This window comes from Meriones unguiculatus, chromosome 1, assembly GCF_030254825.1.
Source record: "Meriones unguiculatus strain TT.TT164.6M chromosome 1, Bangor_MerUng_6.1, whole genome shotgun sequence".
In the NCBI taxonomy this organism is placed as follows: Eukaryota; Metazoa; Chordata; class Mammalia; order Rodentia; family Muridae; genus Meriones; species Meriones unguiculatus.
In genome coordinates, this window is record NC_083349.1 from 94,477,047 (window position 1) to 94,598,942 (window position 121,896).

General features: G+C 41.5%; 1 protein-coding gene and 1 long non-coding RNA gene across 2 annotated transcripts; both read left to right on the plus strand.

Annotated features, from left to right (window-relative positions):
- The first annotated feature begins 15,340 nt into the window (after window positions 1–15,340).
- LOC132648757 (uncharacterized) lies at window positions 15,341–30,129 on the plus strand. The gene is made up of 4 exons (XR_009587159.1): window positions 15,341–15,576; window positions 23,525–23,633; window positions 29,738–29,897; window positions 30,003–30,129. It is a non-coding gene; the product is annotated as an uncharacterized LOC132648757 (long non-coding RNA).
- A 10,879-nt stretch (window positions 30,130–41,008) lies between these two features.
- Lrpprc (leucine rich pentatricopeptide repeat containing) lies at window positions 41,009–121,280 on the plus strand. Its single transcript, XM_021652781.2, has 38 exons — window positions 41,009–41,206; window positions 50,700–50,890; window positions 51,885–52,007; window positions 55,924–56,045; window positions 56,150–56,208; window positions 57,164–57,250; window positions 57,823–57,949; window positions 58,216–58,360; window positions 58,723–58,868; window positions 59,108–59,213; window positions 59,300–59,407; window positions 61,912–62,030; window positions 66,262–66,355; window positions 69,095–69,161; window positions 72,196–72,223; window positions 73,985–74,042; window positions 75,063–75,169; window positions 75,384–75,461; window positions 75,832–75,876; window positions 76,177–76,290; window positions 77,195–77,325; window positions 77,942–78,027; window positions 79,357–79,564; window positions 87,514–87,638; window positions 88,086–88,192; window positions 97,319–97,387; window positions 98,078–98,168; window positions 101,532–101,674; window positions 101,798–101,903; window positions 104,645–104,771; window positions 110,228–110,316; window positions 113,675–113,876; window positions 115,975–116,114; window positions 116,238–116,353; window positions 118,500–118,574; window positions 119,419–119,503; window positions 120,573–120,715; window positions 121,134–121,280. Exons 1-38 carry the CDS (start codon window positions 41,058–41,060, stop codon window positions 121,188–121,190), a joined length of 4,173 nt encoding a protein of 1,390 aa, XP_021508456.1. The 5' UTR covers window positions 41,009–41,057; the 3' UTR covers window positions 121,191–121,280.
- Window positions 121,281–121,896: the final 616 nt, after the last annotated feature.

Sequence of the window (121,896 nt, forward strand, 5' to 3'; positions counted from 1 at the left end):
GAAAGCAGAAATCCCACAAAATACAAGCCCTAACTTTCCAGAATTAGAACACTAAAACAAGTAGCTTTGCAGTCTCCGCATTGATGCGCTCAGTCACTCCTTCATTTAGCAAACATAGACGGAACCCTCACCCGGCACCAGCACTAGAATGCAGAAGAAGCTAACTAATGAAGGGCCTTGAATATCTGCCTCTGAGACTCTGGTAGGCATTAAAGCAGCAGGTAAGAGCGCAACCAAGAAGGCTTGACTATTCACAGAATTTCACACCTCTGTTGCAGGCCAGAACTAGCTTGCTTAGCTCCTTCCTGACACCCACTCATCCCAACCCCTGGGACAGGACCCTCCATCAGTTTGCTAGAAGGCTGTATGAAGTGTAAACTCCCTAGGCTGAGAGGGGTCTTTAAAACTTGAGCCAATCCCTGGGAAGCTGCAGGTGTTTCAAGGACCCGAACCTGGCACAGGCAGGTGGGAGAGGGTGTGCCCGGCGGTCCAATGGTGCTGGTGATGCTGTGTGTGGAGGGAGGAGGGGGTCAGCTGCTTCTTTGGGACTTGAGGGATACGCGGAGGCAGGGAGCCCGACCGCCTTGGGCTCCAAGCTAGGAAGTGGAACGCTCTCATCTAGAAGGCAAGGCTGCCATCTAGTGTCCAAGTCTGGCCCACACAGGCACCAGCGAGCTGTCGGGATGCTAGGCCCTTCTCCGACTTCAGGATCGGCTTGCTTTTAAGAAATGGCTAGAAGTCATTCTAGACTGAACGGCTACTGGCAGAAATACAAATACAAATACAAATACAAATACAAATACAAATACAAATACAAATACAAATACAAATACAAATACAAATACAAATACAAATACAAATACAAATACAAATACAAATACAAATACAAATACAAATACAAATAAATAAAATCAAGAAATAGCCACAGATTTCCCCCAGAGGCAGAAGAATACTTTAAGGGCAGAGGAATACTTTAAGAGAAATAAATAAATAAACACATTGTAACAACACACACATTTGTGTGTACACTTGTGTGCATCTAATTTTTTGTGTGTGTGTCTAAATTCTTGTTATTTATTTTTAATAAGGGATTCTATGGAACCTGACTGAACTGCACAGACTTTAAAACCGTCTTCCCCTTGGCAATAAGCATTTCTGATACCGTCCCTGCGCGTGCCTGTCTTTTATGAAAAAGAATGGTTTGTTCGATTAGCCAGCCAATTCATGGACATTTTTCCACACAGCGCAGTACCCTCCCAACCTTTGGCCTTCAGACCCAAGTAGTAAACCCAGGAAGTGGGTGCTGGCTACTGGGTCTCTTATGAAGCTTTTCAACCAGCTCCAGATCTGGGAAGGGGCTCATAGCAAGACAGACCCTGAGCATCTGTCCCTGGTGGGCTACAAAGAACACCTGCAAGAGGGAAGCAGGCCGATGCTTGTCCCAGGGCAACACGGGTGTGTAGCTAGCATGAGGACACACAGGACAGGACAAAACAAAGGAGGTGGAGATGCAGAAATCTGGTCCTTAGAACCAGCCTATAAATGGCCTCTGCATCTACAGAGGCCTGAGAGACAGAACCCCAGGCCAAGGCTGCCTTGCAGGGGGTGGAGTGAGAACAGAGAGAGGGCCACCCCAAAGCGGAGGTCAGACCTCACTTCCTGAGTGTAAGGCCTCCCCTGGGACTCCTGTTTTCTTGAGCCAGAGCAGGGGTTTTTCTAGCATACCCCTGCCCTCATCTTTATCTGAGTTCTCAACTGTCAAGGAGATCAAATGCCTTCTCCTGGCTTCCTTGAACACAAGCACATACATTCACATAAACACACACATGTGCACACACGCACTTTAATATGTCTTTTCAAATACTCTGCAGTTTCCAGAATGAACACAGAGGTGTCAACGTGAGAGACACTGCAGAGTCTGCTTCTCGGCAGCTCTAGGGATTGCACGTTGACTAAGCAGAAGGATTAGCATTGCCCGCAACATCCATGCAAAGACAGGCATATTACATGTACAATACAGACAACAGAACTCTGAGGAACAGATACACCCACACCTATGTGCTCGTAGACCTGTGGAGGCACGTAGAAAATCACACCCGTGGGGGCTGGGGAGGCATGCATGAAGGCCTGGGTTCAGTCTGCAGTGCTGCCTAAACCAGGCAGAGTGGTGGGGGAGCAGGGTGAAAAGCTCAAGGTCAGCCTGGCTACATGAGACCATATATATATATACACACATGTGTGTGTATTTTATATGTACATATGTATATATGTAGCCTGGCTACATGAGACCATATGTGCGTGTGTGTGTGTGTGTGTGTGTGTCTGTGTGTGTTTATTTTATATGTATATGCATACATGTATTCATATGTGTATAAAGTAGGCTTTGCACAAACTCTAGAACAGCCACTAGAAAATATACAAATGTCCAGATAGTCACAGGACATATTCACCTCCCAGCTAGTAATGAAATATACATCTAAATAAAGATATATAGTTCAGGGACAAGGGTGTGGCTCAGTGGTGGAGGGCTTGCTTAGCTTGTTTAAGGCTTTGCATTCCATCCCAAGCACGACAAAATCCAGCCGGAAATGCATTGGTAGCACTGAACACCAGTAAAGGTGGTGGCGGTAAAGGTAGAAACGCTCTGGGAAGAAAGCAAAACTTTTAAACATCATTCTAGTACTTCAGGATCGTTTCTGTGAAGTTGTGGGTGAATGTTAAGGTTGAGTCAGAAAAGAAAGTGTCGAAGCCAACACTTGGGAGGCAGAGGCAGGCAGATCTCTGTGGGTCTGAGACCAACTTGGTCTACAAAGGAAGTTGTAGGTTCCAAGACAGCCAAGGCTACACACAGAGAAACCCTGTTTTGAAAACAAACAAAACAACCCCCCCAAAAAAAAACAGAAAACAAACAAACAAACAAAAAGAAGGCATCGAAAGGAAAAAGATAGTATTTGACTTTTCTGACTTTTGGTTTATAATTCTCAGTCCCCTCACACTACTCCATGGGTCTAGGAGGTGGAACTCAAGTGCTCAGTCTGAGCCATCTTGCATCCCTCTAGGAAATCTCATCTTCACCAAGGCCAGTTCTTCCCACCAGGTTCCCGGTCTCTCCTGAGCTTTGGGCTGTCTGTCCCGCTGTGCACTGGGGATCCTTGAGTTTGTTTTATGGAGCTTTGAGTGAGTAGATACCCTTGTGCTTTGCTTAGCTCTGAGCCCTGGGTTTCTGTTCTGGCTCGTCTTCCAGCTGGTGGACAGAAGGAAATTGTCAAGGAAACTTGTGCAGTTAGGGTTTTGTCAACTTGACACAGACCTACACAGCCTGACCAACAAGCCACCAAGTATGGATGCTAGGTTAGATATGGGGTCCATGTTAAACTTGTGTTTCAAACGGATCATTGTGAGCATGTCCCAAATGTCATATGAATCTTTATTTGCATGCATGCCTGTGTGTTCAGGTCGGAGGCCAACATGCAGGGGTCAGTTCTCTCCCAGCACAGTACATGGGTCTCAGGTATGGAACTCAAGTGGTCAGGCTTGGGAATAGGCAGGCACCCTTACCCTCAGAGCCACCTTGCTGACTCTATTTATTTATTTTAGACAGGGTCTAAGGTAGACTAGGTTGGCCTTGGATTCTCCATGTAGCAGGGGATGGCCTTGAATTTCTGATCCTCTTTCTTCCCATGTTGGAATTAGAAGCATTCGCCACCATACACAATTTATGGGGAGCTTGGAATCAAACTCAGGGCTTCTTTCATGCTAGGCAATCACTCGGCCAACTGAGTCATACCCCAAACCCCACAGAAGTCTTTCTGAAGGGCAAATCAGACCACATTCTGCCCCTGCTCAAAATTCTCTCATTGTTCCCCACAGCTTTCCAAATAAACATCAGACACTTTAGTGACTAAAGTCTTTTATCATTTAACACTACCCCTTTCTCCTCCCCCACCCCGGCCCCACCCCAGGCTCTAAGGCCTATTCATCACTTAGTCCAGCCTTTAGCTAGTATGTCTCCTCCACAGAGCGTGTCTCCTCGCTCCCACCATCTCCATGCCTACCTCCCTTGCTCCTTTGTCTGGCAAATCCCACTCATTCTGAAAATTCCTGCTTACCCTGGTTTCCTTCAGTCTTTCTAACTTATTTTAAGGCAGCCCTTGACAAGGTATCGTCGAGAGGAGTGTTTCCCCAGTTGCATTCCAAGTTGCTTTGGGCAAGGACTATATCTTACCTTAATATATTCAACAACGGATACAAGGGTGGGTGCCAGGAAGCAGTGCTATGGGACAAAGGGTGGTTTTGTTCCTGATTAAGGCATACAGAGCGAGCTATCTACCGGAGATCTGTTTCTTAGTCAGAAACTTGTCCCCATTTGGGGATGTAGATCTTTCTTACTGCATCACAGTCCTTGATGAAATTCGGCCCTTGATTTCCATGTTTTTGGCCTGATGGAGAGCTGCCTGCCCTGATGTTTACAGATGCTGAAATGAAGAAATGACGCCTTACTGATGAAGGCCCAGGCAGCTTTCCTCCCAGGCTGAGCTTCAGACCCTGATTCCAACCGACACCGGGCAGCTGTCAGAAGATCGCCCACCCCCGTGATTTGCCCTGAGCCTGTCTTGGTCCCTGGGGAATAATCTCTCTCTCTCTCTCCCTCTCTCTGTCTGTCTGTCTCTGTTTCTCTGACTCTCTCTTTATTTTTTTTCTTTCTCTTTTTCTTCTTTCTTTATTCTTCTTTTTTTTTTTTTTTTTCCTGGTCACAGCAGTATTTAAGCAGGAGCAGCCAGCCATGCCTTGCTTGAGCTGTGATCTAACGCCAACTGACAGGTGGGTTTCGGGGGTGTCTCTGGGGCCGTGGCCTGTTTAGTACACTTCCCACTCTAAACTCAATTACAGGGGCCTTTCACGCTCCAGAAGCAACTCCAGGCCCCAGCTGATAAAAACTCTTGTGAGTAAATAAGTCATAACGGTGATAGGGGCCTGCCATTTAATATTCATTGAAGTACACATGTTCAGAAATTGGAAGCACAGTTTAATCCATTTTCATATTTATATCAACATGCAGCTTTTAAAAGAACCTCTTCTTTTCTCCAGTAATCTTGCCAGTTTCTTGTTTGCAAAGATAAAGGTATAAGGAGACACATTTTACTTTTAAACGTTAGAAAGTTCTGGAGTTCTGCTGCTATACTTATTAACCCTTGAGTTCCAGGCCTGTTCATTTATGGAAGAATTAATTCTACCATACACACACACAGACACACAGACACACACACACACACACACACACACACACACATAGACAGAGGCAATCAAAGCCATTGTTATTTTTTCACTTTAACACCCAGAATTAACTGTGTGATGGCAACTTATAAAGAAGAGGCATAGAGACCTCAGGCCCTAGCCTTGTAAGGGGATGTCGCACAGGCAGACATATCCTTGCAGAAACATCCCTTGTGAATAAGGATCATTTAAAACTGAGCAAGGGCTTGTGCTTCCCGAAGAAAGTTCCAGCACTCTTCAGTAGGGAGAAGAGCAAGAAGCCTGGGAAGAAGGGGTTAACAGAGTGACAGTTGGGCCTAGTTCTGATGTCTCTCTCCAGACTGTCCATCTTTCTTTTTTCCCCCCTCTCTCTCTTAAATGTAGATGAATGTTTAAGTATGGCGCTGTGGTTGAAGGCTTCTCTTTTAATAATGCAACGCAGGGCTTCCTGAGGGGACAGCAGTTGATTTGGAAACCGAATATGGTGCACTCTAAATTCTGGTCCCCGAGGAAGGCTGACTAACGGATGAGTGCCATGAGCTAGCATGGGGACTCATTCTGTCAAATCAACTTGCTGGAAAGGCCCCGTGCGGAACCTTCTCCAGTCTCTGGGAGCTAATTCGAGCAGACATTTGTGACATTAGACAGAACAGCAGGCCTGGCATGAAGGAAAAGTTCGCCATCCGCCAACAAGGTAGTCTTTAGATGACAAGGATCAAGAAACCAGTGCAAATTTGTTAATGTAACAACTTGGAAAAGTATGCTTTAGAAAAAAAAAAGTGCCACTCTGTAGGGAGAGAGGATCAAAGAAAAGCAGTCGCCAGCGGTCCCTGAAAGCTTTTGTGGGGCTCTCCACAGCTTTCAGGCTGTTGCTTTTCTCTTCCAGTCCCTTTTCTAGGCTGCAGCATCTTTAGTTAAATGAATGAGGTCCAAACTTTGTCACCCCACCAACTGCTTCCCTAACTAAAAATGCAGAAAGTAGGGAAAGGAACAATTAAGAGAAGAAAAATGTCTGCCCTTTGGCCTTGCTGGAGAAAATAACCTCTTACCCATTTGTTCTTTCTTTCTTTCTTTCTTTCTTTCTTTCTTTCTTTCTTTCTTTCTTTCTTCCTTCCTTCCTTCCTTCCTTCCTTCCTTCCTAACTTCCTTCCTTCCTTCCTTCCTTCCTTCCTTCCTTCCTTCTTTCCCTCTCGTGTACTAGCCACCTATGTGGGTGACTGCAGGAACCAGGGGAAGGTGTCGGACCCATCAGAGCTACAGTTGTAGGTGGGTGTGAGCCTCCTGATGTGGATGCTGCAACTGAACTCAGGTCCTCTGGAAGGGCACTTTTAGGCTCTGAGCCATCTCTCCTGGATTCTTTTTAAGTGAAAATGCTTATGTGTCTGATTCTGGTCCATATGGCTTAGAGGGGAAAAAAAAAAAAAAAAAACCTAAAGTGATTATTCCCTGAGGAAAGAGATGACCAGAGAATGTAACTTTATGTCTGTTTTCTATTGCTGTAACAGCATATCTGAGACTGGGTAGCATTGACAGTAAAGGTATATTTGAGCCCAATCATCTTAGAGGCTGGAAAGTCAAAGAGAACAGCACCAGAATCGCCTCAGCTTTTGGTGAGGGCCTCAAGCCACTTCAACTTGTGGTGAAAAGCTGAAGGGCAATCGGGGTCATTCCAAAGAGAGAAGCAGGGTGAGGAGCTGGGGGGTGGGGCCAGGGGGGCTGAATTGCCCCAATAGATAACCTACCCCCATAAAAAGCATCAATTAATAAATGATAATTATAATAAAAGAACAAAAAAAAAAAGAAAGAAAAGCATCATGTGTCTGTGAAGAAGCCACTTTCAAGCTAAAACCCCCTTTGTCCGAAGTTGTCCCCCTGAAGAATTAAGGTTCCCACACAGGAACTAGGGAAGGGGCACACACTGACACCACAGATTCTGTGATACAGAATATAAGTAGATGTCTAGAACCAGAAAAATGAAAGTGTGCAAGGATTAAACTGCCCTTTTTCGAGATCAGATAAGTCTGATTATTTTGGACATGTCTGGTTATTTCTGCTTAGTTGGGGCAATGTAACCAAATGGCAATTTGAGGTGGCGCATTTGCTCCAGGTTTAAATTAGGGGAAAAAAGTCTGGCATATCATTGAGCGTGACATTGAGCATGACATGTTGAACCAGATCTTCCGTGGAAGATGAGCGAATCCAGGCTCTGGGGAGGCAACCTCCATTCAGGTCCTAGCTACACTTAGAACAGTAGCTTATGATCTGTGAAAGCATCTACCCCCAGAGACTGTCTTAAAACACCTGCCTCCTAAGGTTGTTGGAACTGGAGTTAATCCGCATGAAGTTCTAAAAGTAGTCCCTGGGATGGCCTAAGCATTTCTTTGGATGGCCAAAATAATTTGGGTTTGGTAGGTATTTAATGAGGCTAAATGGCTTCTTAATAATCGTCATTATAAAGAAGTTTCTGTGGCCAGAGATAAGTTGAGTAATCGGGCTTTATAACTGCAATTTGCTGGCACAGTGAGATTTTTCTCTCTATGCAAATGTGTGCCGGGAACACCCAGCGGAAAGTTTATTAAGATTTGACCATTGAAAACTATCTTCCCACTGTTAGTGATTATTCCGTGATTCCATGTGCCGTGACCCCAGTGTGCGCAGCCTCTAGCTCTGAAGGCAAAGGAACTTTGAACTGTGTACCTGAACCATGGCAGTAATTCCAAGCATGGCTGTTATAATTGCAAATGGTTAACATATAGAACTCACGGCTCTCACTAAAAGCTCCAGTTTTCTTTCATTGTATTATTACTATTGTGTTCTGCTGTATAACTCTGGAGCCTAGAACTCTTTACCTAGACCAGGTTGACCTCAAACTTGTAGCAATCCTCCTGCCTTTGTCTTCCAGGTCCTGGAATTACAGGACTGATCTACCGTCTCTGCATCGGTCCTTTTTCTAAAACATCTTTTTGTCTGAATATCATGTGGTTAAAACACAGATCCTGGAGTCAGACACACCAGGTTTTCTGTTAAAACAAATCATTTAGTATCTGTGGGCTTCTGTGTCTTCAGCTGTAAACAGGGTTGATGGATGAGGTTACTAACCTCTTAGGTTTGCCCTGCAAATTAGGAATGCTTAGCTTACAGTTGATACCACTGGGTTTTATTGATGCCTGTGTTGCAACATAGAAGCCATGTTTGTCAACAAATAATGAAGCTGCTACTATGTTTCCAACTTTCCACATCTCTAGGTTTTGGTGTTTGAAAACAACACACACAGCACAGCTTTCCTGTTAGTCTTAGAGTTGTGAAGACCATTCCAGTGCTGAGGTGCATATGGTTTTCTGGTTTGCTTGTTTGTTTGTTTGTTTGTTTGTTTGTTCAACAAGGCTTGCTATGTTGCCCAGGTTAACCTCCTGACTCGCTCCCCAAGTTCTGGGATTGCAGCTGAGAGCTGCCAGTCCTAGCTCCATATGAGTTCTTCAGGTGTGCATGTGTGCACAGGCCCCTCTAGGCGTGGGTGCAAGGTTTGTGTGTGGAGGTCAGCAGATAATCTCATTTGCTCCTTAGGCACCTTCCCCCTTTTGTTTGAGACATGGCTTCTCACTGGCCTGGAACTTCACGGTGTGAGGAAGGCTGGCTCTGCCTCCAGCTCCCAGGCATCTGTCTGTTTCCACCTCGCATCTCACCTTTGCTGGAATTACCTGCGCACTTTCCCATGCGCAGCCTTTCTTGTGGGTTCTGTGGCCAAACGCAAGGCCCCACACAAGTACCTTACTGAGCCACCTCCCAGCCCTGCCTTTTTTTTTTCTACAAGTATGTAAGTATATGATGTGGATGCATGTGTGTAAGCACAGCAACATGGGTGCATGTATGTGTGTGTGTGTGTGTGTGTGTGTGTGTGTGTGTGTGTAGGCCACAGGTTGACACTGGCTGTCTTCCTTGTTAGCTCACCACTTTCCCGAGTCAGCGTCTCTTCCTGAACCTGGAACTCATCCATTAGGTAAGTGTGGTGGTTATTATTGGTTATCAACTTGACTTCGTTTAGAATTAACCAAAAAGCGATCGGCTGGCTACACCTGTGAAGGTTTTCTTTTAATTAAATTATTTTACAACAGGCACTTTGAGGCATACGCCTTTAATCCCAGCACCCAGGAGGCAGCAGAGGCAGGTGGCAGGTGTATTTCAATGAGTGAGTTCGAGGCCAGCCTGGTCTAAAGAGCTAGTTTCAGGACAGCCAGGACACACAGAGAAATTTTGTCTTGAAAAACCAGAGGCGGGGAACATTATTTCAAGCGGAAGATCCACCTTTAATCTGGGCCACACCTTCTGCTGGCAATCTATACAAAGGACAGAAGGAAGCTTGCTCTGTGCTTGCTTTCCACGGCAAAGCCGTTCTTCACTGGCATTAGAGCCCTCTTCTTGGGGATTCTGGTGTGTACGGAAGACAGCTGAGACATTCGACCTCATGGACTGAACAGCTACTGAGTTCTTGGACCTTCCATTGGCAGGTAGCCATTGCTGGACTAGGGGGACCTCAGCCTCCATCCTTTAAGACTCTGAACCCAGCTCCTTGCACTGAAGATGAGCAGCTCTCCAGGAATCCTCCACACCTTCAGCAGGACTGCTGAGGCATTGAGCTCTGTGGACTGGGCAGCTCTTGACATCTCCAGTGTTGGTGTGACCACTGCCTGACTCCCCAGATCCTGTCATGGAGTAACCACTCCATTCCTGCATGTGACAGTTAGCTAGACAGTTTGCTTGCCTTGGGGATACCCTGTCTCTATTGCTTGAGGGCTGACGTTCGGATGACCATTGGTCCTGTTTTGATGTGGGTGCTGGAGATCTGAACTGTGGTTCTCACACTTCTGTGTTAAGTTCTTTATCCACTGATCCATCCCTCCAGTCCATGGTGCCCTTAAACATGAAGGCCTATGCTTTCCTCTAAAGCGAATCAATCCTTACTGTAGACCATACTGTCTTACAATCAATGGCTTATTTAAATTCTGACTCTGAGTTGGGTCTTTTTATACCTGTTTCCCAAGTTGGGAAATAAGGCTCACAGAGGGGACATGCTACTAATTCACTCCACTGTCTGTCAACTAATTAATAATAAAGCCAAGAGTCAACTCCACATATGTCTGACTCCAAAATGTTCAGAACATCTGTAACTTAAAAATAATATCAAACCACAGTTTAAATGGAAATGAGTAGTAGTCCATATAACTTGTCTCTGGTCCAGTGTCTACAAACTCCTTTTAGCATAAAAATCCTTAGCTCACATAGCTAGCAATTAATTAATTAATAACGATATGGTATGTATGGAAAATTGAATAGACAGGGCAGGACCCTGTCTCTTAATTGAATGATTGTTTACTGGTCTTGGCTAATAGATCAACTTTCTGTGCAGTCTCTGTGTATTTGCTGTGGTTATTACTGGTGCCATCAGATATGTGAGGACAGTGATGGGAGGAAGCCCAGGAACCTGTGTTACTTGATGCTTCTGGATGGGAAATTGACTGCACAGCAAGCAGCATCATGGACTGAAGCAGAGCAAGTTCTGTCAGAGAGAGAAAAATCCATACTAATGATATGCTATAAAACACTTTTGTTAGGTACATATATTCCTTTACTTAGGTTTCCCAAGAATAGCTCAGCTGTCAAAGCATTTCCAAGATTTCCATGGATTCGGCAAATACTGTGAGATCGAATTATTGCCCTGAGAGAAGCTACAATTAAAACACATTAATCACTGTAACAAAAGATCCTTATTGAGGCTGACAAAGATGGTGAAATCCGATGAATAATTAGTCTGGTTAATCTTTTTAAAGTGAATTAAACTGCTAACAAGTTAAATCACTGTGATTTTTCAAAATAAGCCTCTAGGGTGAGCAGAGACTGGGGATATTATCCTCATTTTTACGACGATGTTTTCTCTCTTTTTCATCTCTGGTGCACTGGAGGGCCTGTGATTACAACAGTGGGACTCTTGGAGCCAGCTGGGAGAAGATGGACGGCCAAGGGGTGAGGGCAAGTTCTATCCTTTTCCCACAATAATTTCCCAACATGTCTAAGAGACTCATACAGTGTCTGGAAGAGAATTAGGAATGACCTTTCCTTCTGTCCCAGAACTGTGGTACCCTCTTACCAGCCATTATAAATGATGGATCCATCATGGGATTCTGATGCCTTTCCCAATCAGCTACAACGCTGAGTCAATCGTGAATTCATTTCCTCTCGTTTCTATCCTTCTCTCCAGTTAGGTGGTTTGCTTTTCCAGACCATACCTCCTCCTTTTTCATGACAGCTGCTAAAAAGATTTTTTTCCCTCATGTTTTCAATAAAACAAGAGGCATAAACTAGTTGACCACAGAAGTGGGTACAAAGGGATTGCAGTCACTTGGCTGTGGGTCATCTGTGTCTCTCTCCTTTTTAAGATGTATTTTCTTTTTACTCGTGCACATACGGGTTTGGGTGTGTGCACAAGAGTACAGATGCCAGTGGAGGCCAAAAGAGGAAGCTGGATGCCCTGAGGCTGTGTGGAAGGCTACTGTGGGTGGCATGATGCGGGTGCGGGAGCTGACCTAAATCCTGGTTCTCTGCCACAACAGTGGGTGCTCTTAACCACTGAGCTACCCCGCCAGCCCTGCTTCATCTGGACCTCTACAACTTTTGAGAGCCACGATGAATACTGTGATGGACTGTCTAGGTCCTCTGTCAGTAAGGAACAATGTATTCCCCAGCTGCTGGCGAGGGATGGCTGTTAGTCACTAGTCCTCTGGGAGCAGAGCAATGTGGACGCATTAAGACTGGCCCAGTTTGGAGCTACTTTGCTGGGATGATTCTGCCAGTCACTCTGGTGTCAGAGTCCTCTTTGGTGTCAGAGAGGCCTTATTGGGAGGACCTTCCTTCTTCCTCTACACAACCTGAATTTCTTCTTCTCCCTTCCGTGGGGAGTGATCATGAGTGCCATGCCCAGGAGCTGTACTGGCTGCTGGTACTTAAGCTTAGAACCTACTTGTGGTGACCCAAACCTGTGACAAGAGAGGTGTTACCTGAGTGCTGGGATCAAAGGTGTGTACTGCCACACCCAGCACCTAAAAGAGGGGAAGAATTTGCCAGGAAGTGGTGTATCTGTTTGCAGTGACAATGAATCCTGGGTAACAGAAATTAATTAATAGTGCCCCAGTTCCCACATTCATTTCATGACTTTTTTTTTTATTTTAATTTTTTTTTTTTTTTTTTTACAATTTAGTCATTATATATCTCGATAGAAGCCTCCTCCTTCAACTCCTCCCAGTCCCACTCTCCTGCCCTCTTCCCCCCATCCCCTTCCCTAGTCCACTGAAAGGGGGAGTTCTCCTCCCCTGCCATCTGACCCTAGCTTACCAATTATCATCAGGACTGCCTAGATCCTCTTCCTCTGTGGCCTGGTAAGGCCGCATCGCCAGGGGCAGGTGATCAAAGAGCTGGCAGTCGAGTTCATGACAGAGGCAGCTCTGCTCTCCTTACTCGGGAACCCACGTGGAGACTGAGCTGCCCATCTGAGCTACATCTGAGCAGAGGGCTAGGTCCTCTCCGTGCATGGTCCTTGGTTGGTGCATCAGTCTCTGCAGGACTCCCTGGGCTCAGAGATTTCAGCTTTGTTGGTCTCCTGGCCCCTCCATGTTCTTCTATCCCTCCTTCTTCTTCCATAAGACTCCCAAGCTCTGTCCAAAGTTTGGCTGTGAGTCTCAGCATCTGCTTCGATCCCCTGTTGTGTTGGCCCTTTCAGAGAACCCTCTATAGTAGGCTCCCATCCTGTTTCCTCTCTTCCACCACTTTTGGTGTCTATCTTATTTGCCATTCTGAATGAGATTCAAGCATCCTCCCGAGGGTCCTCGTCATTTAGCTTCTTTAGGTCTGTAGCTTTTAATATGGCTATCCTATATTATAGGGCTAATCCAGCCTTACAGAAGACACCGGAAGGGAAAACACAACCCAAGAAGACCATCTTTTATAACTGACAGTTTAATAATCACTAAATGTTTTTTACCAAAAGTCTTATGTTGAGCTGGGCATGGTGGCACATGCCTGTCATCCCAGCACTTGGGGACACAAGGGAAGGTGGATCTCTGTGAGTTCGAGGCCAACCTGGTCTACAAAGAGAGTCCAAGACAGCCAAAGTTACACAGAGAAACCCTGTCTCAAAAAAAAAAAAGTTCTATGCTGAAATCCTAGTATCTTTATGATGAAATTAGGCGGTAGAGCTGAGAGAAATAATGAGTTTGGAGGAAAGCCATAGGAAGAGGACTAGTACCTTTATGGAAAAATTTGAAGTATTGGAAGGAGATAGGGTTTGGGCTGAGGTGGAAAAAAAGGATAAGCTAAATCTTGGCTATGCCATTAGTCATTCAAGCAGAAATGTCTATCAGGCCAGCCCAGATGTTAGAGCCAATGTTTCAATCAGAGAGACATTAATTGATTCAACGGCAATTGTTTTTGCACTCACTGTATGTAAATCACCCACTATCCTGGTGGTGATACAGCAGAGCATAAAAATGAAATTCCTAACGCCACTGACAGACAAGTAAACGTTACATGAGACAGAAAAGTCGTACAGAGAGGACAGAGTTAGGGAGAGACAGAGACAGTACCTAAAGTTAGGTTGAGTTCCACGGTGTGGGAATTCTGGACAAACTCAGGTTCACAGGCCCCTTGAACAACATAGGGTCTAGCCTCTGGCAGCATGATTCTGCCTACCTACATTCATCGGTCTATTCCGGTGAGTGCCCCTCTGCCAGACCACGAGAGCTGCCTGGTGCTTCCCAGCTCCTCTCTCTGCTCACCCAGGTGGTGTCTGGGGAGGATCTTAGGCAGCATACTGCAGGGTGTGCCTTATGGGGATCTTGTCGATAGGAAGGTGCAGGAAACGCTGGTCTTTGCCTTTGCCTTAAAAGGGCGCCTCTACAGTAGATGGATTATGTATTTATGTATGCATTTATTTATTTTCCAGTCAGTGTCTCACATACTTCAGGCTGGTTTCTAACTCACCATGTAGTCGAGGATAGCCTTGAGCTTCCGATCTACCTGGCCACTCCCAAGGGCTGGGATTCCAACCTCATTCCACCACGCTGCATTTTAAGACTGACAATTTACTCATTGGCTTAAGAACTCGTGGCTTGTAGCAAGGGGACAGACCAATGCTGTACATCACCCCACGTGTCAGCATTAACTTTGGATCAGCCAAAAACTTAAACATGAAGCAAATTCGTAAAAGGCTGTAGAGGAAAGTGAAGCAGAATTTTTAAATGACAGTCTTCGACTAGGAAAGTGCTTTCTAAGATGTAAACCATAAAAACAAGATACTGAGAAGTGTGATATGTAGGTGACTGTAATAAATTTCACATCAGCTCAATTTTTATCATTAATCTCTTAATAAATAGATGCTTTGTAAAGAGTAGTATAAGATGTTCGATTACATAGCATGTTTATAGATTCATTTATATAGCATGTATGTGGATCCAATGATATAGTATGTATGAGGACTCGGTTATATATTCAGGATTATATTATATATTATATAAATATATTATATATTATAATATATTATATATTCAGGTTATATATATTGAGGATTCGGTACATATATTCAGTTACATAGTGTATATATGGATTCAATTATATAGTATGCATGTATATTTGATAATAGAGCGTGCATGTGAGTTCAACTGTATGCATTTAGCTCAAGAGGCAGGAAGCTTGAGACAGCTTGCAAGTCTTCTCCGTGGTCTCTGGCTCCTTCCATATGACACCTTAGTGGCTTAGCGTGTTTTCTCCTGCATATTCTAATGGAAGGAGTTATCATCCTACATACAAAGTACCTACCTCATTTGCTAGTGGACTTAAAGCAGTAACAGCGCATGACTGTAAAGTCTAGGGGATAGAATTCTATCATCACACTTATTTATTTGTGTGTGTGTGTGTGTTGGGGGGGCAGGGGAGCGCATTGGCCACGTGTGTGCAATGCCCACGGAGGCCAGAAGGGGCCGTTGGCTCTCGAGCTGGAGTTAAGGGCTGGGAGAGCTGCCTCACACAGTGGCGTGACGGGAACTCCAGTCCTCCGGAAGAGCAGGACGTGCCCTTAGCTGCTGAACCACCTCTCCAGCGCTTTATTCTTGATTTAAAGACTTTTATCTTTATTTTTGCAGATTCATTGCTCCTTAAGGAAAAAGACTTTCACAACTGAAATGAATAAAAATCCACTTTTATGAGCTCTAAGTGAAGGTGGATCTGGAAACCGGGCTAGACTGTTGTTGTGTGGAAGTTTGCAGAGGCAACTGGTGACAGGTATGTAGGAATGACATCTCAAAAGGGCTGTGATGTCGCCGCACATCCAGATCAAAAAGGAGATGCCATTCCATCCTTTTAAAAATACATGTATCGTGGCTGGTGAGATGGCTCCTGGGGAAAGACCCTTGCTGCAAGCTTCACTCCTTGAGTGTGACTGCGTGGTTGACCTCCGACCTCTGCGCGTGCACCAGGGGATGTGTGCACCCTCCCTACACACACAAGTAAATAAATAACAAATAAATGTAAACTTTAAAACACATTTATTTTAAGATGGTTTGTAAGGCCATCTTACTGCTTTTTCGTCATGTTGTAATACGTATTCTTATTTATGCCTCTTTGGGGTGACAGGCATTGGACCCAGAACCTTACACATGATAAGCATACGCTCCAAACCCTTGTTTATTTTCTTTTTTATGGAGATTATTATATGTGGTGCTAAATATGATATAATTCACTCTGAGTTTTTCTGGGCTCTACCTTTTATTTCATCTTGTGATTGTGTCTTAATGATTTTGCTAAAGAAAGAAGGAATGTTTTAAAAGTGTCAGTTCTGGGCTATGCGCCATTTTTGGTACACCACCTCCATATTCTCAGCTCCGAGGACTCTCTCTGCAGTGTTCTTTCCCATTTGCTTGCCAAGTCACTCCTACTCATCCTCAGGTCTTAGTGCAAATCAAATTTCCTCTGGGAAATCACTTCTAACTCTTTTTGGCCTTATCTCTTCTCTCTCTCTCTCTCTCTCTATCTATCTATCTATCTATCTATCTATCTATCTATCTTTTGAAGCATGGTTTCTCTGTGTAGCCTTGGCTGTCCTGGAACTCATTTTGCAGACCAGGCTGCCCTCAGACTCACAAAGATCCTTCTGCATCTGCCTCCCGGAGTGCTGGGATTACAGGTGTATGTCAATGAGGTTGGCCTTATATTTCTTTTTGAATAGCACTTATTTTTTCTACTATCAGTAATTAATTATCTCTCACTTTAAGGAGAGGAGTGGTGTCTAGCTTGCTTGTTCAATATTTGCTGAGCCCATGAAATATTAAGCTGTTTTCCTCGACACCTGAAGAAGTAAGTAATTGATCCAAGCTACACTAACAGTCTTTTGGTAGAATTCCCAAAGCAGAAAATTTCTAAAGAGAAAGTTTTCCATGAGGAATTTCTGCAAGACACTTGTGAGAACCGAAAATCAGCTTTTATTTTCCATTCTCTTTATTCTTTCAGTCTTTACTTATATCTATTCTGTGATATTTGAGAGGTCCCAAAGAAAGTTGGTGTAAAGTTGAAGTGGGGAAAGCCCACTGGAGATGCCTAAAACAAATCGAGTGTCAGATGAGAAGAGAGTCTGGAGCAAAAGAGAACAGATCTGGGAAATGCCCTCAATCCTGAAAACCATCTGTACGGGGGGAGCAGTTCCCGCTCCACACACAGCTCTGCCAGGTGGGAGGTTCTTGGAATAGGAGGAGCGAAGGGTCAACGCACTGGAGACTCCAAAGCTTGAGGAAAACCCAGAGAAAAGAAAGACAAAATGCTCCTTAGCAAGGAAAATGGCCTTCAGTTGTGAGGGCTCGCGGCTCGCCAAGGTTAGCAGGTAACAAAATAGCCTAGTCTAGGCATCCCACCGGAGAGATTTTCATGGATTTTTTTTTTCCTTAACATTTTCCCAAAAAGATTCAGACATAGTCACAGTGCTCATGTTCCTGAAAGCCCTCGAGCCATTTGTGTTCTTGGATGATGCCCAGTACATAGGACAGATCACAGGGCTCCTGAATAATAGTACCACAGCCTAGACTGTCAGAATCCCTCCTGGGATGGAATAGAGCGTGATGCAAGTGTCAAGAGTCCAGCATGGGCTGGTTGACTCCCCAGCAGAGTAACACAGCCTTTTTCACAGAATCACTGTACTGATTAAAATGTATGTCCCACGGCAGACAAAGATCCCCTACATTATAGTAGGACTGAGAACCTGTATGTCAGGCTGAAGCCTGATACAGATTAAACAAATGAGAAACAAATTCTTCTGGAGGGAGCGTATAATGGAAACACTGATGGGATATAATTAGGATCCAGAGTTGATCACTGCCTTCCATTGAAGACACCTCCGGTCTATAGTGGTTATGTAAAATGCCTGCACACTGTTGTCAAGTGGCACTGTAGAGAGGCATCAGGGTAAAGTTAGTATTTAAGAGCCTCAAAACCCGTAGTGATGATTAAATGAGGGAGTCTGCACACTGCACAGCCTTCTCTTTGCTACAAAGGAATCCACAAATGGAGGGGGAAAGAGGGTTACAGTGGCCACATACACCAGCCCTATCTATTTCTCCTCCTTCACCGTCTGTGCGGGAAGGTCTCGATGAGGAACTGGAGCGAAGGTGGAGATGGATACCTGAAAGTTTTTCTTTACAAACAACGTAAGTGACAGCACTTCTCTGAAGGGGGAGGGGTTGCAGTACAGCGCAAACAGATAATGCAAATTCGAAGCGAGGCTGTGCCTGCGCGTGGGAAGTGCCGCAAAGTCTCTTCTCCCATTGGAGAGTTAGGAAAAACCAGTGAAAACAAAGGCCTTAAAAGATAAGCAAAATCTTCAGGAAGCAAATATGTGTTGTGTTTAAGGCTTGCCAAGCAGAGAGGCATGGAAAGCACGGCCTGAAAGCTCCCGATACCCGACTGGGACAAACCACTATAGAAACAAAACAAAACAAAACAAAACAACGAGCAACAGGTCAGCCTAAGAGGATGACTAGGGAAGTTTCTAAAGAATGCCTCATTAGAGACACGGATAAAAACAAAGCCTACTGATGATGCTCCCATAACACAGCACCAGCACTTTAAGGCAATGTGCTACGAATTTAAATCCATTTACAGGCTTCATTCTATTCTTTCCTGGGACCTCCTTCTGAAAAATACTCTACCCTGGCTCTAGCCCTGAAATATTACTTAGGCTGAAATTTAAGCTAAGACTTTTGTTATATCTTGTTTGAACACGTTGAAACAGGGGCTGGAGAGCTATCTTAGTGGTTAGGAGCGCTGGCTGCTCTGGCAGAGGACGGATTCCTGGCGCCCACACAGATGCTCACACTCATCTGTAACTTCAGTTCTAGGGTATCTGACACCATCTTCTGGTCTCCTCCAGGAGCCAAGCATGCAAGTGGTACACAGACATACATGCAGGCAAGACACACATACATATAAAATATAATAAATCATTTTAAAGTTATAATATTTATTTGCATGTGTGTGTGTGCATGTGCACAAGTGCATGGGAGTGTGTGTGTGTGTGTGTGAGAGAGAGAGAGAGAGAGAGAGAGAGCATGCGCGTGGAAGTCAGAGGACAACTTAGTGGGAGTTGTCTCTCCTTCCACCATGTGGGTCCAGGGATTGAACTCAGGTTGTCAGGCTTGGCAGCAAGCACCTTTACCTGCTGAGCCTTCTCACCAGCCCTAAACTTAAGCCTTTTAAAGACATTTACAGATGAGAAATAACAAGTAAGCAATCACACAAATGCAAGATCAACCAAACTTTAAAAATAGGATTAGGCAACCAAACCTCTGCAGGTTTTTTGGTCGTTTAATATCTTTGGCCTCAGCGAGAAGCAAGGTTTCAAATCAGTGAGAACTAGCTGGTCTTAAGATGTCAAACATCACCAAAAACTTGGCTCCATGTCTTGGTAACTTCTCAGGGAAGGCTGAATTCAGAAGGGCGAAAGTGCACTTTAAAATCATCACATCTTCTTGAGTGTGGTGGTGCACGCCTGTAGTCCCAGCACTCGGGGAGGCAGAGACAGGAGGATCGCTGTGAGTTTGAGGCCAGCCTGATCTACAAAGTGAATCCAGGACAGCCAATGTGCTATATAGAGAAACCCTGTCTGGAAAAAACCAAAATCAAATCAAATCAAATCATCACATCTTCATCTCCATCATCTTCAATTTCTGTAAGCAGAATTAGTGTGAAATTTCATAAAGTTTAAGTTGTGTGTGTGCATTCATAGAGCAAGTCTCCAGAGAGAACAAAGGCAGGAGTTCCTTCCCAGCGGGAATCTAACCCGAGAAGAGTCTACATTTCTCTGAAACCTTCTGTTGAGCTGGTCTGGTGAGACTGGCTGACCAGCAGGCGGGCTGGCGCTGTCTCTGGTACTGACCCAACACTGCTTGGCAGATTTAGTTGTTTCGGTAGGACCACATGAGGTCAAACCAAAGGTCCAGCCCAGTGCTTAGTTAAAATAGTCAAAGTTGTGAGTATTTCATTTTGTTTTTTAAGATTAATGCATTTCTTTGATCTCAGAGCAGGACAAATTGTGATTTGTGTATTCCTATAGAGAGAGAACTTATAAAAACTAAAAGTTCTCAGTTAAGAACAGAATTCTCCCTTGGAAAGACACTGTCTAATCAACCTTGGTCAGTTCGGGATGCTCTAACAAAATGCCAGAGACAAGGCACCTTAAAAACAACATAATTTAGTTTTTCCTTTCTTTCCTTTTCCTTTCTCTTTCTCATCTTTTCCTTTCCTTTCCTTTTCTTTTGGCATATGGCAAAGAGTTACCTTAGGATGGCCTCAATTTCAAAACCCTCCACTTTCATTCTCCTGAGTGTCAGGATTTTAAAAAAGTGCCATTGCTGGGTGGTGTTGGTGCATGCCCTTAATCTCAACCCTCAAGAAGCAGAGGCAGGTAGATCCCTGTGAATTTGAGACCAGCCTGGTTTACAGTGTACGTTCCAAGATAGCCAAAGCTACACAGAGAAACACTATCTCAAAACAAACAAACAAACAAACAAAATATGCCATTACACCTTGTGAAAAAAGTTTCTCTTACAGATCTGGAGGGCTAGAAGCCTGAGATTGGGGTGCTAGCTCAGCATGGGTCTGGTAGAATCCATCGTGTGGGTTGCAGACCACTGTTTCCTTATAGTGTTCTCATATGGCAGAGGAGAGGGCAAGCTGCTCTGTGGCCTCTTTTCAGGACCCCATCTCATTTGCTTGGCCTCCACCTCCAGGAAGAGTCATCTACCTCAGATCCTATCACCATAAGAATAGATTTTAGTATGTCTCCCAGCTGAAGTCTGACTACTGACTAGTGGTGCCAAGTGCCACAGCCCTGGGCACTAGCAAATGACACATAGATGTGGGAACGTGGTTGCTGCACAGTCTGTGCCCCAAACCCTTTAAAATTCAAAGTGCAGTGCGAGGAAATTTCCAATCTTCACAGCATGCTGAACGCTGACACATTTTCCCGACATTCTTTAGTTCCTATTATCAGAAAGGGCAGGATTTCTTCTGAAAAAGAAGAAAAAGAAGATACACAGAATATCGGTTTTAAGTGTTATTTTTGTTCTTGAAAGGGCTTCTCATAGTCTTTCAAAGAGAGCTTTTTTCCTCCAGAGATTTATTTTGATAGAATTAGCTAAGCCTTGTCAGGGAGAACAAAATTTTTGTGAGCGTACCATACCAGTAAAATGCCAAATTATATGCTGTAAGTTTCTTGTTTTATTATATCTGCGTCCAGTCAAAGAGAGAAAAGATTTTTGAATCCAGAACTATTAGCATTTGGAGACAAAAGAGAGACTTCACCACAGCAGTTTGCCAGGGGCTGGTTTTCCCAGAGCCACAGGCCCTGTCACTCAGGTAATGCAATACTGGGTACCCTCCTCTGTGCTCTCTGGAGCAGGAAGCTCCACAGAGGCTAAAGTTCCTCTACATCAGACACTGGCCCAGTACTCCCCAACACTCTAAAAGGATAAAACCTCACAGAAACCATTACATTTAAAAGAGGTAGTAGGGTCTAACCATTCCTGGTGGCACAGGCCTTTAAACTCAGGGCTTGGGAGGCAGCGGCAGATGGATCACTATGAGTTTTAGGCCAGTTTTTCTGCGTAGTGACTTCTGGGCAACCAAGGGCCACATGATAAGACTTTGTTTCAAAAGAATGAAAAAGTAAAATAATAAGAATAAATAAAAGAGGCAACATGGTGTAAAGACACAAATTTAGATTTAAAACTATAAACACCTGGATATGGATCCTGGCCGTACCACTGCCTAGCTCGGCTACTTTGAACAAAATACTTAAACCTCCTTGGGCCTCAGTTTCCTTATTTATAAAGAGAAGGCAGGCATCTGCGTGGGGGCTGTGACTGTTTAGATTAAAAATTATCTATGTTGGTGCTGGGGAGATGCCTTAGTTGGTAAAACGCCCTTCGCACAAGCATGTGGAGCTGAATTCTGACTCCCAGCGCTCAGGTAAAAAGCCAGGGAGACATGATAGATTTGTAATCAGAGCTGAGGATTCCTGGGGCTTGCTGGCCAGCCAGTCCAGTCAATCAGGACAACTTTAGGTTCAGGGAGAGACCCTGAAAAGAAGGTAGAGAAGAATTGAGGAAAACATAGGACACTAACCTCTGGATATGTATGTAGGAACACACACAAATTATCTCTGTTAGAAACCTAACGTACTGGCTCACACGAGCAAGCTTAATAAATGGTATGAAGTTATAATGAATGACAAATAGGATCATGCCATTTGAAAGACCAACTTGAGGTACCAAGGGAAGGCTTATACCCCACCCAGCCATGCTGTGGTGGTTTAAATAAGACTGTTCTCCGTAGGATCAGAGATTCAATTTGAATGCTTGGTCAACAGGGAGTGGCACTATTTGAAAGGACTGAAGGTGTGGCCTTGTTGGGAAAAGCATGACCTTGTTGGAGGAAGTGTGTCACTGAGAGGTGGGCTTTGAGGTTTCAGAAACCCAAGCCAGGCCTAGTGTCTCACTGTCTGCCTGTGGATCCAAATGTAGACCTCTCAGCTCTTTCTCCAGCACCATGTCTGCCTGAATGTCGCCATGCTTCCTCCCACGATGATAATGGATTAAGCCTCTAAAATTTTAAGCCAACCCCAATTAAATGTTTTCCTTTGTAAGAGCTGACATGGTTATGGAGTCTCTTCACAGCAATAGAACATTGACCAAGACATGTCGTAACCAAGAATTTTTCTTTTAAGTGTGCTGGCAAAGCCATAACACACATAGACCAGGAGAATACATTAATTGGGTTTATATTTTTAAAATATTAATTAGAGACTAGACATGGTGGTATATACCTGTAATCTTAACAGGTATATAATCTTAACAGGAAGGGGGAGGCAGGAGAATCAAGAGTTCAAGATCATCAAATCATCTTCAGCTCCGATGCAAGTTCAAAATCAGCTTGGCTACACGACAACTTGTCTCAATGTCACCCCACCCCTGCCTACCCATCCCCCCAAAAAAGGAAAGAAAATAGGACTTTGGCAGCTGCGTGTGTGTCAAGCAAACTACAGGTGAACATTAGGCTTTCCGCTTGTCCAGGCGAGAGCTGACAGGGGTGGGAAGGTGATGGTATGGCGGGAAGAAGTGGTTTTGCTGTGCAACATCTTAATGTGAAGTTGGCAGAGTGCCGTGTTGGGGAAAGGAGGAGGGTAGGTAATATTAGGCTTTGTCTTGGAGAAACTGGGAGAGTGAAAGCGCCAGGAAAGAGACCATCCAGGCAGGATTGGACCTCAGGAGATAGGACCTCAGGGGAGAAGGGATGTAGCATCTTCATTGTCACCCTCATAAAAGTCCCAGGAGTACAGGCGATGAGCAGGGAGGACTGTGGGGAGAAAAGAAACCCAGTATTCAGAGGTTGCAAAAAACAGGAAACCCAATAAAATAAACTCAGAAAGGGTACTCCTGGGTTTGGCTATATGTGGTCTAGTGGTAAGCAGAATGACGGGAACCAGTGCCTCATTATAATAAGTTCAAGAGTGAATGGCAACTTAAAAAAATTGCACTTCATTGCAAAGCTAGTTGGGAGTTTGCTGGAAAGAGAAGTAGAATCTGAGAACCTTTCCTGATTCCATTCCATTTCTCAGATAGAAAGTATATAACAATGCATGCTGGGTTTTGTTTGTTTGTTTTCATTTTGTTTTGTTTTGCTGCAGGGGCAACTTAATATGCAGGAGAAGAAGAGAGAGTTTCAGTCACAGAGGAGGCAAGAAGATGAGGTGGGATCTGAATATAAATGCAAGGGAAAGCCAGACACAACAGCTGGTAAGAGTGTAGATTTGGTGCGTGTGCGTGTGTGTGCGTGCATGTGTGCCTGTGTGCCTGTGTGCCTGTGTGTGTATGTGTGTGTGTGTGTGTGTGTGTGTGTGTGCATTGTCAGCTTGCGTATCTCCAGTACATTGCAGAGTGCCCTGTACCTGGGAGAAGGATCTACTGACTGTAAGATTTCACAGCACAGTGTAGGGAAAGTTGGGTTGTTTTCCTCCTGGTTCCTTCCCCACTGACGGTTCTGTAGTCCCTGAGGTTTCTCTCACCAGAATCCAGCATGACTTGGCATGCTAATGAGACAATACTTTGGTCCAGTCTCAGGCACTTGTTTCTGAATAATCAATCTGGCACGTGACCAGCACCCATGAGCTTTGGATTTTCTGACAATTAAATAAAAGGCCCAGGCTTTTAACAATCACCCACCAGCTCTACTGCTCAGTTTGTCTTCGAGTCATGTTAACAAATGGGAAGGATAGGGAAAGAACCGATGAAAAGATATACTTCCTCCTTTCACGACTACCAAATTGTAGCCAGACAGCAAGACTCCTGAGGCTCAGCTTCAAGAATGGGCAAGGGTACGAGGTCAAGATGAGTCTCACATTGAATTCACTGTGTGTGTGTGTGTGTGTGTGTGTGTGTGTGTGTGTGTGTGTGTTACAGTGCATATGCCTTGGCACAGATCAGATCTCTCACTGGCCTAGAACTTGCAAACCAGCTTGAGAGGCTGGCCAGCAAACTCAGGGCTCTACTTGTCTTTACCTCCCCAATGCCCACTACCACACCTGACCCAGTGCACATCGCTTTTTGAATGCAGGGTCCGGGGATCAAAAGTAGGTCCTCAGGCCTGTGTAGCAAGCACTTCACTGACGAGAGCATCTCTGCCGCCCTTTATCACCCACCTCTTTTTTATTTTTAATTTTTGCAAAGTTTAGGGATAGAACCCAGAGCTTTGTGGCATCCAGCAGCCTCCCATGGGTCACAAATCTTCTTACAGTCATTCCAAGTGTTACTAGGACCATCCTAGACCCCTTGCAACCATCCGTTGGTTTTGTTTGCTTTCTATCAGCCTCATACCTATTTGTTCCAGTATTTATTTCCCTTTAATAGGATCACTGTCAGTTTAAGTCCCTCAGACTCTATTATGAAAGCCCCACATTCAGAAGGAGTCTCTTTTCTAGTGATTTTTTTTTTAAAACAATATCAGTTTGTCTTAGCTAAGATGTGAACATGCCAAACAAAAGTCCCACTTTGAATAAAGCTTCGGGGCCTTGGCCGACATCGAAGGATGAAAGAGGGAGAAGACAGGTCAGTCATCAGTTTTTGTGACATCCTGCCGGCACTGCGGAGCATCACCGATTCACAGGGGACATCAGAAGCACTGAGATGGCACAGATTGTTATGGCAGAAGCAACTGGAAAATGTCCTGAGCCCGAAACACAGACAGATTAACATCACTGGGGCAGACACTAATGACTAGTACTTGGAAATGCCAGAGGCTCGTTCTGCCAGTTAAGACAAGGGGGGAAAAACATATTTTCAGTCTCCTAAGACCTTAGATGTTTCCAGACTCTGAGGGCAGGAGCATCCTGCTGCTGTGGATTTTGCAGCAAGGTTGGGCAGTCCTCTTGTGCCAAGAGGGGAATCATTGCCAGATCTGCTACCGGCAGCACAGACAGGAAGGCTGAGGACAACAATCGTGAGACACTTCCCGGAGGTTAAGTTAGTAATGACTGACAGATAAGTCAGTGCAATCAAGCCTTCAGCGTCTCCAAGCGCCTGGCTTATTTTAGTGGGTACCAGGTAAATGACTCTTTTTCTCTGAATGCTCAGAAGCTCAACAAATGGGTTTTGAAACACATTTTATGATTTCCCTCTGAAAGATAATTAGAATGTGATTTCAATCACTGGCATCTGGATAAAGTAATTTTGTCCCAGCAGGCTTATTTCTAGGAAACAAACAAAAGCTTTGGCAAAAAAGTCTCTCAAGGACTGTTCTCTTCCTCAGGAAGGACCTGCACCTTCCCCACACCAACCTGAGGAGCAAAAATAACAGTGGACTTTCAAGTCGTGAGATCAACAAAAAATATCTGGCTGGACTGAAGGAAGGACAAGAAACTGCAAAAGATACAAACTGACCAAATGTTCTAGAAGCTGCAGGACTGCAGGACTAAATCTAAAACCCAGAAGGGGTCTAGGGTTTTGTTAGCCCATCCAAATCTGATCAGCAACGAATGTGGCAGTGTTCCATGTCTCAGAACCAAGGCGAGATGTAAAACTGGATCTCTGTTCTCTGTAAGCCCTGACTCACACAGCTGAGAAGGTGTGAAGAGCAGAATGAAAGACCGTGATGAGATGTTTAAGTGTATGATACCGGCTACCGGTACACTGAGCTTCAGGAGTTTGGAGATGAGAGAAACCACGGTTGGTTGGAAGAATTCCTGGGAAGAAGTGTAACAACAGGTCAAATGAACTCAAGCTTGTGTTCTGCTGAGCTGTGTGCAACTGTCACCATTCTTGCTGTCTTTGTATGAAGGCCGTTCTTTAAAACAATGTCAGAAGCAGTGAAATGCATTGGCCTGGAGCCAGCCTACCTGGGTTCCAGACCTGGCTTGACCATTTACCAGACGGTCTTTAGTGACTCGTCCTTTCTGTGTTTCCATTTCTTATAAAACAGGGTTAATATCAGAATCTACTTTATAACATTCTTTTTTTTTCCTTTGTAAAACTGATGAAAAAAACAAAACAAAAACTGATGACATCTTTATTTTATATGCAGTACAATTTAGAACACGAAGACATATACTATATCACAGTCATGATCAGTGCCCTCATTTCCATTTTATGTGTCATTGGAAACCTGACAAATCCCTTAGCTACTCAAACACACATGCACACACATACATACAAGCAGGAATCCAACATTTAAAGCTAACAGTTTTTTTCCTCTTCAGCAGTCAAGTCAGCCTATGCTGGTGAGAAGTAAAGTAAAAAGCAAACCCCACAATGAGATTCATTTACAAGGGAGACTAATTTGTTTTCCCCGAGCATCAAGATTAGCCTTGGTACAGAACCTGTCCTGCCTATCAGCCATCACGCTCTCAAGTGGAAGAAAGCAAGAATATTATGGAAATGACACTTTTTTCCTCTGGAATCTAGCTCATAATTCAAATGAGAAAGGTCCAAGATGTCGATTGCCTTTGCCTCCCGAGTACTGGGATTAAAGGTGTGCTCCACCACTGCCTGGCTCACCATTTTCAGCATGTATTTTTATTTGTTAATTAATTATTATTATTACTACTATTATCATTATTTGTGTGTGTGTACATGTGATGTGTGTGTGTGTGTGTGTGTGTGTGTATGCCACAATGCACAAGTGGAGGTCGGCGGACAACCTAGTGGAGTTGGTTTTCTCTTTCCACCTTTATGTGGTGTGTGGGTTTTGGGGATGGAACTCACATCATTCGGTTTCATAGTTACAAGTTTTGCCAGCTGAGCCATCACACCAGCCCTCCCTCGGTACATCATTTCAAGAACATGGATGAAGTTCAAACCAGCAAAATAACTTTAAAATAACATATGAGAATAACAATGTGGAATGAACACTCACATTCATGCTTAGAAGCATGATGTTAAAGAAATAACTCTAAAGGGGAGAATGACAGTTCTGGCCTCAACTCAACATATATAAAGTCAGGCCTTTTACTACTACATACTGCAAAATAACCTCTCTCTCTCTCTCTCTCTCTCTCTCTCTCTCTCTCTCTCTCTTCTTTCTCTCTCTCTCTCTCTCTATTTTTTGAGACAGGGTTTTTCTGTGTAGCCTTGGCTGTCCTAGAACTCACTCTGTAGACCAGGTTGGGCTCAACTCACAGAGATCTGCTTGCCTCTGCCTCCTGAAATTACAGGCATGTGCCACTGTGCCCAGGGGCAAAACAATCTCTTAAACTAATTTATGAGGGTCTGTACTGGGGATGGTATCACTAGCCCCTTCTCTTTCCTTGGCTCTGATTTAGGTGGTGCCCTCATTCTCTTGGTACAGCAAGTTTTGAGGGGAGTGAAGTAGGAGCCGGGAGAGTCATCACCAGCAATTGCTGTTTGCATTTTCCTGCCTCGGGGCTTGAAGATTAGACAGCCTTCCTTCCCGCTAGGTGCAGGTAGAAATGGCTGGTGGATTACTCTAATTGGCTTGGTTTGGGTTCCTGAAACAATGCCTCTAGCCAAAAGGAAAAGATTCTCATAGGCTATGTTACAGGCTGACCTCTGGGACACTGGAAATCAGAAGTATGCCTAAATCCAGCACAGAGCACACCTTTAATCCCAGCACCTGGAGATAGAGATAGGCAGATCTCTGATAGGCAGATAGTCTGGTCTACAAAGCAAGCTCCAGGACAGCCAAGGCTATACTGAGAAACCCTGTCTCAAGAACAAACAAACGGATGGCCTTACTAGGCCACAGAGAAAGAGGATCCAGACACTTCTGGTGAGACCCGATAGGCTAGGGTCAGACAGTAGGGGAGGCAGACCTCCCTTATCAGTAGATTATGGGAGGGGCTACAGAGGGAGGAGGGAGGGTGGGACCCGGAGTAGATGAGGGAGAGGCCTACAGCCCAGATACAAAGCGAATAAATTGTATTTAATAATAGTAATAATAATGATATAACTTTAAAAAGAAGAAACAAATAAATAACAACAAAACCAAAGAAGTGTATCTACAAGGTAAGGAGAGGGCTCACTCAGTAAAATGCTTGTTTTGAAAGTGTAAGGCCTAACACCACATAAGAAGCTATCAGGTGAGCACATGTCTGTGATCCCAGTGTTGGAGAGGCAGAGACTGGCAGATCTGTGGGCCCAGTTGCCAGTCAGTCCAGCAGAACCAGTGAGCTTTCGCTTCAGTGAGAGACCCTGTCTCAAAAAAAAATAGTGACCGAGGAAGACGCTCACTGACATCCTCTAGCACAAATCATACACCAGGTGGACACGTACAAACACACACACACACCACACACAGTATGTCTACAGGAAAGTCATTGCACAACATCAATTACAAAAGACTAACAAAAATCCCTTGACTTCCAATATGCAGCAATAACTGCATATCTTTCTTCCATAATTAATTCTAAAAGTGTTTTTTTTTAACAGAATTCAACTGAATCACGTTCAATTAGAAAACTACCACTTACCCTCCAGTGAGTGGGAGACAACCTAAAGATAGAAACATCACTTTTCCATCCTACTGTGTTCTGTAATTACAGCTGGTTTGCATTCTTTGCATTCAAGACTGGAGGCAGCTCATCAGGACCTAATAGCCTATGTCTAAATTATAGATTGTTCCCACCAAACATCGTTAAGGCACAGAAGTGGAAGGAAAATCAGATAATCCTAATTTAAACCACACCAGTCGTGCTCTGTGACTGCCCAGTGTTCTTAGCACACACTCTCACAGAACTTTGGTCCTTCAAGCTTACAGTCAGCATTTTTCTGGGAAGGCAACCTATAAGTTAGTGAAAGATGGAGGCAGTATGGACCTGCCTCAAGATTCCAGGTTGTGTCCTAGAGCACAGTGCTTGACAGAGGGGGATTCATTACTATTATCAGAGAAGAAGTATGAAAAAAGGAAGACCTGGGAGAAAAGACTCTAAGACATGTCTCTATCCTTGCTCTCTTAGATTCCAACTATAAATCTTGTGAGTTCTACTTCTTGAAAATTTAGAGTTAGGGCTGAGGATTCATCTGGGACACCTCTCTGTGGTCTGTAATATCCAACCATCAGCGATCTTAGGTAGACAGGGGCCAACTGGAGAGAGACCGCTGCTTGACAAAGGTGTGTTGTATGAACTTTTCCTGGGGAGACAAAAAGCACCTATTCATCCTGGAAACGTCACCAACAACAGACCAACTGTGAGTCCACCAAAGTGGGCTTGGAAGGCCAATGAGTTTGTTAGGCTGAGCACTAAAGTGTCGGTGAGGAGTTCATTACTATCGGGAGTATAGGTGACAGTTGTATCACAGAAAAGTCCAGCCCTACACGAATGACAACTTCCCCATAATTGCACAGGTGAGGTCCCCACCTTCAGCTACCTTCCTGCTTATCTCTCCTCCAGCACTTCCTGAGACCCCAGGGCCACATGCAATCAGGGCGTCATTACATATTGCTGGACGGGGGTACTTAAGAGAGTGGCCAAGATCTCAAGAGAGCGTCTCATCGCCCCTGCTACACTTTCTGTGAAGGGATGATCACAGGCTCCAGCTCAGGGGTCTCTGGTGAGTGATCGCAGCTGTCTCTGATGCAGATGGCAGTGGTAATGGAGGACAGTGTTCACATGGTGTGAAATATGTCCCACGGTGACATTCTCCTTCTGCTTTCAGATGTAACACGGAAAGCAGCTTAGCCCTTTTTGTCAGAATGCTGCTGGAAACCAAAAATAAAGAAGCAAACAAGTAGGGCTGAGATGTAGCTCAGTGGTGGGGTGTGTCCTTGGCATGTATGAAGCAGTGTGTTATAAGCAAATAATAAAATAAATAAGTAAAATTTAGATGTGTAAACATTTTTTATATGCTGGCTTTTTTTTCTCCTAAGAAATGCTCTAAGACTCTTGACTTAGTAATCACATTATAGAAGTCTATTCCTCCACATCTAGTCCACATTAGTCAGGACCCTTTCAGATGAAAATAACAAGGCCTCATTCAAGCTGAGTGGTGGAACACGCAGGACAGACTGCCTCATTTACTGGAGATTCCACGTACAGAACCCAGATACTGCAAGATCTCTATGCAGACAATCAAAGTAGGTCATTTAGAATCTCCATCTCTCTTTGCCCGCTGTTTGTGGGTCAGGATATAAAGAAAGCTCTCAGCTTCTGCTCCAATGCCATGCCTGTCTGCTTCCCACCATGATGATCAGGGACTAGCTCTCTAAAACTGATAAGCAAGTCCCCAATTAAACGCTTTCTTTTATAGGAGTTGCCTTGGTTGTGGTGTCTCTTCACAGCGACACAACAGTGACTAGAACACTTTCCTTAATAGCTCCTATAGAACTTTGATTACACCAATTTTTTTTATAGGATATTACTTTAATCAAGGTGATATATTAGTTAGGCCTAGATAAGTTTATGCATCAGGGTTTTGAAACTTACTGCAATGAAAAATGATTTCCTTTCTAGTAGTGAGGATTGAACCCAGGGCCTCACACATGTTGGGTGAGTCCTCCACCACTGAGCTACAGCCCCTGCCTTTCATGTATTCTTTTCTAAGACCAAACAAAATCTTTTGTTCTTTTTTTCCCCCTTATCTTTGCTAAAATTATCAGAAGGAAATCTGCATAAAAGTGTTCAGGGGAAATTATTTTCATCATCTTCATTATTATTATTAGGGTTTTTTTTTTTTGGACTGGGTTTTTCTGTGTATCCCTGGATGTCCTGGAACTCACTCGTAGATCAGGGTGGCCTTGAACTCATAGAGATCTGCCTGCCTTTGCCTCCTGAGTGCTGGGATTAAAGGTGTGTGTCACCACTGCCTAGCAGAAAAAAAAATTTAACCCACAGAGAGAATAACATGTGTAAAGTCCATATTATGTATGTTCAGAAAAAAATTAAATATATTTTCTAGCTCTTTAGAAGCAAAATGAAACAGAACACCAATCAACCGGGAGATTAAGAAACACATCACATTTTAGTCATTAACAATTTTGCTCAGTAAAGTTTTGCTCCCTCAAGTTTGTCTCCAGTGTTGTACCAGCAGCTCCTGTCTGGAGGGGGGTCAGCTGTGTGGCACAATGATATGCCCGTTCTGTTCGAGCAGCATTCTATATTGATTCACCCAGACACTCTCTGCCCTATGGGAAACACATGGACTTGCCAGCCTTCACACTTGGGGACACTGGGAAAATATCAGCAACAACTCCTTGTTGCCAGCACGGGTTATTTTCTTAGAGTAAATGACCCTGCGTCTGTCTTCCTGCTTTGTGCACCGATGAAGGAATCTGTTTGACAGAAGGGTGGCTGAAGGCTGCAACTATGATGGCATGGCCCTGTGCTCTTGAAAATCCTGGGGCTGTATGCAAACAAGGGGCTGAGCAGAATATTTTTTGAATAATTGAGAATTACATACATGAATAAACTTGGATATGAAAAATGTTGTCACAGATGGGAGAAGCCCTTGACTCATCAGCTAAGTGGCCTGAAGAGAAAACCCAGCCCCGGCTAAACAGGAGCTCTGCCGTTTAAAATATGCGAAGGCTTTCCAAGCGAAATGGGCATTCAAACCCCAGGCAAGCATTTGCTTCTGTGCTCACACTATTTTGAACCTGTTTGTGTGAAGATTGAAGGAGACTCCAAAAAGGTCATCGTGAAATAAATTATGAATGATCAACACTGTTTTTTTATTCTTCGGGAGTCTCACAATCTACTATCAAGCAAGAAACAAGTTTATCAATCAAAGCTAAACAAGATTAATATCTTCTGTTCTGCAAATTTCCCATTTAGGGTGTAAAGCACCCTCCTCTCAATCTTCTTCTTCTCCTTCTCCTCCTCCTCCTTCCCCTGCCTTTTTCCCACTCCCTCTGGTTTTTCAAGACAGGGTTTCTCTGTGTAGCCTTGGTTGTCCTGGGACTCACTCTGTAGACCAGGCTGGCCTTGAACTCAAGAGATTCACCTGCCTCTGCCTCCGGAGTGCTAAGATTAAAGGTGTGTGCCACCACCAGGCTCAGATCAGAATTTTTTTAAAGATTTTACTTATTTATGTACACGAGTGCTCTGTTTTCAGGCACACCAGAAGAGGGAATCAGATTTCATTACAGATTTATGAGTCACCATGTGGTTGCTGGGAGTTGAACTCAGGATCTCTGGAAGAGCAGCCAGTGCTCTTAATGGATGAGCCACCTCGCCAGGCCCTCAGATCAGAATCTTGAAAGTGTTCCTGCCCCTTGAAACTTTAGTCTTCAAGATGAAGGTTAAGATCTTAGTTCTTGAATATTTTGCATAAAATGATTTAACAGCAAGTTTTTATGTTTGGGAAAGCCTTGTTGGAAAAGCCATCTCATCATATGGTTCCTGTAGATAGACAGGCACATTTGCCTGGTGCCTCTGTCCGCTAGCATTTACACTGACTTGCTTGAGTATAGTGTTTCTAAACCTCATGCTATCTAACCTTGAGTAAAGAAGTAAAAGCATCATCAGTGTTTAAGTTCTCTATGAACCGTCTTTCTCTCAGTACCAGTAACTGAACCTTTGTGTAGGCAAGTGCTGTACCTCTGAGCGACAGCCCAGGCCCTCTGACCATTTTTCAACACATTAAGTTATAAAGAGGAAAACAACCTTTTGTTGTTGTTCTTGTTTTATATTTTTATATTTTTTCTTCTTGTTTTATACATTTTTTTTTAGACTGGGTCTCATGTAGCCTAGGCAACCTCAGACTCAATATATAGCCAAGGATGGCTTTAAACTTTGGATCCTCCTGCCTCAGCTTTTCCGAGTGCTGGGGTTACAGGCATGTGTCTCCATCCTGGTTTGTGTGGTGCTGGGGACTGAAGCCAGACTTTTGTGTATCCTAGGCAACCACTCTACCAATTAAGCCATATCCCCAACCCATTTTGGGATTATTCTTTGGGGAAGTATCTTAAAGACAACTCCAGATGTCATGTTATTTTAATTCACAGATAAGCCAGTGACAATAGGTTCCCCCCCAAAAAAAAAAGGTGTTTTTTTTTTTTTTTTTTCTGTAATCACAAAGCCATTATCATACCTGTAAAATTTACCAGTAACTCTTGGTATCACACAGTATAAACCCCAAAGTCAATGTCTTAGTGTTTCTATTGCTGTGATGAAAGCAATTTGGGGAAGAAAGGGTTTATTTGGCTTACACTTCCACATTACGGTGGATCATTGAAGGAAGTCATGATCTTAACAGGATCTTAAACGGCAGAAATCTGGAGGCAGGAGCTGATACAGAGGCCATGGAGGAGTGCTGCCTTCTAGCTTGCTCCTTATGCTTAGAACCCAGGACCACCAGCCCAGGGAAAGCACCACCCACATGGGCTATGCTTTCTAACACCAATCACTAATTACAAAAATGCCCTAAGCTGGATCTTGTGGGGGCATTTTCGCAATTGAGGTCCCCTTTCCGATGACTCTAGCTTGTGTCAAGCTGACATAAAACTAGCCAGCACAGTCAAACTGCCTTGAATGTATCAATAATATCTTCTAGCTAGGCTTAGTGGCATATGCCTTTAATCCCAGCAGTCAGGAACCAGTCAGATCTGTGTGAGTTAGAGTAGCCAACCTTGTTTACACAAGGAGTTTTGGGCCAAATAGTGAGACTAAATAGCGGCTAAATAGTAAGACTCTGTCTCAAAGAAAATGTCTTATTACAATTAGTTTGTTTATACTAACATCAGTCAGTGTTAAAAAAAAAAATGAGTCAAACTAGGTGAGTCTATATCCAAGAAAACATATTTCCAAGAAAACTATTCTTCTGTGCTGGTTTTTGAGACAGCACAGACAGGGTCTCGCGTAGTACGGGCTAGCCTTAAACTTGCTATATAGATGAAGATGACCTTGAACTTCTTATCCTTTTGTCTTCTATTTCAAATGCTGGGACTGGGGCTGAAAAGATGGCTCAGCAGTTAAGAGCACTAACTGCTCTTCCGGAGGACTGGGGTTTAATTCCCAGCATCCACATGGCAGCTCACACCTGCTTGTAACTCCAGTTCCACGGCTTCTGACATTCTCACACAGATACACATGCAGACAAGACACCAATGAACATAAAATAAAAACAAATCATCTATTTATTGGTGGTGGCGGCACACGCCTCAAATGCTGTGATTATAAATTTGCATGACTACACTCATTTTGGGTGGTGCTAGAGATCCAACCCCAGGGCTTTGCACACAAGCCGGAAACTTCCTGTTTGTGTGTATTTGTATCCTCTATGAAACATTGTTTCTGTTACTGGACACAGTCACAGTATTTTAGAAACTACTGGGTTAAAGATTCCCTCCTTGCTTTGAGAAGCTCTGGGTGAACACCTGTGGAAGTTAGGACCCATTTTCCCTTCCCACGCACTGGGCAGGCAGGAGAGGTGCTGTTCCCTCTGCCTGGTTCTTCCCTTACCACCATGCCTGCTGTTTCACATTTTTTTCTGGCCTCCAAAGGCTTGTTGGGTCTGAGGGCCGTGTATATAATCAGGAAAAACCCCAGCAAAGTCTAAATAAACCAGAAAGCAACTTTTACTCACTGAAGGGAGCTTTACTGGCTAGGGTCGCAGCTCTGGCTTGAGAGCGGGAAAACTGCGCCAGAGACAATGGAATAGGTTCCTTTTAACGAAACAACAACAAATATGAACAGATTTTAGGATACAATTAGAAAGCCAGGCATGGTGGCTCATGCCTTTAATCCGAGCACTTGGGAGGCAGTGGCAGTCCGATCTTTGTGAATTCAAGGCGAGCCTGGTCTACAGAGTGAGTCCATGACAGCCAGGGCTACAAAGAAAAAAAAAATAGAAAATAAGTTAGTTATTCGCCAAATTGATGGTTTTGTCCTTGAGCACTGGCCCCCTCAGGATGTGATAACAGGGGAAAAACATGCATCAGAAAAGATATGTATCTGTGTTTTTGGTAGCAGGGCGGGAAGTTCAGGAATGCCTCGAGAAGGGATTCAAGGCTATATATATATATATTTTTTTATCTTAACTGCATGGGTCTGCGCAGGGGTTTCCTGTAACTGGGAAGAATCTAGGTTAGATTCTATTTTGATTCCAGCAAAATAAAAGCAGCAAGGAGATGCTCTGAGTCCTCTTAGGTGGACGTCCTTCCCATCATGAGACTGTTATGGGGTCCACTTAGATCCAACATAACTCAAGTATCTGGTCAATGAAGATGACAAAAATTTACTGATTAATCAGGGCCGCAGAACAGACTCCGGATCTGAACTGTAACCCCAACCTCAACTGGAGGATCACAGAATATTTAAGTCTGAAAACCATAAACATCTGTGCCAAGTCATTGTTACACCTTTTCACCAATCAGGACAGGAGTTGATTCCTGAACCTGGGAACATGAACTTAGTTTGACCCTGCCAGCAAGATGAAGTTGTCCCTGAGATGACTGGATTCAGGCAACTGTCTCCTCACAACAGAAGCTGTTCAGCTACTGGGAAGTCCCAAGTTGCCCTAGGGCCCCGGACTTTGAACTTAGTTTCTCCCTCTGATTAAATGGAGTCTGAAAACAAATTGGCAGTACTTAGAAGAAATTTCTTGTTCCCTGGGAAACCTTTCATTGTCCCAGCCAGCTGTCACTTGCCTAGCTTCTTTTTTGTTACTCATTATATTGCCTTATATAACGTGATCTGTGTACAGTGTTTTATCTTTCTCCATAAACAACGTCAAGTCATCAGAACTAAGAGGAATACACTTAAGATTTCATCTGGTATGTAATTTAGCATTTCCTCTGCATAAACTAGCTATTTAACTGAATGCATGAGCCATAAGACATTGCCAAGAGGTCATTCGGCAACAAAGACAACGGTGTCAAAACTCAGATTCACAAGGGGAGACTGGCAAAGAACTAAATTGCTGAGGTTTATGCTTGACCATGAGAAGCAGCAGCAACAGTAACACAGGTTGGAAAATGTTCATTCACTCTGCTTGGGACCAGAAGAAATAGCTCAGATATTGGCATCCTGGGGAGCTTGGAATGTCTGGCTGCATCTTCCCAGTTTCGCATCTTTAACCCTCAAATTTGAGCTGTTCCCAAATCTAAAGTTTTGGAGCATTGTGTCACTGCTCAATAGGTTCTGGGCTTTAGGATATTTCACGCATCTAATGTGGGGGTTAGGGACTGGACTTTAGGATATTTCACGCATCAAATGTGGGGGTTAGGGTTAGGGACGCTTGATCCCCAGCAGCTCCGATGTTTTTCAGAAGCCCCTATCTGCCTGGTGCTTGGAAGCACTTCCCTTATTCATCTGGTGTTTCTCCAGAGCCTGGGAGGAAGGTGTAAGGTCCACCAATGCTCTAGTGTGCTGTCGCTGGGATAGACACCATGACCAAACGCACACCTGGGGAGGAAGTGGTTTATTTAGTTTCTTTCAGGTCGCAGTCCATCACTGATGGGAAATTAGGGCAGGAACTGAAGTACAAAGAACAGAGGATGTTGCATGCTGGCATACTTATTCTTGAGGTTGCTCAGCTAGCTTCCTTATACAACCCAGGACCACTTGCCCAGGGCTGGCACCACTACGATGGCCTAGGCCCTTCCACATTAATCACCAATCAATACAATTCTCAACAGACATTGCCATAAACCTGTCTGATCATGGCAATCCTTCAGTTGAGACTCCCTCTTCCCAGAAGACTCTTGGTTGTGTTAGGCTGATGATCCAAACTAACCAGGATGATGAGTTTTACACAACAGAAAACCGGAGAGTTCAGACTTTTACAAAGTTTGGCTTCTAAGCTGTTTTTCTCAGTAAGAGTCTACTAGGACTGTTCCATTCACTGGAAATAGGGACTCTAGTTAGCCCGCACCTGAGGCTTTTCCATCGCTCAGAATAAGCCAAGGGTCTCAAGACTGCACACAGTCCCTCTGGACTTCTCTTCAGCTGCACCCAGTTTCTAGTGTATGTCTGAGGTCTTCTTTGAAGACACTGGCAAAGTCTGAACTGAAAACAGGCAAAGAGTGTTCTATCATGCTCCTTCTATCTCTCTCCCCTCCCTCTTTCTTTCTTTCCTTCTTTCCCTTCTACCCTCATTTTTAACTGAACTTGTAAATGGCAAGGCCAAGTGCTGGGCTGCCCAAGACTGTTGGATCTTTCATTGTACTGTCAGATGCCTTGACGCTGGACAGGAATTATAGCATTTCATGTTTACCCTGTTAGGTTTTGATTTCTCTTTGGTTCTATTCCTCCCCCCCCCTTTTTTTTTGGTGCCCCATTGTTTTATTTGGGAATGGAGATCTTTACTCTGTGTCACGGTATGTTTGAAGTATGTAATTTATTTTTATCTTAACTTTTTAAAAGGGGCTCACAGCTAAGAGTTTACACTGAGAATCTGCAGTAACTTGGAATTTGGACTTCTGACAGTATTTTAACTGTTATGACTTTGAGAACTCTTGAGTTGGTTATAGGCATCTTGCATTATGGCCATGACCCTTCAGGTCCAAGGATGAAATGCTCTGGTTTACATATGGCATGTTCCCCACAAGCTCATGTGTTGAAACCTTTGTCCCCAGCTGGCGCTGCTATTTTAGGAGATAGTAAAAACTGTAAAAGACAGGGCTTAGAGAGGAGGTTCTCAACCTGTGGGTCACGACTCCTCTGGGTCATATAATATATTCTGCATATCAGATTTTTACATTACTGTTCATAACAGTAGAAAAATTACAGTAATGAAGTAGCAACAAAATAATGGTTGGGGTCACCACACCATGAGGACTCAGACAACTGTCTCCTTACAACAGAAGCTGTTCAGCTATTGGGACGTCCCAAGCTTCCCTAGGGCCTGGGCCCTTGAACTTAGTTTCTTCCTATGATTAAATGGACTCTGAAAACAAAATGGTAGTACTTAGAGCAAATGTATAGCAGCAATAGGATGGTTGAAGGCCTCTGGTTTAGAGGGAGGAAGTAGGCCACTAAATCATTGCCTTTGAAAGTTATACCTGGTCCCCAATCCCTTCCTCTTTTCTCTACTTCCTGTCCAAAGTAAAGTAAGAACCTCCTCTTTTCCACATTCCTGTCACAATGATGTTCTGCTCAAGTGAGGCAAGGAAAACATCAACTGAGACCTTTGGAACTGTGAACCAAAATAGACTCACATGGTGGTGGAAGCTGTTCAAGTACGATACTGTGTCACAGTCAAAAGCAGCTGACACAGCCTGGTGCAGTGACGGGGCGCTGGCTGCCATGCCACTCTGCTGCTTGCTGTGGCCTACCTGACCAAAGCAATGGCAGGAAGGACAGATTTACTCTGGCTCATGTTTTAGGAAGGCATGTGGAAGTGGAGGGGACAGCATGGCTGTGTGAGCATGCTGGTCACATTGCATCTGTACTCAGAAGAGAGATGAAATACTGCTGCTTTACTTAGTCTTTTTCATCTGCTCTGGGATCCCAGCCAATGGAATGCACACACACACACACACACACACACACACTCAGGGTGGGTTTTTTTCACCTAAAACCCTAACACCATGGAGGCTTCTGAAAATGTTTGCCTCTGAATTGATTGATTCTAAGCTCCATCAAGTTGACAATTAGGACCAACCATTAAACCAAGGAGTATAGTTCTCAGGAGTAAATACTTAGAATATCCATTATTATAATTACTTCTACCAGTCTTGTTCCACATTTGTGTCCAAACTCCTGGTCTTTCTTGGGTGTGACAAATGCTTGGACTGTCTGCATTCTTTTTAAAAGCTATATGTACTGGTTGGTTCAATTCCTAGCACCCACCTGGACACAACAACTGCCTGTAACTCCAGTCCCAGGAGATCCAAACCCCTCTTCTGACTTTCCAGGGCACTGGGAACACTTGCGGTCACACGAATACATACAGGCAAACCACTCATGCACATAAATAAATCTCTAAGAGAAATGCACTTTGGATTTGTATCACAGCAACACATCAAAATTTCCAAAGGCTTTCCATCTCATCTACACAAAAGTCTAAGTCCTGACAGTCAGCCTCTATGACCTCCCTGTCCAAACCAACTCCCTGCTCAGTCTTGTCAGTAGTCCTTTTCAGTTTTCTTGGTTTTAGGGTTTTGAACTTGACGTTGTCGGAAACTGAAGCAAGAGCTGGCTTTTTCCTCCAGACACCCTTCACTCCCCCCATTTGGTTTTTGTTCAATGATTTTCCCTTGAGTTTTCCGAGAAAAGCACCTTAAGGGAGAAAGGTTTATTTTTGGCTCATAGGGAGTGCAGGCAATCCATCATGGCGGAGCTTACGCTTGTCAGGAAACAGATAAACGTGGTGCTCTTTCTCCCTTTGATTCAGCTCTGCCAGCTCATTCAATGGTGCCACCCGCATTTAGGTGGTTCTTCCCACTTCAATTAATCCAATGCAAAAAGTTCCCCCACAGACACATCCAAAGGCTAGTTTCCATGGTGATCCTAAATTCTATCAAGATTAATCACCACAGATGATAACTTACCTTTAATCCTTTCTTTACATCACAGTTCTTATCTGTGTCTTTAAATGCATGGAATTTCGTCTAAGTTGATACTTTTTTTTTCCTTTGTTGTATCCCCAGTATCTCAAATATTGTATCCCCTGGCCCAAAATATGTGTTCAACAGTACTGATGTCGAATAAGAGAACAAATTGTATTCTATCATGATACTCAATGTGTAACTTGGAGTAAATTAATCTTTTTCTGGGGGTGATTATGAGCTTCCTCTCCTCCAAAAGAAAGGTAAGACAAATTAACTTTAAACGTTCAATAAATGCTCAATGCACGAAGCATGTGTCTCAACCTGAGCAGGAGCTTCCCCTACAAAAGGGGTCGCATTCTGTGCGCTCAGAAGTTTGTTGTCCAGCAGGAAAAACAGTCAGATGGGGCAGTCAAGAAATAGCTAAGTGCAAGCCTGTTCCTGGTTTCCCGACAGTGCACAGGGAACCCTTTTGCTCTGCAGGCCGTAGGTCCGCAACAGCCTGTTTTACTAGCCCCAGACTAGCCCGCAGACAGTCACAGCATTAACTTCATAGCTGTATCTGTCCATTAACTGAGAGGAGCGGAGCAGCGAGAAAGAGAACGTTCAATCTCGACATTTAAAACTATACGACCTTTGTTTAAAAAAAAAAATCCACTTATTTTACGAAGAGAGGCACTTAGGGTGAGGTCTGCATATTCATCTATCCTATCCCCAATCACACAGATCGCACATAACTTGGAGGCCCATAGCCTCCACTTTGTCGAAGTTTCCTGCGGCCCACGTTTCCGAGTGCTACGGCAGGAACTACGTCACTGAGCAGCTAGGGCAGCGACTCGGCGGCAACCTGGGCGCCGGGAAGGGGAGTCGTTAAGCACTCCGGGACCTTGTACCGTCGGCCCTTCCCGGCAACCCTCGGGGTCGCCCCAAGTTGGACCCCCACAAGCCCTTGCGCGCGCATGGGCGGAGTCGACCCCTAGGGGCCCTACCAACTGCGAAGTGTAGGGGTGATGTCGCCGAGCTCACTGAAAGCGGGGGGCGCTGGACGCGGAAGCAGGGACCCTGCGTACAGAGCACAAAAACGATAGACTGTAAAACCAAGGGCCGATCAGGCTTCCCCGGGACCCCGGCTTGCTCCTCGTGCGCGCCCTGGCGAGGCTCCAGCCTCCCCCTCCGCTGGGCGCCCTCCGCCCTTGGTCCGTCCCGCTGGGGACGACCCCGTCGTCACGTGTCCCTCCAGGTCCTCTGCAGGAGCGTGGATCCTGCTTTGGGAACGGCGCACTATGGCAGCCCTGCTGAGACCCGCGCGTTGGCTGCTCGGGGCCGGGGCGGCCTCGCGCCTCCCGCTGTCTCTGCGTCTCCTTGCGGGCGGCTCGGGCCGCCTGTCCGCCGCCACCCGGGGGGCGGCCGCTGGTGGCCGGCCGGCTGCAGGGTGAGTTCCGGACCCTTCCTCATGCCCGGCGGTGGCGGACGGGCCGGTGTCTGGCTGGTTCGCTCCAGTTCCGTGGTCCCGGCTGCTCAGGCGTGAGCCTCCCGTGCTTTGCCGGGGGTTTGGGGTGACAAGGTTGAGCGTGTTGAGAAGGTCATGGTCGAGGGCATGCCTGGCTTCCGGCTTGCTGCTTGAGGTCGCCACCTGCTCTTGCGCTGCGGACGGCTGGGGAAGCTCAAGGGCTTTGTGTGAGTGTGTCCGGGGGTGGGGAGTGGGACAGCTGCGGTGGAGACAGGTATTTTGCCTTTGCATAGCAGTACCCTGCTTGAGTACTGTTCCGTGTTGGTGATCAGTAATTGGTACGTAGTCTTAATTGGGTTCGGCTTCCCCGCCCTCTCCACCCAGGGGTGTGCGGTTTGACGTTTTGAGTGACCCCGGGGATAGTTTTAGAGTGACATTTGATTATGGCCAGTTGGAGTTTTTGAGTTTTTTTGAATGGAATTTTCCAGAAGTATTTACACAGAAGTCATGGCTTGGATATTGTCTCAGGATCCAGATTAGTTAACAGGTGCAAGCTCCTCTGTTGGGATCAATGTAGGTATTCAAAAACAAGTTAAATTCCCGGTTAGTGTCAAATGTGTGAATACGCCCTGTGGATTGAGGTTACAGGGAGGTAAGTATGCTCATCCGATGAGTGCTCTAATCACCAGAAAAAAGGAAAATGGGTTCTTAGGCTTCAGTACCAGAGAGAAATTGACAATTGAATGACCCACAAAAGAACATTGGGGACTAGCAAGAAGATTTAAGAACTAGTGGTCAGGAGTGGACTGAGGGTGCTTCCGTTTATTTGCACCGTGCCATTGGGCAAATCACTCAACGTCCCAGGCCTGAGTGTCTTTAGGTGCGCAATTTCAAGGGTAGGAGTATCTCCTGAGGTACAGGGCTTGACGCGGAGCCCTTGCTTTATTAGCTGTGGTAGAGATAACCAGCCCAGCACTGCGTATAATTAGACGAGGAAAACGCTTTATGATTTCTCGCTGGAGTGAAGCTTTTTGGTAATTTGGGGCCTTGGCTGTGTTTTTTGTTCGGCCTGAACAGTGAACCTTCAGAAATCAAGTCTTTGCTTTCCCCACATCTCTTCATCCTTCATCTCCTGGCTTTTATTTCCTTTGAGGGACAAGTGACTATTGCTTTTACTTTTGTGACTAGAGTTTAGTTCTTAACACGAGGACAGAGGCCAGTGCTGAAATGCTGTCACTGTTGTGTTCGGGTTCCATTTCCCTGCTGCATAATCTTAGACCTTTTACCTAGCCCCTCTTGTCTGTAATGAAGTGTTGTCTGTTATGGGTAGGTGCCAGGTGTCTTTGTACGGCTTATCTTTTGTCATTCAGGATTCAGGTGTCTCTTTAGAATCTTTGTCTTAACATGATTCAAAAAACGACCTTATGGGACAGCAAGATGGCACATCAAGAAAAAGCACTTTTGGGGCTGGAGAGATGGCTCAGTGGTTAAGAACACTGGCTCTTCTTCCAGGGATTCCAGCACCCACTTAGCAGCTCACAGTTCCAGGGGATCCAATGCCCTCACAGAGATGAATGTAGACAAAACATCAATGCACATTTAGTAAATTAAATATATTAAAAAAAGAAAAGGAATGGCACTTTCTCTGCAAGCCTGATGACCTTCGTTTGGGTCCCAGGATCCACCTGGAAGATAAAATGCCTCCCACAACTTGACCTCTCACCTCTACCCTTAACACACACACAAAAGAGAAACAGAAGAAGAAATGTAAGCAGTGACGTTTACTGTAGCAGGGTCTTGTCTGTGGCATGATGCACAGGCGTTATTACCTGTTCTCTTGCTTCCTTGGTAGAAAGTAAGCAATTTGGGCACAGTACTTGGTCTTGCCTGAAAAGCTGTGTTCAGGTCATGTCAGGCAGTATTTGTTTTCTCTCTCTGGACTTTGAACACTTTCCCAAAGTCTCCTATCCCACAATCTAAGCCTGCCTGGATCTTTCCCATCTGAAAAACACAACCTTTCTCAGGACTCTCTTCTAGAAGCTTCCCAGTTGGTCTTTTTCTTGCCCATGGTCTGTTTCCTTTGCCATTCTAGTTATATAGATTTTATCTGCTTTGTTTCACATCATCAAATCTGGTTAATGCATTTTTCTTTACGCTGTTCTCATACCCCTGACTGAGGCCTCAATGCCCTACCACATCTTTCTTTCTTCCTTTCTTTCTTTCTTTCTTTCTTTCTTTGTCTGTCTATCTATCTATTTATTTATTTTTGGGGCAGCATCTGTGTGTAGCTCTGGCTGTCTTGGGACTTGTACCAGCCTGGCCTTGAACTCACAGAGAATCAAACTGCCCCTGCTTCCTAAGTGCCGTATGACCAGAATCTTAATTACTTTTTAAAAGATTCTTTTTGTTTTATGCGTTTATGTGTGTGATGCCTTTGGAGGCTGGAAGAGGGTTCAGATCTCCTGGAGTTGTACTTACGTGCAGTTGTGAGCTGGCTGACATAGGTGCTGGGAACTGAACTTGGGTCCTCTGGAAGAGCAGGAAGTAAGTGCTGAGTTAATTCTCCAGCCTGATGTATTTTTTAAACCATAAAACTCATGTTCCTTGAGGAATAACTAAATTACAGAGCAAAGCATGAAAAGTCTTCCTTAACTCTCTCACAGAGAGATCTTTGTTATGCCATTACTCTAGCTTTCTGAAAGTCATTTATGAATCCGTGGATGTATATTGGTCTTATTTTAGTTTTGCAGAGGGCATCATAATTATCAGATCTGTGTTTTGGGTCTGAATCTCTGATGTTACTTTCTCTTGCCTTCCTCTCCATGATGCCCCTTTTCTGGCACTAGGAGGGCACTGCCAGTTTCTTCTCAGGAGTTTTTTGCACCTGCCTCCTTCCTGTTTTTCTTCCTGCTTGTGTGTTAAATGTTCATGCACTTGGAGGTTTTGCTGTTGATGGCTTGCATCTCCACTTTGTGCCTTCTTGTAGATGACCCTTTCAGTGTCTCAGTCAATGCTTGCCTCGCCATCACTGGCAGCTGCCTTGTTTTTTCTGGATATGGACTGTCAGGTGTATAGTTCCTTCTTGCTGAGCTACAGGTACTTCAAACCCAGCACAGCTCTTCTCCCAAGTCTGAGCTGTGAGTGTTGCTGTCTCTGTTACTCAGAGAGAGCCTATACATGTTTATGCTTTGTATTTCCCACTTACGTCTCATTGTCCCTTTTCATCGACAAATGGTAAGATCCTGGGAGTTCTGCTTCATCTGGAATGGATGCCTATCTCTCGTGCCCTATCATCCTTTCTTTAGAGTTCCTGATAAACTTGCTTGTGTCATTTCACGGTCATGGTTGAGCACTCTGGTGGGTCCAAGTTTGCAGCTGCTTTTATAGGTGCTTTGGAAGTTTGGAGTTGCCTCTCCTTCGTCTTTCTATGTTGTAGTCTCACCAAGCCAAAAACTATGGTGAGGGCTGATGTTGCTAGGAATCTTGTGAAATGCAGAATCTAATTCTGAAGATCTGGCCAGGGACTGGGACTCTGCCTGCCTTAACAAGCCTCCAGGTGGTAGAGGTGCTGTTTGTCTGGATCAGGAGGGCCCTCCTGGGCCAAGGTGTGCATCTTTCTGCTTTTGAATGTGATGTTCATTCTCCTCGTGCTGAGAAGTCCTCTTCTTCTGATGGACCTTCTTCAGTTGTTTCTTCATTTGAGTTTCTTCCATGTCTCTTCTTATAGCCTGTATGGGTAAAATGCCATTAGTCCTGTCAGGTATGTAACCACCGGATGCTGCTACATGTGTCACTGTAGACCTGTTGTTAGTCTTAAAGGGAAGGGCTTTATCTTACTGTTTTACTATTTCACCTTCCATGATGTCTAATTTTGTTCATGGAGTTGGTGTCAGACATTTGTTGAATACGCCAAGGCAGGAGTAGACACGGGTGGTATGAGCGAAGGTTAAACGGGGCACTTAGTCCATCTTTGCACTGTGGTACTGTACAGTCACCCCGGTTTTGCTCCCCAGCTGTGCTGCGGCTGAGTTGGACTGATAAGCATTAGTGAAAGAGATGATTAGAATTGCTTGATCTGTTTTCAAAATCAAAGCACCCAGAAATAATGCACCTCTGTATTCTTGAGTCTTGCTCTTTAGTTTCCCTTTAGTACAGCGCTGGCACTGTAGATTGGGGGCCTCAACTAGCACTACAGAACTGAAGATCTTCCTTTCCTGTTGAGAGGGCCGGAGATTGGGGAGGGTGTGGAGTAGGAAGAGTAGATTTGGAGATCAGGACAAGCAGCGTCCCACTAGTACAAACCTTTATGCAGGCTGGCCCCTGTCATGCCTGGTGCCCACAGTTCATTCTGTGTGAGTTGATAGTATGAGTTAGGAAATGGAGACTTCTCAGATTGTGCCTTCTGATTCTGAGCTAGTGTTGAATGTGTTCTGGATCCTGAAGGAGATGACGTACAGATAGAACATTCATTTTATTTTATTTCTAGACAGCTAGCTGCCTGCATACATAGACAGGAAGAAAGTGCCAGGTGACATGGAGTTAGAGTTACAGGTGGTGGTGGACCTTCTAACTTGGGTGCTGGGAACTGGACTTGGGTGTTTTGCAAGAGCAGTATGTACTCTTTGTGGCTGAGCTGCCTTTTCAGCTCCATAAAAATGTTGAACAAATGTATATAAGTCTGGACAAGAGCTTTAGAATCAAATCCATGCCATTCTAGTTATATAGATTTTATCTGCTTTGTTTCACATCATCAAATCTGATTAATGCATTCTCTAGCATTTCTTGCCATAGCCAAGACACAGGAGAAGCCTCACGTGGGACACCGGGATGGAAGAGGACTGCTGTTTCAGGACAGAGCATCTGGGAGCAACTGCAGAATGACTGCTCCTGGCCACTCTGCTCTAAGACTTGTCACAAGTCATGAAACCATGTCAGGAGAAAGCTGAATTTGGCAAGACTGTTTAGAGAATCATGGTGTTTATAGTGATATTTCAGGGAGAAAATTCATTATAACTTAATTTTATAAAATGTTTTATTGAGTGTTTTCCATTACAGGAGAGCTATTACTTGCTGGGTATTGTTTTATTAAGGTTAGAAGCTACATTACATGCCCCCCACCCCCCATTTTCACAAGGTAGACTTGCAAGTGCAGCAGGGTCACGGCCATGGTCTTGTGCCTGTTGGGCCAGGGCTTTGCCACTGAGCTGTGTCTGCCGCTCTAGGCGGGCATTATTTGGTGAAGAATCAAATGCTTAGGAAGGCTGAAGACCTTTCCCCAGTCACCTAGCCGTCACAGCACAGCTTAGATTTGAACAGGCTTTTGAAAGAGGTGTTAGGATTTCTTTTGATTGCTTGAAAGAGGAGACAGTACTTTAGCAAGTGTTTAGATTATGTTTGTTAAGCATACTTGCCAGGCCTGTTAGGGACACCCCCACCCCCACCCCCACCCCCACTTCCACACACCCCCCCCGACAGAGTTTTTCTGTGCAGCCTTGGCTGTTCTGGACTTGGCTTTGTAGAGCAGGCTGGTGTGTAACTCACAGAGATCCACCTGCCTCTGCTTCCCTGAGCGATGGGATTAAAGGCGTGTGCCACCGCGCCCAGCTTTAGGGCTACTTTCTTGGTGTTGCCCAAGTGAAGGGCATTGTGCTCTGTGTGCAGATTTTTACTCGTTGGGCCCCATTCTGAGCCCTTATTATTTGTATAGTTACTATTTTCTTTATATTAGTTTTAGGTTTAAACTGACATTTATATAAAAATTGTTTTTATCTTGTGTGTGTGTGTGTGTTTTGCCTACATGTGTGTTTGCTCACCATGTTCATGTGCCAAGGAGGGCAGAGACGGCATCAGAGCCTTCTGGAACAGGAGTTACAGATGGTGAGGTACCATCTGGGGTGCTGGGAATTGAACTTATCTCTCTAGCAGAGCAGCCACTGCTGTTAACCACTGAGCCATTTCTTGATCCCTTACACTAACATTTTTATAACTTTATTTTGTCTTAAGCAAAAATGTTAATAGGAGCTAGATGTGATAGCTATTATTTTAAATCTGTAAACCTACTGAAATGCAAAGTCTGTGCCTAACTGCAGTCTCAACCCACCTTGCCCAGAAGTGTGCTGTGAGACTCACTGCATGACCTCAGTCACTCTTGACAAGGAATCCTCTTGTAAGGGGAATGCTGTGTGAATTTTCCTACATGTATGTCTGTGTACCATTTGTGTGCCTGGTGCCCATGGAGGCCAGAGGGGTGCCAGAGCCCCTGGGACTGGAGTTAACAGCTGGTTGTGAGCTCTCATATGGCTGTAGGGAATTGAATCTGGTTCCTAGAAGAACAGCCAGTGCTCTTAACCACTAAGCCATCTCTCCTGCCTCGTCCTCTTTCTATTTAGGCTTAGAGAACAGCTTCTTGGGCTGCTATTAGAGAGTATTTGAGACTGAGTAATTTATAAGGAGCAGAAGAAAAGAACATTCTTCTTCACAGTTTTGGGTGGCTACAAGTTCATTATTAGAAAGTTGGTATTGGTGAAGGCCTTCCCTTTTTTTTTTTAATTTTAAAATTTGTATGTGTGTGAGAGCTCATGCATACCAGTATCTTTGGAGGCCAGAAGCAGCCTGCCCTCTCAGAGCTGGAGTTACAGGCATTTGTGAGCTGCCCAGTTTGAGTGCTGGGACTTAAGCTTGGGTCCTTGCAAGAGCAGCAAATACTCTTGGCTACTGGAGCTGTCTTTCCAACCCCTCTTCTCTTTGTTTTTTCCTCCTTCCTTCATTTGAGACAAGGTCTCAGTATATATTTGTTAGTGGCCTGTAACTTGCCTTGACTGCTTGCCTGTGCCTTCCAAACAGCCAGTTTAAAGGTATGTGCTACCACTTAGACACACAGACAGACAGACACACATACATAATACACACATGAAGGCATATGTACATTCACCATGGCGCGCATATAGGGGAGGTTAGAGGACAGACAAACTTGCTCAAATGGTTCTGTTCTTTCCCGTGCGGGTCCTATGGCTTGAACTTTGGTTTTCAGCCTCGGTGGTAAGCTGCCGTTACCCTGTTAGCCATCTCCAGCCTGACCTTCCTCTCTGGGTAAGGAAAGGTGGAAGGGCAAGCACCTTGGAAAGAAATCTTCAGGAAGAGAGTTGATTTCGCTTATGGTTGCAGAGGGACGAGCGTTGCCTGTGGTGGGAAGGAGGCCTGGCAGCAGGGGTGGGGAGCTGAGAGCCCACATCTTTTCCTGCAAGCATGGGGCAGAGAAAGCAAACTGGAAGTAGGGTGAGGCCTTACAGTCACAAGGCCGTACCCCCTAAACCTCCCCAAACTGCGGCACCAGCTGGGGACCAAGCATTCACATGCCTGCGACTACATGACACATTTCTCCTCTACACCCCCCCGTCCGTCCAGTGTTGTTATAGGAAATGAATTAAAGATCTCTTAGAATGGTGTAACGAAGCCCAGTGAGCCCGCAGCTGCAGGGGAACTGCTCTTGTATCGTGCAGGCACAGTCCATAGTCCTTAGACAACCCAAACTGCCTGCTTCCCTGGCGCCAGGGACTCCCCATTAGGTAGTTGTTCTTGTCTGGCTTTAATTTTGACCGCCTTGCTGTGGCTGCATCGCGGCTGGGTGACATCCCTGATGCTCTTGTGCCTCGTGGGGCTTGTGCCAGATAGGACCACCCAAAAGCAAGTGTTGGTTTTGTCATCACATCTTAAGGCTTTTCTGTGATTTGGGTACTATTTGTCAGTTTTCTCGTGTGTGTGTGTGGGGGGGCTGTCCTAATTTACTTAGCATGTGTGTTGCTTAGCATGTGTGTTGCTTAGCATGTGTGTTGGTAGTACACTTTGTCTTATATTCCTATCTCCATCTTTAACCCTGATAGCTCCAAAGTGAAGTTCATAAACCAGAGAAGGAAAGAAGAGGGGAGAAGGGAGTGAAGAATGTATGTTATCAGTGTATGCATATTCAGTTAAAAGGAAGAGTAACACTTGAGTAAAGAGTTTAATTGAAACAAAAACATGACAATTATTGTAAAAATTCACAATTAGATCGACTTTATAATTGGGCAGAAATTCTGAACAGATACCTTACTAGAGAAGACAGAGATTGCATATAAATGTGAAAAGTATGAGTTTGTGAGTCATTAACTGATCTTAATGAAGACATTGGTGAGCTGCTATAGTTGGAAAAATGGGTGCTTAAACCTAAACGCGAGAAACCAAATCTGGCAGGATAATAGCTCTCATTGGTTGTGTGGGAATAAACATTGTATATTGTATATCTATTTTAAAAGGTAGTTTTATAGCCACTTACAAAGTATTTACAAGTATGTACTGAAGTGAGATCAGCAGTTATGTTTTTACAAAAATTACACGCAGATATGTGTTATCAGCTTTATTCAAAATTGTCAAAAATCAAGGTTAAAGAAAAAAATAAACATGGTGAACTCCAAGCAGGGCACAGTGGCGCACGCCTATAATCCCAGCACTCAGAGAGGCAGAGGCAGGCAGATCTTTTGAGTTTGAGGCCAGCCTGGTCTACAAAGTGAGTCCAGGACAGCCAAGGCTACACAGAGAAACAGTGTCTCGAAAGAAAGAAAAACAAGAAAATGTGGGAAGATAGTGTTCAATATGTGAGTGGATAAAGTTAATTTATCTTTACTATGAAATATATATTGAAAAAAGAAGTGAACTACTATACTGTAAAAAGATGTGGAGAAATATGGAATGTTTATTCCAAGATAGAGCCGTTCTGAAATGGCTGCATGTTACTGTGCACGTGTATGACAGTGGAAAAGACAGGCTGTGAGAGTATAGAGCAGTCTGCACTTGCCATAGATTTAGGAGGAATCTCAGAATGATGACGGGGTGGGACACAGGGTGCGGTGATATCATTCTGTAAGGTCCTGTAGCTACATACTGTATTTGCCAGTGTGGGCATCTGTCCACAGAGTGTAACTGAGGTCACATGGAGTGTCTTAGGGTTTTTAGTGCCGTGATGAAACACCATGACAAGTTGGGAAGGAAAGGGTTTATTGGGCTTAATACTTCCACATTGTAGTCCACGTTGTCATTGGAGTCAGGACAGGAACTCACACAGGACTGGAACCTGGGGGCAGGAGCTGATGCAGAGGCCATGAAAGAGTACTTACTGGCTTGCTTATCATTAAGGAAACATTTTAGCTTCTTAGTGTGAAATGACTTCATGATGAAGGTTATCAATACATTCACGATCACTCAGGGAGTTTTGCAGTGCTCTGTTAGAGCCTGGGTGGTGCCTGTGTGCGTGCGTGTGCATAAAAGCAAGTCATCTTTTTTTTTGCCAGTTTATACTTTTCTGAGCATTTTTTGCTATTACATTGTGATTTTAGGTATTTAGTATTTAGTGATTGTCAGAACTTGGTATAAACTTCACACAGTGATGCCCTGTCTAGATAGCAGTGTGCTTACTTATTACTAATTGTGTTTTCTTTTACAGAATGCTCCTGAGCCAAGCCAGGTTATATACCATTGTTGCTGAAAAAAAATTTCAGGAGGAGCCTGCTCCTATGAGAAGGAGTAGCGATCAGTTTGAATGGGCTCTAATGAGGCTGGATAATTCTGTCCGAAGAACGGGCCGCATTACAAAGGGACTTCTGCAGAGAGTCTTTGAGAGCACATGTCACTCAGGTATTTCAGAGTTTCTCTGTGGGAAGTTGAAGTTTTTAATGAGTATCTGAGCTGGCTGAGGAGAGCATCAGTTGATGTGAAGTGTCAGCTGTGACTTTGACTGCCATCCTTCCAGTTCACGTAGGTGGAGTTTGAGGTAACGTGAGAGTGTTTCGTTTAGAGTCCATTTCAGAGTCTGCAAATACAGGCATCCATTTGTTTTCCCTGGTTTCTAGAGCTGCTTGCAGTGGTCAGCTGTGGGAGCAGGCACTGGGTTTTCTCTTCATCCTTTGTGTGGTGTTAGCTTTTTCTGAGGCCACCACAGGAAGACTGATAACCATTTCCCTACTTGGAGAGCCTGGGTGTGGGCGTCTGTCCTGTTAGGGAGCAGAGCTCCTGATGACAAGGTGCCATGATAATTACAGTCACGTGCACCAAAGACCTTAACTTCCTGATCTCAGAGTTGTCCCCCTGTCAGCACAACTTTTCACCCCTAGTCACCCTCCCCCCCCTTTTCCAGGCACCCACACGTGTATTTTATGCTCTTTTAACTGGCCCTGGATACACTTATAGATGGAATTATACAATATGTGTTTATTTTGTTTCATCTTAAAATCCACTTTAAAGGACATAGAGATGAAGCTTAGCTATGATGATAAGTTCCTATCTGCTTTGTGTCATTTTCAAGAGCTACTGAGAAGCTTAGCCTCTGAGCTTGTAGCAAGCACTGCTTTTCTGGACTCATTGGTCTTACAGAGTGTCTGAGTTTCCTAACATTAGGTTTCTTACAGCAGACTACTCTTGAAGTTTGAAGTTGCAGCATGTAGTAGCGTTGCGGAGTGGGTGGTCTGGGGTCTGCTGTCAGTGGGCCAGGAGGCGTGTAGATAATTAGTGGCTATTTTTCTTGCTCTCTTTGAAAAGCCTGACGATTTTAGGATAATTTACAAACTTCACTTGGCTGTTTCCCTCCGTGTCATTGGCTGTTACCTGTGATCTGTTAAATGTTTTTCCACAGGTAGCCCAGGTAGTAATCAAGCCCTGCTTCTGCTGCGTAGCTGTGGTTCCCTCTTGCCTGAACTGAGTCCTGCAGAAAGGACAGAATTTGCTCATAAGATATGGGACAAGCTTCAGGAATTAGGTACGATTTGTTTGAGTACGTGACATGAAGAAAGGTGCAGGTATTTTTTTTCCTGTTTCATTAAAAGTGTTCATCACATAAGTATTATCTTATTTTATCATAGGACTTACTAATACTTTTTTGGCAATATGTTTATTTGGTAAGTTATAGTGACATCTAGGGGCATTAAGAATAAAATAGTTTTCATATTGTGAATTGGAATTTTGATAAATGAAAAAATTGACATTTGGCCTGTCAGTTGTAACTCAGCCAACAATATTATAGTATTGTTAGAATTAAGGTACATAAGAGAGTACTCTACTGTAGTTTGTGATAGTAGCAAGCAACTGGAATCACGTGCCTTTCACTGGGGATCAGATCAATAAATTATGGAGATTCTATGATAGACTCTCACAGATGTTCACACGTTGGTGAAATAGACACAAAAGTTAAGATGTTGAACAGTATACACAGTATACCGTCATCCGTGGGCGGTGCATTTTCCTGTGTACGTGTTTCCACTGCATTGAAGTATCTCTGCTCTGGAAGGATGGCAAACACTGGCTGTCCACGCAGTACATTTTGCCAGTGTTACTGTGTTAGACAGAGCTCTACCGTGCTGCCCTGGCCAGCGTGGAACTTGCTCACAGGGGATTTCTCCCCAGGGCTGGCGTTAAAGGTGTGTGCCACTGCGCTTGCCTAAATACCTTGTTTATATGTTAAAAGTTTGAACTAGCTGGAACACAGTGACACATGTCCTTAATCCCAGGATTTGGGAGACAGAGGCAGGCGGCATTCTGTAAGTTTGAGGTCTGTGTAGTGACACTGTCTTAAACACAAATTAAAAAATTTCAAAACTAAAATTTTTGAACCGTGTAATGTTGAATATATTAAAAAATAAATAATTTCAAAGACCTCCTGCTATTGGAATTCCTTCCTGATTTTTAAGGTCCGTGAGTAGAAGGGAGCTCCTTGAACATGTCAAGCCGCTCTACAGTGGCTCTGCTGGCTGTAGTTACAGTGTGAATCTGCAGAGCCAGGAAAGTCAGTGTGCAGTGGTCAGCTGCACATGCTAAATGAGAAACCCACAACTTTCCCAATTACCAAATCGTTAGGATCCAGTTAAGGACAGCAACGAACACATGAGATGTCTGGGCCAGCTTTTATTGTGGTTGTGGGAAAAACTGTAGAATAAAGAAGGATCTTCAGCTCACAGCTTTGACTTCACTTAATTAAAAAATTGAAACATACCTATGTATATATTGGAATTCCCAATGGGAAAGAAGTTTAAGTCTAAAAGCAATAGAAAAGTAATGAATTAAGTATAAAAAGATTTTTTTTTTTCGGTTTTTCGAGACAGGGTTTCTCTCTGTAGCCTTGGCTGTCCTGGACTCACTTTGGCCTCAAACTCACAGATCTTCCTGCTGGGATCACAGGCGTGCGCCACTGCACCTGGCTACCAAAAAGTTTTTAAAAACTTTTTTTTTTGGAGAATTTCATGTATAAGTACTATATTTGCATTATTTGCCTCTTTTCCTCCTCTAGCTCCTCTTGTGTATTATGTCTCCCTAAAATTCACAGCCTCTTTCTCTTCACTTACTGCCTCACGTGCGCACACACACACACACACACACACACACACACACACACACACAACTATATAAATATAATCTGCTGGGTCCATTTAATGCTGCTCATAGTGTATATTTTTAGGCCAAGCAATGTCTTTAACTATGGCATTGGAGGGAGAGGCACTGTGGTTTGAGGCAAGACAGGTAGATACCCTATCTTAAAGAAACAAACAAAACCAAAAGGAGAGGATGGGGGCAGGGAGAGAGGATAATTTCTAGGACAAACATAAAGGTCTTGGTTTCATGCAGAACAGAATTTTCTGTCAGTAACTGCATAATTAAAAAACATGCTAAAATGGAAGAAATATTTGCAAAAATTACTATTCTAAAATATAAACACCCACATACAACAACAACACTACTACCTCAAGCATATTGCTTCCGTTGGAATTTTTCCAAAGGTTTTCCTTGATGGTCCGTCTTGAGGAGAGCAGAGTCTGTTGCTCTTCAGCAGTCCTGTGCTGCTTTGCTGTGGTAACACTTGAGAGACACTTGTTGAACTCAACGTTTCCATAAGCCTGCTAGACTGCCAGTGTGACTCTTGTTTACGCAATTTTGCTTCATTGAATAGGAAATATATTAACACAGTTCAGAAGCCAAATGATAATCACGTTTGTAGTGAAAGATTCTAGCTGGTCATTCCCAGCCGCCCATTTCTATTCTAGGGGGGGAGTCAGTCAGATCTTCAGTTCAGCATAACATTTTAAGAACCTTTTGAAAAATGACACAATATATGGGCGTGTTGCCTGTGAACGTTCAGGTGCCTGGGTACAGTTGTATGCATGCATATGGAGGTCAGAGGTCACTCTAAGGTGTATCTCAGGTACTCTCCACTTTTTTTTTTCTTGAGACCAGGTCTCTCACTGTGCTCCGCCTCACTAATTATGTTTGGCTGTCTGAGCAGCAAGCCCCAGCAAGTTGTCTGTCCCTGTCTCTCAAAGAGTAGGATTACAGTTATGCCTGGTGCATTAGTTAATTTTTCTTTTGCTGTGATAAAATGCCCTGGCAGTTTCAGAGTAAAGTTCATCATTGCTGGGTAATTAAGACAGTAGAATCCAGAGAGATCTGGTCATATTGTTTCCTTTGTGAGGATGTTGTACTTCTTCCTTTAACAAATCCCATATCCCAGCCTAGGGAATGGTGCCCCTACCGTGGGTGAGTCTTTCAGCCAGCGCACCTAATTAAGGTAATTAGGCATGCCTGGTGAGCCGTCCCCGGGTGAAGATCTTTCCACCTTAGTTACCCTAATCAAGGAAACCCCTCACGGTACTGAGGAGGTTAGACTCCTGTGGTGGCTCATGTCTGTAATGCAGCATTTGGACAACAGGCAGGGCCACCACAGGGTTTGATGCTGGCTTGGTCTACATACCAGATTCTAACCCGTTCAGAGGGAACATAGCAAGACCCAGCAACAACATAAAAAGAGGCTAGCCTCAGTTTATGCTACTGAGGTTTGACTCTTGTCATGTGGGTGGCTTTAGACAATTGGAAAGAGCCGTCTTCCTCCTGTAAAGTGGTATGTCCCTGAAAGCTGTAAAGAATAACCAGGCATTTACATGTCGGCAACTTAGCATAGTTCCTGAAAAAGTGTATGTGTATATTAAGGTGAAAACAAGGAAGAGTTTATTTAAAATAACTGCCTAGAATCTTATAAACTGATCCCAGATAATGACCACAGGCTAGTATGACCACATACAGTTAATTGATTAAGGATAACACATTTCTTGAAAAGTAAATATGTATTATTCTATTCAAACGTCCCCAGTCTGTGACCTGAAGAACACATGCATCACAGAATAGCTGTGAATGCAGCACAACACATTTGTAGGAGAGAGTCATACTGCACTGCCCAAAAGTTGGACACCAGTCTTAGATAGATAGAATGGCCATGATGTCATTCAAGGGTAGAATAGGCTGAGTGGTCTTCCTAATGTGTGACCTAAACAGTACCACATAGGAAGGGGATGAGGCTGTTAGACTACGGGGAGACACTGCCAGCAGACTGGAAATGGTATTCACAGTGAAGCAGGAGCAGGTCCCTCTGCCAAAGGCTTTGGGTGACCTGGTAAAGATTAAGAGAAATTGCCAACAGCCCTACTTTATAAAAGCTCACAGTTCACGTGTCATGGTGAGGACTGCTGCACATAGGAATGCCTCTAAGTACCGAGGTATTGCCAGCCAGTTTGCACATACAGTCAGGACTGTGCTTCATAAGTAAGCGCCCTTCAGTATTTGCAGAGTTTAGGTGTAGTCAGGATACGGTGTTAAATGCTTTTCTAAACATGTGGTTTAAACTTCATTTATAGGTACTGTGTATGATGTCAGTCATTACAATGCTTTACTTAAAGTGTATCTTCAAAATGAATACAAATTCTCACCTACTGATTTCCTGGCGAAGATGGAAGGAGCAAACATTCAACCGAATCGAGTAGGTACCATTGTTGTGGATGCCAAACAGCCATACTCACTTTTGTTATTTTCCAGAAAAAATGTTTATGCATGAAAAAATGTTAAGTGCCCATTTCTTCATAGGTGACATACCAGAGGCTGATTGCTGCCTATTGTAATGTTGGAGATATTGAAGGTGCCAGGTATGTGTTTCAATAAATGTGAGATATTTTTAGTTTCATTTATTTATTTTGTATTTGTGTATGTGTGTGCACAAGCGTGGAAGTCAAGAGAACAATGTGCAGAAGTTGGCTCTGTCCGTCATGTGGATTCTGGGGTTCAGTTCGTGGGGTTGAAGTCCAGGTGTTAGGCTTGGCCATAGCTCCTCTACCCAACAGAATATCTCATCATCTGAACATATACAAGTAGATTTATAACTTGTATCATCCTAAAATGTATCTGCTTTTTTGAAAATTTGTAATATTTGTAAAATAGGTAATTATTTCAGAAGTATTTTAATGTAGCAAATTTACTAATATGAATGAAATGAAATGAAATCACTGTTTCAAAGGGAAAGAAGTAAAAGTTGCTACCTAACTGGTCAGAATAGAAATATATATTGTTAAGGAAGCAAAGCCAGCTTTACTTTTAAAAAACCTACTTCCTAAGGGAGCTATCTTTATTTAAACTGTTCATTTATAAAAGTAGTAATATTTTCTTTGCCCACTGATTTTGATAAAATTAGTTGTAGTATTTCTCTACTTATATAAAATTCATTGCCATTTTAAATTGAAGATTAGGAAATAAGGAGTGGGTTGAAATATACAGTCATATTCTTAGCTCAACGTATTGATTTTTCCCTCCATCATTTTCCTCTCACCTCCATGTTAGGGATTGAACCTAGGGCTTTCACACATGCTAGGCAAGTGCCCTTCCACTGAGCCGTGGTCTTAACTTACTCAGTAGTTTTAACAAGAGTATTCACATTATTGATACTTCAAGGAATAAAATTTCTTGAAAAGGGGATTATTTTTCACTTTGTCAGTTTTTTTTGTTTGTTTGGTTGGTTCACTTTTCTTTTTGTTTTAACAAGGACATGTTATTATGCTAAACAAAAATAGCAAGTCTCTTTGGTAAATGTTCCTTCTTTTATTGCAGCAAGATTCTTGGATTTATGAAAATGAAGGACCTTCCGGTCACAGAGGCGGTGTTCAGTGCGCTCATTACAGGGCATGCCAGAGCTGGGTAATTTTCTTTTGGATTTTGGTTTGTCAGCAAGGTTTAAGTCCTGAAGAATTACTATAGAAGACTCGGAGAATATGTTTGCTTTCTCTTCCAAACACTGCTATGAAATGGCACACACTAATTTTATAACTTCCTCTGAAATTTGTTACACAGAATTTACAGTTCATCAGTGTTAAAATTTGGGTTTGATCTGAGGTAATTAGTAAATGTTACTGATCTAGAAAGTATATTTATTTTTCTCAAGTGAGTAATCTTCTCTGATGTTGTTAGGTAAACCTGTATCCTTGCGTCCTGAGTGTAAGAGGGACCCTTAATTAATACTTCTGTAATTATTGCAAAAGGGGGTAAACATTTATATTTATATCATTATATTTATATTACTACATTTATATTAAACTTATAAACATTTTAGATGTTTATGTTTTTAGAAATATGTAACTGGGTTAATGATTGTCCTTTTTGGGTATAGTTCCAACTACTTAAAATGATTGTTTTCATAAGCTTAGGCACTATGTTTTCAGACTGAGTAATTATATTCAACAGTCTTATGTCTGCTTTGAAATAATTTGTAGTGATATGGAGAATGCAGAAAATATTCTCACAGTGATGAAAGAAGCTGGCATTGAGCCTGGGCCAGACACATACCTGGCCTTGTTGAAAGCATACGCTGAGAAGGGAGACATTGACCATGTTAAGCAGGTATGGTTTATACTCTGCAAGTTTATATTGAAGTCACTAAATGAGCTTGTGTTATATTTTATGTGAAGCAAAACCAAACAAACGAAACATAGCACATGTCTGTTTTAAAGCTTTCTACTTGTAACATGTAATTTTTGAAGAAAATTCTTAATTTGGTACTTTGATGTTGATATGTGATACTTACTGTTCGATTAGGATACTGAATCTTACTATTTTATTTAGCTTTAATACTAATAATTTTTCATTCCAATTACTACTATCTTTAGATTCTGGAGAAAGTGGAGAAGTCAGAGCATTATCTCATGGACCGTGATTTGTTACAAATTATTGTTAGCTTTAGTAAGGCTGGCTATCCTCAGCATGTCTCAGAAATTTTGGAAAAAATTACCTATCAAAGGAGATACATTCCAGGTATGTACAAAATTTTATCTACATGACTTGTTAATACCTAGATTCCTATTTCTTATATGGTACAAAGGGTACTATTTGAATAGCTCATATATCCTTTTGGTGTTTGCAGCGCTTCATTTTTTCTTTCAAAATTTAAGATTTTTCCTTAGTTGTGGGTTTGGGTATATCTAAACACGTGGTATTTGTGGAGAGAGCAACTTGCAGGAGTCAGGCCTTTCCTGGGGGTGGAACTCAGGCCATGGAGCTTGGCAACAGTGCCTTTATCTCCTGAACTATGTTGCCGGCCCTATTTTCCCTTAGTGTTGGTCACAATGTAAACAGTTGTGCGGTGTGGTAACAGCAAGTGTCTGCTTTCTTCCCAGATGCGATGAACCTCATTCTGCTTTTAGTCACCGAGAAGTTAGAGGATACTGCGTTCCAGGTTTTATTAGCATTACCTGTGCTCAAGGAACAGCACACAAATCCTTTTGGCAGTTTTTTTTTGCGGCACTGCGTGACTGTGAATACGGTATCCTGCTTGTTTCTACTTTGTAGATTGTGCGGTTAGCAGTGAAATGAGGTTCTCTAAAATATGAGAAAATCCATGAGATTAGACCAATTATCAGCAACATAAAACTTCTCAACGTTGACGATTTCTAGATAAGAAGGAGCAACTGAGATTTTTAATCATCAACGGGATTAAGTGTTTGCAGAAAGTCAAGCAGTCAGGCTTTGCTGTTGGGCTAACTCCCTGTCTCTTCTCCTTAGCCTGCTGAGAAGCTGGTAGACTTCTGTAAGAGGCTGATGGAAGCCAAGGTGCACAGTTCCGCGCTGCAGTTTACTCTCTATTGTGCTGTGCAAGCCAATAAACCTGGTACTGCATTCTTGTACTTAAGACCACATCAAGAACTTTCTCTGAGATATTATGGATATATTATGGGATTTTTCTTTGTTTTTTAGCTTTGGCAAAAGCACTGATGCAGGCCTTGAAGGATGAAGGGTTTCCTATCCGAATTCACTATTTCTGGCCATTGCTTGTTGGACATCAGAAAACAAAAAATGTTCAAGGTGAGGTTTTTCTCTTATAGAGTCATAATTGGTCAGAGTCATTGCAAGTAAACACATATCTGTTTGAATACTTTAAAAGCACACTTATTTCTCAGAGTTAGATCTCTTGAGAAACTGGAGTTGTGTTAAATAATACTGAAGTGGATTTTTTTCACCTTAAGTTTATTTCTTAGTTTACCTCTTAAATACTCAGACTTAAGAGCATAGCTGTAAACAGTTTCTCTAGCCATAGTAAAGTTCTGTATAGTGGAGTTCATAAAGCAGAAAGTGTCTATTTTCTTTGGGGACCGGTCTGTTCTTCCTGGAGTAGCTGGAGTAGGGGTGCGGAAACTTGCATTTCCTGTAAAGTGCTCGCGACCTGACAGCCTGCTGATTGAAGGACAGCAGCGCTCAGTCTTTCAGCTCCTCAACTACATTTACGCATTTAGCATACTTTTCCCTGTACACAGGGGATGTCTATAGGATATGGAGAAAATGGAATAAATACTAAATTTTAGAGCACAGTATCTAATTCTTTGGTTTGCATTACTGGTAATCAGTAAGAGTAGTCTCATAAAAAGAGGCTTTTAACAGAAGTACCTCCCCCTTGGGGAAACAAAAATGGTCTTTTTTCATTTTATCTCACATTGTAATGTGTTGTAGAATGAGATGCAGAGTTGTTAGTGTGACATTGGGTGACAAACAGAATGCACAAACAACAAAAAAGTGCTTTTAGCAGACTTTCACATTGCAATTTTATTTTAAATATATGGTCGTCTTCTGGTTTAAAGGAAATAGTGAAACAAGTATTCCCTAATTGTTTCTGGTTGTAAAAGTCTCTAAATCCTTTTTAGAAAAGTCTTTGTGAAAACAATATGTGAGATGATTAACTCTTTGTATATTCTCCAGTTCTGAAAAAGCAAGAGGTAATCTTTAACCTGGTATTTATCACAGAAAGTCTATAGCTTTGCATCAAACTCTTGGGCATGTTAGTATTATTTACATTTACACAGGTAGGAAAATACTTTTGGTGCCTTTTGAAGTGTCTGTGTATTAGGTAAGTTTCCAGATTTCACCATATTGTAATATCTACATGTGAGTTGGCTACTGCATTATTACTAGTTCGTAAACATAAAAGAATGAAGCTGTTTTTAGCTAGAGTGAGCAGATCTCAAAATTGAGATTGTTGAGGATACTGTGTTGAAAGTTCATATTCTCTTATTGAGGGAACTGACAGCCATGGGATTCAGTGACTGACCACAGCTTGCTGTCTGGATTCAAAATGATTTCTGTGCTTTGAAATACTGCTTCATGTCATTAGTGCTCAGTAACTGTTATATTGTTTTACCAACATTCTTTGTTGTCCTTTTGGAAATTAGACCCTAGATTTTTACATTAAGGATGTTTTAATATGAAGAACAAGATTTTTAAACCAATCCAAGTTTTACTTGGAAAAACACAGAAGCCAATGTTTTATTGGAGGCTTGATAGTACAAGAAAGTGTCGGTCGTCCTTCAGCTTTTAAAAGCCACGTGTTCTCCTTAGCCCTCCTCTTCTGGAGGCTAAGAAGACCAGAGCATGTACTGTGCAGTCCTAGGTGGAGCAGTCTAGGGGCTGTATGTTTTTGTGTAGTTTTTGTCACTCCATGTAAGGCTAGAAACTGCCATCTTCACAGTGACATGAACCTGCTCTTTGTTCAGTCACCATCCAGTCCAGTCTAAGGTGGTGGTGACTGCTGGGACAGCAGCTGCTCAGGAGTGCTGAGGAGGACCAATACGAACCCTCAGCTAACCCAGGTCAGAGAAAGTGAACCGAGGTTTTAAGAACAGAATGATTGCATAGCTTTTAAATTTGAGGCAGGCATTTCACTATTACAGGCCTCCAAGGAGATTCTTTTGAGTCCTTTACTATCACGCTTCTCTGTGGCACAAATAGAAAAGTCACTATTTAGAATATAATATTTTCATCCAGCGGGCATAAACGAGAGAGAAAAAGCTCCGTGTCGGGACCAAACTTCTTTGATGTAATTATGAAGCTTGAAGATAAGAATAGGGAAGGTTGAGCCGGGTGTAGTGGCACATGTCATTAATCCCACGTGCACTCTAGAGGCTGCAGCAGGTGGACTGAGGCCAGCCTGGTCTATATAGTGAGTTTCAGGATAGATTAATACAGTGCGACCCTGTCTCAACATCAGAGAATGTGGAGAGGTAGCCCTGAGAGTGAAAGTGCTAGTTGAGTCAGGGGATAGTAGAGGTGCCTTAATTTTTAAAAAGGATTTTGCCTCCAAATAAAGTGAGCATGTGTGATTGATTATAGAAGTCATGTGACAGTCTTCGTGTAGGTGAGAGAGGTCCACATAAGTCTTGTCTGTTTCCCTACAATTTGGATTATTTTAATTGCTAGTATTTTATAGATAACATACTGAGAAAATTTTCTTGCCGATTCGGAGAACAGCCAGACTAAAGCTTGTGACGTCCCTGAATTTCCAGTTCTTCATCTCTGCCCTGCTGTGTTTTATCTCATAGGAATAATGGAAATCCTCAAAATAATGAACGAAGTGGGAGTACATCCTGACCAGGAAACATATGTGAATTACGTGTTTCCATGCTTTGATAGTGTAAAGTCAGTTCAAGCTGCTTTGCAGGTGGGTACAACTGTGCTTTTAATGGTATCATTATAGAAAATACTCTTTTCTCCCTAATAATTCATTATCACTTAAGAAAAAAGAAAAAGGAAAAGCACCATTGAGTGGAGAACTAAAAATGGTCTTGTGCAGTTTTGAAGGCTTTATAAATATACTGGTTAGTATATGTAACAGTGTGACATAGCATAAAAAGACTAAAGAGCATCTTACATGTTGAGGCCACCACGTCCTGATAGCAGATACGTTAAAAGGATTCACTCCATCTTATCCTGGAAACTAATTTTCAGTTTTTGGAAAATAATTTATTTCTCATGAATTTTTCTAAATATGTTAATAGTATATTTATTATTCTACATTTGAAAAATAATCTTTGTTGGACTTTGAAACATTTTTTCTGTCGTGCTTCTTGACCCTTCCATGAAGAGCTGACTTGTGAGAGATGGCTCAGCAGTTAAGAGTGCTAACCACTCATCAAGACGATCCAGATTTGATTGCCAGGTGGTAGCTCATATCTGTCTATAACATCAGTACTGGGAGATCTGACACTTTCTTCTGGTTTCCATAGGTTCTAGGCACACATGGTATCTAGACATGGATGCTGGCAAACACTCAGACACGTTAAGTTGTTTTATACACACACACACACACACACACATATACACATAGATAAGACATATATTTACAGATATACACATATACTGATAAAACAACATATAAAAGTATATAAATATATGTGTATTCGACTTGGACCATATAAGAATTGCATTTTCTAATTTCAAAGCAAAGTGCCATATATACAGTTAGAAACAGCAGGTCTGAGCACCAGATTCTTAATGTGTATATTGCCAGAAAGAGCTATAGAGCAGATAGTTACTTATGCAGTGTCTTGATTTTTTGTAAGAGTATTACTGTCTTTCCTGAAATAACTTGGTAATTATAATCAATTTAGAATTAGAAGTTATATCTTGAGTGTCTTTACCTTCCTCACTTCCTTTTTTGGGGGAAAGATGCGGCCTCAGGTAGCACTGGCTAACTTCTGACCTTCTGTCACCACCTCCGATGTGCTGGGACACGAGGTATATGTTAGCATGTTGGATTTTCATGCTTTGCTAGGACCCAAGCCAGGGTCTTGATGTCTGCTAGGAAGTCACTCTGCCAAACGAGTTCCATCTCCCAGCTCTCTTCTTTAGTTCTCTGAAGAGGGTAGTGACCTTATGCCATGTGTGCTTTACTGTTAGAAGCTATTTGTAAATAGTGACCTTCTGCATAAGTTTTTGTTTGCAGAAATACAGCCTGAGGTTACACTCTGTTTGACTACTCTTGTTTTCTCAGAATTATCACTCTTTTTAAAAATATTTTTAAAAATTTATTCATTTTTTTACTTATTAGTTTATCTACTTTGTATCCCAGCTGTAGCCCCCTCCCTTGCCCCTTCCCAATCCTGCCCTCCCTCCCTCATCTCCATTGCCCCTCCCCCAGTCCACTGATACAGAAGGTCCTTCTCCCCTTCCCTCTGACCCTAGCCTATCAGGTATCTTCAGGACTGGCTGCCATGTCCCCCTCTGTGGCCTGCCAAGGCCAATGCCCAGGGGGAGGTGATCAAAGAGCCAGACACTGAGCTCTTATCAGAGACAGCCCCTGTTCCCATTACTAGGGAACCCACTTGGACACTGAGCTGCCATGGGCTACATCTGTGCAGGGCTTCTAGGTTATCTCCATGCATGGTCCTGGGTTGAAGTGTCAGTCTCAGAAAAGACCCCTGGGCCCATATTTTTTGTTCTGTTGGTCTCCTTGTGGAGCTCCTGTCTCCTCCAGGTCTTTCTATCTCCCTGTTCTTTTATAAGATTTCCCCATACTCTGCCCAAAGTTTGGTTATGAGTCTCAGCATCTGCTTTGATAACCTGCTGGGTAGAGTCTTTCAGAGGCCCTCTGTGGTAGGTTCCTGTCCTGTTCCCTGTTTTCTCCCTCTTCCGATGTCCATCCCTGTTGCCTTTTTGAGTGAGGGTTGATCATCTTATCCAGGGTCTTCCTTCTTGCTTAGCTTCTTTAGGTGTACAGATTTTAGTATGTTTATCCTATATTACATGTCTAATATCCACTAACAAGTGAATATATACCATGTGTGTCTTTCTGCTTCTGGGATATGTCACTCAGGATGATCTTTTCTAGTTACCACATTTGCCTGCAAATTTCATGATTTCCTTGTTTTTAATTTCTGCGTAGTATTCCATTGTGTAAATGTACCACAATTTCTGTATCTGTTCCTCCATTGAGGGACATATGGGTTGTTTCCAGATTCTGGCTATTACAAATAAAGCTGCTATGGATATGGTTGAGCAAATGTCCTTGTTGTATACTTGAACATATTTTGGATATATGCCTAGGAATGCTATAGCTGGATCTTGAGGTAGCAGTATTCCTAATTGTCTGAGAATGTGCCAGGTTGAATTCCACAGTGTTTGTACAAGTTTACATTCCCACCAGCAATGGAGGAGGGTTCCCCATTCTCTACATCCTCTTCAGCATGTATTGTCACTTGAGTTTTTAGATCTTAGCCATTCTGAAGGGTATAAAGTGAAATCTCAGGGTCATTTTGATTTGCTTTTCCCTGATGACTAAGGATGTTGAGCATTTCTGTAAGTGTTTCTCTGCCATTCTGCATTCCTCTATTGAGAATTCTCTGTTTATGTCTGTACTCCATTTTTTAATTGGATTTCTTGATTTGTTGCTTTTTAACTTCTTGAGTTCTTTATATATTCTGGATATTAGCTCTCTGTCAGATACAGAATTGGTGAAGATCCTTTCCCAGTCTGTAGGCTGTCTTTTTGTTCTCATGACAGTGTCCTTTGCTTTACAGAAGCTTTTCAGTTTCATGAGGTCCTAAGAATTGTCACACTCTTTTAGGGGGAAAATTTAGATGTAAATTGTAAATTTGCCTGCATTTTGATTACATGTATTCTTATTTCAATTACCTTTTGTTTTCATTATTAAAATTTCATTATTACATATTTTTGGCTCAGAAACAACTATACTGTTAAATGCTTAATAGATTTTATGCTATTACTATGGTTTTTAATACTTAGCTAAAAATAAAATATAATTTTCATCAGTTTAAGATTATAACAATTTATATGTCATTCATTGATAAATTGGAGACTACTAGTCAGTAACTTTATATAACTGATCCATAGGCTGTTCCCTTGAGATAGTCTTATTTTTAGATAATCACTTTTTCTTAACATTTTTCCTTTCATACATAAGTGTGCTTAAGAAGTCTCTTTGAAAAGGTGGCTATTCTTCATCATCTTATATTTTTACTTGATATCTTTCTATAGTAATCTGTATGTCTACAAATCATTTTAATGCTTGTATGATATTTTATTTTATAGACATGTCATAGTTTATTTTTATTCTTTGCCATAAATTATCAGGGTGGTTTGTAACATACTTTATACAAAACATTTCAACTAAATTTTGTTTCATACACTTAGATTTTTTAATGTTGGGACAGGTGATAAACCAACCAATTTGGAGTTAAATAAATTTGATTTCTTTTTCTTTACTACATGTATCAAAATATCATTGTATTGGGACCAGAGAGAGGGCTCAGTGGTTAAGAGTACTGACTGCTCTTCAAGGAGCCAGGTTTGATGCCCAGCACCCACGATCACCTGTAACTCCAGTTCCAGGGCACCTGACACCCTCTTCTGGCACCACAAGCACCAGGCATGCATATTATACATAGGCATTCATGCAAACAAAAGATCCGTGAACATAAAATAAAAATGGAAGGATTGTTGTGTCATGAGCAATAAGCTTCTAGACACATCACCTGTCTTCATAGTGCTTATTTGGGATATTGGCATGTGACCATGAAGTTCCTTTTTATCAAGATTTGATACTCAGCTGTTTATAGTTTTAGGAGGTGGTTTTTTGTTTTTTGTTTTTTTTTTTTTGAGACAAGGTCTCTTTGTGTAGCCCTGGCTGTCCTGGAATTCATTCTATAGACCAGACTGTCCTTGAAGTCAAAGAGATCTGCCTTCCTCTGCCTCCTGAATGCTGGGACTGAAGGTGTAAGCTACTGTGCGTGGCTTAGAAGATTCTTTTTTAAAAAGATAGTAGAGTATGGTGGTACAAGGTGATAAGATATATGAAATGTAGGAAATTGAAATGGCATATCAAAATACTGTTAGCTGAAGTATGTCACCACTGATGTATGATTTATCCCCAGGAAAATGATTGTCTACCTAAAAGTAATACATTTCTTCAAGCTGAATTGAGAAGTGAAGCAGTAAATGGGAACTTGCAGAACATTTTGTCGCTTTGTAAGTATTCCACGTAAGACGTAGACTTGTTGATTTTCATGGCTGTTGAGAGTGTGTGTTCAATACTTCGTACAGTGCAACCAAGAACAGTTTCAAGGGTGGTTAAGGTCGTTCTGAGGAGCCAGTGGACGGCTCGAGCTTGTAGCTACTTTGGAAGTAATTTTCAGGTTGGAAGGAGCTTGAAGACGCCGTGGTGTTTAGAGTGGTAGCTGGGCACATAGCAAACCAAAGACTCTTGTCGTGTTTGTAATTGCTTAGCTTACAGATGACACGGAACCAATCAGTTAACTTGTGCGTGTTTTGGTGTTTTGAAATTGAGGTGATCAGCCTGTTTTGTAGACATTACTGGGGAGATGTCTGGTAACCGACTGGAAGCTGTTTCCCAGATTTAGGTAACAGAAAGCGCAGCTAATGCTTGCTGACCACTTAAAAGTACCCATTGCTTGTACATGCTCCACATAAAATTTGGTCCAGTGACAGGAAGGCATAGTGAGAGAAATGGTTTGTTCAAGAATTGAACAGAAGCAAACAGCTAGAAAGAAAATCTGATTTTAGCTTTGTCTTTTTCTGCATAATTCATTTTGAGTAAATAAATGTTTCTTAAAGTCTGTATTTTAAAATGTCTGACATTATTTGGCAGACATTCAGATTGTGAAGAAACAGTTAAAACTAAAACATGGCAGGTTTTTGTTAGCTTATTTCGGGAGTTTTGCCACACAGAGCTGGCTCATACGTCTTGAACTCACAGATTGGCCTCTGTCTTCTGCCTCTAGAATGCCAGGATTGAAGGTATACGCTGTGCCTGGCACAAAGCAGTTTCCATCTTGTAAACTTTGGTTGCTGTGTACTCACAGTGCAGAGGGGAAGCTTTGTAGAAGCAGATCATTAGGCATACCTGTTCTGACACTTACACTGGGTCGTCAGCTAAACTAGCGAGTGGTGCTAGGCGGAGGTCCAGTGTCCTGTGTGAAGTAGTAGTCAGCAGTTGCTTAAAGCCAGCTGCTCTTTGAGTATTGACTGTGTCCTCTACCATACAAACAATGTGTCAATTCTCCGTATCCTTACAAGATGAAAACAAGAGCATTAGCAGAGGCATGTAGGTACACATCTGGGGCCTCTTCCCCTCCTACCAGACATCTGTCCCACTTCATCATCAGTCTCTTGATTCTTCAGACTTGTTTGTTGCTAAGGGAACACGATGCTTCTTGTCACCAGCTTGTTTGGATGTTTCTGGCCACCTTTTTAAGGAAAAACACTTGACAGTATTCGTTGAAATACCGTTTTGAATAACATGAAAATTTAAAAAAGATTTATATTTATTTTGTGTGCATTGGTGTTTTCCTGCGTGTATGTCTGTGAAGGTTCCAGATTCTCCTGGAACTGAAGTTACAGATAGTTGTGAGCTGCCACATGGGTGCTGGGAATTGAACCTGGGTCCTCTAGAAGAGCAGCCAATGCTCTTAACTGCTGAGCTATTTCTCCAGCACCAGAATATTTTTGTAAGAAGCTATTTATTACAATTTAAAATTAAAGATGCAGAGAGTTCAGGTCAGGGACTACCTGAGTTATTACTGCTAGCCTCTCTCTCCCCTTGGACGGAGAGAAGAGCCGGATCTGCTAGTGTCTCTCCTGGGCAGCTTTCCACCGTGTTCTGAGACTATCACATTGCGGAGAAGATTTCTCTTGATTAAATTTGTGTTAGACAGTCTTTTATCTGTAGGCATGGCAAAACTCAAGATTACTGACAGGCATGTGGTTGTGTCCATTTTCAAATTTTTTTTTTAGTAATTTTATGGTGATCATATTGCAAATGATTTTTAGGTATTTCATTGAAATATCTAAATGCTGTGAAATTAATGGAAAACTTAAGCTGTTTGTCCAAGGGTTTTATAATTGGTTTAAAATACTTGTGTGGGAGTGAAATTTTGTATATATTTAAGTGAGTTAAATTTAAAAAGGATTTTCTTTCTATAGCCTTTTAGAAATTACGCCAAGTGTCTTAGTGTTTATAAGCTGTATTTGTTATCGTCAACACTTGACTCTAATGTTGCATATGCTATAAAGATTCAGGCAAATGGACTTTATAATATAGCTGCAAGCAAAATTAATTCAGGAAGTACCAACAGCAACCCTGGCTATTATTTAAAGACCAACTATACCTCTTTTTTTTTTTTAAAAGTATTTATGGCAAGTTTTACATGAAAAATCAGGCTTACTGATCTGCATTAAAAAGTTGTGAACTGTTAAATGCCACATGAGTGAGAAGAGCAAGCGAATACTCAAGAGAGCGAAGTTAGGGAGTGTGGAAGCCGGTGGTATAGCAGAAATTAGGGCCTGTTTTGTTGTGGTTAGCTGCTGCTCCAAGGCGGATGCGGACATGGGTCACTGTGGTTAGTGGAGGTGAAAGTCACGTTTCTAATTTCCTTACAATGTCACAGTGCCTAATCACATACAATTTCAGTTAAGTAGCAGGGTGATTCAAGTAATTACTATTTATATTAAGGAAAAATTCTGAATCTGCTACTTCATGAAAGTAAGAAGCTTTAAAGGATGTTTGTTACACGTGTGTGCATTGCCTTATTAAGTAACTTTAAATGAGACATTTTTTTTTTTTTAAGTAGTGTTTCCTAATTGAGAGGGGAAAGGTAGGTAAACAGTATCACCAGATCACTTGTAGCTCAGTGTGGGTCATTTTGTCTGCCTGGCCTGAGATGTTTTGACAATCGTTTTCTTTTGCAGTGGAATCGAATACATTGCCTTTCTCAATTAATTCTTTTAGAGGCAGCCTAATTCTAGGCTTTAGGAGGTAAGATTATTTCCCTAAATATTCTCTGTCTTTGGTCTGATTTCCCTTATCCTTGTGATCTGTTGGTGATGAAAACTACTTTTGAGACAAGTGCTTACTCTCTGCTGAGTTAGGTTTAGGCAGCCTTTCCATTACCTTTCCTAAGAAAGACACACAGTTGTGTTCACAGAAAGAAAGAAGCCTTTTGCATGCATATTCAGGGTACTCTTTGAGCATTCAGTTGTGATGACTTTATTTTACATGTGTTACTACTCTGCTCTTATATGTTGAAGGAAAATTGATGAACTTTCCCTGTGTGTTCCTCTGTTTCCTATTACTACGTTGAGATACCGAAGCGGGGAAGCAGGCCAGCCTTACAGAGAAGAGCTTTCGTTTAGCATGTGCTAGTGTTTGTGTGCCTCTCATGAGGGTTTTTTGGCTGAAGCACATGGTGACACATCACGTCATGATGAGAATAAATGAGAAGAACCAGAGAGCAACTGAGGGTCTGTGCTGGTGAAAATGCTCAGGAGAACTCCTATAATCCCTTCTTAGGACAACTGCCCAGTGATGCAGGGACCTCCATGAGGTCTCACCTTAGGCCACCGCGAGAACCAAGCTCCCATCCTGTGGACCCTGGGGAAGAAAGTCAAGCCACAGTTTAGTCCCCTCCAACTTTAAAGTAGTCACAGAAAATCAAAAGAAGAGTAACTGCTGCCTACCTAGTCCATATTGTCACAAGTTACTGATTTTGTGCCCCTTACTGGCTTTCTCTCTTCTGTCTTGCTGTATGCATGGGCACACATTTGTTTCTTTTCTGCTGAACTACTTTAAATTGTAGTCATAACAGCACGGGGTGTTGCAGCTTGTTTCTTTGGAATCTCGGTGTTATCCCTAAGGTACTTGAATATATATATTGCCAGTGGATTTACATAGTCCATGCTCAGATATTCCCATTGTAAGATGTTTATTGGGCCAGTAAGGTGACTGTATTCAGAGGCGCTTGTCGCCAAGTTTGACATCCGAGTTCATTCTCCAGCTCCCACATGGGAGAAGGAGAGAGCCCTGTTGTCTTCTGACTTCCCCAGGCATGTGGTCTGTGTAAAGTGGGGTGTGAAGGCAGCTACCGTCCTCCTGTGCTGGAGCTCGTTGGCCAGCCAGCCCACCCTAATCAGTGAGCTCTGGCTTCAGTGAGACCCTGTCTTAAAACTACAATGGCAAAGTGATTGACAAGAAGTGGCCTCTGGCCTCCGCGTGCATGCACAGATGTGCACACGCATGCATTTGCTCTTGCACAGACAAGCATGTATGCACTACATACACACTTTAAAACCTGAAACAGTGAGATGGTTCAGTGGGTAAAACCATCAAGAAGCCTGGGGGCCCGAGTTCATGCCCTGGAAACAACAGCTCTACAGCACTTGTCCTTTGACCTCTGGTCAGGAGTTGTGGTTTGTAATGCCCATCCTCCTACACAAATGTCTACACTTCCACAAGCATAATAGAATTTTAGAAAATGTTTAGTGCGTAGGATATAATTTAGTAGACAGAACTGCAGTAAAGGACGTTTTTAAGAAGTAGCTCATACTGTGTTAGTAAGTGAAATGTAAAAGATGTTCACGTTGACTTAAAAAGAAGTTTTTCACTAAAACTTCCAGGTCATGGAAGGTCTTTTGATTTCAATTTTTTTAGTCAGTTTGAATAACATAATTCAGAAGTTCTAGACTTGTGGAAGTAAATCCAAGACATTATTATAGGCAAAAAAAAATCCTAAGGGGACCACCCTGCCAGGTGCCTAGGGCAGTGGCTGAGCTGACTGAAGTCTTTCTGCTGCTTGCCCCTGGAGCACGTCCATCTGCCTGTGTTTTCTATCAGTGGCTTGTTATAGGTGCAATAAAACTTTCTGTTGGTGTGATAATATCCATAGGAATATGGGCATGGTCAGAAGCATTTATAACTTAGGGTTATTTTTTTCCTCTCCCTTCACCCCATAGCTAACAAAAATTCAAAAGTATATAAGGGTAATTACAGTCTTCTATGTCAACATTAATATAGTCAAATCTTTAATTTGTTGTCAAAATAAATACATCTCAGAATATTCAGTATAGTAGTCAAGCTACCTTGACTTTGTGTACTTTTCATAGTATTCTATGTGAGCAAGTTTAGAATTGTCTTAGTGACTAGGACGAAGCAGCATAACTTGACATTGGCTCATGTGTGGCTCAGCCGTGCTGTTGCCAATAGTCATGTTAGCGTAGAAAGCACCCACACTTAATGTAAAAGGCTGGTCGGAAGTGACTTCTTCCCAAAGTAAGTTAAGCAGAAATCCAGGAAGTACCTGGTCATTGTAATTATGTATCTAAGTCACATTAGAAAAGCCCACGGGAAATGTGGACACACATTTTAGTTATGCAGCTTTAATAGAATGTTCTTAGTAGTTCTAGTAGTTCCCGAGCCTAACTGGGCAGTTGTTCCTAGTTTTTTGAGCTATAAGGTATTTGGCTCAGTTTTTCTTTCTTGTGCTGTATTAGTTTCTATTATTGTTGTAAAACACCGTGACTGAAAGCACCTTGGAAGGTCGGAATAACTGTCTTTTATGACACCAGCAGTTTTTTACAGACTGTACCGCACAGTGCTTCCCCTGCTAAGCTTCAGGCTGAGTGTTCCCTGCTAGTTTGCTTTTCCAGGAAGTCCGATCCAAAGGCTATTATCCGCTAGCACCTCACTGGTGATGTTAGTCTTGGTCACTGTAGCGAGGCAGTCACTTGCTCCACTGGTAGCTGCGGTTTCCTCTTTACAAGTAAGTCAGATTCTTGGGGCCCATGCAGATAAGCCTACTTTTTCAAAGTTGAACCCCAACGTGTAGAGGTGACTTTTTAATGGTTCCCAACTAAAATTTTCAAGTTGCTTTCCTTGAATGGTTCAATTTGTTATTTATTTCCTTGTTAAAAGCATTGATTTTTTACAGCTTACATAATCAATTACTGGTACGTCTTGATTTAAAATGGTTTTTGAACCTCTGAGCTTATTTTTAATCCTTTGCTGCCCTCTGCAGGTCTATGAATATAGATCTTTGGAGCAAGGTAAGTATTTTTTGTACTGCAAACCATAATGTGATGCTTGAAGAGATATCAAAAAAGGAGTTTTAATAGCCTCACACATTTCTGATATATTATTACACGCTAATGGATTAAGAGTTTTGATATTGGTAGTTTTAAAACAGCAGGGAAAATGTTACTCAAGTAGTTTTTCCTTAAGCTTAAAGTCTTACTAAAATTTTCATCTTTCAAAACAAAATGCTAAAATTTCTGTGGTGACATTTGATCTTGCAGGCTGCATGATTTTTTTTGGTGGTGTTGGGATAGGGCCTTATTTCTCGAGTGAGTGCTGTTTCACTGGGCTCATCTCTACCCCTATTTTCTTGATTTCATGTGTATCTGTCTGTGTGTATTTCTGTATGTAAATGGTATGCAGACCAACCCAGTCCTTGCTAACTTTGAAGGAAGTCACCTGGTTTTTATGCCAGAAGAACGGTTAATAATTGCATGAAAAATTTTATTCCAAGATCTGAATACATACCATTAGCTAAACTTTCCAGTTTAAATTTGTTAAATTTTGTATGTTGGGTGCCAAGGTAAAACCCAGGGACTTACACATGCTAAGCAAATCAGGTCCAGGTATTTTTTAAAAATAGAGTTTCGTTCATTTCTCTTCCTAGCATTACTACAACTGCCATTTAGACCTTATACTTAATTTTAGTATATGATTGGGTTTTGTTATGAAACAGTTCATTGACCAAGGAGACATTCATTTATTTATTCATTAAATCTGTTCAACTTTGTTACTAAATGCTACAACTGTCTCACAGCCCAGGTACAACTATAGTTTCTGTATGTATTCTGTGGAATATACTAGTAGCCTTCTTTATGTTTGTTGCCGAATAGACAGGCTCTAGAAGGCTTTTGAATCTTATTTACCCTTTGGTTTGCTTTAGGTAAAGCATCCCTTTCATAGTAACATATGATCAGTTTTGTCCAGTTTTCCTTATTAGCCAACAAATGACAGAAGTATCTGAAGTTTGACTTTGATTAGCACTAATGATAAATGCCAGGACAAGCCCAGCTGAAGATAACACATGGAGTATTCAGAGTCCTGACCCCATCGTTTGGGTAACTCCTGTGTGCTTCTGCTGTCTTCAGCCTGAGGATTTATAGGCTCAAACACTGTTTTTGGCTACAAGTCAATATCATAAGTGTACATTAATTTTGATCATAAACTGTATACTTGTGTATTTTTAAGTTAAAAATTTGTGAATTGAATTAATAAGGATCTGAATTTAAATACATTTGAATATTTGACTTATTTTAAACTCGTTTAAGTGAATGAGAAGTTACTGAGGAACAAAAAGTACATACTATTTTCTGGTCCAGTACATTTAACTTATTATCTTTTTAATATTTTATTCAAAAAGGGAGCAATTGACCCATTTTGACTAGACTCTGAGCACTGTGATGAGAAATAATGCTTTACATTGCTGTAAGAGATTTTCTGGTTTTAAGAATTAGTATTGAGTGTTTAAATTCAAATTTGTTAGATCCTTTCTTTGTAATATTTCATAAAATACTGCAGTTTTGTTCGTGTGTTTTTTTTTTTTTTAAGAAGACAAGCCTACTGTTTAAAAACCAAATGATCTCTGTGGAGGGTGGTGGTGGTGGTGTGGGATTACTGGGAGAGAATAATACCTCACGGGGGAGGGGCTTTATTATGTCAGGAATTCAATTTCATATCGTATTTGTTTTTGTTTGATTCTCTTACTGCAATGCTCGGATTTCCTGTCTTACCAGATAACAGAATTGTTGTACAAGGATGGACGTTATTGCAAAGAGTCTCCAGGACCAACGGGTAGCGTTTCCATTTAGATGATTGTAACTTATCCATAAACCCATTCTGTGTGATGGTTGGGCTAGAAGGGTTACAGCAGTAAACACTCTGATTTTGAAAGTAAAATTTGAAAACATTTGGTTATAGTTATCTATATCGATAGCTATATTTTGAGAGCTCTAAGTTATGTATGGTTTTATTTTATTTTTTTTAAAGACAGAATGTGGCGACTGTAAGGCATAAATCAGCATTCCTGATAGCATCTGTGGAGATAGGGTTAGAAAACCAGTTCGTCTCAGTGGCTGGATGATTTCAGTGTTTTTCAGGTGTGGTTAACTTCATGCATTAAGTAGGAAAAGGTCTTAGGTTTTTCACTTAAATACAATTTATTAACTAAAAGACATAATTTAGGCATTTAATGAAGTCAGGACTACATAGTTTCCTATAAGAAAGTACCTTTCGTGAAAGTTCAAGTCTCCTCTTCTAGGCATTAACACATGGCCCTATGAATTTTATGCTTGAATGCATAAGAAAATTACTGTTGTTACAAAACATCTTTGTTAATCTTGGTTTTTCATTGGCTAATAGGCAGCTCTCCATGGGATTGCTTATCTGTTCATTAACAGTATTTTAATTTTCTATGCTCGGTATTTATCAATCATTTTTAATATTCAAAATATTGTCCACAAAAAGTTAGTATAGAAATATGTGAAGACATTTATTTACACTCACTGCCCGTGCTTTGGACAGGAGAGAGTGAAGACCACTCCTGTCACAGAGCAGTGGAAAGAATAGATTGAAGTAAGATTCAGTACTGAAAAGCTGTCACTCGGCCTGAAAATAATTAATATTCCTTTCACTCACCAGTTAGATGTGTCTCCTAAACCACATAGTCTCTGTGCCTCAGTGATCATTGTTGCCATTTCAGAGCCTCTCATCAGGGTGACATCTCACACCAAAATGATTTCTTATAAATTAATCTTGATAACATGACAGTCTCAGTAATTTTAGTAGAATGCTTTCTCTTGTTTTTTTCCGCAGAAGCTGTTGGCTATTTTCTTTATAACTTGATTGACAGCATGAGTGACTCAGAGGTACAGGCCAAGGAGGAGCATTTGAGACAATACTTCCATCAGCTGCGGGAGATGGTACCATTTCATTTTTGCTATAAAATGCTTGTCCTGCCTGACATGTATCTATTAGATTTGAAATTGCTGCTTTTAAGTATAACCAGACCACTTCTCAATGACATGCAAGAGTTAGAGACTTAAATTAAGTCTGAGATAATTTCTGTTAGACAAATTTCAATTTGGTTGTCTAAAACTCAGCGTTTTCTTTACCCCCTCCCTTTCTTTCTCACAGAATGTTAAAGTTCCTGAAAATATCTACAAAGGCATTCGTAATTTGCTGGATAGCTACCATGTTCCTGAATTGATTAAGGTGTGTGAGTGTAATCACTCAAACTTTTATTAAATGCTCTATTTATATGTAAAGACTAGTTAAAATGTTACTTTAAAATATAATTTGGAGGGTCAGTTTTTTTGTTTGTTTGTTTGTTTGTTTGTTTTTTCTTCCAACAACAACCATAAAAATAAGGCTTTTCTTGATTGTTGGTAGAAACTGTTTACATATTAAAGGGTACTTCTGAAACATTAATCATAATGGTTAATTGAGCATAAATAGAATTCCTGCAAATTTTTAGAAAGGTAGCATTAAAATGAGGTGGGGCTTGCAAAATTTGCATTTGACATTCACGAATAATTTTTGCCTGTGTTTTCTGATTTTGTGCTAATTTAAATCCCAATTTTAGGATGTTAAGGTTCTGGTTGACAAAGAGAATGTGGATTCTCGAAAAGTAAGTAGGGTTTTATTTTGTTTTTTAACCTTCTAATGAGCATTCACGTAGTGTCCCTCTTAAGTCATCTTGTATACCTGAGTTGGTTACACTGTTCACTATCGTAGAAGAACCAACAGGTCTAGAAAATTTGCCTATGATCTTGGAGAGCGTTGTAAGCTCCTGGAGTCCCCTCCCATCCACACACCCCAAGAGTAATATTACTTGTAGCATTTATGACCGTTAAGAAAGGTAGCTGAGAGGAAGAATGGCTAAGAATGTATTTCCTTTTCATGGTAAACTTTTGTTTCTCCCATGCAGACTTCCCAGCTTACTTCATCTGATTTGGAATCAACTCTTGAAAAACTAAAAGCTGAAAATCAACCTATAGGAGATGTCCTAAAGCAGCTTATCTTAGTGCTTTGTTCAGAAGAGGTAACCTTAATAGTTCTTTCTTGTTCACAATCTTAGGGTAGAAAATTCTATGTGGATCACAGTAAGTAAAACCAAATATGCTGTTTATGATTTTTACACTTTATTATTATGTGTCATGATTGAGAACAGTGCAATTAAATGAAAGGTTAACTAATTTCAGTGACACCTTGAATGGCATGTTTTCTGGTTGCTGTAGTTTGTTTATGATAATCTGCAAAGTGAATGATAGTAACAGCCGTGATAGGTTTATCATACATGCCAAATGTCCTTTCAAGCCATGGCTCCGGTCTCTCATATCCAGATTGTCAAGCAACTGATACATGCAGTAGTCATTTGCAAGTCAAATACAACGAGCTTGTTAATGCAGGATTGAAATTCCATTTTCCTGCTAGGAGAAAGCTTTCTGAGATAAAGGGTCCGCTCTTCTCCAAGCAGGCGTGCAGCTGCACTGTGTCCGCGTTAGTCTGCGGTGTGGACGCTCTGACTGTGCTTGAAGTTTCAGGTGCAGGATGGTTATTCATTTGCCTGTGAGTCTACAGGAAGAAATACTGTGACTGACTTTGAGATGATACCACGCACTGTTACATTCTAACACAGATTTTGTCACATTACTTATATACTGAACTATTCTGAGAAACTTTTTGTGTATTTTTTTGTGTATTTCTGCCTCTGGAAATTACACTGCTTGGGCAGACTTGGGAAATATTGTACTAGTCTAATATTTAATTATAAATAAGAAATCTTAAGCGCTGTGCACACACCTAGGAGCAGAGTTAAGGGTATAAAGCCATTTATTTTTAAAGTACTGTTAGCTTTTCCTAAACTCTGAACACCATAACAAAAACCATGTTATTTTTACCTTATATTCTTTTCTTTTTTTTTTTACTAAATCCTTTTATTTTAGAATATGCAAAAGGCCCTTGAAGTGAAAGCCAACCATGAGTCAGACATGGCTGTCGGTGGCTACGCAGCGTTGATAAATCTGTGCTGTCGACATGATAATGCAGAAGATGCATTGAACTTGAAGCAGGAGTTGTGAGTACCTTTCACTGAGGCAGATCAGCAGACACAGAAATGCCCTTGGTGGAGTGCAGGGATTGGCTGTTACTCTTACATAAAAACATTCTTTTGTTGCAGTGGTTTGTTTGTTCAGGTTTCATGCTAGAAGGGCGATAGTTAATTAAATCACGCTTTCTGTAGGGTTTTTTCAATTTAGTAAAACATTCTAGTTCTCCAAGCCAAGGAATGGTAATAGTCACTTTTCTTGCGATTGTAATATGTTTCCCTTTCTATGTAGTGTTGTATACAGAATCCTTCCTGTTCTCAAGACAGGCTTTTATGTTCCTTACTAATAGATTTATAATATGGAATTTAGTAACTTTAGATACTGAGTGTTTGTAGTGACAGCCAGAGGTGTCTTCATCGGCATGTTCCTGTGTAGTGAGGCAGACAAAGTATGTGGTTCTGCACTTTTACTTCTGCAGCCATGACTGTAATTAACTTTGAATTGATACGTGGTTCCAAACATGTGATGTGTCAAGGCTGGCATCACAACAATTCAAACTGTTCAATTAGCTTTTGGAAAGTAATAAAATGACTGTGACTGTCTCTTTTTTGGAGTTAATTAATATAACTGTGGCTTATTTTATAGTGACCGCTTATATCCTTCTGCTGTTCTTGACACTGCCAAGTATGTAGGCCTTGTAAAAGTATTGGGAAAGCATGGCAAGCTTCAAGGTAAGCCCCAGGACATAGAAGGAATCTGTGATGCCAGTTCTTGCCACTGGAATAACACATGAATTGATATTAATGGTATATCATGTCCTACAAAGTGCTTGGACACTTTGCATACAAATTTGCATGTGAATCCGACCAGAGCTGCATGGACAGTGTAGGCCATTAGTTTTAATGGAGTGGCAAGCTTGTCATTTACATTTGCACAGCTCAGTGCTTTTGCATTTCTACAGCTAGTTTTTATTAGCATTGCTGCTTGGATTGAGTTTGAAGATCATGACTTATGGCACAATTTGCTTATATGCCTGCACTAATGGCTTTGTTTTTGCTTAAAGAGATCTGAAGGCTGAACATAAAACCTGCAAATCTAACCTGATAGCTACGAATCTGAACTGTGTGGTTTTGTCTTAACCTTTAGTAACATTAACCAAATGTATATTTTAGTTGAAAAGTGAATTTGATTACATGGGTGTTTTACATGCTCTAATTTCCTCGTTGAAAAATTGCTAAGCCTAATAATACAATTAATTGCCCTTGATAATACAGTCTTCCTATTACACGTTCTTGTTGTTCTGTCAGCTTTGTATTGGAACTTTATTCCCTCTGATTTTTAGAAGAGATAGAAGGGAAAATTATTTTATTTGAATGTTGACATTTTTCTTAGGAAGTCTTTCTAACACAAATTAATCTGCCTTTTAAAATCACTTTTTGTTAAGTGGTCAAAACATTTGGTCTATCTAATAATTGAGAACAAACATTATAAAAATGCACTTATTCCATATCCTAAAATGTTTGTTTCTGCCTTCCTAATGAAGCTTAATGAATCTAATGTATTAACATGCAGTCTTTTGGAAAGCTTTCATTGGCTCCGCTTGGCTAATTAGTATCGACATAGCAAACAGGCCCTATCGGTATCAGACCATTAGTCTGGCTGTATATACAGTGTAAACACATCTTTATTATCTGGCCTCCTGACAAGCCATCTGCTGAAGAAACAATGGTGTGATTTAGCAGATGTTAGCTCGGAACGGTAAAAGCATCCATTTAGGAGGATCTTACAGCTACGGGGCAGACCGTACAGGGCTCTGTGGTGCAGAGTGGGCACGCGGTCCCTATCTATAATTTGTAGTCAAAGTTGCAGGGAAATGATAAAACCATGCTATTGTGGATTTATAATTGTAGTCTCGTTTAGAAATGCAAGTAGTAATTAACTTGAAATCGGCATTATACACTAGAATTTACATTCCTGCCGGGCATGAAATGCTGTTTTAATAGCAGTTTGTTTTCCCTACATGAAATTACCTAAGGGTCTTTTGTGTTACTTCATTGTAGATGCTATTAACATCCTAAAGGAGATGAAAGAGAAAGATGTTGTTATCAGAGATAAAACAGTCTTGTCCTTTTTCCACATCCTAAATGGTGCAGCTTTAAGAGGTGAAATTGAAACAGTAAAACAGTTGCATGAAGCCATCGTAATTCTTGGGTTAGCAAACCCATCCACCAACATCAGCTTTCCTTTGGTCACTGTGCATCTGGAAAAGTAAGTTAATTGGATTTTGGATTTTGGATGTTGGAATTATCAGAATGAACCTAATCATTTTGGGGTTTTTCTCTGTAAGGACTGTGGTGGTGTGGAAGCCTTGAGAGTCATCTGCTGAGGAGTGAGTGGACCAAGGTAGATCAGCTATCCCTTCAGACACCAGCACCGGTCTCTGGTGACTCTTGATATTTTTAAGGAGCTTATTACAGTGTACATGAAATGGTGCCTATACTCTCAGCACTCTGGAGGTTGAGGCTGGAGCCGTAGAGCAGGTTCAGCTCAGTCTGGGCTAGGTGGCTAGTGTTAGCTACAAAGTAACGTCCTAACTCGGAAAGTGAAAAGCAAGTAAGGCGCGGTAGTGCGCGCCTTTAATGAAAGCACATGGGAGACGGAGGCTGGCGTATCTCTGAGTTCTGGGCCGGCCAGGGCTAGAACCCAGTTTCCAAACAAATAACTACGTCTCAAGTTTTGAGTCTAGTAAGTGATGGTTGTTAGTGATTAATAAACAAGGAGGGCTGGGGAGATGGCTCAGAGGTTAAGAGCACTGGCTGCTCTTCCAGAGGTCCTGAGTTCAATTCCCAGCAACCACACGGTGGCTCACAACCATCTATAGTGAGATTTTGTGTCCTCTTCTGGCGTGCAGGCAGAACACTGCACAATAAATAAATAAATCTTAAAAAAAGAGAAAAGAATCAGGGATCTTCTGGAGTTTTCTTCTTAAACCCATGACTATTACCAGGGAGCAACAGAGCCCTCTTCTGGTGTTCCTTCTCTATTTGCTATCCAAGTACATGTACCAGGACAGTTATTCCAGCTTTGAGAAATGTTTTTCTTTATGGAACAATGAATTTTGTTGGTAAGGCGAGATTTTCTGAGATGGAAATTTTTTCCTTTGCCGTGCCCTTCTTGGTTGGAGCCGTTTAATGTGTTTGCAAAGCAAGTCATAAATCAGTGTTCTTTCTAGTAAGGAAAGTGGCTGTGAGGCTGATTGGGCACCGCTTTACCTGCCTGTCATTTATTCGTGGCTTATTGTGGTTTGTAATCTGCTTATTTTGTAATTAGGGTTTTCTTGTTTTTCTGTGGTATTGTCCTGTCAATGCCAGAGAAAAGCGCTCTTTATATTGAAGTTCTCACTGTCTTTCATAATTTCTGGTAGTTTTAGTTTTATTAGGTAATATGCTAACTGTATGTAATCAGTGATAGTGTTGGGCATAAAATATAGAAGTGAAACTCTCTCTCCTAACTAGTTTCCTTTTAGGAAATGTGTATTTGTAGTGGATGCGTACATACCCAAAATAATTGCTTAGCTCTCCGATCATAAACAGTTAGCAAGTTAGAGTATTGTACAGATCTTTACCTTCACAATCTCAGCGTTACATTCTTTTCAAGAAATAGTGATTCAGACAATTGCTGTGTTACTGAGTTCTCATACTCACAGCCAACTTTAAATAGAAATCCTATAATTAATATGCTTCCTGGTGGAATTTTTTGATTGTTTAAAAGGCCCATCTCTGCAAATTGCATGTGGAACTCTATACAGGGATTTGAAAGAAATGGGCCCAGTGCCCAGAAGAATTAGGCCCTCCTACACTACTGGGCAAAACCAAATAACTAACAAAGAAAACGAGGTCATGGCAGAAAAGTATCTTACAAACAGGAATACTTTGAAGACAGAGGAGACGTGAAAGTTTTCCAAAAGAGGTCTGCAGAGAGGGCTCCTGAACCAAGGGGAGCGAAAACAGTGTGCTCTGTGCTAACCTGGAGCACGCTTGCTCCGTGCTTGTGCTTGTTTACAACAGGCAGACATTTGTCTCTGTCACATTTGGCTATCTTTGTCAAGTGGGCTGAGGAAATCTAAGTCAGTACCTTTTTAAAAATGGTGTCATTGTATTCCAATCCTTAGTGTTTACTTATGTGAGGTTTTTCATGATTTTTCTATTGTTCTGCTTATTATTATTATTATTATTATTATTATTGTCTTTACAGGGACAGTCTTCATGACAGTATTCTGTTTGATCTATCATACTAAAAACATGTTGACTGCTTTAGATTTATGAGCATAATAAAAATTAAACAAAGGAAACATTATGTTTAAACCACCCACCTCCCTGAAAACCCTCTGGTAGCATTTTTAACAGGAAATACTGGGATAGAATACTGACTTTGAAACTTTTTTATTCAATTATGTTTTGCCGACTGATAGAAGATCGCTTAATTAATTCAGAATCATGACAAGTACCAGGATTAACTATACCAGGCTACCCAAATGGCTACAAGTGTTTGATTTGATTTAATAACATTGACTTTTCAGTAATATCACATAATTGACCTCAGCAGATTATGAGCTCATCTGCGGAGTGAGCCTTATTTATTCAAACTTGGAATAAAATTATGAAAACAATTTCAGAACAGCATTTTAAAGATGTCCGTTATTTCATTTAAAGACAAGCATCTTTTCGGCATGTCTTTATAAAAGACTTTAAAGGGGTTATCATTTTCCTATTACAGTTCTAAGGCAAGTTGTTAAGATATTATTGACTTTTAATTTGAACTGACTTTTTCAGTATTTGGCTAAAACAGAGAGGAAATGATACCGTGTTACCTTGTGTTACTTGTAGACTGTAAAAATGCTTTTGTGGGTTTAGAAATAATGGGTCTTGTTTATATGCATTTGACAAGGGAAACCAAGATAGTCATGGGTTTACGTAACTATAAAGAATTCGGTAAACTAACCTGCTTTTATGCTGTCCACATAGTAATACTTAACATTGACCAGAAAAGAAATGGAGCTACATTTTTGTGTGTTTCTTATTGTAACAGTCCTTAAGCCCTTTATCTTTATGTGGTCCAGTAGAATGTTCCTTTAAATGTTTTGTTTTATTGTACATTTTATCTATTTTATTCAATTTCCAATTGACTTTGGGAGATAACAGAGGTCCTGTTATTAAAGGAGAAAGAACTTGTTAAAATGAGTTAAAAGAGCTTCTGAGTAGTCGTCATGTTGTAGTAAAGGAAATGAAATTAATAAAAACATGTGATGCCTCGTATGATCCATTTGGTTTTGTTGCATGTGGAAAGCGTCTGAGGCTGTTTAACTGAATTATCTGAGACAGATGATCAAAGCGCTGGCCATTTCTGCTCTCCATTAAGGAGTTCATGTATGTGTGCTGATTTATGCTGTAACCTAGGGATATTCTCACTGCTCTTCCCAGAGCGCTTGCTAAATTAATAGTGAGTTCTTCATAAATGTCACAATTTCCCTAAGACAAACTTGTAAAAATTTAGATTTTGGAACAGTGTTGCCTGGCTACTTACATGTTACCTAAATGGGAGGCACACTCCTAAAGTGCTGGCTATTCTGTGGTAACGCTCCCTTCAATTTGAGCATCTTCGTCTGTATTGGATACTTTTATTAAATGTGGGAATGCTTGTCTTCCAGAGTAGAACTCTTTATATGTTGAAAGGAAATTAAGGAGGCTTGGCTCTTTTACTCCATTATTGCAATTAAGAATTTAGCATCATCAAGTGCCACAGGACAAAAGTGTTTCATCTGCCCTGGGGGGACAGGACAGTGATAAGATGATTTTTCGTCAAGGATCATTGGGTCGTAATTAAGTTACATTCATGGCTATTGCTTTTTGAAGGATGATTGGTAAATGACAGGCTTCATGTGCTTCTTACGGACAGTGTGCTGTAAGGTTTTTTTCCTCCCTCTGTCAGAAAATCCTGTTGAGCCTGATAATGTAAATGTGGCATTTTACTGTGAACAAAAGAGCAGGGAAATGAGCTATCTTGTCTAATCATTCAGTTGTTTAACACCGACTTCCAGTTTAGACTCAATTGGCTGGAAAGCACTTGACATGTGAAGTTAGTGCTGTTCCCAGCTCATGTTTGAGTAAATTTTAAAGTAAGTGACAGCTAAATTGTACCTAGGGAAATTACAAAGCCTTCAACACAGTTAATTTTTTTGGGAGGATTAGTTGTAATTGCAACACCAGTCTCCTTGAAGATTTCTCATTTATAGATGATGAACAGGGAGAAAACAACAACAAAAAACCCAACCATTTATTTGGCTCTTTGAAGGTGCTGGTCCTCTTGACAGAACCGTTTTTTGGGAAGGCGATGGTTCCTCCTGATCTGCTTGCCCCCATTCTAAATATAGTTGTTTGGCTTTTTGTTTGTTGGTTTGTTTTACATGCCTCCCGCCTCTACCTTGATCTGCTTGTCTCTGGTGATTTCAGATTCCAGAGCTGGTCAGTCAGTAAGCCCTTGAGGAGATTGCTACTTCGCTAATACTTTATACATAACGTTGAAGTACTTTAAATTAAAAACCAGTAGTTGTCATTTTTTGTTGCTTAAATTATGTGTCTACCTTGGATTTGAAAGTTACTTCCTACAGATGTCTGAGGAGATCAAGCTGAAAGCTAAAGATGTGAATGGATAGTTGTTGCAGTTATAGAAGTTTAGAACTGTATGGAACACATGTATGGCAGCATTGTGAAGGGCTTTCAGTGAGGAGAACTTGTCTCTGGTAGCTCAGGGAGACATCTCTGGGATGGGCAGGTGCTTCCTCTGGCTATGAGTTTAGCCAGCTTGCACCTGATCTCATGTATGTTCTGTTATTATTATAGCACACCTTAATTTCCTATTAAAGACTGAAATAGTGGGGAACATTAGGTTTGCCATGTGAGTAAGCATCAGAGTGCTTTTCTTAAAATTCTGCACTCTAATGCAAATATATAGTTTACATGTATAGTCATTTTCTTAAAAATGAAACATAGATTAAATATTGATTGGGACATTCTAGTTAATAAATGTGACTTTAAGTTTTGGAATTTCTAGATGTGTGTCCTACTAGGAATATATATGTATCCTTAAAATTTAGAATTATAGAATCATTTTATTCTCTAGTTTTATCTTTATGTCTAGTGATTTGATAACACTTTTTAAGTTTGTGTTAGTCAAAATAATGCTTTTCAAAACTAATTGCTCTTTATTAACATTGTTTTAGGTCTGAGAATTATTTTATGTGGACCCTCAATCTGTATTTTTATAATGAGATTTCTGGTCTTTAAAGCTAGTTCAGATATGTGTGTGAGTTACCTGGTTTGTGAAAAAACAATAGCTGGAATTGTTTTTGTGGAATAGACATAACAATTGTATACAGAACCCCAGGAACATAACAGACTGAAAGTTTTGAATGTAGATTTCACATTAAAAGGCTGTGTTCAAAGGACTGTTGTTTGTGAATACAGTCTCCAGTCATGTCTGACACAGCAGTTGCAGCAGTCGTGCAGGACTCAAGTTGGTTGCAGAGCTGCCAGGGTGCTGCTTGTCAGTGTTCCGTTATACATTTTGTGTAAGAAGTTACTCTTCCTTTTTTAATATTTTGCTGTTCTTAGTGCTCTCATTCTATCTAACACCAGTGGTGTTGAGTGTACATGTGACCCTAATCAGCAAAACTTAGAACCAGCTGGGAACCCGAGGGACTCACATTCAAGCCTACCTGGTACAGCGCTCTTTAGCTGAGGGTCGAAACCTGGAGTCCTGTGAATGAACGGGTTTTCATATGCCATCACCTGAAAAGATCAGGATGGCATAAAAGACACGAGGAATGTACACTTTTATATATTAAGTGACACCAGCCACCCACAAGGTGCACGTAGAATAGACAGCAAGGAACCAGCTTGCCATTTACTTTATTTTTGACTTAAATTTAATTTGTAGAGAGTGTTTTGTAGATTGGATTTATTCTGTCAACAGCTTAAGGAATGGTAACATTGGTGTCCAAAATTTTTAACAAATATATGAATTATTTCCATATTTCTATTCTTTATTTTTGTTGTTCTGAGCATGTATAATCTTCAGAAGCATATATTTGGAGACCAAGGACTATTAGCATGTCATTTTGATTGACAGAACAATTATTCATTCATTTATTGATAGTTTTGACCTAATGCAAAGGAAATACAGTTGAGACAGTGCTGTTCTAGCTTGGGAGTTGATCTGAAAAAGCAGGTCTTGCCATTTAGAAAAATGGTATGTGTTAGTTTACCTTTTACAGATGTGTTCTAGTTTTCCATGAAGGAGGATTATAGAAAGGCAATAACTGAGCCTGTGTGTGAAGCAAAGGAAAATACTGATTACATGAAGCTCTGTAGCATATGTGGTAGCTACTATAGCATTTCCTTCCTATGACAGTAATCTAGCCTGCAACATCCACTTTTGGTTTTGAAATTAACCTGCAATTTAGTCTTCACCCCAAATGACAAAAATTCAAATGACTCAGTGGGGTGCCAGAAGATGCACTGTAAACAGGACTTGGTGCCGGGTACGGCAGACTTCCCTTCACGGTGGGCTCGTTTCTTACGTGTCAGCTTCGGCACAGGGAACACTTTTGTGTCCTTTACTTTCTTAGTACAGTTTAAAATCTTAATCTACACAAAATAGTAATCTCATCTAGGGCAACATGCCACTTGTGTAACGGACAAAGTGCAAGGCTTTTAGTAGTAGTTTATAAAAGGTGGTCTTCTGTGAACTGTTGGCATGTGTCAGAGAATAGGATCTCCAGAAGGGGTGTCTCTGGTTGGCACCAAGTATACTTTTTGTCTGTATCTTGAACTGTGCTTTAAAAATAATTTCTTGTGCTTTCTTTTTAAATATTATAATTATTATTATAATTATTGGTTTTTCAAAACAGGATTTTTCTGTGTAGCCTTGGTTGTCCTGGGCTTGCTTTGTAGACCCAGCTGGCCTCGAACTCACAGAGATTCACCCCCCAGAGTGCTGAGATTACAGGCATGTGTCACCAAGCCCGACAAATACTATTTTTTTTTTAATAATTAAAAAAAAAATTTATGTGTGTGTTTTGTCTGTGTGTATGTCTGTGTGAGGGTGTCAGGTCGCCTGGAACTGAGGTCGCAGACAGCTGTGATCTGCCTTAGAGTGCTGGGGACCGAACGTGGGTTCTCTGGAAGAGGTGCTGAGACGTCTTTCCGGCCCCATGCCCTCCTGCTCTCTTTTCTAATGTGTGGTCTCTCATAGCAAATGACCGCTCTGGGAGCAGTGGCGGTGCCACACCGCAGTACATGGTGACGTGCTTGGGCTGAGGGCGCGAGGTCCCGGAGCCTGCCTCCAGCGCCTCTGTCTGTTTATGCTTCAGGCAAAGCCGTGATTCTAGAGCCCTCATTGGCTGTCTCTTAAAAAAAGGTGTGGGGGCCACTGACCGCGAGAATTATATCTGATACCTCTATGGCTCTTCCAGGGCTCTTCACACTGTGACTTGTCCTTTCAAAGAGAAAAGGTACTTTTGAAGGCCCACGAAAATATCTTTCAACACTCTTAAGAAGCTTTGACTTAATGAAATACCCTTTCTTTAAGTACCACCTTGAAAAAGGCGCCATGACTTAAAATGAAGCGGTCTTTTCAAGTTTACCTTCTAAAGACAAAAAGTTTAGAGTTGTATGTCCACTGATCAATAAGCATATCCTAATCTGAGGAGGAAGTATTTTTGTATATCTGAAACCTGGGGCCACTTCCTACTCACCCAGTAAGGCTGTGGGATGAAAAATACTAATGCTAAGTGCCTGCACATGGCTAAGAGCTGAACACAGCTTCCCAGTCTGAAGCTGTGGACAGTCGCAGAGGAACCTACAGTAGTGGGCGAGAAGATGTGACACCAGTCCTTCCTTTTAAAATGACAGCCTGATACCAATTTAGTATACAGTCAGATTGTATAGGTAACAAAATCAGAGAATGCCTTTGTCCTCTTCAAGGCCCTCGCCCCAGGGTAAAAAAACTGTTTAGGAAACAAAGTAATAAAGATAAACCAGGAAAAGTTCAGTTGCTGACAAGTTTCTTTGCTCATTTTATATATATATGTCTACATTGTTTCTGGAACCTAAACTGAATTTGATGCCTTTTCCTCATTGTCAACTTATTTTTCCAAGGGATGATTTACCTGCTGCTCTTGAAGCCAGCATTGCCTGCCAGGAAAAATATAAAGTATTACCCAGGATTCATGATGTCTTATGTAAGCTAATAGAGAAAGGCAGAACTGATTTAATCCAGAAAGGTTAGTAACTGTCAAAGATCTTTTCTTTCTTGCATCTTTAATGTAAATATAGAGATGGGAAAGGAAAATATAAGAGCAGACAAACAGCTCCAGAGAAACTGTTATACTTCTGAAAGGAAGTGATTCTAAATAGAGAAACCCTCTGGTTTTCAATATCTGTTCCATTGGGTATTTTGCCTCTCTGTTATTTCATATGCAGTTTACTTGTTGGTGATCTGCTTTTGTGAATGTGTAATTTTTAATCTTACCCTCACTGGTTATCTTTAAAGCTAATCTTCAGTATGCCGTCAACATGTGCTATCAGACAAGAACTATGACTGTAAATTAGATAAAGCTACAATCTTAATAGTCTCCATATTTGTTCTTTTTTTATTTATCTAGAATTCATGATACTACCTTCTTATGTTTTCCTTCTGACCTATGTGTTTCTCCTCCTCTGCTGTCTAGCAATGGATTTTGTGAGCCAAGAACAAGGTGAGATGACAATGCTGTATGACCTCTTCTTTGCCTTCCTACAGACAGGAAATTACAAAGAGGCCAAGAAGATCATTGAGGTATGATTTTTAACTTTGCCATTTTAATGTACAGCTATTTAGACTCTTAATTAGAATACATTTAAATTTTTTAACCTTTAATTATCCTTGTTCTGATTCATGTTAATAGAATTCAATCCCAATAACAATGGGAGGAGGGTGGCCCGGCCAGCGTTGTTGTATATAATTACAGTTCAGAAAAGGCAGTGTGCTTGTATATGGAATTTGTTTCCTCACTTTGCTGACTTCACTGTTATATATCAAAATGATATTTGCATATTAAATCTTGAATTGTGAAACAATTAAATTAAACTGGTATTCCTGGGTGTAAAGTTGCTAATCCTCTTTGCCAAAGAATTCTTTGTTCTTAAAAGCAGTAAAATTCAATTTACTGCAGACCAAGCTCAGATTTATTTATAATGCTTGTCTACAAGTTAATCAGCCAAACAAGTGCTGTCTGCAATGATTTGGCATTTAATTTAAATTTTCTTTCTTCCTTATTTATGTATTTTATTTTTTTATTTTTTTGTCCCTACTATGGTAAGCAGCTTACAGGGACTAGGTGGCAAACCTGGCCTCTTTAGGATTAGTATATTTTATCTAGGCTTTACTGAGTTTTTTCTTACTGGAGTTGATAAGGAAAGGCTGTCCACATGGTGATTAATTTCATTATCAAACAGTCCTCCGTCTAGTCAGAAAACAGTCCACAGAAAGTGGACATGGAGCAGTAAGAAGACTGATGTCGCGTTATTGACACCCCTGCTTTATGAACGCCTAAGCAATCACATTGCTGCAAGCCATGGTTCCTGGACCCCTTTCTTTTTCCAAAAGTGTACAAGGTCCCATCTTGGCTGTTGGTCCCCCGGTCATGGAACTGAAGATGTAGGTGTGGGACCCAGAAGTAATCGGTCTATTTCAATTTTGTCTGTTTTCTCATGACAGGGTCTCACTATGTAGGTCTGGCTCTTGGAACTCGCTTTGTAGACCAGGCTGCCTCTGCCTCCCAATTAGTGGGATTAAAAAAAGCATGGGCTTTCATGCCAGGCTTGCATCTTCAAATGTTCTTAAAGACGAGAAAAATGTAGGAAAGGAGATTGTGAAATAAACTCAGAGCTTTCTTCGGTTTCGCTGTCTTGTCTGTCCGCATACACTGGTCTTAGACGGTGCTTCTGAACTCAAATGGTTAATTTGTATTGTATAGAAAATGGTGTCAGTAGATCTGAAGGTGAAAGCCCTGTCTGCCTTCTGGGTCTACTGTTCTACTGTGTGGCAGGGTGTCCCTGAGAGTATGGCTCAGTGTGTGCGTGGTATCGTGTGCGGTGTGACTGCAAACAGTCTGTGCCCCTTGCTCTGCAGTGAGGGCAGAACCCGACAAAAAATGCCTGAGGCGTGAGAGTGAGTTTCCTTTGGCATCTATTAAACTTTCCTAAGCTGCTTTATCTATAAGAGGGAATGTAATGACTGTCTTTTAAGACTCAATCACATAATGTGTGTAAAGCAGCTTGTGTAGTTTTTGGATTATGGTGAGTGATCAATAATATTAATTCTCTTTGCCCCTCAAAGGTAGGGATTTTTTGTCCCCTTTATTGTACATAATTTCAGTGTGAAGCTTAATATGAGGTACACAAATGTCACGTAAATAGGCAAGACTGGATTTTAATTCTTTGCCCATATGGATCAGGTAGGAATGACTGTTAAAAAGAAAACAGTGGATGTGTATATAAAATTGTTCAGTGGATAAAGAATTGTATGGAGGGGTTGAGGGCTGGCTCAGTGGATAAGCGCTTTCCTTGCATCCCAGCACCCAGGTAAAAAGCCTGGTATAGCAACATTTGCCTGTAATCCCAGCATTAGAAGGCTGAGGCAGGAGAATTCCTGGGGACTGCTGGCCAGCCAGGCTAGCTAATCAGTGAACTCTAGGTTCAGAGGCAGACATGGTCTCAGGAAATGAGGCGGCCTATGGAAGGAACTTGATTCACCTGTTTCAACTGTTGTCCGGGAGGCTGACTCTCTGTTTACCTAGAATGTTTTCTGCCTCTGAGACTTACTGCTTAGTATGTTCACACTTGTTTTTACTGAGCTCTGGATTGGCTGGGCCAACTCATCTCTTCTGGCTCAAGCTCCTTGCCCAACTAATTCTATCTGGCTTTTTCTCTTGGTCCCTGAATTGCTCTGCTTGGCCTCCAGCTAACTTCAGCAATCCTTCCTAATCTTCTGGCTCCTTCTCATTCTCTGGTTTATTCTGTCTTCCCCTGTATCTAGCTTGTTCTCTCATTCAACCTTTCTCTGTAAAATCCTCAAAGTAAAACTGCCTCCTCTCTTCCCTCATTTTCTGTGTTGCTCTCTTATGTAGCTTCCCTTTCCTCTCGTGAGAGTTGGGCGTATTCTATTCTGCCAAATCCTTTTCTGTTTCATCACTTTTCCTGCCACTCAGTTAAACATCACTTTCAAACACGGGTGCTTCCTTCTACAGAAAAAAATTTACCTTGATTTTTTTTTTTTTTTTTGGGCGATTAAAGGTGTGTACCACCACACTTGAACCTGAGTTTTTTGTTTGTTTGTTTTTTGCTTAATATGAGGTACACAAATGTCACGTAAATAGGCAAGACTGGATTTTAATTCTTTGCCCATATGGATCAGGTAGGAATGACTGTTAAAAAAAACAGTGGATGTGTATATAAAATTGTTCAGTGGATAAAGAATTGTGTGGAGGGGTTGAGGGCTGGCTCAGTGGATAAGCGCTTTCCTTGTATCCCAGCACCCAGGTAAAAAGCCTGGTATAGCAACATTTGCCTGTAATCCCAGCATTACTCTATACCAGGCTAGCCTTGAGCTCAGATCTGCTTGCCTCTGCCTCCTGGATTAAAGGCGTGTTTATATTCCAGCCGTATCACACAGACCTATAGACCTAGAAGTTCTTTTGAATGTGCTCTCTTGCCAGAACAGCCATGTTCTGAATTTTCTCTACAGTTAGCCTCTGGCCTCCACACATAACAAGCATGCACACACAGAGAAAAGTAAAAACTAACTCAGTAGAACCATGGCAATGGTCAGGGCAAGAGGGGACAGTAGGGCTTGTAATATGTGTTAATATTTATTAAAGGTCCATCTTAGTGTTGAAACTGAGTGACAAGTTTGTTTTGGTTTTGTTAATTGTTTTGTGGCTAATGGAGGTTAAATTTTGGTAAGGATTTGTAACTTTGTTATTAAAGTTAAAGACCTAAAATTTTCAAGAGACAAGAGATGTAAGTATTGAATTTATACGTTATATTGAATAACGTGACCTGTTTTGTTTTTAAAATGAGCCAGTGTGGATCCATATGCTATGTGCTATGGAGTACTTTAACATAGACTTGTGTTATATTTCTATACATAGATCTTTATAGGAGGGTGAATTATAGCTGGATTTTAAAAATATCTTAGATATTTTCTGAATTTCTACAGTGACTAGCTTCTAAAAATTGTTTTCTTCAAGTCGAAAAAGAATGAGAAAACAATGAAGTTAAATAGTATGAGTCTTTAGGAGCTGAAGTAAGACTCCTTGAACAACAGATCTGTGTGGAGGGTGATTTTTGCCTATAACAGGAAAGTGTTGACTGACTTGAGGAATGTATTTGGGCAGCAGGGGTGAGCATTTTGGAAGAGGCATCCCTGCCCCATAGGGAATAGGTTTTCAGGGGGAATAGGTGTGGAGGAAATAGTGGCATTCAGGCTTTGATGAGCTTCGTAGCATTAGGAAGCAGACAGAGGCCCGAGAAGCTTTAGCAGGATAGATTGCTTCCAGCTGTTAGAAACCCTCAGGGACAGAGTAAGGAGATGGAGCTCTAAACTCCAAGTGTAACAGATTCTGGCTGCACACAGAGGGATTCTAGGTAGGTTGGGGAGTGGGCTGTTGAGATTAGTAAGGATCTTGGGGTTGTGGGCATGGAGATTTTTCATGGTAATACTCAGGGCAATGACCTCAGTTAACAGTAGGTCAGGTGAATTAATGGAGGCTGACTCCCATGCAATACAGCATCTCCTCCATGTGCCTTGGCTCTCATCTGAAACTTCCTGCTAAGGTGATTGCTAGCATCTAACTAAGCAGCTTCCTTCCTTAACAAATACTGGTCATGCCTTACAGTGTCATCTTTGAGATGGACCCTTTGAAAATGGAGTGCTGTCAGGGAGAGTTCTGTAGCAAAGAGCTTCTGTAGACTAGGTATTTCCAAGGAACTGTTGGTGTCTGCGGGGAGGACTAAGTGGTGAATTGGGAGCTGACAACGTAAAATTATTCCAGACCAAGGAGACCGACAGTACAAAAGTCCCGAGGAAGCCGTGCCCACTTCTTGGCTGTGCTCTCAGAACATTTACTAAATGACACGAGCAGTGTGCTACCTCGGATGTCCATGCTCGTTCAGCACTTACTCGGTGTCAGTTTGTTCTCTGTGACATTCTTCCCTGGGCTGAACTCTTTTCCCTTTACCAACTCATCCTCTATAGACTCCACTTCCACTATTCTTGTGTTTGTTTTTTGTATTTTTTTTTCTCATTTATTGTTTGATTCATTTTACATCCTTGTAGCCCCTTTCCTCCTCCCCTCCCAGCCCCACCCTCTCTCCCTCAGAAAAGGGGCGCTCCCTTCCCCATCCGCCCCATGTCATTAAGTTGCATCAAAATTAAACGTGTCCTCTTTCCTGTGCCCTGTCCCGCCAGGCAGTCCCACCAGAGGAAAGTGATCTAAAAGCCATCAAGTGAGTCCATGTCTGATGCAGTCCCCACTTCCCTTACCAGAGGACCCACGTGAAGCCTAAGCTGACCATCTGCTACATCTTTGTAGAGGTCCTAGGTCCAGTTCATGCATGTGCTTTGTTGATGCAGTCTCAGCAAACCCCTCAGGGCCCTGGTTAGTTGGCCCTTTTGTTTTTCTTACAGAGCTCCTGTCACTTCCAGGTCCTTTTCTCTTTCCTCCTACTATTCCCTAAGATGCCCTATGCACTGACCAATGTTTGGCCGTGAGTGTCAGTATCTGTTTTGAGGCACTGCTGGGTAGAGGCTCTCAGAGGACAACTCTTGTCAGGCTCCTGTCTGCAAGTTTAGCTGAGTTTCCTTCATAGTGGCACTTTCCAATAGGGTGGGTCTTTGGTTGGGCCAGGCATCAGTTGGGCATCCCCTCAAGAAGACTAGTCTAGTTACAGGATGTCCTCTTCAGTCTCTGTGGTCTCTGCTTGACTCCCCCTCATATCCTCCCAGGAGCCTACCCTGACTTAGGTCTCCAGCTTGTCACAGAGATGTCCCTACCCTCACTTCCGCCATTCTTACGGTACATTCTGGAATGGCCCGTACCATTGAGAACATGTCACAGCTTACTTGGTTATGTCAGGAAGTGAAGTCAGTGAAGTAAGCGTACTCTGTTCCTTGCTCTACTTATCAGTTGTACTCCCACCCCCGCCCCGTATGTAGAGCCAAGTAGAAATTACAGGTCTTGAGGTAGTGTATAACTTTAATCCCAGAGCTGGGAAGGCAGAGGCAGGTGGAACTCTGTGAGTTTGAGTGCAGGACAGCCAAGGCAACACAGAGAAACCCTGTTTTAAAAAACAAACAACAGCAACAGCAAAAAATTACAGGGCTTATTTTTAAAATATGTCAAGTATAAAGACTCCGTTTGCATATTTACTCATCTGGTCACGTCTGTGGCCTTTGTGGCCATTTATTTTGGTTATGTATAATTAGAATTAATGAGTTTATATATCCTACTTAGTACTGCACTGTAATCAACTACTGCTTCATTTCCCTGGCTTCATTTCCCTATATGAAATTCGTTAGAGGCTTCTCTAAGCACTTTAAGGATCATATTGTTCCACTGTATAAATGAAATACAATTGATTTGTTTCTCCCTCGAGAAAAATTTTTGCTCCTTGGCTTGAATTGTCATTGGCATTCACATTCAAGGGCATTTTCAGTTTCAGACCATTTTCTTCTGGTGGTTTCTTGGCAGTCAGTTAATCAAGACAGAAATGTTTATATAGGTGAACACAACCCCTCTCCCCCTTGTGGTTCATCATATTAGAGATTTAAGTAGAAACCAGGTCTTCCAAGTTTTAGCCTAACATTCCTTTTTAGAAATTGTGATCAAAGAAGATGTTATTCTCTGTAAAGAGAGAAAAAGGTTCCCTAATTTTTTAAAGTTACAGTTTAAGTACTTACCTTCCAGCACAGTCATAATTACAGAGCATAAAATGTGCTTTATCTAATCTGCTTTATTTCAAGACTGGAAATTAAGTCCAGGGGGAGATGACATATACAAGTGGGAAAAGTTAAATAAGAGTATGAAATTTTACACAGCTTGGAAAGGTTTTGTGAAGAAGCCTGCCAGGTAGCTTCCTCCTTAGCCTTCTGGGTGGTTCGGTAGTCACTCACTGCTCGGCCAGCGCGCAAGAGCTGCAACGGTCTTGTCAGAGATGAGTGCTCTGACCTCTTTCCCCAGGACTCAAGCCTGCATCACCAGCTAGACAGTGTCACCACAGCTGGGGCTTTGTCATTCTTGAGTGGCCGCCATGTACATCTGCACATGAGGCTCACAAAACAGCTCCGAGAAACAAAGAAATTGAGGGTCAGAATATAGGTTTTAGGGGCAGGTAGTGGCAGCCATAAAGTTTGAAACTGGGAGTTTCCATTTCCTGTGGGTGATAGGAAATTGTTCGTTTGAGCTGCTCTTTCATAGACCTGACCTTTAAGTGTGAATCTGAAGATTTTAGAGAAAGGGACAAAGGCTATAAGGCTCGCTGAGTGCCGTGGCACCACTGTCCTCCTAGCACCATGTCTGTCCTAGCTGCAGGGGTCGGGATGAGCTGGCTTTGCGGAGCCCTGCACATAGAACTTTGCTTTCTGTTAGACTAGCTAGAGGGGTTGACTCTGGAGTGTGCTTTACTGATGTCAGTTTTCTTTTGCCATTCCATTGGTATTGGCAATCAAAATCCAAATCTACCGTCTCAGTCTAATTTAAGTTCAAATGAAGTAAAGGTTGAAACACAGTAGAAAAAATTATCCTGTCCTTTCACTTGAAAATGATTTTATATTATCTTTATTAACATGCATAGATGTTTGTTGCGCCCGTTGAGTAAAGCAATGACATTATTGAATAATGAAGGTATTGTGTTTAGCTTTCTGCCTGTGCAGGCGAGCCCAGTGTTGCACGGGACTGCAGAGCACTGTGCTGTGCAGTGCAGTAACTTGGTAGAAACAAACACTGTAGGCTTTCTATCAGAATAACTATTTAACCTTGCCGCTCATTAAATAAATATGTGTAAGAAAAATCAGAAAGAACTAGAGGTTACCTCGTTATTTTAATGTGCATTAGCTGGCCTTTGATGTTATATTTAACATCCCAGTTAGGATTCAGTTCTTTCCATGTTTCTATTACATTTTTTTATTGCTGCTTTCAACTGCAGTGTTTAAAATTCAGTAAGATGCTCAGAGGTAAGCCAGAAGCGTTGGCTGTTCCAGCAGCCTAGGAGATTTAGTTAATCTGACCTAGATGTTCTTTTGATGATTGAGATTTATATATGAAAACAGTTCTCAATTTCAAAATGAAACATGGAGATGTAGCATATAAGTCAGCTGTCCTGCCAGCCACAAGGATTAATCAGCCCTGAACAGGAAGAGTTAGCGTGAACTTGCGCTGTTCAGATCTTGTGGATTTGGATCAGTAATAACATTGGAGTTGTAAGTGAATGTAGCTCTTGCATTTTGCCATGTTCTAAAGAGGATTGTTTGTTCTTTTTCAAGGACTTTCTATATACGTTGATGTTAATTTCATATCCATTATGATGGATGCGGCAATGCAGATATGAGGGAATCCTTGAATACAGTCCATGTCTCGATGTAGAGGTTAATATTTAAAAGTGTGTTTTAATGTTCACTTTACATTTGATTTTATACCGTGGAATACTTAGGGTACACAACTTAAACTCTACCAGTTTTCTGTCTTGTGACCCAAGCTACAAGATGGTACTTTCTGCATAAGCTCTTCATTAACATTGTGCGTGTGTTTGTTCTTAACTAGGACTGCTGGGACACAGAGTGTGGTGGGGCGCTCCTGTAGTCCAGCTGTAGGAGAGGCTGAAGTAGGAGGATCGCTTGAGTCTAGGAGTGGAGGTCAATCCGGTCAGGACCCTCTCTCTGAAAATACCAGTACTCCTGGGCTTTATAAATAAGTGCTGGCCTTCTAGGGACACCTGGCTTCATCAGCAACAGTGCAGAGGACAGGCACATCTAGGGTGGCATGCAGCCAGGGCAGATGAGTATGGAGTTGTCTTATCTGGACACTGTGATTGAAATGTAGTGTTCCGTGGTGAAACCCTCTTAGAGATGATGCAAATGCTGTCATTACAGGTACAAATCCTGGAATTATGTTGAAATGGTTTGTCTTTTACTCCCGTTATCCAACATTGTGAAATAGGTGTTTGAAGCCAGAGTTATTGACTAAACCTTCAGACTTTTTAATTGAGCATATAACTAACATACATCTTAAGCATTGAAGTAAACCAAGACTGAGTTAACATGAAGTACTTAGCTAATTTTAGCTAGGAGGCAGCACATCTAGTGATTGGTAGAGTACTTTTAATCAAAGGATGTTTCTTCTAAAATTGGAAGCTACTCATTTTTTTATTAAGATTATTTATAATTCTACATAGCAAATTAAGTTTTATCTACTGAATCTGTTGGGATGTTGAAGTAAGTGGGAGGGTACTAGATCATGGTGTTGTGGGGGTGAGCATGCGTAAGTTTATCTTACACATTCTTGGGTTGCTTTAGTTAATTACTTCTTTCTGAGGTAAGTCAAATGTGATCATTTTATTATTTAAAGACTTTTGGAATGACATGCAAGGCCATGGGTTTAATCTACAGTAGCAAAACAAACCAACAAAAATTACAGACTGAATATTGCTAGGAAGCAGTATCTGGGAATAACTAAATCTTCTAGGTTGAATATGGGTTCAATTGTATGCTTGGATCTATCCTCGTTAGAGGTCTGTAATAACTGTGGGGTCATGTTATAAGTTTCTTCTAGCACATATGTGTGGCAGCAAATTCATTAGAAGGCATATACTATCAAGGGAGAAGTAAGCTGAGTCTTATGTGTTATGTTCTGGTTCTGTTTTATAGACCCCAGGCATTAGAGCTCGGCCTGCAAGACTTCAGTGGTTTTGTGATAGGTGCCTTGCCAGTAATCAGGTTGGTATTTGATTCCTTATGTCTGAAGCACTTAGCACTTGGGAATGAGTTAGTATCAGAAACACTGGGGGGTTTGCAAGAGCTTCTTGGGGGCAGTGTACCCTCAGTGCTTCTCCAGATAAACAGCAGTGTATTTAGTGTTCCTGGGTACATTAGAAGTCCTAAGAGTGGTCGGTCCGGGCCCTGGAGATTTTCACCTGCCTTCTTCTACTGGTGTGAGCAAGCTGGCAGTGTGTGGTGGCAGGAGCAGGGGCCTTGTCTCTCCAGGCGCACTACATCTGTGTTTGCATTACACAGAGGCAAAGCCCTTGGCCAAGGCAGCACCCTGTCACCTGTGGGCTCCCTGCTGTTCTCTGCCTCAGATTCTCTATGTCATCAAGATGCTCTTTGAACGTTATCCTAACCTGAGTTACTCGTGCTGTGTTCTTTTCATTTCGAGGGTTCTTTAAGCTTTAAAGTCTCATTACTGTGGTAGGATAGTCACAACATAATGATTTGGATTTTTCCTACTAGTCAGCGCACAGCTGTGTGGGATTAGGCGGGTACACCCCTGCTGTGCTTGACGCTTAGTATTTTGCTAAAGTTAACCTATCAAATGGGGAACACTCATTCAAAGGGTCACTGCACTGCTTGTGTTAACCATACAGTGTACTTTCTACACAGTGTAAATTTGTCTGTTATCTTTTTAAGGTTGAAACTCTTGAAAAGTTAGTGGAGCTGACCCAGAAGCTGTTTGAGTGTGATAGAGACCAGATGTACTACAACTTACTAAAGCTACACAGTAAGTGATGGTGCTCTACCTGTTGGCACTCCTATCTGCAGAGGCCAAACCAAAATGAAGTCACTCAAACTGGTGGTCCATGTTACCAAGCAAAGTGAATTATTTGTTTTACCTCCTAAGAACTTAAGAGAAAGATGGACACACACAGAGAGAGAGATGAGAGTGAGAGAAGGAAAATTGCCAGCTCCTCAAACAGGTAGCCAGTCTGACATCGCCTAGTTGACCTCTGCTTTAGCCTTCACAGAGGATGTTTGAAATGGTGGCTTTGCGGGGCTGGAGAGACGGCTTAGAGGTTAAGAGCACTGCCTGCTCTTCCAGAGGTCCTGAGTTCAATCCCCAGAAACCACATGGTGGCTCACAACAATCTATAATGTGATCGGATGCCCTCCTCTGGCATGCAGGTGTACATAAAATAAATAGCTAAAAGAAGAAAAACTACAACAAAACAATTAAATAAAAAATATTTCTTTAAAAGAAAAAAAAAGAAAGAAAGAAATGGCGGCTCTGCATTTTGTTTTCTTTTGCGTGGCTTGGTTTTGTGTGTGCTTCCTTTCTGTCTGTAAAGCTACCTTCCCCTTGCTAAGCGCATTAAATGCTCATATTGAACACAAAGAAATGCTTTCTAGATCTTTTAAGCTAATTTAGTACAGAAGAACTCAAGGCCGTAGAATGTAGTATTAGTAGGATCTTTTGAGAAGCTCTGTCTTGTCTTTTCTCGTATGTTTTATGGAAGTCCTGAGGTAGCTTTCTCAGTCACTCCTGTAATAGCCAACTGTGAGCATACTCACAGGTGTGGCTCTTTGTAGAAACATGCATGTCTGCGTAAAAACTATTATAGTACATTTTTTTAATCAAGTATGTATTCCAATCTTTTTCTTCATTTTAATCATCTATAAGTACTAATGAACTGGTTAGATATCCTAGAATCTATTTTTATCAGTCCCTGTTTCTGTGAATAGAGTTTGATTTTCCATGTGTCCATATCTTGGTTCACACCCTTAATTTCTATTTGACTGGATTCCTGGTTTTTATGTTAAGGTTGAAGAGTGATGGGAACTTTGTTTTTTATAGCCAAATAATGCTCCAGTCTGGATGGCATCCTACACATCTACATGAAGGGAAATAACACTTTGGAGTAGTCAGCGGTGTTTCCTTTTGCTTTAGAGATCATTTTATCTGTTTCTATGATGTCAGTTTTACATCATCAAACAGCGAATAAATGAATGACTTTGTCTTTTTGAACGTATTTTCAGTGGAAGCTTCCTTAATGTCATTGTCACCATTTCAAAGATTTTCTTAAAGATATTTCAACTGTGTGTGGTGTTTTTGTCTTTATTTTGTTGTTGTATTGAAGCAAGTCTCAACTTGTAATCTTGGTTTCCCTGGAACTCCATGTATAGAGTAGATTGGCCTTGAACAGCTCTGCCTCTTGAGTACTAGGATGAGATTGCTCCACCAAACCCAGACCTCACTGCCTTCATATATAAAAAGCAGACATTCATTTATCATTTGTGCGCACACATTGCTCTGTCCTAAAAGAGTTGCCTTTGATTTCTTATTTTTGCATTAAAAGTTCCTTGGTTGTAGCTTTTGTATTTTTACAGCCCTAGTATTTTATTCTGCTTCAAGTTATTTATGTTTTTCCCCCCCTCCAGTACATACAGGCATTGGCATTTTATGTTATGTGGCTTTTCCCTCTGCCTTATTTATTACACTAGCAAAGTGGATATATTCTAAGTACTAAAGATTCACCTGGCATATTAGTTTGCTAGCCGAGTGTGAATATGTCAGTGTGTGTTCCCATGTACAGATTCCCTGCCTCAGAAATATCATTGGCAGCTGTCTGTTTTAGTAATCCCCATTCACTTACTGTTTTGACTGCATTCTGGCTTGATTGCCTTGAATTCTACATTGAGTATCCTATAGTCTGTGGCTTTTATTTTTAAACTAATGATATGAAATAAATTCATTAAAAAACACAAATACATTTTCTTCATAATTAGTAAGATTTTGAAACCTCCAAACTTGATAATTTTTTTCTTAGTGAATTCATGATTTTAAAATATCCAGTCTTTGGCCAGCAGTAGCCTCTTCCCTTTAGCTTGTGTGTCATCTCACATACCCAGGGCTCAGGCTGCTGCATGATCCCGCCTTAGACCTAAGGTCTTCATTTGATAGAGTCTCAGCCTCTCCCCCCCCCCAACAGAAGAAGACTATTGCAAGTATAAGGTTTATGTTATTTAGATTTACTTCATTATCAAGTATGTATTCTAGAAAATCACTCTGAACTTTAAGTTCATTTCCGCTACTTAAAAGTGGGGGTTGCAGCCTGGGTATGATGTAGGAAAATTGTCCTGCTCACCTTTTATCTTTTTTTTAAATTGCTGATTTCTAATTGAGTGTGACTATGACTCCCTTTTTTGTTCTTTAAAGTTTCCAAAAGTCATTAGTTGTCAGAAAACTTGGGGTTTGTTTGTTTGTTTGTTTGTTTTGAGGACAGAATTTGGAGATACAAAATTAGGGAAATCCCATGTACTTTAGAAGTGATCCCTTCCCTCTAGAGTGCTGAGAAATAGAAATAGTCATGTTTTCTAAGATGGTTGTGCTCCAGCTCATCTCCCTGAAATGTTCCTTAATTTGCAAATTAAAACAAAGGACATATAAAGCAGGATAACCCTAAGTTCTTGTTATTTATGAAAACTGGATATCACAACATAAAAGTAATTAGATTATTAATACAAAGGAATCTGTTGCCTTTCCAAGAGGTTTCTTGCCTTCCTAAGATGTAGTCAGCAGTGTTATCTGTTGCCATAAGAATTATGAAACACTCTGAGACACAGAGAGCCATCCTTCAAGGTAGCAGGTGAGGTGCACACAGTCATCTCTCCTCACCCAAGTCAAAGTATCTGGAAATCTGTCACTTTGTAAGAAAAAGGCCATGCCTCAGAACCCTGAGCCATTTTAGAACCGTAGGTGCAGTTCACAAGGCAGTACACATGAATTTATCACCTCTGCAAACACTGAAGAGAGTACGTGTTACCTATTTCTAATTTTGATCTTCACTCTCAGTTACTTTAAAAACAAACTTTTTTATCAACATGATTTTGAAAGCGTTGGATAAAATCCTTGGGATGGTTTGTTCTTATTTTTGTTTTGTTTGTTTGTTTGACAGAGAAAGTTTCTGTGGCTCATAATTAGATGTACAGAAAAGTCTCTTCACACCTGGGCTATAGTTACTAATGTTTCCTTTCCATGGCAACAGCATTTGGAATAATGCCTGCATGAACATAAAGTAAAAATGTCCTAAACCTTTACCAGTTCTGTTTAACATAGTCATTGAGTTTGATTAATCAAATTCTACAGAATTGAACGGTGACTGGCAAAAAGCTGATGCTGTCTGGAATAAAATGCAAGAAGAAAACATTATCCCTCGTGAAAGGACATTGCAACTGTTAGCGGAGATCCTAAAAACCAGCAACCAGGAAGTTCCCTTCGAAGTACCTGAGGTAATCTGCCTAACTAACAGATTTTTGTTGCGGTGTATTTCTAGGACCTTGCTTAGCTCAGTTTTATAGCGGAGGTTGCTGTGTTTAACCATTTTTGTTGAACTGAGTCATTTTGTTTTAAAGTTTTGGTTTGAAGATGACACAGCTGCCCTGAATTCTTCATCACCCCCAGAAGACAGCCTTACTGAGAAGATGATGTTGAATGACTGCAGATTGAGAAGACACAGAGGTGACTACCCGCAGGGTCTTGTTTCTAAGAGCAAGCAGCGTGCAGGCTGAGTGCAGACTGTACAGCTCATATTTTATACCTTAAATTAGCACAGTTGGGAAATGTTTATTATTAACATAATAGAGATACTAAATAATTTATTAGTTATGATAATGATACTATAATTTATAAGCCAGTATCCTTAAATTTTGAGATCTGTATAAAATATTTAAGGATGAAAACGAGCAAAGGAAGTAAATGTGGCCAGATGTTAAGAATTGTTAGATGCCAGGGGTGGGGCAAGGGGATGTGAGGGGGTGGCAACATGCCTTTAATCCCAGCACTAGGGAGGCAAAGGCAGGTGAATCACTGTGAGTTCGAGGCCAGCATAGTCTACAGAGTGAGGTCCAGAAGAGCCAGAAACCTCTTGAAAAACCAGAGAGAGACTAATTGTTAGGTACAGTTGTACATGTGGAAGGCTGACTTTATTTATGATGATCGTCTTGGCTGCTTGGGATCTCTTTGAGACAGGGTCTCACTATGTAGCCCAGGCTGGCCTCAGACTCAATCCTCTTTGGTTAGGGCAAATGCTAGGATTATAGATGTACGCCATCATGCCTAGCTGATAAAGTTTTTATTTAAATGAAAACATTTAACTGATTAAAAATTATATAGTCGGTCAGCTCATTGGGTTAGCCTGTTAGTTCAGAGTTATATACTGATTTTATATGTCTAAAGATTCAAGAACTTCGCAAGATACAAGTGTTTCGAAAATTCAGTGCTTACGGTACTATCCGTTGGATAGTTGAGGTTAATGGGTTTGCTACAAAAAAGTGCTCACATAAAGGTTGGTAGATAATAGTGAATGCAGCTCCCATGGTATCAAAACAACTGATAACATTTTCTAGTTTTGTTTTATTAAGTTACAATATTTAGCCTCATTCTTAGCAACAGACAAGCTATGTGAACTAACTTTGTGGTCCCACTTAAAGAGTCCCACTGTGTGCTGAGTGATAGACTTTTTTGTAGCTTCATGCTGGTGTTCCATAGTTAAAATGATTTATTTCCAGTAAATGTTATTGTATTAAGCTTTTTAAAAAACATTTGTGATGGATTGATACTGGCATTCAGGAGATGACTTTCCGGGGAAGAGGCTCACGAGATGCATGTCTCCCAGAGGGCAGATGAGTCATTCCTCAGTTGTGCCCTCTGGAAAGGTGCTCTTCCTCAAGGACAGAATAGCAGGCCCACGTTCATGCAGACGTCCTTAGTTTAAATGCAGAGGGCCACACCCAACAACGGAGAACAAATGAAAGTAGGTGGGGCCTTGTTGGGAAAAAATGGTTAGGTGAGAGTATGGGGGGGAAGCTGGGAAGCTGGGGCTGTGACTGTTATATACGTGAAAAAATATGGGAGGAAGAGCTTCCCTCCCATTTTTTTTACATGGTAAAATACAGTGAGTACTCTAGGTATGTGTTGGCATAGCCACTAACTAATGTAATTTCTTCTTGAGTGTTTGTGTTTCTACCTTTTACTAGTGCCTGGTTCGTGTAGGCATTAACAAAACTCTTGATACAAAGTACTTAGTAATGAGATAACTAAATCTGCTTTGGAATTGTGGGATTGTGCTTTGGAAAGCTTATTTAAAATCTGATTAACACGAATTATTTACTTTCAGTCACACAAACCTAATCTTAACCAAAATACAACTAGTATAAATATTCTCACGCCTTATCTTTTTTTTTTTTTTTTTTTTTCTAATTTAATTTTCAGTTTTAAATAAGATTTGGACATTACTGCTTGCGTTTTATTGAAGGGATAATACAAACTTTTCTAACTTGCACACACAACCACAAATATTTTTGCCTGTTGCAGCACTTGTAGACTGTTCTTGTGGTCGCTAGCATCAGATTTACACCTGTTTAAATACCTTGCCTTTCCTTCCGGCTGAGCTTTATATAGTAGAGGGCTGTCTGTGGCAGACCATTTCTCCTCGGTCTCTGTTGGGATGTATTTATCCACACAAGAGTGGATTGCAGCCCCAGTTGGCTCTTCCTAGGCAAGCAATTTTATTTCAGAAAAGTAAGTGACTGAAAAGTGTAGATACTTCGCTTTTGGTAACATCTTTTCATTTGCTGACAGTTATTGTGAACAAGTGAAATAAAACTGTTAATCAGTCAAACAAATGTTGCCTAGTTTACTTGTTAGGTATCTGTATATTTGAAAATTGTATGTTTTTGTATAAGTCCTGTCGTAGCCAAATAATTTGATCTTCTAATTTTAGAATTATAGGCTATACTCACTCTAATGCTGTTGTGTTGGAATGTTAACCATTGTAACCACCCACTTATAGATTAAAGATAGCTTGAAAGTGAGTCTTTTGCACCCCTCAATCTAAATTATACCTCTGGTTTATTTGGACTTTAACACAGTATTTTGCGATTTATTTTGAAACTGCTATCTTTTGAATTCAGAAGAGCTGATTTTTATTTTTATTAGCAAGAACATAATTTATTGACCCAAAGCAAATATAAAAAATAATTTGTAAAAGAAGCTCCTCCAGACACCATTCTTTTCCATGTACTAGTACTTCTGCAGTTGTTTGTCTTAATACTTTGAAGATTGTTGGCTTGGTTAGTATCCGTATCTTGGGAATTGGTAACAGTGGGCAGGTGTATATTTTGTTTTTTTTTTTTTTATTTTGTTTTACTAGTTCAGAATAATACTGTCTCCCTTTTATAATCTTTTTTTCTCTCTCATAGATGCTTATGACATCTTCCTCAAAGCTCAAAAGCAAAATGTTGTGTTTAGCAGTGAGGCTTACAGCACTTTGATTAACTTGCTGCTGAGGAAGGACAACTTCACACAGGCCACGAAAGTGAAAGACTTGTGAGTATGCACTCGTCTGTGAAACCTTCGCTTCAGACACACCGTCCACTCACACAGCAGCCACTATGTTTTAGGATGTTTGTTTGAAGCAGCATCTCACTGTTTTGCAGGCTGGCCTCAAACTTGCAGCAATCCTCCTACCTCTTGAATGCCGGGATAATAGGCATGTTTGCCACTATGATTAGTTCGTGTGTGTGTGTGTGTTGATACCAACAGCCATATTCGGACCACAAGCCTGTCTGATGTACTCTGAGTTGTGCATTTACTCAGTTGGGAGTTTAATGAACTACTTCCTATTTATTTGTACCTCACTTAATGCCTTAAAGCACTCTTTAAGTGGTATCCTGTCAACTGTAAGCCTTGGGGCTTGGGTTGCTTTTTCAGGAAGTTATCATAGAACTCTTATCTTACCGTAACCTAAGGTGTTCTGAAACAAGTAATTTGGAAAGACAGGGAGGCAGAAAACAGCAGAGAATTTATTGTTGATGAATACAAGTAGGAAACTTACACTTTTAAGAAAGAAAACAAGTCAAAACATTTAATCCTAAGAGTTGGTCACAAATCCTCTAAAGAGTTCCCGAAAGTAAAATGTAATTATCTTCCTCTTGGAGCTGTGGAGATGACTTGGTTTGTCAAGTCCTTGCTGTGCATCATGAAGACAAGGGTTCAGATCCCCAGAACCCACATGTCTGTGGGTAAGCTGGCCAGGTAGACTGGTTGGAACTAACTTTCAAGCTCAAAAAAAGACCCCACTTCAGTAAATGAAGTGGAGAACAATTGAAGAAAACATCAGATGTCGACTTTGGTTTTACACTTGTGTGCAACATACACATGCGTGAACATGCCGCTACACATTAACACACATACACACACACACACACACACACACACACACACAAGCTTCTTGATTGGGCTTGTCCATAGTGACCCTGGCATCAGTTGAACCATCTTTCCAGAACCCACTGCTAAAGTTCTGATTCAGAGGCACCAAAGATCCTGGATAACTGAGGCGTCGCGTGCCTCGAACATCCCGATGGCATACCCTACATGGTGAATTATACTATATATCACGCTTACAATACCCTGTTGATGCTGTGTAGACCTCTCAAAGAAGGCCGCTGACCTGGCTTACTTTCAAACTGCAGTTGCCAGTTTATTTAGTGGGGCAGAATGAACTATTTTTAAAATGAAATAGACTGGAAGATACCGAAACAGTTCAAGTACTAAAGATCGTGTTTTGGAATATTGATTCCCATTGAGTGCGTTTGCATATGCATTTGTTTAATTATTGTTATGATAAGACATTTCTGGAGTTCTGGCATCGGTCTTGCTCCTAGAGGGAGCTGACTGACCTGAATGTTTAGAAAGCATAGCTCTTTTATTCTCCTTTTACCACAACCTGTAAAATGCAGGCTCATATTCTTTCTTTCCTCTCTCGGTTTTTATGAAGCCTTTCTATAATATGATTGACATATTAAAAGATATACATATTTAATGTATACATCTCATTAACTTTGGGGATAAGTATATACCAATGAAAGCAGCACCAGCCTCAAGGCCGTAAACATATCCATCACTATCTGGAGTTTCCTCCCACCGTCTTTATCATCATCGTCGTTATCATTGTTGGGTTTTCTGAGTATGTGTAATTACACTGATGATCTTCCCTCTTAGCAGTATTATTAACTGTAGGCACTGCTGTGTAAGACTCTAGAATTTACCTGCCTTGCTGGTACTCAGTAGTCCTCATCTCCATATTTCCCCTCCTCTCATCCCTGACAACCTCCATTCTGCTCTCTGCTTCAGGGTTGGGTTTTTTTAGAGTCTATGTAGAGATGAGACTTCTGCACACTTCAGAGTGCTTATATTTCAGCTGTGGTATCCTACAAGTATTATTTTATAGCTGCCTTCCCAACGTAGCTGCGTGGACCAGAGAGAATCCAAGATCCAAAAAGCCTTCAACAGGGGATTGCTTATATGGCCTTGTACTGGCTGGTTTTGTGTGAACTTGACACAAGCTAGAGTCAGCAGAGAGGAAGGAGCCTCAATCGAGAAAATGAGATCCAGCTGTAAGGCATTTTCCCAATTAGTGATCAATGGTGGGTGGCATCATCCTGGGCTGGTGGTCCTTCGTTCTATAAGGAAGTAGAATGAGCAAGCCATGTGAGCAGCACCCCTCCATGGCTTCTCTATCAGGTCCTGCCGCCAGGCTCCTGCCCTGCTTGAGTTCCTGTCCTGACTTTAGTGATGGACAGCAATGTGGAATTGTAAGCCAGATAAAAATAAACCCTTTTCTCCCCAACTTTCTTTTTGGTCAAACCCCACGACAGGCCTTGAACTAATAAAATATTCATTGTTCTGTAGGATTGTAACTTGAAACCTATGTTGGGTACCTTTCTTGAAAAGGGTCAGGTGGTGGTACAAGCCTTTAATCCCAGCACTCAAGAAGCTGAAGCAGGTAGCTCTCTATGACTTGAAGGCCAACCTAGTCTACAGATTGAGTTCTAGGACAGCCTCTAGACTGGGAATATATGAATTATCTAGTTAATTGTGGTACTGGAGTATGTCATAGTAACTTCCCTGGATTCATTTCCTGGTTGCCTTTTCCTCTTCCAACCTTATATCAACTATCAGAGTGAAAAAGTAATTGTTGGTTGGGCTAGCAAATGGGTAAAGGTAATCTCTAAACCCGCCTTGCTGGAAAGAGTAAGCCAACTCCAGCAAGTTGTCCTTTGACCTCTGTGTATTGTGTTTGCCTGCATATATAAGCCTGTGCACTCACACACACAAATAAGTATAAAAATCATTTTCAAAAATAATGGTTGGTGTTTGCTTTTGTTAGGGTGGCCACCACATGGGTTAAAGTATCTTGTAGCAGTCTATTGCTGTTCTCGCTCTCCAGCCTGGATGCCAACGTCAGCGGCTCTGTCTCTGGGAACAAACACTGAATGGCTTTCTTAGGGAGCTGAGAATCATTTCACAGCGGCCCTGCTCTGCCCGTGAGCACAGCACTCACTCTGCCTGTCCTCACCCACTTCCTGTTTCCTTCTGTCTAGAAATGGTGCTAAGTCTGTCCCTGACTTTTCACTGGGCTGCAGTGTCTGTGATTCACAGTGACATAAATTAGAAGCACTGATGAGGGTTTTGCATGTTTTATTATGCCAGCACAAGCAGCAGTCCATATGTTGCTCTGAAAAATACAGAATTTTCCTTGAAATACTGTCTTAGTTAAGAAAGATCAATATTTGCAGTTAAGGGTGAGCTATAAGATGTAAACCCTTTTTTCCCCATATTTTTTTTTTATTTTGACAGTTCAAAAAAATGTCTGAAATTCTACACAGTTCACGCCAGTAGCCACCAGTCTGATCGTGACTGTTTAAATTGTGTAAAATGAAATAAAATTATATTACACATTGCTCGTGGCTAGTGGCAAATCCCTTTGAACAGCACAGATAAGGATATTCCCTTCATCACAGAAAGTCCGTTTTGGTAACTGAAAAATAAAACTGAAAATTAGAAACCAAAGTTAAACTTATGTATGTTGTATGAATGATCCCGGTTGCAGAGGTTCCTGTGAGCAACTTCAGACTTTTTCCCAGCCAGGTTGGAGTATGTTTTCAAAATGTGGTCCTTTTCTGCTAGCCAGTAGGTACGGGAAAATTTTCTTCCTTCTGATACTAATCTCTACTTTTGTATTTGAAACAAACACAGGGAGCTTCTTGGAGAGCTTTTAAATGATGTTATATTCTTTAAAGAAGCTTATTGCTTATTCTTGGCAGTTAAAAGACAAGATTTATTACCTCATGGCATTCGTTGGTGTTTGTGATTGATGTTTTTGTTTGGGGGTTTGGTGGTGGTGGTTTGGTTTTGTTTTGACACTTTGTCTCACTATGTTGCCCTTGCTTGCCTGGGACTCTTTATAAACCAAGCTAGTGTTGACCTTACAGTGATCTGCCTGCCTGTATGTCCCGAGTGCTAGGATTAAAGGCTTGAGTTAACCAGGCCAGGTTGGTTTAAGGCTATAAGCAATACTCTCTCCCCCCACCCCCACCCCAGCTCTGTCTGTCTCTCTGTCTGTCTCTGTGTCTCTCTCTCCCTCTCCTCAGTTTTTCCAGACAGGGCGTCTGGAACCCACATAGCTCTGCCTGCTTCAGTCTTCTGAGTGCTGGAATTAAAGGCATGCACCACCACCACCTAGTGCCCCCTGGCATAAGTAATATTCTTAGGGCATAATTCATATATATTGGTGTGAGAAGTGAGATTGTAATAGTGCTTGATTTTTTTTTTTTTAATTTAATCATGCTACATTTTGAGAAAGCAAGTTCTTTAAGCAGTTAGTCTCACGTGTGAGTTGTTGACTTAGAAGCATTGATAAATGGGACGAAGGGGGAAAATCAAACTGAGTAGTTACGGGGATTAGTTAGGGGAAGTGGGGAAGTGCTGTATGTCTGGGGACTGCAGAGTAAGCTGGCAGGGCTGCAAGTGGCCGAGGGGCTGAGCCCTGCATGGTGTCTGTGGCTGGTTTCTCTTGGACTGATAAGGATAGTGATCTTATGCTGTGTTCAGGGGTCTCTAGACTTGTGTTGGAGATTGACAGTGAGGTCGCTGCTGAGCTGAGCAGATAGTAGTGATTGTGCTTGCTCCTTGCTCCTTGTGACCGATGAGTATTTCCTAACTGGGAGTTCAACTCTGGGGCATTAGGATGCTAAAACGTCATCACAAGAGATGTACAGTGTAACAAACTGCTTTGGTTAGATTTTAGGGTTTTTGTTTGTTTCTTTGGTTTGGTTTTAGTTAATACTGTAGGGTTTGGTGCTAAGTAAAGCTTTTTTAAAAGTTGGGAAGTTTTGTTTGTAAGTCTGTGGTTATGTGAAATTTTAAATTTTCGTGTAACTGGTTTTGGTTCTGTGCTCTATTTAAAAGCTTTAAAAACTATCTAGATGGCAGAAATTTGAAAATTAATAAACCAAATAATGGTGTTGGTTAGTAATATGCTTTAGTTTATACTTAAGGTGTATAATGCTGAAAATAAAATGTTCATTTTTGTTGCTGGAAGAATAATTTTACATTTTATAATTGTGGTAGATGGAGAGAGAGAGAGACAGAGAGGAAAAAGTATCCAGCTTAGGATACGGCGAACAATGCAGGGCATGCGGTTATTTTAGTCACCTAATATGTCAGCACTCAAGAATCTGAACCGATTGTTTAAAAAAAATCTTGTACTTTGTTTCTTTTGTTGCTCATTTCCAACTTTGTCATCTGTCAGAATGCAAAAAAAAATTATCCTTCTATAACCATTGACAGGATAACACAAAAGCTGTCTCCAGGTCGATATTTTGCAGCAATATTTTTAACATACGAACAGTAGTTTTTATAATTTCACCTTGGTGCTCAACCATTTATTATCGTATCAGAAGCATGTCAGTAATTCCTTTCTAAATGTCTGCTTCTTTTAGCGCTGAGACCCACATCAAGGGCTTCACACTGAACGATGCTGCCAACAGCCTCCTCATCATAACGCAAGTTAGGCGGGATTATTTGAAAGGTATGTCACAATGCTTGACCTTTACGTCACATTAATGCCTCTGCAGATTTTTCTTGTAACGCCCTTCGAATACTTGGATAAAGGAGTCCATTTAGCAAATTACCTGCTTATCAAGAGCCTTTTGTGGTAGCTGAGAGACGTAAATTACTGTACATGCATTTATAATACAGCTTGAATATGAATGTACTTGTCATTTGACCACTTAGTCCAGTTTCCATTCCATTTAACACAAGATGGGTTTTCTTAAGATGAATCACAGCTCTTCAGACATGCAAAATTTGTGTTCCAGAACGAGAGAAAGTACAGGCTTTCAAGTGCGTTAAAATTCACAGCACAAGTCATTTTGCTTTGGAAATTAACATACTTTGGAGGTCTGAAACAATTCCCAGCAGTTATTTCTTGCATGTTGTGTTAGTTGTATATGAGATAGCAAATGAGTTAAATTGAGTGTTAAGTGTTTGAGATTGTACACCAAATGATTGTAATATTGATTTTTTAAAAAAACCCAATCCAGTACTTTTTAATAGTTCATAATACCAAGAACAATAAAATTCAGTGTTTGTTTGGAGTTGAGATTTTGAATATGGGTGGAGAGGGTGACCTAGGAAGACTAGAAGTGACTTTGAGGAGGGTTGGCGCTGGTGGTTTTGTGGTGGCCGTTGATGAATTTACAGTGGGTCGTTAGCTCTCGAGGAGAACGCTGATAACGATTTAGGTAAGCTTTTCAGTGAACTTCCGAGTTTGAATTTTGGGCAGTATAGCAGCACCACTACAACAGCTTCTACTTAGGAGACCTTGAGCTTCCCAGCCCTCACCCTTGGCGCTCGGCCTCTTCCCAGGCTGCGATCATAATGCTGCTCCTTGCTTTGCAATTGATCAGCTATCCTCCTGAGAGGAGGCTGGCTGTAGTTGTTCAGCCTCGGGGTTGCTTGCAGTACTTAGGCGTGCTGCTCCTCAGCTGTCTGAACGACGGCGGCCATTTCTCTTTTTAGAGTTTATAGTGCAGTCTCTCAGGCACTCTGCATGACAGCAGTCTTTTGGACAGTCTCGAGTTGTGATTGGGAACTGCACTAAGGCTTGTTTTTAAATTTTTGAAGGTTTTTTATTTTCAGCAGAAATGATTTTGTGAGGTTTATTTTCTGTGTAGGTTTTAAGACATTGAAATTTTTAACTGGGCCTGATTGTGCACATTGTAATTCTAGTTTGTGAGGGCTGAGGCAGGGGGATTGTTCATATCTGAGTCGGCCTGGATAGCCAAGATGCTGGGCCGCAGAGTGAGACTGTCTCAGAGAAACAAAGAGGAAATTAAAATCTGCTCCTTGTGAAAATTGTGAATAGCTAATGTTTCTGTGACACAAAGAACAAGACGTTTGTATTTAACTTTTAAAGAGTTCAGTTTGGAATTAAATATGCCCCAAGACCTTTTACTGACTCTGAGCCTTTCCTGAGTGCCCCATGAAAACCACACGGAAATGTGTGGTGTGGTGGCCCGCCTGTTCTCAGGTGTTCACACACATGGATCTATAGCCAAAGAGAGCAACTGGTTTTCTTTAGTCTTTCAGATCTGTGCTCTCTTTCAACTTTATTTTAATCAAACTTGTCTATGGCAGTAAAACATCCAATTAAATCTTAGAGTAATTTATAAACTGATACTTTTGTAGACTGTTCATAGCTGCCATGTAGCAGTATTACTCAGTATGACTAGAGAATAATTGAGAGTCATGTTGGCCTTGAGTGACAGAAGACTTGAGAAGATCGACGTGGATGGGGTCTTATTTTTGGTGTTCCTTAGCTCACTCGTGGCACAGATGGTAAATTCTGTGCCATGGTTGAGATCGTGAGCTTTTGTATCCCCCTTGGACAGACATAAATTGTCTGTTTGCTTGCCCCTCTACTCTTCTGTACCCATAGGTGCAGCACCTGGAGTGGGACGAGGTGGGGGCAGGGGATGAGGTTGGCACCCTGCTCTGTGACTGTAGCCTTGGGGGAATACTGAACCACCAGCCTCAGTGCTCATCTGTAAGATTGGTTCTAACTTCAGGAGGGTTCTTTGAGCATGGCTTCTGATTCCACACCTGCACTGTAGTAAATGCTTAATCAACCTGAGCTGCCATCCTCCTCCTTTCTTTTGTTGTTGTTGACTTTATTCACTAACAGAAAGCTCTTCCCTAACAATGTGCTTAGATACCAAGGATTTTGAACGTAATTGTCTGAAAATAACCACCCTTTAACAAGATACTATCAAGCTGATTTTCGGTGTGTCATATTTTTCAAATACCATAGAGGTGTTTTTGTTTCTGTTACATGCATACGTATTTGTAATATCTACTGTTTTTTAAACTGTTTTCCCATTTCTGTATTTGAAGGTCAATGGTCTGGATCATGTATAAATTTGAAATTATAATAGTTTATTCAGTAAAGAAGACTAAATCAATCATGTCTTTTCCTGCATTGTTTTTAAAAGACTCTTTAATTACTACCCTTTCCCTTTCCATGTGAGGATAAGCTGCTCTCCGTCTAGGAGCTGCCCGGAGAGCCTCCGCTTCGTCTAGGTTTACAGTGCTTTCACTGCTGCAAAGCTGGGAAGTCTCTGCGCTGGTAAAGGTGGCTGTTATTAAGTGTTAGTGCAGCTCCTCCCGTCTACCACCTTATTTAACACAAGGATCTCACTGCCCTTGGCACGCGACTGTAAACTAGAAAGGCATTCCATATGTATCCATGATCAAGTACTTGTAATTGACTGTAGCCCTAAGAATTGAATAAGCTTTATTTTCTTTGAAAGCTGAATGCACCAAGTTTCTGCAAGGAGCCTAATTGTGTGAAATAAATCTGTTAATGTGGAGTTGGAGTGACTGCTCCAGCTTGGCTGGTTTTATGTGTCATTTCGTCCTGTTTGAACCATTTTCAAAAAAGAATATGACATGTTAAAATGTTTTGATAATTATGTGGGCTTTGAGTTAGTAAAATCAAGGTAATTAATACAGATAGAAGTAACCTTTTTTTTGTCTTTGGTGTATTCTTCTGTTTAAAAAAGTTCTTCCTTTCTTCCACTTTTCAGAACTTGTCAGCTTTCTTGATTAGTTATGAAATAGTATCCCAGAATGGAATTTATGCTGTCAGTAATATTTGCCTTCTTTCCTACATGAAATTCTGCTCCTCTCTCATTTTACAGTTAGCTGTTCCATTTTAAAACGATTTTCATGAAGTATTAATATTTTCTGTAAACTAAAGTGAATTATTCAGGTTTTTTCAGTGTTAGCCATTTGATGCTCTTTTTTTAAAAAGCTGGTTTTCAAGATGTATTCAAGTCAGTGTGGGTCATTTTGAGAAAAACGCAGTCCTCTGCTCTTCATTGTAGAGGCTCTAGCAACTCTAAAAGAAACGCTGGATCTGGAACAGATTCCTTCTAAGCTGGCTGTGACCCGCCTCATCCAGGCCTTTGGCTTGAAGGGTGACCTGGAAAGCATAGAGGCCGTTCAAAAGATGGTAAATGGACTTGATGCAATTGGACTCTCAAGAATGGTTTTCATCAATAACATTGCTTTGGCACAGATGAAGAAGTAAGTATTTTCAAGCTTTCTTGATTGAGGATTATCTCAAATATCTACCTTTAAACGGTTTCTGTGCTTTCTGCACCTTTTGGAAAAACCATGTCAGTTATAGGAAATTTTCAGTCCTAATTATTATGTTGATTATTTACTATTAAAACTAATTACATTAAAATGTATTTTATTTTTAATTAAATTTTAGATGAAACATTTGTAATTCGTAAAACATACTCCAGTTGCTAACTCGTTTATATTTATGTATAATGTATGTTATGCACAAGTTATATTATGTATATGTTCATGTACACCTGTGCGTGTGTATAAAATAATATACACACACACACATATATGCCTCTTGTTATCAAAACACTTCTTTTACAAAAATTAAAGCGATTTCTTTTCCTAATCAGCAATTCTTTAAAGCGTGAACACACTGCCAGCATAGTGAGACTTATTAAAAATACTAGCTTATTAAAAATACCCATGTCCTCTTCCTGAGGGGGGAGCAGCCTTACCAGGCCACAGAGGAGGACAATGCAGCCACTCCTGATGAGACCTGAGAGGCCAGGGTCAGAGGGAAGGGGAGGAGGACGTCCCCTATCAGTGGACTCGGGGAGGGACATTAGAGGAGATGAGGGAGGGAGGGTAGGATTGGGAATGGATGAGGGAGGGGGCTACAGCTGGGATACAAAGTGAATGAACTGTAATTTATTAAAAATTAATTAATTAAAAAAAACTGTGTCCATGGTTAGGTTGTGTAGCTTTATGATGGAGAACTTGTTAGTGAACATAAGACCCTGAGTTCCATTCCAAGCATTTCATATCCGCAAGAAGAGAAGGTGTCAGACTCAGTTCATTGCAGAAGGACTCAACTCTCCTTGGATTTCATTGCTGCTTTATTTATACACATTAAATTGTTGTAAGAGTGAACATAAGATAGGCCCATAGTCCCAGAACTCAGGAGGATGAGTTTGATGACAATCTGAGCTATGTAATGAAACCTTTCTCAGGAAAAAAAAAAAAAAAAAGAAGTCATAAGAATAATTCTAGAGTTGATATTCATAACGCTTTTGAGGGAAATGTTCGTTAATAATTATTCTCTGATGTATGGATTTGATAGTAAAATACTGTTCTGAAGGGGTTATTTTTGTTTATTCCTATTTCTTTTAGCAGAAATGTTTTGTTTTAAAATTATTTCCTGAGGGATGGAGAGATGGTTTATCTCTTCATGAGCCAACGTGGGACTTCCTCTAGTACCTACATATGATGGCTCCCAAGCTTGTGGGCTGTGACACTTGCCCTAATGTCCATATAAACATGCAAGCCAAACAGCCATATATAGATCAAATAAACTTTTTTGAAATAAAGTTTAAATTTTTCTTTTCAATAAGAAAATTTGATTTTTACAATTAGATCTAAGGGCTAGATGAACTTTTAAACTTACAGTATAAATATATAGATAGATATATTTTATGATATGGAAAACATGTTTTTATTCACTTTAAAATAATTCTTTTACCTAATCCCATAAGAAAGATCTAGTATATGATCATTTTTTTAGTTAGAATTCTTATTTTCATTCTAGTAATTTCAACATGAAGTTGACTTATGGCACCACATTAAAACTGTACATATCGGTTGTAGATTACTTTATCAAAATGATAATAATAAGTATATTGTTTGCTACTTTGTTCAAGAAGGCCACCACATTTTTTTTCCTCAGAATAAAGTTCAAAGGCACCCTTTTTTGAGGATTCTAGAATTGAATATTTTCCAAACGTATGGAGCCTGACAAAAAGAAATCTCTGTAAATTGTGAAAATACAGCTTTTGACTATATAATCTTTTTAATTTTTTTTTTCATCTCCAAATGCTTATACGGTCTTTGCCTCATACTAGTGTTGGTTGTGGTTTGTAAGTCCATAATAACTAGGTTATGTTACATGATATGCTTTAAAATTATTGTTGTTAGAAGTATTGTTATTATCTGGTTGCTTGTAAATATAGATCCTCTTTTTTCTGAAGTATTTGCATGAATATCTACATGAATTAAAACTGGCTACAATTTTATGGAAGCAAATATTTTATTATAATTTTGGTTTCTTTTATAGTAATAATATAGATGCCGCCATAGAATATATTGAAAACATGCTTACTTCAGAGAATCAAACCATAGAACAGCAGTACTTCGGCTTGTCATATTTATTCAGAAAAGTAATAGAAGAACAGATGGAACCAGCATTAGAAAAATGTGAGTTGTTTGCTTCTTAAAGAGCATAGAAGCTTCTCTTTTTCTTGGATGAAGTTGGGCCAGATTTCTTGGGCAGGTGAGTCATATCCCTGTTTCAATTTTCCTTACCTGTTTTTCTTGCAGTAAGCATCATGTCTGAGAGATTGGCCAATCAGTTTGCACTTTACAAGCCCGTCACTGATCTCTTCCTGCAGTTTGTGGATTCAGGCAAGGTGGATGAGGCCAGAGCTCTCTTAGAGGTAATGAATGACCTAGAAGAAGTCACCTGAGAAGTGACGAGACAGGAGCATGAGGAGGGGGCCAAGAGTGGAGAACCTGTGCTAGAACCTGTGCTAGAACACGGGAACTCAGCATGAATCAAGGTTGCATGACAGGACCAGGGGCTGTGGGTTGCTAGTTTTAAAGCTCTCAGGTAGGACTAGCAATCCTTGTAATTAAGACAGGCATAGGGTGGGGAAATGAGACATGCTTCTTTGAAGACGGGTAATGCAAAGCAACAATTCCTTTGATTTCCTAATTTCTTTAATGCTCTAAATACTGTGTATCACCATGGCAACACAGTTTGCAAACAAGAAGTAGGAAATGTTTGCTTTTCATGTACAGCTTCTCACTTGAATACTCAAACATTCTCAGTGCCTTATTCAAGGTTTATTAAGAGTTGAATTTGCTTTCTATTCACTTATGTGTCACCAACACATTAAATGACAACTGTGGGTCTCTGTGGCCCACACTCTCAGTTAAATTAGCAATCTTGAGGAAAGGAGACAACTGCATTCATGCCATTTTAACAGCTCTAAATATAAAGCTGCGCCAAGCGCGCCAGAGCGGTGGGTGATCCAGCTGCTACTGGCAGTGTACACAAACAGGCACCGCTGGGGAGCCCTGTCCCAGCAGGCGGCAGTCAAACAGTCCCGTTATCCTGCCAGCGGCTGTGTTTGTGTAGACTCCCTGTGTCAAATTGAGGCCTGGGACCAATTTCTGGTAGTAAATAGTGTTACAGTCACTTACGTTCCTACTGGCTGTGAGGTGTCGTAGGTAGATGTGGGAGGTGATGCTGTGTCATTGGCTTGAGTTCCAGGTTTGGTCCGAGTTCGTCTAGCCTGACAGCAGCCCAAAGCCACTTTTCAGAGGTGCCTGAGCATTTTCCTGAGTTAACAGTTATATAAAAATGCAGATTGCTTCTGCTTTCTCAGGTTTTTGCTGTTTGGTTTGGTTCATTTAGTTCTTCTTTTGTAGGAAATTTATGATAGGAGTATCAGAATCTTCGTTGTTCTCTCTTGAATGTGTCTTCACATGGTATCCTCTTGTGTGTATAGCTAAACCCTGAGGGCTGTAAGCACAGTTACCTAGCCACACACGTGCTGTTCAGTCACCTTGATCATGCTCTTCTGATTCTTCTCTACGCACTTGCTTCGAGCCGTAACCTTCATCATTCCATTGAAGCAGAGTTGCCAGCAGCCGGGCTGCACGCCCAGGAGCTCTTGGTGGCGGCTGAGTGCTGATCCAACAGCAGCTCATCCTTTACCTGCCTGCCGAACAGTAACGTGTTGTTCTTTCTCACTTTAGCGAAGAACTTGGTTCCCAGATGTTGAAAACCTCAGTTTATAATGTAAATGTTCTGCGAGCCCGCAGAAGTTCTTTTTATACTGTTCATCTTAGCACTGACAGTGTTTTAAAGCTTTGAATGAGCAATGTGCTTTCAGAAACTTAGAGGATGACATCTGCAGTGAGTGTAAACTAAAATATTGTCTTGCCATATTTGATTTGACTAAAGCATCTAACATTGGATAGACACTTGATTTATCTGGTCTGTCATATAAACTTTTTTTCAGTTTAACTTTTGTCTCTTTCTCAAGCACTGGCTGTCTATTGCAATGAAAGCCTTTTATAAAATAGAGAGATTGAAATCAGTCCTTTTGTATGCATAAGTGTAGGTAATTATACTTTAAAGAGAACTTGCTTTGTACATTTTAATTTTTATAAAGAAACGAGCAGTTATCTCCCTGACACCTTATTAAATGTATAATTAACCTTATGATCCCTAGCTCACTTGTGAATGCTTGGCAGAATAATTGGAGAGGAATGGTGTTTCTTTTTTCCCCCTTTCTTTGCAGTCCTAAGCCTTGTTCTGTGGTTGTTGAAGCATCGGTGTAATTTTTCCCTTTTCTTTTTAAACAAACTTCATCCTCGGATGCAAAGAGCCACACTCACTAGTGGCTGGCACGGCCCGCACCTGTTTCCCTTTGGTGCCTAAATAAACCTGGGAGGCTCCAGTGGTAATGATGCGTCACTGTGTCATGGTGAACTTCCTTAATTGAGAAGATGCACCTTGACCTGCTTATTTCGAACCTTCATTGACTGACAGTCAAAATTTATACATTTTAGAGATGCGGTGCCATTGCCGAGCAAAGCCCGATTCTGTTCGTGTTCTGTCTCAGGAATGCTCAGAAGCCGAAAAAGGTACTGTTCTTTGTTCCCAGCGCCCCTCAGACAGTCCTGCTCTATGTCGTCTCAGAACCTTACTGAAAATGCCACAGAAATGGAAGACAGGGCCTGTCTATATTTGGCTTGTTTTTAAAGTTCTGTATGTGTGCGCGCATGTACAGAAGACAACCAGCAGGTCCTGTTTTATATTTTGGGGGTATAATTCGATGGTAGGGTCTCTTATGTGCAGCAGGTCCTGCTTTGGGGCCTCCTCAGGAGATGGGCAGGAAGGAGTTGAGTGTCCTGGATCTGCGTGTGATGTGACTGATTTGCTGAAAGGGGAGTTAGGACTTTAAGTCCTGGCCACATTGCCGTTGACGGTACAGCAGGTAATTAAGCTAGATTCCACTCGCTAAGATGAGGGCAGGTTATATACGAAATTCATCGCTGATTGACTCGGTGGAGTAGGTTCTGTCTTCTCTGCTCCTGCAGTAGTCCTCCCAGCAGTCAGCTGATCATGCTAGTGAAACCCTAGAAATGCCAGTCATTTTTTGAATCTTTATATTTTATCCTGAAAATTTTTTTTACGCTAAAATATGATTTACCTTTTTACCCTTGATCTTACTGCTTTTTGATAAGTTAACAGTTGATAAAAGAAGCAGTTTTAATGCTTTGATTTTATTATTTATATCTATTTTGAAAGTACTCAGATATGTAAATGAATTGCCATAATTATTGAAAAATGATTTTTATCGAATTAACATCAAATGCTAAGACACATAAAATTGAGTGGCTAGTTGTGTGGTAATTATTGTAGTACTGTTAGGCTGGTGGTCTGTAAAATTCTTCTGAGTGTGTTACTTTTATCCACTTTTCCTAGGCACCAGTTCTGAAGACCTTGTTAGAATTGATTCCTGAATTATGTGAAAAGGAAGAAGCATATACTTGCTGCATGAAAAGCTATGGTAATAAATTTTAATCTTACTATTTAAGTGATATAAATATTTCTAAATGTAGTCAACTGTGTGTTCAGCTCAAAGGAATAATCCTAAATTTCAGATAATCGTGCATTCATTTAGATATAGAATGTTTTTAAACTATAGAAAAGTATAGAATTCCTTCTGGAGCGATAACATTTTTTATATATATATATATTTCCGGACACCTTCAGAGCGGTCCAGATTTGTGGAGTCAGGTCCCAGGCTCCCAGACAAACCTGGCAATTCTTTCAGACTCAGTGTTAGGCCTGCCCTGCGGGGCAGAAGGGCTAGCCTCCTCTTTGCCTCTGTGCTCCTTCAGTAGCCCTCCCGCCCCGTCCGCTGTGATCGAGCTTATCACCTCCCAGTTGGAGTTCAGTCCTCATAGTCAACAGTCACGAGAGAAAGGGGAGCCAGCCTCAAGTTTTCTCACTGGGAAGAGAAAGTGCTGTCATTTCCAAGCCTTGGTGGCCCGTCCATGTGCCACCCACAGTCTTGCTCACCACAGTAAGTTATGGTAGAGCAACTGACTTAGCAGATCTGCTGAAGTCATAGACTTCTTTAAGTAATACAGTACTGGAAAAGGAGGCCACTGGGGTACTAGGGTGGGCGTGGAGAAAGACAGCAGAGAAGACTGACAGGATCCCTAGACAGGAATAGCTAAGAATGAGGGTCCTTGCGGGAGGAGCGGATTTACACAGGGAAACTAGCTGTGGCTGGAGCGCCAACAGCTTCCAACTCCTTCCCCTTGGAGAGCACCTGGGACCATCCCTGCCTTCCTCCACCTCTGCTTTACAGTGGGAGGACATGGGTCCTCAGCTAGTACTTCTGATGCCATTGACCTTGTTCTTTAGGCCCTCCATGCCTGCCCACCCTTTCCTTCAGAGTGAGCACTGGGAGGCAGAGTGTAGAGGAGTAGGCAGTGTGGACTCTGAATGCCTCCTCCTGGAGCCGTCCCTTCCCTTGTCTTGGGTCCTGGGGTGTCTGGGCAGCAAAGTGCCAGGGAAAGGAGAGGATGGGTCTCTCCAGGCAGCTCATCTCTCTCTGACTCCTTCAGTCTTAGACAAAGATGTGGCCTCTGCTAAAGCGTTGTATGAGCATTTGACAGCAAAGAACGTGAAGCTGGATGACCTCTTTCTGAAGCGCTATGCGTCTTTGCTCAAGGACGCTGGCGAGCCCATCCCCTTCACTGAGCCCCCCGTGAGTATTCTTAATTACGAGAAAATACCTCCGTGGATTTATGTGTGCCAAAGAGCACAACTAAGACTGTGCAGAGAAAACGGTATAATAATAAGTTACCAAGAATTGGGTCTCTGAAGAACTGTAGGAGGGCGGGGTGGAATAGCCTGGGGTAAATGCAAGGTGTCCCAGACCTTCAGCTAGGTGTGAATTTATCAGTTCTCTTGTTTCTCTGTGAGGTGGAACTCAGCCCTAGAGCTGGGCTTCACTCAGAGCTTGAGGCTTTTGAACTTGGCATCTCACAAGACAGGAATGCCGGGCTTAAAGAGCAGGTGGTCAGCGTGGAGGCGTGGCCTCCAGTGCTCGCTCACTGGTGTTTTTAAAGGCTGTGTTGCTCGCTCCTAACTGTCTGTAATTTCTCTTTTTGTCTCCTTAACAGGAAAGCTTTGAATTTTATGTAAAGCAGCTAAAGGAAGCAAGGGAGAACCCTTCATGAAACTTTGTGGGTATATGTGTTTGTGAGCCTGTGTCTAAATGCTATTTCTAAAATGTACTTGAAGGAAAAATAAAAGAAAATTAAATGGTTTGTGTGTGTGTGTGTGTGTTTTATGTGTAAAATGCACCGTTCACCACCATATTACCAATAAGCACGTGTACTTAGTCATTGAACCTTCTCGATTTTTTCTTTTTTTCCTTAAACATAAATTGATGGCACTTTCTTTAAGGTCTCTGAAATCCAAGGATCTTCTCCTTCTTGGCTAACTACAGTGATACCACTGGGCAATGATGCCCGGCATTAGGGGTTTAACAGTCCCTTCTGTATGGAGTCCACACCTTTCTCTTCTATATAAAATACCGGCACAAGTCTTTAGATCCAGCACTGCTTTTCCATGGAGATGCGGAGAGCAGAGGCTGTGCCATGCCCGCAGCCAGGGCGCTGTTTGGCGGTGCCTGCACCCACTGCCTCTCCTTCCTTCCACCACAGCGCTTTCCACTTCGTAGAGGCTCAGGATTTTGTTAAATTGCAAGCTGGGTGTATCTCATTCATAAGGGACTAAGTAAAATACTGGTTTGTTATCAAATTATAAAATGGACAATAATCCCTGTCTTGTCCTTTATGCTTGTTACAATCTACATGTAAGACATTCCTTTAAAGGAAATTTAAAATAGTGATCAAGCGATTGACAAAAATGTTGGAACGG

What these genes read in the sequence shown, in the direction of transcription:
- Lrpprc (XM_021652781.2), top strand. Translation starts at nt 41,058, where the DNA reads ATGGCAGCCCTGCTGAGACCCGCGCGTTGGCTGCTCGGGGCCGGGGCG. An exon ending in CAGTTCAAGCTGCTTTGCAG is followed by an intron (nt 62,031 to 66,261) that starts GTGGGTACAACT and finishes ATTTATCCCCAG; the next exon opens with GAAAATGATTGTCTACCTAA. An exon ending in TTCCCTTCGAAGTACCTGAG is followed by an intron (nt 101,675 to 101,797) that starts GTAATCTGCCTA and finishes TTTGTTTTAAAG; the next exon opens with TTTTGGTTTGAAGATGACAC.